This window comes from Heloderma suspectum, chromosome 2 (assembly GCF_057233095.1).
Source record: "Heloderma suspectum isolate Gila_16-S chromosome 2, 16-S_ref, whole genome shotgun sequence".
NCBI lineage: Eukaryota > Metazoa > Chordata > Lepidosauria > Squamata > Helodermatidae > Heloderma > Heloderma suspectum.
Genome location: NC_139459.1, coordinates 145,737,285 through 145,879,252, shown reverse-complemented (window position 1 = coordinate 145,879,252; position 141,968 = coordinate 145,737,285).

Sequence of the window (141,968 nt, the reverse complement as noted above, 5' to 3'; positions counted from 1 at the left end):
GGGCCAAGACTCTAGTTAGGGGTAAGGTTGGGGAGGCCAGGCCTTCCTGGAGGGAACCAGACCCTCTGTGAAGCCTAGCTTGGTGAAACAGACTTGAGTGGGCCAACAGGATGGCTTCCCTACTCCGTTTTAATACACCGTATCCATGGGGGGATGTTTCCATTGCAGAAGAACATTAGCATTAAAACCCAAATTAGGGTTAGGGTTATGGAGGCAGGGCTGCCCAGGCAGGAACTACGGCCTCGATGAAGCCGAGCCTGGTGAAACAGACTGAGTGGGCCATCAGGATTGCTTGCCTACTGTCTTTTTGTACGCTGTATGGACGAGGGGATGTTTCAGTTGCACAGGAAAATTAGGATTAATACCCAAGTGAGGGCTGGGTTGGGGAGACTGTGCTTCCCAGGCAGGAACCAGGGCCTCTGTGAAGGCTAGTTTGGTGGAACAGATTGAGTTGGCAATCGGGTTCGCTTGCCTACTGACTTTTTCTAAACCGTATGGACGGGGGGATGTTTCACTTGCACAAGAAAATTAGGGTTAAGAAGACTCAAGTTAGGGTTAGGGTTGGTGAGACCGGGCTTCCCAGGCAGGAACCAGGCCCTCTGTGAAGGCTAGCTTGGTGGAACAGATTGAGTTGGCAATCGGGATGGCTTGCCTAATGCCTATTTCTAAACCGTAAGGACGGGAGGATGTTTCACTTACACAAGAAAATTAGGGTTAAGACTCAAGTTAGGGTTAGGGTTGGGGAGACTGGGCTTCCCAGGCAGGAACTACGGCCTCGATGAAGCCGAGCCTGGTGAAACAGACTGAGTGGGCCATCAGGATTGCTTGCCTACTGTCTTTTTGTACGCTGTATGGACGAGGGGATGTTTCAGTTGCACAGGAAAATTAGGATTAATACCCAAGTGAGGGCTGGGTTGGGGAGGCTGGGCTTCCCAGGCGGGATCCTGGGCTTCGGTGTAGCCTAGCTTGGTGAAACAGACTGAGTGGGCCATCGGGATAGCTTTCCTACTGGCTTTCTGTGCACTGTGAAGACGCGGTATCGTTTCAGTTGCACAAGAAAATTTGTGTAAAAACTCAAGTTAGGGTTAGGGTTGGGGAGACTGCGGATCCCAAGCGTGATCCTGGGCTTCGGTGCAGCCTAGCTTGGTGAAACAGACTGAGTGGGCCATCGGGATAGCTTGCCTACTTTCTTTTTGTACACCGTTTGGACGGGGGAATGTTTCAGTTGCACAAGAAAATTAGGGCCAAGACTCTAGTTAGGGGTAAGGTTGGGGAGGCTAGGCTTTCCTGGAGGGAACCAGACACTCTGTGAAGCCTAGCTTGGTGAAACAGACTTGAGTGGGCCACCAGGATGGCTTCCCTACTCCGTTTTAATACACCGTATCCATGGGGGGATGTTTCCATTGCAGAAGAACATTAGCATTAAAACCCAAATTAGGGTTAGGGTTATGGAGGCAGGGCTTCCCAGGCAGGAACTACGGCCTCGATGAAGCCGAGCCTGGTGAAACAGATTGAGTGGGCCATCAGGATTGCATGCCTACTGTCTTTTTGTACGCTGTATGGACGAGGGGATGTTTCAGTTGCACAGGAAAATTAGGATTAATACCCAAGTGAGGGCTGGGTTGGGGAGACTGTGCTTCCCAGGCAGGAACCAGGGCCTCTGTGAAGGCTAGCTTGGTGGAACAGATTGAGTTGGCAATCGGGTTCGCTTGCCTACTGAATTTTTCTAAACCGTATGGACGGGGGGATGTTTCACTTGCACAAGAAAATTAGGGTTAAGAAGACTCAAGTTAGGGTTAGGGTTGGTGAGACCGGGCTTCCCAGGCAGGAACCAGGGCCTCTGTGAAGGCTAGCTTGGTGGAACAGATTGAGTTGGCAATCAGGATGGCTTGCCTACTGCCTTTTTCTAAACCGTAAGGACGGGAGGATGTTTCACTTACACAAGAAAATTAGGGTTAAGACTCAAGTTAGGGTTAGGGTTGGGGAGACTGGGCTTCCCAGGCGGGATCCTGGCCTTCGGTGTAGCCTAGCTTGGTGAAACAGACTGAGTGGGCCATCGGGATAGCTTTCCTTCTGGCTTTCTGTGCACTGTAAGGAAAGGGTATCATTTCAGTTGCACAAGAAAATTTGTGTAAAAACTCAAGTTAGGGTTAGGGTTGGGGAGACTGCGGATCCCAAGCGTAATCCTGGGCTTCGGTGCAGCCCAGCTTGGTGAAAAAGACTGAGTGGGCCATCGGGATAGCTTGCCTACTTTCCTTTTGTACACCGTTTGGACGGGGGAATTTTTCAGTTGCACAAGAAAATTAGGGCCAAGACTCTAGTTAGGGTTAAGGTTGGGGAGGCTAGGCTTCCCTGGAGGGAACCAGACCCTCTGTGAAGCCTAGCTTGGTGAAACAGACTTGAGTGGGCCACCAGGATGGCTTCCCTACTCCGTTTTAGTACATCGTGTCCATGGGGGGATGTTCCCGTTGCAGAAGTACCTTAGCATTAAGACCCAAATTAGGGTTAGGGTTATGGAGGCTGGGCTTCCCAGGCGGGATCCTGGGCTTCGGTGTAGCCTAGCTTGGTGAAACAGACTGAGTGGGCCATCGGGATAGCTTTCCTACTGGCTTTCTGTGCACTGTGAGGACGCGGTATCGTTTCAGTTGCACAAGAAAATTTGTGTAAAAACTCAAGTTAGGGTTAGGGTTGGGGAGACTGCGGATCCCAAACGTGATCCTGGGCTTCGGTGCAGCCCAGCTTGGTGAAAAAGACTGAGTGGGCCATCGGGATAGCTTGCCTACTTTCCTTTTGTACACCGTTTGGACGGGGGAATGTTTCAGTTGCACAAGAAAATTAGGGCCAAGACTCTAGTTAGGGGTAAGGTTGGGGAGGCCAGGCCTTCCTGGAGGGAACCAGACCCTCTGTGAAGCCTAGCTTGGTGAAACAGACTTGAGTGGGCCACCAGGATGGCTTCCCTACTCCGTTTTAATACACCGTATCCATGGGGGGATGTTTCCATTGCAGAAGAACATTAGCATTAAAACCCAAATTAGGGTTAGGGTTATGGAGGCAGGGCTGCCCAGGCAGGAACTACGGCCTCGATGAAGCCGAGCCTGGTGAAACAGACTGAGTGGGCCATCAGGATTGCTTGCCTACTGTCTTTTTGTACGCTGTATGGACGAGGGGATGTTTCAGTTGCACAGGAAAATTAGGATTAATACCCAAGTGAGGGCTGGGTTGGGGAGACTGTGCTTCCCAGGCAGGAACCAGGGCCTCTGTGAAGGCTAGTTTGGTGGAACAGATTGAGTTGGCAATCGGGTTCGCTTGCCTACTGACTTTTTCTAAACCGTATGGACGGGGGGATGTTTCACTTGCACAAGAAAATTAGGGTTAAGAAGACTCAAGTTAGGGTTAGGGTTGGTGAGACCGGGCTTCCCAGGCAGGAACCAGGCCCTCTGTGAAGGCTAGCTTGGTGGAACAGATTGAGTTGGCAATCGGGATGGCTTGCCTAATGCCTATTTCTAAACCGTAAGGACGGGAGGATGTTTCACTTACACAAGAAAATTAGGGTTAAGACTCAAGTTAGGGTTAGGGTTGGGGAGACTGGGCTTCCCAGGCAGGAACTACGGCCTCGATGAAGCCGAGCCTGGTGAAACAGACTGAGTGGGCCATCAGGATTGCTTGCCTACTGTCTTTTTGTACGCTGTATGGACGAGGGGATGTTTCAGTTGCACAGGAAAATTAGGATTAATACCCAAGTGAGGGCTGGGTTGGGGAGGCTGGGCTTCCCAGGCGGGATCCTGGGCTTCGGTGTAGCCTAGCTTGGTGAAACAGACTGAGTGGGCCATCGGGATAGCTTTCCTACTGGCTTTCTGTGCACTGTGAAGACGCGGTATCGTTTCAGTTGCACAAGAAAATTTGTGTAAAAACTCAAGTTAGGGTTAGGGTTGGGGAGACTGCGGATCCCAAGCGTGATCCTGGGCTTCGGTGCAGCCTAGCTTGGTGAAACAGACTGAGTGGGCCATCGGGATAGCTTGCCTACTTTCTTTTTGTACACCGTTTGGACGGGGGAATGTTTCAGTTGCACAAGAAAATTAGGGCCAAGACTCTAGTTAGGGGTAAGGTTGGGGAGGCTAGGCTTTCCTGGAGGGAACCAGACACTCTGTGAAGCCTAGCTTGGTGAAACAGACTTGAGTGGGCCACCAGGATGGCTTCCCTACTCCGTTTTAATACACCGTATCCATGGGGGGATGTTTCCATTGCAGAAGAACATTAGCATTAAAACCCAAATTAGGGTTAGGGTTATGGAGGCAGGGCTTCCCAGGCAGGAACTACGGCCTCGATGAAGCCGAGCCTGGTGAAACAGATTGAGTGGGCCATCAGGATTGCATTTCTACTGTCTTTTTGTACGCTGTATGGACGAGGGGATGTTTCAGTTGCACAGGAAAATTAGGATTAATACCCAAGTGAGGGCTGGGTTGGGGAGACTGTGCTTCCCAGGCAGGAACCAGGGCCTCTGTGAAGGCTAGCTTGGTGGAACAGATTGAGTTGGCAATCGGGTTCGCTTGCCTACTGAATTTTTCTAAACCGTATGGACGGGGGGATGTTTCACTTGCACAAGAAAATTAGGGTTAAGAAGACTCAAGTTAGGGTTAGGGTTGGTGAGACCGGGCTTCCCAGGCAGGAACCAGGGCCTCTGTGAAGGCTAGCTTGGTGGAACAGATTGAGTTGGCAATCAGGATGGCTTGCCTACTGCCTTTTTCTAAACCGTAAGGACGGGAGGATGTTTCACTTACACAAGAAAATTAGGGTTAAGACTCAAGTTAGGGTTAGGGTTGGGGAGACTGGGCTTCCCAGGCGGGATCCTGGCTTTCGGTGTAGCCTAGCTTGGTGAAACAGACTGAGTGGGCCATCGGGATAGCTTTCCTTCTGGCTTTCTGTGCACTGTAAGGAAAGGGTATCATTTCAGTTGCACAAGAAAATTTGTGTAAAAACTCAAGTTAGGGTTAGGGTTGGGGAGACTGCGGATCCCAAGCGTAATCCTGGGCTTCGGTGCAGCCCAGCTTGGTGAAAAAGACTGAGTGGGCCATCGGGATAGCTTGCCTACTTTCCTTTTGTACACCGTTTGGACGGGGGAATTTTTCAGTTGCACAAGAAAATTAGGGCCAAGACTCTAGTTAGGGTTAAGGTTGGGGAGGCTAGGCTTCCCTGGAGGGAACCAGACCCTCTGTGAAGCCTAGCTTGGTGAAACAGACTTGAGTGGGCCACCAGGATGGCTTCCCTACTCCGTTTTAGTACATCGTGTCCATGGGGGGATGTTCCCGTTGCAGAAGTACCTTAGCATTAAGACCCAAATTAGGGTTAGGGTTATGGAGGCTGGGCTTCCCAGGCGGGATCCTGGGCTTCGGTGTAGCCTAGCTTGGTGAAACAGACTGAGTGGGCCATCGGGATAGCTTTCCTACTGGCTTTCTGTGCACTGTGAGGACGCGGTATCGTTTCAGTTGCACAAGAAAATTTGTGTAAAAACTCAAGTTAGGGTTAGGGTTGGGGAGACTGCGGATCCCAAACGTGATCCTGGGCTTCGGTGCAGCCCAGCTTGGTGAAAAAGACTGAGTGGGCCATCGGGATAGCTTGCCTACTTTCCTTTTGTACACCGTTTGGACGGGGGAATGTTTCAGTTGCACAAGAAAATTAGGGCCAAGACTCTAGTTAGGGGTAAGGTTGGGGAGGCCAGGCCTTCCTGGAGGGAACCAGACCCTCTGTGAAGCCTAGCTTGGTGAAACAGACTTGAGTGGGCCACCAGGATGGCTTCCCTACTCCGTTTTAATACACCGTATCCATGGGGGGATGTTTCCATTGCAGAAGAACATTAGCATTAAAACCCAAATTAGGGTTAGGGTTATGGAGGCAGGGCTGCCCAGGCAGGAACTACGGCCTCGATGAAGCCGAGCCTGGTGAAACAGACTGAGTGGGCCATCAGGATTGCTTGCCTACTGTCTTTTTGTACGCTGTATGGACGAGGGGATGTTTCAGTTGCACAGGAAAATTAGGATTAATACCCAAGTGAGGGCTGGGTTGGGGAGACTGTGCTTCCCAGGCAGGAACCAGGGCCTCTGTGAAGGCTAGTTTGGTGGAACAGATTGAGTTGGCAATCGGGTTCGCTTGCCTACTGGCTTTTTCTAAACCGTATGGACGGGGGGATGTTTCACTTACACAAGAAAATTAGGGTTAAGAAGACTCAAGTTAGGGTTAGGGTTGGTGAGACCGGGCTTCCCAGGCAGGAACCAGGCCCTCTGTGAAGGCTAGCTTGGTGGAACAGATTGAGTTGGCAATCGGGATGGCTTGCCTAATGCCTATTTCTAAACCGTAAGGACGGGAGGATGTTTCACTTACACAAGAAAATTAGGGTTAAGACTCAAGTTAGGGTTAGGGTTGGGGAGACTGGGCTTCCCAGGCAGGAACTACGGCCTCGATGAAGCCGAGCCTGGTGAAACAGACTGAGTGGGCCATCAGGATTGCTTGCCTACTGTCTTTTTGTACGCTGTATGGACGAGGGGATGTTTCAGTTGCACAGGAAAATTAGGATTAATACCCAAGTGAGGGCTGGGTTGGGGAGGCTGGGCTTCCCAGGCGGGATCCTGGGCTTCGGTGTAGCCTAGCTTGGTGAAACAGACTGAGTGGGCCATCGGGATAGCTTTCCTACTGGCTTTCTGTGCACTGTGAATACGCGGTATCGTTTCAGTTGCACAAGAAAATTTGTGTAAAAACTCAAGTTAGGGTTAGGGTTGGGGAGACTGCGGATCCCAAGCGTGATCCTGGGCTTCGGTGCAGCCTAGCTTGGTGAAACAGACTGAGTGGGCCATCGGGATAGCTTGCCTACTTTCTTTTTGTACACCGTTTGGACGGGGGAATGTTTCAGTTGCACAAGAAAATTAGGGCCAAGACTCTAGTTAGGGGTAAGGTTGGGGAGGCTAGGCTTTCCTGGAGGGAACCAGACACTCTGTGAAGCCTAGCTTGGTGAAACAGACTTGAGTGGGCCACCAGGATGGCTTCCCTACTCCGTTTTAATACACCGTATCCATGGGGGGATGTTTCCATTGCAGAAGAACATTAGCATAAAAACCCAAATTAGGGTTAGGGTTATGGAGGCAGGGCTTCCCAGGCAGGAACTACGGCCTCGATGAAGCCGAGCCTGGTGAAACAGATTGAGTGGGCCATCAGGATTGCATGCCTACTGTCTTTTTGTACGCTGTATGGACGAGGGGATGTTTCAGTTGCACAGGAAAATTAGGATTAATACCCAAGTGAGGGCTGGGTTGGGGAGACTGTGCTTCCCAGGCAGGAACCAGGGCCTCTGTGAAGGCTAGCTTGGTGGAACAGATTGAGTTGGCAATCGGGTTCGCTTGCCTACTGAATTTTTCTAAACCGTATGGACGGGGGGATGTTTCACTTGCACAAGAAAATTAGGGTTAAGAAGACTCAAGTTAGGGTTAGGGTTGGTGAGACCGGGCTTCCCAGGCAGGAACCAGGGCCTCTGTGAAGGCTAGCTTGGTGGAACAGATTGAGTTGGCAATCAGGATGGCTTGCCTACTGCCTTTTTCTAAACCGTAAGGACGGGAGGATGTTTCACTTACACAAGAAAATTAGGGTTAAGACTCAAGTTAGGGTTAGGGTTGGGGAGACTGGGCTTCCCAGGCGGGATCCTGGCCTTCGGTGTAGCCTAGCTTGGTGAAACAGACTGAGTGGGCCATCGGGATAGCTTTCCTTCTGGCTTTCTGTGCACTGTAAGGAAAGGGTATCATTTCAGTTGCACAAGAAAATTTGTGTAAAAACTCAAGTTAGGGTTAGGGTTGGGGAGACTGCGGATCCCAAGCCTAATCCTGGGCTTCGGTGCAGCCCAGCTTGGTGAAAAAGACTGAGTGGGCCATCGGGATAGCTTGCCTACTTTCCTTTTGTACACCGTTTGGACGGGGGAATTTTTCAGTTGCACAAGAAAATTAGGGCCAAGACTCTAGTTAGGGTTAAGGTTGGGGAGGCTAGGCTTCCCTGGAGGGAACCAGACCCTCTGTGAAGCCTAGCTTGGTGAAACAGACTTGAGTGGGCCACCAGGATGGCTTCCCTACTCCGTTTTAGTACATCGTGTCCATGGGGGGATGTTCCCGTTGCAGAAGTACATTAGCATTAAGACCCAAATTAGGGTTAAGGTTATGGAGGCTGGGCTTCCCAGGCGGGATCCTGGGCTTCGGTGTAGGCTAGCTTGGTGAAACAGACTGAGTGGGCCATCGGGATAGCTTTCCTACTGGCTTTCTGTGCACTGTGAGGACGCGGTATCGTTTCAGTTGCAGAAGAAAATTTGTGTAAAAACTCAAGTTAGGGTTAGGGTTGGGGAGACTGCGGATCCCAAACGTGATCCTGGGCTTCGGTGCAGCCCAGCTTGGTGAAAAAGACTGAGTGGGCCATCGGGATAGCTTGCCTACTTTCCTTTTGTACACCGTTTGGACGGGGGAATGTTTCAGTTGCACAAGAAAATTAGGGCCAAGACTCTAGTTAGGGGTAAGGTTGGGGAGGCCAGGCCTTCCTGGAGGGAACCAGACCCTCTGTGAAGCCTAGCTTGGTGAAACAGACTTGAGTGGGCCACCAGGATGGCTTCCCTACTCCGTTTTAATACACCGTATCCATGGGGGGATGTTTCCATTGCAGAAGAACATTAGCATTAAAACCCAAATTAGGGTTAGGGTTATGGAGGCAGGGCTGCCCAGGCAGGAACTACGGCCTCGATGAAGCCGAGCCTGGTGAAACAGACTGAGTGGGCCATCAGGATTGCTTGCCTACTGTCTTTTTGTACGCAGTATGGACGAGGGGATGTTTCAGTTGCACAGGAAAATTAGGATTAATACCCAAGTGAGGGCTGGGTTGGGGAGACTGTGCTTCCCAGGCAGGAACCAGGGCCTCTGTGAAGGCTAGTTTGGTGGAACAGATTGAGTTGGCAATCGGGTTCGCTTGCCTACTGACTTTTTCTAAACCGTAAGGACGGGGGGATGTTTCACTTGCACAAGAAAATTAGGGTTAAGAAGACTCAAGTTAGGGTTAGGGTTGGTGAGACCGGGCTTCCCAGGCAGGAACCAGGCCCTCTGTGAAGGCTAGCTTGGTGGAACAGATTGAGTTGGCAATCGGGATGGCTTGCCTAATGCCTTTTTCTAAACCGTAAGAATGGGAGGATGTTTCACTTACACAAGAAAATTAGGGTTAAGACTCAAGTTAGGGTTAGGGTTGGGGAGACTGGGCTACCCAGGCAGGAACTACGGCCTCGATGAAGCCGAGCCTGGTGAAACAGACTGAGTGGGCCATCAGGATTGCTTGCCTACTGTCTTTTGTACGCTGTATGGACGAGGGGATGTTTCAGTTGCACAGGAAAATTAGGATTAATACCCAAATGAGGGCTGGGTTGGGGAGGCTGGGCTTCCCAGGCGGGATCCTGGGCTTCGGTGTAGCCTAGCTTGGTGAAACAGACTGAGTGGGCCATCGGGATAGCTTTCCTACTGGCTTTCTGTGCACTGTGAAGACGCGGTATCATTTCAGTTGCACAAGAAAATTTGTGTAAAAACTCAAGTTAGGGTTAGGGTTGGGGAGACTGCGGATCCCAAGCGTGATCCTGGGCTTCGGTGCAGCCTAGCTTGGTGAAACAGACTGAGTGGGCCATCGGGATAGCTTGCCTACTTTCTTTTTGTACACCGTTTGGACGGGGGAATGTTTCAGTTGCACAAGAAAATTAGGGCCAAGACTCTAGTTAGGGGTAAGGTTGGGGAGGCTAGGCTTTCCTGGAGGGAACCAGACACTCTGTGAAGCCTAGCTTGGTGAAACAGACTTGAGTGGGCCACCAGGATGGCTTCCCTACTCCGTTTTAATACACCGTATCCATGGGGGGATGTTTCCATTGCAGAAGAACATTAGCATTAAAACCCAAATTAGGGTTAGGGTTATGGAGGCAGGGCTTCCCAGGCAGATACTACGGCCTCGATGAAGCCGAGCCTGGTGAAACAGATTGAGTGGGCCATCAGGATTGCATGCCTACTGTCTTTTTGTACGCTGTATGGACGAGGGGATGTTTCAGTTGCACAGGAAAATTAGGATTAATACCCAAGTGAGGGCTGGGTTGGGGAGACTGTGCTTCCCAGGCAGGAACCAGGGCCTCTGTGAAGGCTAGCTTGGTGGAACAGATTGAGTTGGCAATCGGGTTCGCTTGCCTACTGAATTTTTCTAAACCGTATGGACGGGGGGATGTTTCACTTGCACAAGAAAATTAGGGTTAAGAAGACTCAAGTTAGGGTTAGGGTTGGTGAGACCGGGCTTCCCAGGCAGGAACCAGGGCCTCTGTGAAAGCTAGCTTGGTGGAACAGATTGAGTTGGCAATCAGGATGGCTTGCCTACTGCCTTTTTCTAAACCGTAAGGACGGGAGGATGTTTCACTTACACAAGAAAATTAGGGTTAAGACTCAAGTTAGGGTTAGGGTTGGGGAGACTGGGCTTCCCAGGCGGGATCCTGGCCTTCGGTGTAGCCTAGCTTGGTGAAACAGACTGAGTGGGCCATCGGGATAGCTTTCCTTCTGGCTTTCTGTGCACTGTAAGGAAAGGGTATCATTTCAGTTGCACAAGAAAATTTGTGTAAAAACTCAAGTTAGGGTTAGGGTTGGGGAGACTGCGGATACCAAGCGTAATCCTGGGCTTCGGTGCAGCCCAGCTTGGTGAAAAAGACTGAGTGGGCCATCGGGATAGCTTGCCTACTTTCCTTTTGTACACCGTTTGGACGGGGGAATTTTTCAGTTGCACAAGAAAATTAGGGCCAAGACTCTAGTTAGGGTTAAGGTTGGGGAGGCTAGGCTTCCCTGGAGGGAACCAGACCCTCTGTGAAGCCTAGCTTGGTGAAACAGACTTGAGTGGGCCACCAGGATGGCTTCCCTACTCCGTTTTAGTACATCGTGTCCATGGGGGGATGTTCCCGTTGCAGAAGTACCTTAGCATTAAGACCCAAATTAGGGTTAGGGTTATGGAGGCTGGGCTTCCCAGGCGGGATCCTGGGCTTCGGTGTAGCCTAGCTTGGTGAAACAGACTGAGTGGGCCATCGGGATAGCTTTCCTACTGGCTTTCTGTGCACTGTGAAGACGCGGTATCGTTTCAGTTGCACAAGAAAATTTGTGTAAAAACTCAAGTTAGGGTTAGGGTTGGGGAGACTGCGGATCCCAAGCGTGATCCTGGGCTTCGGTGCAGCCTAGCTTGGTGAAACAGACTGAGTGGGCCATCGGGATAGCTTGCCTACTTTCTTTTTGTACACCGTTTGGACGGGGGAATGTTTCAGTTGCACAAGAAAATTAGGGCCAAGACTCTAGTTAGGGGTAAGGTTGGGGAGGCTAGGCTTTCCTGGAGGGAACCAGACACTCTGTGAAGCCTAGCTTGGTGAAACAGACTTGAGTGGGCCACCAGGATGGCTTCCCTACTCCGTTTTAATACACCGTATCCATGGGGGGATGTTTCCATTGCAGAAGAACATTAGCATTAAAACCCAAATTAGGGTTAGGGTTATGGAGGCAGGGCTGCCCAGGCAGGAACTACGGCCTCGATGAAGCCGAGCCTGGTGAAACAGATTGAGTGGGCCATCAGGATTGCATGCCTACTGTCTTTTTGTACGCTGTATGGACGAGGGGATGTTTCAGTTGCACAGGAAAATTAGGATTAATACCCAAGTGAGGGCTGGGTTGGGGAGACTGTGCTTCCCAGGCAGGAACCAGGGCCTCTGTGAAGGCTAGCTTGGTGGAACAGATTGAGTTGGCAATCGGGTTCGCTTGCCTACTGAATTTTTCTAAACCGTATGGACGGGGGGATGTTTCACTTGCACAAGAAAATTAGGGTTAAGAAGACTCAAGTTAGGGTTAGGGTTGGTGAGACCGGGCTTCCCAGGCAGGAACCAGGGCCTCTGTGAAGGCTAGCTTGGTGGAACAGATTGAGTTGGCAATCAGGATGGCTTGCCTACTGCCTTTTTCTAAACCGTAAGGACGGGAGGATGTTTCACTTACACAAGAAAATTAGGGTTAAGACTCAAGTTAGGGTTAGGGTTGGGGAGACTGGGCTTCCCAGGCGGGATCCTGGCCTTCGGTGTAGCCTAGCTTGGTGAAACAGACTGAGTGGGCCATCGGGATAGCTTTCCTTCTGGCTTTCTGTGCACTGTAAGGAAAGGGTATCATTTCAGTTGCACAAGAAAATTTGTGTAAAAACTCAAGTTAGGGTTAGGGTTGGGGAGACTGCGGATCCCAAGCGTAATCCTGGGCTTCGGTGCAGCCCAGCTTGGTGAAAAAGACTGAGTGGGCCATCGGGATAGCTTGCCTACTTTCCTTTTGTACACCGTTTGGACGGGGGAATGTTTCAGTTGCACAAGAAAATTAGGGCCAAGACTCTAGTTAGGGGTAAGGTTGGGGAGGCCAGGCCTTCCTGGAGGGAACCAGACCCTCTGTGAAGCCTAGCTTGGTGAAACAGACTTGAGTGGGCCACCAGGATGGCTTCCCTACTCCGTTTTAATACACCGTATCCATGGGGGGATGTTTCCATTGCAGAAGAACATTAGCATTAAAACCCAAATTAGGGTTAGGGTTATGGAGGCAGGGCTGCCCAGGCAGGAACTACGGCCTCGATGAAGCCGAGCCTGGTGAAACAGACTGAGTGGGCCATCAGGATTGCTTGCCTACTGTCTTTTTGTACGCTGTATGGACGAGGGGATGTTTCAGTTGCACAGGAAAATTAGGATTAATACCCAAGTGAGGGCTGGGTTGGGGAGACTGTGCTTCCCAGGCAGGAACCAGGGCCTCTGTGAAGGCTAGTTTGGTGGAACAGATTGAGTTGGCAATCGGGTTCGCTTGCCTACTGACTTTTTCTAAACCGTATGGACGGGGGGATGTTTCACTTGCACAAGAAAATTAGGGTTAAGAAGACTCAAGTTAGGGTTAGGGTTGGTGAGACCGGGCTTCCCAGGCAGGAACCAGGCCCTCTGTGAAGGCTAGCTTGGTGGAACAGATTGAGTTGGCAATCGGGATGGCTTGCCTAATGCCTATTTCTAAACCGTAAGGACGGGAGGATGTTTCACTTACACAAGAAAATTAGGGTTAAGACTCAAGTTAGGGTTAGGGTTGGGGAGACTGGGCTTCCCAGGCAGGAACTACGGCCTCGATGAAGCCGAGCCTGGTGAAACAGACTGAGTGGGCCATCAGGATTGCTTGCCTACTGTCTTTTTGTACGCTGTATGGACGAGGGGATGTTTCAGTTGCACAGGAAAATTAGGATTAATACCCAAGTGAGGGCTGGGTTGGGGAGGCTGGGCTTCCCAGGCGGGATCCTGGGCTTCGGTGTAGCCTAGCTTGGTGAAACAGACTGAGTGGGCCATCGGGATAGCTTTCCTACTGGCTTTCTGTGCACTGTGAATACGCGGTATCGTTTCAGTTGCACAAGAAAATTTGTGTAAAAACTCAAGTTAGGGTTAGGGTTGGGGAGACTGCGGATCCCAAGCGTGATCCTGGGCTTCGGTGCAGCCTAGCTTGGTGAAACAGACTGAGTGGGCCATCGGGATAGCTTGCCTACTTTCTTTTTGTACACCGTTTGGACGGGGGAATGTTTCAGTTGCACAAGAAAATTAGGGCCAAGACTCTAGTTAGGGGTAAGGTTGGGGAGGCTAGGCTTTCCTGGAGGGAACCAGACACTCTGTGAAGCCTAGCTTGGTGAAACAGACTTGAGTGGGCCACCAGGATGGCTTCCCTACTCCGTTTTAATACACCGTATCCATGGGGGGATGTTTCCATTGCAGAAGAACATTAGCATTAAAACCCAAATTAGGGTTAGGGTTATGGAGGCAGGGCTTCCCAGGCAGGAACTACGGCCTCGATGAAGCCGAGCCTGGTGAAACAGATTGAGTGGGCCATCAGGATTGCATGCCTACTGTCTTTTTGTACGCTGTATGGACGAGGGGATGTTTCAGTTGCACAGGAAAATTAGGATTAATACCCAAGTGAGGGCTGGGTTGGGGAGACTGTGCTTCCCAGGCAGGAACCAGGGCCTCTGTGATGGCTAGCTTGGTGGAACAGATTGAGTTGGCAATCGGGTTCGCTTGCCTACTGAATTTTTCTAAACCGTATGGACGGGGGGATGTTTCACTTGCACAAGAAAATTAGGGTTAAGAAGACTCAAGTTAGGGTTAGGGTTGGTGAGACCGGGCTTCCCAGGCAGGAACCAGGGCCTCTGTGAAGGCTAGCTTGGTGGAACAGATTGAGTTGGCAATCAGGATGGCTTGCCTACTGCCTTTTTCTAAACCGTAAGGACGGGAGGATGTTTCACTTACACAAGAAAATTAGGGTTAAGACTCAAGTTAGGGTTAGGGTTGGGGAGACTGGGCTTCCCAGGCGGGATCCTGGCTTTCGGTGTAGCCTAGCTTGGTGAAACAGACTGAGTGGGCCATCGGGATAGCTTTCCTTCTGGCTTTCTGTGCACTGTAAGGAAAGGGTATCATTTCAGTTGCACAAGAAAATTTGTGTAAAAACTCAAGTTAGGGTTAGGGTTGGGGAGACTGCGGATCCCAAGCGTAATCCTGGGCTTCGGTGCAGCCCAGCTTGGTGAAAAAGACTGAGTGGGCCATCGGGATAGCTTGCCTACTTTCCTTTTGTACACCGTTTGGACGGGGGAATTTTTCAGTTGCACAAGAAAATTAGGGCCAAGACTCTAGTTAGGGTTAAGGTTGGGGAGGCTAGGCTTCCCTGGAGGGAACCAGACCCTCTGTGAAGCCTAGCTTGGTGAAACAGACTTGAGTGGGCCACCAGGATGGCTTCCCTACTCCGTTTTAGTACATCGTGTCCATGGGGGGATGTTCCCGTTGCAGAAGTACCTTAGCATTAAGACCCAAATTAGGGTTAGGGTTATGGAGGCTGGGCTTCCCAGGCGGGATCCTGGGCTTCGGTGTAGCCTAGCTTGGTGAAACAGACTGAGTGGGCCATCGGGATAGCTTTCCTACTGGCTTTCTGTGCACTGTGAGGACGCGGTATCGTTTCAGTTGCACAAGAAAATTTGTGTAAAAACTCAAGTTAGGGTTAGGGTTGGGGAGACTGCGGATCCCAAACGTGATCCTGGGCTTCGGTGCAGCCCAGCTTGGTGAAAAAGACTGAGTGGGCCATCGGGATAGCTTGCCTACTTTCCTTTTGTACACCGTTTGGACGGGGGAATGTTTCAGTTGCACAAGAAAATTAGGGCCAAGACTCTAGTTAGGGGTAAGGTTTGGGAGGCCAGGCCTTCCTGGAGGGAACCAGACCCTCTGTGAAGCCTAGCTTGGTTAAACAGACTTGAGTGGGCCACCAGGATGGCTTCCCTACTCCGTTTTAATACACCGTATCCATGGGGGGATGTTTCCATTGCAGAAGAACATTAGCATTAAAACCCAAATTAGGGTTAGGGTTATGGAGGCAGGGCTGCCCAGGCAGGAACTACGGCCTCGATGAAGCCGAGCCTGGTGAAACAGACTGAGTGGGCCATCAGGATTGCTTGCCTACTGTCTTTTTGTACGCTGTATGGACGAGGGGATGTTTCAGTTGCACAGGAAAATTAGGATTAATACCCAAGTGAGGGCTGGGTTGGGGAGACTGTGCTTCCCAGGCAGGAACCAGGGCCTCTGTGAAGGCTAGTTTGGTGGAACAGATTGAGTTGGCAATCGGGTTCGCTTGCCTACTGACTTTTTCTAAACCGTATGGACGGGGGGATGTTTCACTTGCACAAGAAAATTAGGGTTAAGAAGACTCAAGTTAGGGTTAGGGTTGGTGAGACCGGGCTTCCCAGGCAGGAACCAGGCCCTCTGTGAAGGCTAGCTTGGTGGAACAGATTGAGTTGGCAATCGGGATGGCTTGCCTAATGCCTATTTCTAAACCGTAAGGACGGGAGGATGTTTCACTTACACAAGAAAATTAGGGTTAAGACTCAAGTTAGGGTTAGGGTTGGGGAGACTGGGCTTCCCAGGCAGGAACTACGGCCTCGATGAAGCCGAGCCTGGTGAAACAGACTGAGTGGGCCATCAGGATTGCTTGCCTACTGTCTTTTTGTACGCTGTATGGACGAGGGGATGTTTCAGTTGCACAGGAAAATTAGGATTAATACCCAAGTGAGGGCTGGGTTGGGGAGGCTGGGCTTCCCAGGCGGGATCCTGGGCTTCGGTGTAGCCTAGCTTGGTGAAACAGACTGAGTGGGCCATCGGGATAGCTTTCCTACTGGCTTTCTGTGCACTGTGAATACGCGGTATCGTTTCAGTTGCACAAGAAAATTTGTGTAAAAACTCAAGTTAGGGTTAGGGTTGGGGAGACTGCGGATCCCAAGCGTGATCCTGGGCTTCGGTGCAGCCTAGCTTGGTGAAACAGACTGAGTGGGCCATCGGGATAGCTTGCCTACTTTCTTTTTGTACACCGTTTGGACGGGGGAATGTTTCAGTTGCACAAGAAAATTAGGGCCAAGACTCTAGTTAGGGGTAAGGTTGGGGAGGCTAGGCTTTCCTGGAGGGAACCAGACACTCTGTGAAGCCTAGCTTGGTGAAACAGACTTGAGTGGGCCACCAGGATGGCTTCCCTACTCCGTTTTAATACACCGTATCCATGGGGGGATGTTTCCATTGCAGAAGAACATTAGCATAAAAACCCAAATTAGGGTTAGGGTTATGGAGGCAGGGCTTCCCAGGCAGGAACTACGGCCTCGATGAAGCCGAGCCTGGTGAAACAGATTGAGTGGGCCATCAGGATTGCATGCCTACTGTCTTTTTGTACGCTGTATGGACGAGGGGATGTTTCAGTTGCACAGGAAAATTAGGATTAATACCCAAGTGAGGGCTGGGTTGGGGAGACTGTGCTTCCCAGGCAGGAACCAGGGCCTCTGTGAAGGCTAGCTTGGTGGAACAGATTGAGTTGGCAATCGGGTTCGCTTGCCTACTGAATTTTTCTAAACCGTATGGACGGGGGGATGTTTCACTTGCACAAGAAAATTAGGGTTAAGAAGACTCAAGTTAGGGTTAGGGTTGGTGAGACCGGGCTTCCCAGGCAGGAACCAGGGCCTCTGTGAAGGCTAGCTTGGTGGAACAGATTGAGTTGGCAATCAGGATGGCTTGCCTACTGCCTTTTTCTAAACCGTAAGGACGGGAGGATGTTTCACTTACACAAGAAAATTAGGGTTAAGACTCAAGTTAGGGTTAGGGTTGGGGAGACTGGGCTTCCCAGGCGGGATCCTGGCCTTCGGTGTAGCCTAGCTTGGTGAAACAGACTGAGTGGGCCATCGGGATAGCTTTCCTTCTGGCTTTCTGTGCACTGTAAGGAAAGGGTATCATTTCAGTTGCACAAGAAAATTTGTGTAAAAACTCAAGTTAGGGTTAGGGTTGGGGAGACTGCGGATCCCAAGCCTAATCCTGGGCTTCGGTGCAGCCCAGCTTGGTGAAAAAGACTGAGTGGGCCATCGGGATAGCTTGCCTACTTTCCTTTTGTACACCGTTTGGACGGGGGAATTTTTCAGTTGCACAAGAAAATTAGGGCCAAGACTCTAGTTAGGGTTAAGGTTGGGGAGGCTAGGCTTCCCTGGAGGGAACCAGACCCTCTGTGAAGCCTAGCTTGGTGAAACAGACTTGAGTGGGCCACCAGGATGGCTTCCCTACTCCGTTTTAGTACATCGTGTCCATGGGGGGATGTTCCCGTTGCAGAAGTACATTAGCATTAAGACCCAAATTAGGGTTAAGGTTATGGAGGCTGGGCTTCCCAGGCGGGATCCTGGGCTTCGGTGTAGGCTAGCTTGGTGAAACAGACTGAGTGGGCCATCGGGATAGCTTTCCTACTGGCTTTCTGTGCACTGTGAGGACGCGGTATCGTTTCAGTTGCAGAAGAAAATTTGTGTAAAAACTCAAGTTAGGGTTAGGGTTGGGGAGACTGCGGATCCCAAACGTGATCCTGGGCTTCGGTGCAGCCCAGCTTGGTGAAAAAGACTGAGTGGGCCATCGGGATAGCTTGCCTACTTTCCTTTTGTACACCGTTTGGACGGGGGAATGTTTCAGTTGCACAAGAAAATTAGGGCCAAGACTCTAGTTAGGGGTAAGGTTGGGGAGGCCAGGCCTTCCTGGAGGGAACCAGACCCTCTGTGAAGCCTAGCTTGGTGAAACAGACTTGAGTGGGCCACCAGGATGGCTTCCCTACTCCGTTTTAATACACCGTATCCATGGGGGGATGTTTCCATTGCAGAAGAACATTAGCATTAAAACCCAAATTAGGGTTAGGGTTATGGAGGCAGGGCTGCCCAGGCAGGAACTACGGCCTCGATGAAGCCGAGCCTGGTGAAACAGACTGAGTGGGCCATCAGGATTGCTTGCCTACTGTCTTTTTGTACGCTGTATGGATGAGGGGATGTTTCAGTTGCACAGGAAAATTAGGATTAATACCCAAGTGAGGGCTGGGTTGGGGAGACTGTGCTTCCCAGGCAGGAACCAGGGCCTCTGTGAAGGCTAGTTTGGTGGAACAGATTGAGTTGGCAATCGGGTTCGCTTGCCTACTGACTTTTTCTAAACCGTAAGGACGGGGGGATGTTTCACTTGCACAAGAAAATTAGGGTTAAGAAGACTCAAGTTAGGGTTAGGGTTGGTGAGACCGGGCTTCCCAGGCAGGAACCAGGCCCTCTGTGAAGGCTAGCTTGGTGGAACAGATTGAGTTGGCAATCGGGATGGCTTGCCTAATGCCTTTTTCTGAACCGTAAGAATGGGAGGATGTTTCACTTACACAAGAAAATTAGGGTTAAGACTCAAGTTAGGGTTAGGGTTGGGGAGACTGGGCTTCCCAGGCGGGATCCTGGGCTTCGGTGTAGCCTAGCTTGGTGAAACAGACTGAGTGGGCCATCGGGATAGCTTTCCTACTGGCTTTCTGTGCACTGTAAGGACGGGGTATTGTTTCAGTTGCACAAGAAAATTTGTGTTAAAACTTAAGTTAGGGTTAGGGTTGGGGAGACTGCGGATCCCAAGCGTGATCCTGGGCTTCGGTCCAGCCTAGCTTGGTGAAAACGACTGAGTGGGCCATCGGGATAGCTTGCCTACTTTCTTTTTGTACACCGTTTGGACGGGGGAATGTTTCAGTTGCACAAGAAAATTAGGGCCAAGACTCTAGTTAGGGGAAAGGTTGGGGAGGCTAGGCTTCCCTGGAGGGAACCAGACCCTCTGTGAAGCCTAGCTTGGTGAAACAGACTGGAGTGGGCCACCAGGATGGCTTCCCTACTCCGTTTTAGTACACCGTATCCATGGGGGGATATTTCCATTGCAGAAGAATGTTAGCATTAAGACCCAAATTAGGGTTAGGGTTATGGAGGCTGGGCTTCCCAGGCAGGAACTACGGCCTCGATGAAGCCGAGCCTGGTGAAACAGACTGAGTGGGCCATCAGGATTGCTTGCCTACTGTCTTTTTGTACGCTGTATGGATGAGGGGATGTTTCAGTTGCACAGGAAAATTAGGATTAATACCCAAGTGAGGGCTGGGTTGGGGAGACTGTGCTTCCCAGGCAGGAACCAGGGCCTCTGTGAAGGCTAGCTTGGTGGAACAGATTGAGTTGGCAATCGGGTTCGCTTGCCTACTGAATTTTTCTAAACCGTATGGACGGGGGGATGTTTCACTTGCACAAGAAAATTAGGGTTAAGAAGACTCAAGTTAGGGTTAGGGTTGGTGAGACCGGGCTTCCCAGGCAGGAACCAGGGCCTCTGTGAAGGCTAGCTTGGTGGAACAGATTGAGTTGGCAATCAGGATGGCTTGCCTACTGCCTTTTTCTAAACCGTAAGGACGGGAGGATGTTTCACTTACACAAGAAAATTAGGGTTAAGACTCAAGTTAGGGTTAGGGTTGGGGAGACTGGGCTTCCCAGGCGGGATCCTGGCCTTCGGTGTAGCCTAGCTTGGTGAAACAGACTGAGTGGGCCATCGGGTTAGCTTTCCTTCTGGCTTTCTGTGCACTGTAAGGAAAGGGTATCATTTCAGTTGCACAAGAAAATTTGTGTAAAAACTCAAGTTAGGGTTAGGGTTGGGGAGACTGCGGATCCCAAGCGTAATCCTGGGCTTCGGTGCAGCCCAGCTTGGTGAAAAAGACTGAGTGGGCCATCGGGATAGCTTGCCTACTTTCCTTTTGTACACCGTTTGGACGGGGGAATTTTTCAGTTGCACAAGAAAATTAGGGCCAAGACTCTAGTTAGGGTTAAGGTTGGGGAGGCTAGGCTTCCCTGGAGGGAACCAGACCCTTTGTGAAGCCTAGCTTGGTGAAACAGACTTGAGTGGGCCACCAGGATGGCTTCCCTACTCCGTTTTAGTACATCGTGTCCATGGGGGGATGTTCCCGTTGCAGAAGTACATTAGCATTAAGACCCAAATTAGGGTTAGGGTTATGGAGGCTGGGCTTCCCAGGCGGGATCCTGGGCTTCGGTGTAGCCTAGCTTGGTGAAACAGACTGAGTGGGCCATCGGGATAGCTTTCCTACTGGCTTTCTGTGCACTGTGAGGACGCGGTATCGTTTCAGTTGCACAAGAGAATTTGTGTAAAAACTCAAGTTAGGGTTAGGGTTGGGGAGACTGCGGATCCCAAACGTGATCCTGGGCTTCGGTGAAGCCCAGCTTGGTGAAAAAGACTGAGTGGGCCATCGGGATAGCTTGCCTACTTTCCTTTTGTACACCGTTTGGACGGGGGAATGTTTCAGTTGCACAAGAAAATTAGGGCCAAGACTCTAGTTAGGGGTAAGGTTGGGGAGGCTAGGCCTTCCTGGAGGAAACCAGACCCTCTGTGAAGCCTAGCTTGGTGAAACAGACTTGAGTGGGCCACCAGGATGGCTTCCCTACTCCGTTTTAATACACCGTATCCATGGGGGGATGTTTCCATTGCAGAAGAACATTAGCATTAAAACCCAAATTAGGGTTAGGGTTATGGAGGCAGGGCTGCCCAGGCAGGAACTACGGCCTCGATGAAGCCGAGCCTGGTGAAACAGACTGAGTGGGCCATCAGGATTGCTTGCCTACTGTCTTTTTGTACGCTGTATGGACAAGGGGATGTTTCAGTTGCACAGGAAAATTAGGATTAATACCCAAGTGAGGGCTGGGTTGGGGAGACTGTGCTTCCCAGGCAGGAACCAGGGCCTCTGTGAAGGCTAGTTTGGTGGAACAGATTGAGTTGGCAATCGGGTTCGCTTGCCTACTGACTTTTTCTAAACCGTATGGACGGGGGGAGGTTTCACTAGCACAAGAAAATTAGGGTTAAAAAGACTCAAGTTAGGGTTAGGGTTGGTGAGACCGGGCTTCCCAGGCAGGAAGCAGGGCCTCTGTGAAGGCTAGCTTGGTGGAACAGATTGTGTTGGCAATCGGGATGGCTTGCCTACTGCCTTTTTCTAAACCGTAAGGACGGGAGGGTGTTTCACTTACACAAGAAAATTAGGGTTAAGACTCAAGTTAGGGTTAGGGTTGGGGAGACTGGGCTTCCCAGGCGGGATCCTGGGCTTCGGTGTAGCCTAGCTTGGTGAAACAGACTGAGTGGGCCATCGGGATAGCTTTCCTACTGGCTTTCTGTGCACTGTAAGGACGGGGTATCGTTTCAGTTGCACAAGAAAATTTGTGTTAAAACTCAAGTTAGGGTTAGGGTTGGGGAGACTGCGGATCCCAAGCGTGATCCTGGGCTTCGGTGCAGCCTAGCTTGGTGAAAAAGACTGAGTGGGCCATCGGGATAGCTTGCCTACTTTCTTTTTGTACACCGTTTGGACGGGGGAATGTTTCAGTTGCACAAGAAAATTAGGGACAAGACTCTAGTTAGGGTTAAGGTTGGGGAGGCTAGGCTTCCCTGGAGGGAAGCAGACCCTCTGTGAAGCCTAGCTTGGTGAAACAGACTTGTGTTGGCCACCAGGATGGCTTCCCTACTCCGTTTTAGTACATCGTGTCCATGGGGGGATGTTCCCGTTGCAGAAGTACCTTAGCATTAAGACCCAAATTAGGGTTAGGGTTATGGAGGCTGGGCTTCCCAGGCGGGATCCTGGGCTTCGGTGTAGCCTAGCTTGGTGAAACAGACTGAGTGGGCCATCGGGATAGCTTTCCTACTGGCTTTCTGTGCACTGTGAGGACGCGGTATCGTTTCAGTTGCACAAGAAAATTTGTGTAAAAACTCAAGTTAGGGTTAGGGTTGGGGAGACTGCGGATCCCAAACGTGATCCTGGGCTTCGGTGCAGCCCAGCTTGGTGAAAAAGACTGAGTGGGCCATCGGGATAGCTTGCCTACTTTCCTTTTGTACACCGTTTGGACGGGGGAATGTTTCAGTTGCACAAGAAAATTAGGGCCAAGACTCTAGTTAGGGGTAAGGTTGGGGAGGCCAGGCCTTCCTGGAGGGAACCAGACCCTCTGTGAAGCCTAGCTTGGTTAAACAGACTTGAGTGGGCCACCAGGATGGCTTCCCTACTCCGTTTTAATACACCGTATCCATGGGGGGATGTTTCCATTGCAGAAGAACATTAGCATTAAAACCCAAATTAGGGTTAGGGTTATGGAGGCAGGGCTGCCCAGGCAGGAACTACGGCCTCGATGAAGCCGAGCCTGGTGAAACAGACTGAGTGGGCCATCAGGATTGCTTGCCTACTGTCTTTTTGTACGCTGTATGGACGAGGGGATGTTTCAGTTGCACAGGAAAATTAGGATTAATACCCAAGTGAGGGCTGGGTTGGGGAGACTGTGCTTCCCAGGCAGGAACCAGGGCCTCTGTGAAGGCTAGTTTGGTGGAACAGATTGAGTTGGCAATCGGGTTCGCTTGCCTACTGACTTTTTCTAAACCGTATGGACGGGGGGATGTTTCACTTGCACAAGAAAATTAGGGTTAAGAAGACTCAAGTTAGGGTTAGGGTTGGTGAGACCGGGCTTCCCAGGCAGGAACCAGGCCCTCTGTGAAGGCTAGCTTGGTGGAACAGATTGAGTTGGCAATCGGGATGGCTTGCCTAATGCCTATTTCTAAACCGTAAGGACGGGAGGATGTTTCACTTACAGAAGAAAATTAGGGTTAAGACTCAAGTTAGGGTTAGGGTTGGGGAGACTGGGCTTCCCAGGCAGGAACTACGGCCTCGATGAAGCCGAGCCTGGTGAAACAGACTGAGTGGGCCATCAGGATTGCTTGCCTACTGTCTTTTTGTACGCTGTATGGACGAGGGGATGTTTCAGTTGCACAGGAAAATTAGGATTAATACCCAAGTGAGGGCTGGGTTGGGGAGGCTGGGCTTCCCAGGCGGGATCCTGGGCTTCGGTGTAGCCTAGCTTGGTGAAACAGACTGAGTGGGCCATCGGGATAGCTTTCCTACTGGCTTTCTGTGCACTGTGAATACGCGGTATCGTTTCAGTTGCACAAGAAAATTTGTGTAAAAACTCAAGTTAGGGTTAGGGTTGGGGAGACTGCGGATCCCAAGCGTGATCCTGGGCTTCGGTGCAGCCTAGCTTGGTGAAACAGACTGAGTGGGCCATCGGGATAGCTTGCCTACTTTCTTTTTGTACACCGTTTGGACGGGGGAATGTTTCAGTTGCACAAGAAAATTAGGGCCAAGACTCTAGTTAGGGGTAAGGTTGGGGAGGCTAGGCTTTCCTGGAGGGAACCAGACACTCTGTGAAGCCTAGCTTGGTGAAACAGACTTGAGTGGGCCACCAGGATGGCTTCCCTACTCCGTTTTAATACACCGTATCCATGGGGGGATGTTTCCATTGCAGAAGAACATTAGCATAAAAACCCAAATTAGGGTTAGGGTTATGGAGGCAGGGCTGCCCAGGCAGGAACTACGGCCTCGATGAAGCCGAGCCTGGTGAAACAGATTGAGTGGGCCATCAGGATTGCATGCCTACTGTCTTTTTGTACGCTGTATGGACGAGGGGATGTTTCAGTTGCACAGGAAAATTAGGATTAATACCCAAGTGAGGGCTGGGTTGGGGAGACTGTGCTTCCCAGGCAGGAACCAGGGCCTCTGTGAAGGCTAGCTTGGTGGAACAGATTGAGTTGGCAATCGGGTTCGCTTGCCTACTGAATTTTTCTAAACCGTATGGACGGGGGGATGTTTCACTTGCACAAGAAAATTAGGGTTAAGAAGACTCAAGTTAGGGTTAGGGTTGGTGAGACCGGGCTTCCCAGGCAGGAACCAGGGCCTCTGTGAAGGCTAGCTTGGTGGAACAGATTGAGTTGGCAATCAGGATGGCTTGCCTACTGCCTTTTTCTAAACCGTAAGGACGGGAGGATGTTTCACTTACACAAGAAAATTAGGGTTAAGACTCAAGTTAGGGTTAGGGTTGGGGAGACTGGGCTTCCCAGGCGGGATCCTGGCCTTCGGTGTAGCCTAGCTTGGTGAAACAGACTGAGTGGGCCATCGGGATAGCTTTCCTTCTGGCTTTCTGTGCACTGTAAGGAAAGGGTATCATTTCAGTTGCACAAGAAAATTTGTGTAAAAACTCAAGTTAGGGTTAGGGTTGGGGAGACTGCGGATCCCAAGCCTAATCCTGGGCTTCGGTGCAGCCCAGCTTGGTGAAAAAGACTGAGTGGGCCATCGGGATAGCTTGCCTACTTTCCTTTTGTACACCGTTTGGACGGGGGAATTTTTCAGTTGCACAAGAAAATTAGGGCCAAGACTCTAGTTAGGGTTAAGGTTGGGGAGGCTAGGCTTCCCTGGAGGGAACCAGACCCTCTGTGAAGCCTAGCTTGGTGAAACAGACTTGAGTGGGCCACCAGGATGGCTTCCCTACTCCGTTTTAGTACATCGTGTCCATGGGGGGATGTTCCCGTTGCAGAAGTACATTAGCATTAAGACCCAAATTAGGGTTAAGGTTATGGAGGCTGGGCTTCCCAGGCGGGATCCTGGGCTTCGGTGTAGGCTAGCTTGGTGAAACAGACTGAGTGGGCCATCGGGATAGCTTTCCTACTGGCTTTCTGTGCACTGTGAGGACGCGGTATCGTTTCAGTTGCAGAAGAAAATTTGTGTAAAAACTCAAGTTAGGGTTAGGGTTGGGGAGACTGCGGATCCCAAACGTGATCCTGGGCTTCGGTGCAGCCCAGCTTGGTGAAAAAGACTGAGTGGGCCATCGGGATAGCTTGCCTACTTTCCTTTTGTACACCGTTTGGACGGGGGAATGTTTCAGTTGCACAAGAAAATTAGGGCCAAGACTCTAGTTAGGGGTAAGGTTGGGGAGGCCAGGCCTTTCTGGAGGGAACCAGACCCTCTGTGAAGCCTAGCTTGGTGAAACAGACTTGAGTGGGCCACCAGGATGGCTTCCCTACTCCGTTTTAATACACCGTATCCATGGGGGGATGTTTCCATTGCAGAAGAACATTAGCATTAAAACCCAAATTAGGGTTAGGGTTATGGAGGCAGGGCTGCCCAGGCAGGAACTACGGCCTCGATGAAGCCGAGCCTGGTGAAACAGACTGAGTGGGCCATCAGGATTGCTTGCCTACTGTCTTTTTGTACGCTGTATGGACGAGGGGATGTTTCAGTTGCACAGGAAAATTAGGATTAATACCCAAGTGAGGGCTGGGTTGGGGAGACTGTGCTTCCCAGGCAGGAACCAGGGCCTCTGTGAAGGCTAGTTTGGTGGAACAGATTGAGTTGGCAATCGGGTTCGCTTGCCTACTGACTTTTTCTAAACCGTAAGGACGGGGGGATGTTTCACTTGCACAAGAAAATTAGGGTTAAGAAGACTCAAGTTAGGGTTAGGGTTGGTGAGACCGGGCTTCCCAGGCAGGAACCAGGCCCTCTGTGAAGGCTAGCTTGGTGGAACAGATTGAGTTGGCAATCGGGATGGCTTGCCTAATGCCTTTTTCTAAACCGTAAGAATGGGAGGATGTTTCACTTACACAAGAAAATTAGGGTTAAGACTCAAGTTAGGGTTAGGGTTGGGGAGACTGGGCTTCCCAGGCGGGATCCTGGGCTTCGGTGTAGCCTAGCTTGGTGAAACAGACTGAGTGGGCCATCGGGATAGCTTTCCTACTGGCTTTCTGTGCACTGTAAGGACGGGGTATTGTTTCAGTTGCACAAGAAAATTTGTGTTAAAACTTAAGTTAGGGTTAGGGTTGGGGAGACTGCGGATCCCAAGCGTGATCCTGGGCTTCGGTCCAGCCTAGCTTGGTGAAAACGACTGAGTGGGCCATCGGGATAGCTTGCCTACTTTCTTTTTGTACACCGTTTGGACGGGGGAATGTTTCAGTTGCACAAGAAAATTAGGGCCAAGACTCTAGTTAGGGGAAAGGTTGGGGAGGCTAGGCTTCCCTGGAGGGAACCAGACCCTCTGTGAAGCCTAGCTTGGTGAAACAGACTTGAGTGGGCCACCAGGATGGCTTCCCTACTCCGTTTTAGTACACCGTATCCATGGGGGGATATTTCCATTGCAGAAGAATGTTAGCATTAAGACCCAAATTAGGGTTAGGGTTATGGAGGCTGGGCTTCCCAGGCAGGAACTACGGCCTCGATGAAGCCGAGCCTGGTGAAACAGACTGAGTGGGCCATCAGGATTGCTTGCCTACTGTCTTTTTGTACGCTGTATGGATGAGGGGATGTTTCAGTTGCACAGGAAAATTAGGATTAATACCCAAGTGAGGGCTGGGTTGGGGAGACTGTGCTTCCCAGGCAGGAACCAGGGCCTCTGTGAAGGCTAGCTTGGTGGAACAGATTGAGTTGGCAATCGGGTTCGCTTGCCTACTGAATTTTTCTAAACCGTATGGACGGGGGGATGTTTCACTTGCACAAGAAAATTAGGGTTAAGAAGACTCAAGTTAGGGTTAGGGTTGGTGAGACCGGGCTTCCCAGGCAGGAACCAGGGCCTCTGTGAAGGCTAGCTTGGTGGAACAGATTGAGTTGGCAATCAGGATGGCTTGCCTACTGCCTTTTTCTAAACCGTAAGGACGGGAGGATGTTTCACTTACACAAGAAAATTAGGGTTAAGACTCAAGTTAGGGTTAGGGTTGGGGAGACTGGGCTTCCCAGGCGGGATCCTGGCCTTCGGTGTAGCCTAGCTTGGTGAAACAGACTGAGTGGGCCATCGGGTTAGCTTTCCTTCTGGCTTTCTGTGCACTGTAAGGAAAGGGTATCATTTCAGTTGCACAAGAAAATTTGTGTAAAAACTCAAGTTAGGGTTAGGGTTGGGGAGACTGCGGATCCCAAGCATAATCCTGGGCTTCGGTGCAGCCCAGCTTGGTGAAAAAGACTGAGTGGGCCATCGGGATAGCTTGCCTACTTTCCTTTTGTACACCGTTTGGACGGGGGAATTTTTCAGTTGCACAAGAAAATTAGGGCCAAGACTCTAGTTAGGGTTAAGGTTGGGGAGGCTAGGCTTCCCTGGAGGGAACCAGACCCTTTGTGAAGCCTAGCTTGGTGAAACAGACTTGAGTGGGCCACCAGGATGGCTTCCCTACTCCGTTTTAGTACATCGTGTCCATGGGGGGATGTTCCCGTTGCAGAAGTACATTAGCATTAAGACCCAAATTAGGGTTAGGGTTATGGAGGCTGGGCTTCCCAGGCGGGATCCTGGGCTTCGGTGTAGCCTAGCTTGGTGAAACAGACTGAGTGGGCCATCGGGATAGCTTTCCTACTGGCTTTCTGTGCACTGTGAGGACGCGGTATCGTTTCAGTTGCACAAGAGAATTTGTGTAAAAACTCAAGTTAGGGTTAGGGTTGGGGAGACTGCGGATCCCAAACGTGATCCTGGGCTTCGGTGAAGCCCAGCTTGGTGAAAAAGACTGAGTGGGACATCGGGATAGCTTGCCTACTTTCCTTTTGTACACCGTTTGGACGGGGGAATGTTTCAGTTGCACAAGAAAATTAGGGCCAAGACTCTAGTTAGGGGTAAGGTTGGGGAGGCTAGGCCTTCCTGGAGGAAACCAGACCCTCTGTGAAGCCTAGCTTGGTGAAACAGACTTGAGTGGGCCACCAGGATGGCTTCCCTACTCCGTTTTAATACACCGTATCCATGGGGGGATGTTTCCATTGCAGAAGAACATTAGCATTAAAACCCAAATTAGGGTTAGGGTTATGGAGGCAGGGCTGCCCAGGCAGGAACTACGGCCTCGATGAAGCCGAGCCTGGTGAAACAGACTGAGTGGGCCATCAGGATTGCTTGCCTACTGTCTTTTTGTACGCTGTATGGACAAGGGGATGTTTCAGTTGCACAGGAAAATTAGGATTAATACCCAAGTGAGGGCTGGGTTGGGGAGACTGTGCTTCCCAGGCAGGAACCAGGGCCTCTGTGAAGGCTAGTTTGGTGGAACAGATTGAGTTGGCAATCGGGTTCGCTTGCCTACTGACTTTTTCTAAACCGTATGGACGGGGGGAGGTTTCACTAGCACAAGAAAATTAGGGTTAAAAAGACTCAAGTTAGGGTTAGGGTTGGTGAGACCGGGCTTCCCAGGCAGGAAGCAGGGCCTCTGTGAAGGCTAGCTTGGTGGAACAGATTGTGTTGGCAATCGGGATGGCTTGCCTACTGCCTTTTTCTAAACCGTAAGGACGGGAGGGTGTTTCACTTACACAAGAAAATTAGGGTTAAGACTCAAGTTAGGTTTAGGGTTGGGGAGACTGGGCTTCCCAGGCGGGATCCTGGGCTTCGGTGTAGCCTAGCTTGGTGAAACAGACTGAGTGGGCCATCGGGATAGCTTTCCTACTGGCTTTCTGTGCACTGTAAGGACGGGGTATCGTTTCAGTTGCACAAGAAAATTTGTGTTAAAACTCAAGTTAGGGTTAGGGTTGGGGAGACTGCGGATCCCAAGCGTGATCCTGGGCTTCGGTGCAGCCTAGCTTGGTGAAAAAGACTGAGTGGGCCATCGGGATAGCTTGCCTACTTTCTTTTTGTACACCGTTTGGACGGGGGAATGTTTCAGTTGCACAAGAAAATTAGGGACAAGACTCTAGTTAGGGTTAAGGTTGGGGAGGCTAGGCTTCCCTGGAGGGAAGCAGACCCTCTGTGAAGCCTAGCTTGGTGAAACAGACTTGTGTTGGCCACCAGGATGGCTTCCCTACTCCGTTTTATTACATCGTGTCCATGGGGGGATGTTCCCGTTGCAGAAGTACATTAGCATTAAGACCCAAATTAGGGTTAGGGTTATGGAGGCTGGGCTTCCCAGGCGGGATCCTGGGCTTCGGTGTAGCCTAGCTTGGTGAAACAGACTGAGTGGGCCATCGGGATAGCTTTCCTACTGGCTTTCTGTGCACTGTGAGGACGCGGTATCGTTTCAGTTGCACAAGAAAATTTGTGTAAAAACTCAAGTTAGGGTTAGGGTTGGGGAGACTGCGGATCCCAAGCGTGATCCTGGGCTTCGGTGCAGCCTAGCTTGGTGAAACAGACTGAGTGGGCCATCGGGATAGCTTGCCTACTTTCCTTTTGTACACCGTTTGGACGGGGGAATGTTTCAGTTGCACAAGAAAATTAGGGCCAAGACTCTAGTTAGGGGTAAGGTTGGGGAGGCTAGGCCTTCCTGGAGGAAACCAGACCCTCTGTGAAGCCTAGCTTGGTGAAACAGACTTGAGTGGGCCACCAGGATGGCTTCCCTACTCCGTTTTAATACACCGTATCCATGGGGGGATGTTTCCATTGCAGAAGAACATTATCATTAAAACCCAAATTAGGGTTAGGGTTATGGAGGCAGGGCTGCCCAGGCAGGAACTACGGCCTCAATGAAGCCGAGCCTGGTGAAACAGACTGAGTGGGCCATCAGGATTGCTTGCCTACTGTCTTTTTGTACGCTGTATGGACAAGGGGATGTTTCAGTTGCACAGGAAAATTAGGATTAATACCCAAGTGAGGGCTGGGTTGGGGAGACTGTGCTTCCCAGGCAGGAACCAGGGCCTCTGTGAAGGCTAGTTTGGTGGAACAGATTGAGTTGGCAATCGGGTTCGCTTGCCTACTGACTTTTTCTAAACCGTATGGACGGGGGGAGGTTTCACTAGCACAAGAAAATTAGGGTTAAAAAGACTCAAGTTAGGGTTAGGGTTGGTGAGACCGGGCTTCCCAGGCAGGAAGCAGGGCCTCTGTGAAGGCTAGCTTGGTGGAACAGATTGTGTTGGCAATCGGGATGGCTTGCCTACTGCCTTTTTCTAAACCGTAAGGACGGGAGGGTGTTTCACTTACACAAGAAAATTAGGGTTAAGACTCAAGTTAGGGTTAGGGTTGGGGAGACTGGGCTTCCCAGGCGGGATCCTGGGCTTCGGTGTAGCCTAGCTTGGTGAAACAGACTGAGTGGGCCATCGGGATAGCTTTCCTACTGGCTTTCTGTGCACTGTAAGGACGGGGTATCGTTTCAGTTGCACAAGAAAATTTGTGTTAAAACTCAAGTTAGGGTTAGGGTTGGGGAGACTGCGGATCCCAAGCGTGATCCTGGGCTTCGGTGCAGCCTAGCTTGGTGAAAAAGACTGAGTGGGCCATCGGGATAGCTTGCCTACTTTCTTTTTGTACACCGTTTGGACGGGGGAATGTTTCAGTTGCACAAGAAAATTAGGGACAAGACTCTAGTTAGGGTTAAGGTTGGGGAGGCTAGGCTTCCCTGGAGGGAACCAGACCCTCTGTGAAGCCTAGCTTGGTGAAACAGACTTGTGTTGGCCACCAGGATGGCTTCCCTACTCCGTTTTATTACATCGTGTCCATGGGGGGATGTTCCCGTTGCAGAAGTACCTTAGCATTAAGACCCAAATTAGGGTTAGGGTTATGGAGGCTGGGCTTCCCAGGCGGGATCCTGGGCTTCGGTGTAGCCTAGCTTGGTGAAACAGACTGAGTGGGCCATCGGGATAGCTTTCCTATTGGCTTTCTCTGCACTGTGAGGACGCGGTATCGTTTCAGTTGCACAAGAAAATTTGTGTAAAAACTCAAGTTAGGGTTAGGGTTGGGGAGACTGCGGATCCCAAACGTGATCCTGGGCTTCGGTGCAGCCCAGCTTGGTGAAAAAGACTGAGTGGGCCATCGGGATAGCTTGCCTACTTTCCTTTTGTACACCGTTTGGACGGGGGAATGTTTCAGTTGCACAAGAAAATTAGGGCCAAGACTCTAGTTAGGGGTAAGGTTGGGGAGGCCAGGCCTTCCTGGAGGGAACCAGACCCTCTGTGAAGCCTAGCTTGGTGAAACAGACTTGAGTGGGCCACCAGGATGGCTTCCCTACTCCGTTTTAATACACCGTATCCATGGGGGGATGTTTCCATTGCAGAAGAACATTAGCATTAAAACCCAAATTAGGGTTAGGGTTATGGAGGCAGGGCTGCCCAGGCAGGAACTACGCCCTCGATGAAGCCGAGCCTGGTGAAACAGACTGAGTGGGCCATCAGGATTGCTTGCCTACTGTCTTTTTGTACGCTGTATGGACGAGGGGATGTTTCAGTTGCACAGGAAAATTAGGATTAATACCCAAGTGAGGGCTGGGTTGGGGAGACTGTGCTTCCCAGGCAGGAACCAGGGCCTCTGTGAAGGCTAGTTTGGTGGAACAGATTGAGTTGGCAATCGGGTTCGCTTGCCTACTGACTTTTTCTAAACCGTATGGACGGGGGGATGTTTCACTTGCACAAGAAAATTAGGGTTAAGAAGACTCAAGTTAGGGTTAGGGTTGGTGAGACCGGGCTTCCCAGGCAGGAACCAGGCCCTCTGTGAAGGCTAGCTTGGTGGAACAGATTGAGTTGGCAATCGGGATGGCTTGCCTAATGCCTATTTCTAAACCGTAAGGACGGGAGGATGTTTCACTTACACAAGAAAATTAGGGTTAAGACTCAAGTTAGGGTTAGGGTTGGGGAGACTGGGCTTCCCAGGCAGGAACTACGGCCTCGATGAAGCCGAGCCTGGTGAAACAGACTGAGTGGGCCATCAGGATTGCTTGCCTACTGTCTTTTTGTACGCTGTATGGACGAGGGGATGTTTCAGTTGCACAGGAAAATTAGGATTAATACCCAAGTGAGGGCTGGGTTGGGGAGGCTGGGCTTCCCAGGCGGGATCCTGGGCTTCGGTGTAGCCTAGCTTGGTGAAACAGACTGAGTGGGCCATCGGGATAGCTTTCCTACTGGCTTTCTGTGCACTGTGAAGACGCGGTATCGTTTCAGTTGCACAAGAAAATTTGTGTAAAAACTCAAGTTAGGGTTAGGGTTGGGGAGACTGCGGATCCCAAGCGTGATCCTGGGCTTCGGTGCAGCCTAGCTTGGTGAAACAGACTGAGTGGGCCATCGGGATAGCTTGCCTACTTTCTTTTTGTACACCGTTTGGACGGGGGAATGTTTCAGTTGCACAAGAAAATTAGGGCCAAGACTCTAGTTAGGGGTAAGGTTGGGGAGGCTAGGCTTTCCTGGAGGGAACCAGACACTCTGTGAAGCCTAGCTTGGTGAAACAGAATTGAGTGGGCCACCAGGATGGCTTCCCTACTCCGTTTTAATACACCGTATCCATGGGGGGATGTTTCCATTGCAGAAGAACATTAGCATTAAAACCCAAATTAGGGTTAGGGTTATGGAGGCAGGGCTTCCCAGGCAGGAACTACGGCCTCGATGAAGCCGAGCCTGGTGAAACAGATTGAGTGGGCCATCAGGATTGCATGCCTACTGTCTTTTTGTACGCTGTATGGACGAGGGGATGTTTCAGTTGCACAGGAAAATTAGGATTAATACCCAAGTGAGGGCTGGGTTGGGGAGACTGTGCTTCCCAGGCAGGAACCAGGGCCTCTGTGAAGGCTAGCTTGGTGGAACAGATTGAGTTGGCAATCGGGTTCGCTTGCCTACTGAATTTTTCTAAACCGTATGGACGGGGGGATGTTTCACTTGCACAAGAAAATTAGGGTTAAGAAGACTCAAGTTAGGGTTAGGGTTGGTGAGACCGGGCTTCCCAGGCAGGAACCAGGGCCTCTGTGAAGGCTAGCTTGGTGGAACAGATTGAGTTGGCAATCAGGATGGCTTGCCTACTGCCTTTTTCTAAACCGTAAGGACGGGAGGATGTTTCACTTACACAAGAAAATTAGGGTTAAGACTCAAGTTAGGGTTAGGGTTGGGGAGACTGGGCTTCCCAGGCGGGATCCTGGCTTTCGGTGTAGCCTAGCTTGGTGAAACAGACTGAGTGGGCCATCGGGATAGCTTTCCTTCTGGCTTTCTGTGCACTGTAAGGAAAGGGTATCATTTCAGTTGCACAAGAAAATTTGTGTAAAAACTCAAGTTAGGGTTAGGGTTGGGGAGACTGCGGATCCCAAGCGTAATCCTGGGCTTCGGTGCAGCCCAGCTTGGTGAAAAAGACTGAGTGGGCCATCGGGATAGCTTGCCTACTTTCCTTTTGTACACCGTTTGGACGGGGGAATTTTTCAGTTGCACAAGAAAATTAGGGCCAAGACTCTAGTTAGGGTTAAGGTTGGGGAGGCTAGGCTTCCCTGGAGGGAACCAGACCCTCTGTGAAGCCTAGCTTGGTGAAACAGACTTGAGTGGGCCACCAGGATGGCTTCCCTACTCCGTTTTAGTACATCGTGTCCATGGGGGGATGTTCCCGTTGCAGAAGTACCTTAGCATTAAGACCCAAATTAGGGTTAGGGTTATGGAGGCTGGGCTTCCCAGGCGGGATCCTGGGCTTCGGTGTAGCCTAGCTTGGTGAAACAGACTGAGTGGGCCATCGGGATAGCTTTCCTACTGGCTTTCTGTGCACTGTGAGGACGCGGTATCGTTTCAGTTGCACAAGAAAATTTGTGTAAAAACTCAAGTTAGGGTTAGGGTTGGGGAGACTGCGGATCCCAAACGTGATCCTGGGCTTCGGTGCAGCCCAGCTTGGTGAAAAAGACTGAGTGGGCCATCGGGATAGCTTGCCTACTTTCCTTTTGTACACCGTTTGGACGGGGGAATGTTTCAGTTGCACAAGAAAATTAGGGCCAAGACTCTAGTTAGGGGTAAGGTTGGGGAGGCCAGGCCTTCCTGGAGGGAACCAGACCCTCTGTGAAGCCTAGCTTGGTGAAACAGACTTGAGTGGGCCACCAGGATGGCTTCCCTACTCCGTTTTAATACACCGTATCCATGGGGGGATGTTTCCATTGCAGAAGAACATTAGCATTAAAACCCAAATTAGGGTTAGGGTTATGGAGGCAGGGCTGCCCAGGCAGGAACTACGGCCTCGATGAAGCCGAGCCTGGTGAAACAGACTGAGTGGGCCATCAGGATTGCTTGCCTACTGTCTTTTTGTACGCTGTATGGACGAGGGGATGTTTCAGTTGCACAGGAAAATTAGGATTAATACCCAAGTGAGGGCTGGGTTGGGGAGACTGTGCTTCCCAGGCAGGAACCAGGGCCTCTGTGAAGGCTAGTTTGGTGGAACAGATTGAGTTGGCAATCGGGTTCGCTTGCCTACTGACTTTTTCTAAACCGTATGGACGGGGGGATGTTTCACTTGCACAAGAAAATTAGGGTTAAGAAGACTCAAGTTAGGGTTAGGGTTGGTGAGACCGGGCTTCCCAGGCAGGAACCAGGCCCTCTGTGAAGGCTAGCTTGGTGGAACACATTGAGTTGGCAATCGGGATGGCTTGCCTAATGCCTATTTCTAAACCGTAAGGACGGGAGGATGTTTCACTTACACAAGAAAATTAGGGTTAAGACTCAAGTTAGGGTTAGGGTTGGGGAGACTGGGCTTCCCAGGCAGGAACTACGGCCTCGATGAAGCCGAGCCTGGTGAAACAGACTGAGTGGGCCATCAGGATTGCTTGCCTACTGTCTTTTTGTACGCTGTATGGACGAGGGGATGTTTCAGTTGCACAGGAAAATTAGGATTAATACCCAAGTGAGGGCTGGGTTGGGGAGGCTGGGCTTCCCAGGCGGGATCCTGGGCTTCGGTGTAGCCTAGCTTGGTGAAACAGACTGAGTGGGCCATCGGGATAGCTTTCCTACTGGCTTTCTGTGCACTGTGAATACGCGGTATCGTTTCAGTTGCACAAGAAAATTTGTGTAAAAACTCAAGTTAGGGTTAGGGTTGGGGAGACTGCGGATCCCAAGCGTGATCCTGGGCTTCGGTGCAGCCTAGCTTGGTGAAACAGACTGAGTGGGCCATCGGGATAGCTTGCCTACTTTCTTTTTGTACACCGTTTGGACGGGGGAATGTTTCAGTTGCACAAGAAAATTAGGGCCAAGACTCTAGTTAGGGGTAAGGTTGGGGAGGCTAGGCTTTCCTGGAGGGAACCAGACACTCTGTGAAGCCTAGCTTGGTGAAACAGACTTGAGTGGGCCACCAGGATGGCTTCCCTACTCCGTTTTAATACACCGTATCCATGGGGGGATGTTTCCATTGCAGAAGAACATTAGCATAAAAACCCAAATTAGGGTTAGGGTTATGGAGGCAGGGCTTCCCAGGCAGGAACTACGGCCTCGATGAAGCCGAGCCTGGTGAAACAGATTGAGTGGGCCATCAGGATTGCATGCCTACTGTCTTTTTGTACGCTGTATGGACGAGGGGATGTTTCAGTTGCACAGGAAAATTAGGATTAATACCCAAGTGAGGGCTGGGTTGGGGAGACTGTGCTTCCCAGGCAGGAACCAGGGCCTCTGTGAAGGCTAGCTTGGTGGAACAGATTGAGTTGGCAATCGGGTTCGCTTGCCTACTGAATTTTTCTAAACCGTATGGACGGGGGGATGTTTCACTTGCACAAGAAAATTAGGGTTAAGAAGACTCAAGTTAGGGTTAGGGTTGGTGAGACCGGGCTTCCCAGGCAGGAACCAGGGCCTCTGTGAAGGCTAGCTTGGTGGAACAGATTGAGTTGGCAATCAGGATGGCTTGCCTACTGCCTTTTTCTAAACCGTAAGGACGGGAGGATGTTTCACTTACACAAGAAAATTAGGGTTAAGACTCAAGTTAGGGTTAGGGTTGGGGAGACTGGGCTTCCCAGGCGGGATCCTGGCCTTCGGTGTAGCCTAGCTTGGTGAAACAGACTGAGTGGGCCATCGGGATAGCTTTCCTTCTGGCTTTCTGTGCACTGTAAGGAAAGGGTATCATTTCAGTTGCACAAGAAAATTTGTGTAAAAACTCAAGTTAGGGTTAGGGTTGGGGAGACTGCGGATCCCAAGCCTAATACTGGGCTTCGGTGCAGCCCAGCTTGGTGAAAAAGACTGAGTGGGCCATCGGGATAGCTTGCCTACTTTCCTTTTGTACACCGTTTGGACGGGGGAATTTTTCAGTTGCACAAGAAAATTAGGGCCAAGACTCTAGTTAGGGTTAAGGTTGGGGAGGCTAGGCTTCCCTGGAGGGAACCAGACCCTCTGTGAAGCCTAGCTTGGTGAAACAGACTTGAGTGGGCCACCAGGATGGCTTCCCTACTCCGTTTTAGTACATCGTGTCCATGGGGGGATGTTCCCGTTGCAGAAGTACATTAGCATTAAGACCCAAATTAGGGTTAAGGTTATGGAGGCTGGGCTTCCCAGGCGGGATCCTGGGCTTCGGTGTAGGCTAGCTTGGTGAAACAGACTGAGTGGGCCATCGGGATAGCTTTCCTACTGGCTTTCTGTGCACTGTGAGGACGCGGTATCGTTTCAGTTGCAGAAGAAAATTTGTGTAAAAACTCAAGTTAGGGTTAGGGTTGGGGAGACTGCGGATCCCAAACGTGATCCTGGGCTTCGGTGCAGCCCAGCTTGGTGAAAAAGACTGAGTGGGCCATCGGGATAGCTTGCCTACTTTCCTTTTGTACACCGTTTGGACGGGGGAATGTTTCAGTTGCACAAGAAAATTAGGGCCAAGACTCTAGTTAGGGGTAAGGTTGGGGAGGCCAGGCCTTCCTGGAGGGAACCAGACCCTCTGTGAAGCCTAGCTTGGTGAAACAGACTTGAGTGGGCCACCAGGATGGCTTCCCTACTCCGTTTTAATACACCGTATCCATGGGGGGATGTTTCCATTGCAGAAGAACATTAGCATTAAAACCCAAATTAGGGTTAGGGTTATGGAGGCAGGGCTGCCCAGGCAGGAACTACGGCCTCGATGAAGCCGAGCCTGGTGAAACAGACTGAGTGGGCCATCAGGATTGCTTGCCTACTGTCTTTTTGTACGCTGTATGGACGAGGGGATGTTTCAGTTGCACAGGAAAATTAGGATTAATACCCAAGTGAGGGCTGGGTTGGGGAGACTGTGCTTCCCAGGCAGGAACCAGGGCCTCTGTGAAGGCTAGTTCGGTGGAACAGATTGAGTTGGCAATCGGGTTCGCTTGCCTACTGACTTTTTCTAAACCGTATGGACGGGGGGATGTTTCACTTGCACAAGAAAATTAGGGTTAAGAAGACTCAAGTTAGGGTTAGGGTTGGTGAGACCGGGCTTCCCAGGCAGGAACCAGGCCCTCTGTGAAGGCTAGCTTGGTGGAACAGATTGAGTTGGCAATCGGGATGGCTTGCCTAATGCCTTTTTCTAAACCGTAAGAATGGGAGGATGTTTCACTTACACAAGAAAATTAGGGTTAAGACTCAAGTTAGGGTTAGGGTTGGGGAGACTGGGCTTCCCAGGCGGGATCCTGGGCTTCGGTGTAGCCTAGCTTGGTGAAACAGACTGAGTGGGCCATCGGGATATCTTTCCTACTGGCTTTCTGTGCACTGTAAGGACGGGGTATTGTTTCAGTTGCACAAGAAAATTTGTGTTAAAACTCAAGTTAGGGTTAGGGTTGGGGAGACTGCGGATCCCAAGCGTGATCCTGGGCTTCGGTCCAGCCTAGCTTGGTGAAAACGACTGAGTGGGCCATCGGGATAGCTTGCCTACTTTCTTTTTGTACACCGTTTGGACGGGGGAATGTTTCAGTTGCTCAAGAAAATTAGGGCCAAGACTCTAGTTAGGGGAAAGGTTGGGGAGGCTAGGCTTCTCTGGAGGGAACCAGACCCTCTGTGAAGCCTAGCTTGGTGAAACAGACTTGAGTGGGCCACCAGGATGGCTTCCCTACTCCGTTTTAGTACACCGTATCCATGGGGGGATATTTCCATTGCAGAAGAATGTTAGCATTAAGACCCAAATTAGGGTTAGGGTTATGGAGGCTGGGCTTCCCAGGCAGGAACTACGGCCTCGATGAAGCCGAGCCTGGTGAAACAGACCGAGTGGGCCATCAGGATTGCTTGCCTACTGTCTTTTTGTACGCTGTATGGATGAGGGGATGTTTCAGTTGCACAGGAAAATTAGGATTAATACCCAAGTGAGGGCTGGGTTGGGGAGACTGTGCTTCCCAGGCAGGAACCAGGGCCTCTGTGAAGGCTAGCTTGGTGGAACAGATTGAGTTGGCAATCGGGTTCGCTTGCCTACTGAATTTTTCTAAACCGTATGGACGGGGGGATGTTTCACTTGCACAAGAAAATTAGGGTTAAGAAGACTCAAGTTAGGGTTAGGGTTGGTGAGACCGGGCTTCCCAGGCAGGAACCAGGGCCTCTGTGAAGGCTAGCTTGGTGGAACACATTGAGTTGGCAATCGGGATGGCTTGCCTACTGCCTTTTTCTAAACCGTAAGGACGGGAGGGTGTTTCACTTACACAAGAAAATTAGGGTTAAGACTCAAGTTAGGGTTAGGGTTGGGGAGACTGGGCTTCCCAGGCGGGATCCTGGGCTTCGGTGTAGCCTAGCTTGGTGAAACAGACTGAGTGGGCCATCGGGATAGCTTTCCTACTGGCTTTCTGTGCACTGTAAGGACGGGGTATCGTTTCAGTTGCACAAGAAAATTTGTGTTAAAACTCAAGTTAGGGTTAGGGTTGGGGAGACTGCGGATCCCAAGCGTGATCCTGGGCTTCGGTGCAGCCTAGCTTGGTGAAAAAGACTGAGTGGGCCATCGGGATAGCTTGCCTACTTTCTTTTTGTACACCGTTTGGACGGGGGAATGTTTCAGTTGCACAAGAAAATTAGGGACAAGACTCTAGTTAGGGTTAAGGTTGGGGAGGCTAGGCTTCCCTGGAGGGAAGCAGACCCTCTGTGAAGCCTAGCTTGGTGAAACAGACTTGTGTTGGCCACCAGGATGGCTTCCCTACTCCGTTTTATTACATCGTGTCCATGGGGGGATGTTCCCGTTGCAGAAGTACATTAGCATTAAGACCCAAATTAGGGTTAGGGTTATGGAGGCTGGGCTTCCCAGGCGGGATCCTGGGCTTCGGTGTAGCCTAGCTTGGTGAAACAGACTGAGTGGGCCATCGGGATAGCTTTCCTACTGGCTTTCTGTGCACTGTGAGGACGCGGTATCGTTTCAGTTGCACAAGAAAATTTGTGTAAAAACTCAAGTTAGGGTTAGGGTTGGGGAGACTGCGGATCCCAAGCGTGATCCTGGGCTTCGGTGCAGCCTAGCTTGGTGAAACAGACTGAGTGGGCCATCGGGATAGCTTGCCTACTTTCCTTTTGTACACCGTTTGGACGGGGGAATGTTTCAGTTGCACAAGAAAATTAGGGCCAAGACTCTAGTTAGGGGTAAGGTTGGGGAGGCTAGGCCTTCCTGGAGGAAACCAGACCCTCTGTGAAGCCTAGCTTGGTGAAACAGACTTGAGTGGGCCACCAGGATGGCTTCCCTACTCCGTTTTAATACACCGTATCCATGGGGGGATGTTTCCATTGCAGAAGAACATTAGCATTAAAACCCAAATTACGGTTAGGGTTATGGAGGCAGGGCTGCCCAGGCAGGAACTACGGCCTCAATGAAGCCGAGCCTGGTGAAACAGACTGAGTGGGCCATCAGGATTGCTTGCCTACTGTCTTTTTGTACGCTGTATGGACAAGGGGATGTTTCAGTTGCACAGGAAAATTAGGATTAATACCCAAGTGAGGGCTGGGTTGGGGAGACTGTGCTTCCCAGGCAGGAACCAGGGCCTCTGTGAAGGCTAGTTTGGTGGAACAGATTGAGTTGGCAATCGGGTTCGCTTGCCTACTGACTTTTTCTAAACCGTATGGACGGGGGGAGGTTTCACTAGCACAAGAAAATTAGGGTTAAAAAGACTCAAGTTAGGGTTAGGGTTGGTGAGACCGGGCTTCCCAGGCAGGAAGCAGGGCCTCTGTGAAGGCTAGCTTGGTGGAACAGATTGTGTTGGCAATCGGGATGGCTTGCCTACTGCCTTTTTCTAAACCGTAAGGACGGGAGGGTGTTTCACTTACACAAGAAAATTAGGGTTAAGACTCAAGTTAGGGTTAGGGTTGGGGAGACTGGGCTTCCCAGGCGGGATCCTGGGCTTCGGTGTAGCCTAGCTTGGTGAAACAGACTGAGTGGGCCATCGGGATAGCTTTCCTACTGGCTTTCTGTGCACTGTAAGGACGGGGTATCGTTTCAGTTGCACAAGAAAATTTGTGTTAAAACTCAAGTTAGGGTTAGGGTTGGGGAGACTGCGGATCCCAAGCGTGATCCTGGGCTTCGGTGCAGCCTAGCTTGGTGAAAAAGACTGAGTGGGCCATCGGGATAGCTTGCCTACTTTCTTTTTGTACACCGTTTGGACGGGGGAATGTTTCAGTTGCACAAGAAAATTAGGGACAAGACTCTAGTTAGGGTTAAGGTTGGGGAGGCTAGGCTTCCCTGGAGGGAACCAGACCCTCTGTGAAGCCTAGCTTGGTGAAACAGACTTGTGTTGGCCACCAGGATGGCTTCCCTACTCCGTTTTATTACATCGTGTCCATGGGGGGATGTTCCCGTTGCAGAAGTACATTAGCATTAAGACCCAAATTAGGGTTAGGGTTATGGAGGCTGGGCTTCCCAGGCGGGATCCTGGGCTTCGGTGTAGCCTGGCTTGGTGAAACAGACTGAGTGGGCCATCGGGATAGCTTTCCTACTGGCTTTCTGTGCACTGTGAGGACGCGGTATCGTTTCAGTTGCACAAGAAAATTTGTGTAAAAACTCAAGTTAGGGTTAGGGTTGGGGAGACTGCGGATCCCAAGCGTGATCCTGGGCTTCGGTGCAGCCTAGCTTGGTGAAACAGACTGAGTGGGCCATCGGGATAGCTTGCCTACTTTCTTTTTGTACACCGTTTGGACGGGGGAATGTTTCAGTTGCACAAGAAAATTAGGGCCAAGACTCTAGTTAGGGGTAAGTTTGGGGAGGCTAGGCTTTCCTGGAGGGAACCAGACCCTCTGTGAAGCCTAGCTTGGTGAAACAGACTTGAGTGGGCCACCAGGATGGCTTCCCTACTCCGTTTTAATACACCGTATCCATGGGGGGATGTTTCCATTGCAGAAGAACATTAGCATTAAAACCCAAATTAGGGTTAGGGTTATGGAGGCTGGGCTTCCCAGGCAGGAACTACGGCCTCGATGAAGCCGAGCCTGGTGAAACAGACTGAGTGGGCCATCAGGATTGCTTGCCTACTGTCTTTTTGTACGCTGTATGGATGAGGGGATGTTTCAGTTGCACAGGAAAATTAGGATTAATACCCAAGGTAGGGCTGGGTTGGGGAGACTGTGCTTCCCAGGCAGCAACCAGGTCCTCCGTGAAGGCTAGCTTGGTGGAACAGATTGAGTTGGCAATCGGGTTCGCTTTCCTACTGACTTTTTCTAAACCGTATGGACAGGGGGATGTTTCACTTGCACAAGAAAATTAGGGTTAAGAAGGCTCAAGTTAGGGTTAGGGTTGGTGAGACCGGGCTTCCCAGGCAGGAAGCAGGGCCTCTGTGAAGGATAGCTTGGTGGAACAGATTGAGTTGGCAATCGGGATGGCTTGCCTACTCACTTTTTCTAAACCGTATGGACGGGGGGATGTTTCACTTGCACAAAGAAATTAGGGTTAAGAAGACTCAACTTAGGGCTGGGTTGGGGAGACTGTGCTTCCCAGGTAGCAACCAGGGCCTCTGTGAAGGCTAGCTTGGTGGAACACATTGACTTGGCAATCGGGACGGCTTGCCTACTGACTTTTTCTAAACCGTATGGACAGGGGGATGTTTCACTTGCACAAGAAAATTAGGGTTAAGAAGACTCAAGTTAGGGCTGGGTTGGGGAGACTGTGCTTCCCAGGTAGCAACCAGGGCCTCTGTGAAGGCTAGCTTGGTGGAACACATTGAGTTGGCAATCGGGATGGCTTGCCTACTGTCTTTTTGTACGGTGCATGGACGAGGGGATGTTTCAGTTGCGCAGGAAAATTAGGATTAATACCCAAGTTAGGGCTGGGTTGGGGAGACTGTGCTTCCCAGGCAGCAACCAGGGCCTTTGTGAAGGCTAGCTTGGTGGAACAGATTGAGTTGGCAATCGGGATGGCTTGCCTACTGACTTTTTCTAAACCGTATGGACGGAGGGATGTTTCACTTGCACAAGAAAATTAGGGTTAAGACTCAAGTTAGGGTTAGGGTTGGGGAGACTGGGCTTCCCAGGTGGGATCCTGGGCGTCGGTGTAGCCTAGCTTGGTGAAACAGACTGAGTGGGCCATCGGGATAGCTTGCCTACTGGCTTTCTGTGCACTGTAAGGACGGGGTATCGTTTTAGTTGCACAAGAAAGTTTGTGTTAAAACTCAATTTACGGTTAGGGTTGGGGAGACTGCGGATCCCAAGCGTGATCCTGGGCTTCGGTGCAGCCTAGCTTGGTGAAACAGACTGAGTGGGCCATCGGGATAGCTTGCCTACTTTCTTTTTGTACACCGTTTGGACGGGGGAATGTTTCAGTTGACAAGAAAATTAGGGCCAAGACTCTAGTTAGGGGTAAGGTTGGGGAGTCTAGGCTTCCCTGGAGGGAACCAGACCTTCTGTGAAGCCTAGCTTGGTGAAACAGACTTGAGTGGGCCACCAGGATGGCTTCCCTACTCCGTTTTAGTACACCTTATCCATGGGGGGATGTTTCCATTGCAGAAGAACATTAGCATTAACACCCAAATTAGGGTTAGGGTTATGGAGGCTGGGCTTCCCAGGAAGGAACTACGGCCTCGATGAAGCCGAGCCTGGTGAAACAGACTGAGTGGGCATTGGGATTGCTTGCCTACTGTCTTTTTGTACACTGTATGGACGAGGGGATGTTTCAGTTGCACAGGAAAATTAGGATTAATACCCAAGTGAGGGCTGGGTTGTGGAGACTGTGCTTCCCAGGCAGGAACCAGGGCCTCTGTGAAGGCTAGCTTGTTGGAACAGATTGAGTTGGCAATCGGGTTCGCTTGCCTACTGACTTTTTCTAAACCGTATGGACGGGGGGATGTTTCACTTGCACAAGAAAATTAGGGTTAAGAAGACTCAAGTTAGGGCTGGGTTGGGGAGACTGTGCTTCCCAGGTAGCAACCAGGGCCTCTGTGAAGGCTAGCTTGGTGGAACACATTGAGTTGGCAGTCGGGATGGCTTGCCTACTGACTTTTTCTAAACCGTATGGACGGGGGGATGTTTCATTTGCACTAGAAAATTAGGGTTAAGACTCAAGTTAGGGTTAGGGTTGGGGAGACTGGGCTTCCCAGGTGGGATCCTGGGAGTCGGTGTAGCCTAGCTTGGTGAAACAGACTGAGTGGGCCATCGGGATAGCTTGCCTACTGGCTTTCTGTGCACTGTAAGGACGGGGTATCGTTTCAGTTGCACAAGAAAATTTGTGTTAAAACTCAAGTTAGGGTTAGGGTTGGGGAGACTGCGGATCCCAAGCGTGATCCTGGGCTTCGGTGCAGCCTAGCTTGGTGAAAAAGACTGAGTGGGCCATCGGGATAGCTTGCCTACTTTCTTTTTGTACACCGTTTGGACGGGGGAATGTTTCAGTTGCACAAGAAAATTAGGGACAAGACTCTAGTTAGGGTTAAGGTTGGGGAGGCTAGGCTTCCCTGGAGGGAACCAGACCCTCTGTGAAGCCTAGCTTGGTGAAACAGACTTGTGTTGGCCACCAGGATGGCTTCCCTACTCCGTTTTATTACATCGTGTCCATGGGGGGATGTTCCCGTTGCAGAAGTACATTAGCATTAAGACCCAAATTAGGGTTAGGGTTATGGAGGCTGGGCTTCCCAGGCGGGATCCTGGGCTTCGGTGTAGCCTGGCTTGGTGAAACAGACTGAGTGGGCCATCGGGATAGCTTTCCTACTGGCTTTCTGTGCACTGTGAGGACGCGGTATCGTTTCAGTTGCACAAGAAAATTTGTGTAAAAACTCAAGTTAGGGTTAGGGTTGGGGAGACTGCGGATCCCAAGCGTGATCCTGGGCTTCGGTGCAGCCTAGCTTGGTGAAACAGACTGAGTGGGCCATCGGGATAGCTTGCCTACTTTCTTTTTGTACACCGTTTGGACGGGGGAATGTTTCAGTTGCACAAGAAAATTAGGGCCAAGACTCTAGTTAGGGGTAAGGTTGGGGAGGCTAGGCTTTCCTGGAGGGAACCAGACCCTCTGTGAAGCCTAGCTTGGTGAAACAGACTTGAGTGGGCCACCAGGATGGCTTCCCTACTCCGTTTTAATACACCGTATCCATGGGGGGATGTTTCCATTGCAGAAGAACATTAGCATTAAAACCCAAATTAGGGTTAGGGTTATGGAGGCTGGGCTTCCCAGGCAGGAACTACGGCCTCGATGAAGCCGAGCCTGGTGAAACAGACTGAGTGGGCCATCAGGATTGCTTGCCTACTGCCTTTTTGTACGCTGTATGGATGAGGGGATGTTTCAGTTGCACAGGAAAATTAGGATTAATACCCAAGGTAGGGCTGGGTTGGGGAGACTGTGCTTCCCAGGCAGCAACCAGGTCCTCCGTGAAGGCTAGCTTGGTGGAACAGATTGAGTTGGCAATCGGGTTCGCTTTCCTACTGACTTTTTCTAAACCGTATGGACAGGGGGATGTTTCACTTGCACAAGAAAATTAGGGTTAAGAAGGCTCAAGTTAGGGTTAGGGTTGGGGAGACCGGGCTTCCCAGGCAGGAAGCAGGGCCTCTGTGAAGGATAGCTTGGTGGAACAGATTGAGTTGGCAATCGGGATGGCTTGCCTACTCACTTTTTCTAAACCGTATGGACGGGGGGATGTTTCACTTGCACAAAGAAATTAGGGTTAAGAAGACTCAAGTTAGGGCTGGGTTGGGGAGACTGTGCTTCCCAGGTAGCAACCAGGGCCTCTGTGAAGGCTAGCTTGGTGGAACACATTGACTTGGCAATCGGGATGGCTTGCCTACTGACTTTTTCTAAACCGTATGGACGGGGGGATGTTTCACTTGCACAAGAAAATTAGGGTTAAGAAGACTCAAGTTAGGGCTGGGTTGGGGAGACTGTGCTTCCCAGGTAGCAACCAGGGCCTCTGTGAAGGCTAGCTTGGTGGAACACATTGAGTTGGCAATCGGGATAGCTTGCCTACTGTCTTTTTGTACGGTGCATGGACGAGGGGATGTTTCAGTTGCGCAGGAAAATTAGGATTAATACCCAAGTTCGGGCTGGGTTGGGGAGACTGTGCTTCCCAGGCAGCAACCAGGGCCTTTGTGAAGGCTAGCTTGGTGGAACAGATTGAGTTGGCAATCGGGATGGCTTGCCTACTGACTTTTTCTAAACCGTATGGACGGAGGGATGTTTCACTTGCACAAGAAAATTAGGGTTAAGACTCAAGTTAGGGTTAGGGTTGGGGAGACTGGGCTTCCCAGGTGGGATCCTGGGCGTCGGTGTAGCCTAGCTTGGTGAAACAGACTGAGTGGGCCATCGGGATAGCTTGCCTACTGGCTTTCTGTGCACTGTAAGGACGGGGTATCGTTTTAGTTGCACAAGAAAGTTTGTGTTAAAACTCAATTTACGGTTAGGGTTGGGGAGACTGCGGATCCCAAGCGTGATCCTGGGCTTCGGTGCAGCCTAGCTTGGTGAAACAGACTGAGTGGGCCATCGGGATAGCTTGCCTACTTTCTTTTTGTACACCGTTTGGACGGGGGAATGTTTCAGTTGACAAGAAAATTAGGGCCAAGACTCTAGTTAGGGGTAAGGTTGGGGAGTCTAGGCTTCCCTGGAGGGAACCAGACCTTCTGTGAAGCCTAGCTTGGTGAAACAGACTTGAGTGGGCCACCAGGATGGCTTCCCTACTCCGTTTTAGTACACCTTATCCATGGGGGGATGTTTCCATTGCAGAAGAACATTAGCATTAACACCCAAATTAGGGTTAGGGTTATGGAGGCTGGGCTTCCCAGGAAGGAACTACGGCCTCGATGAAGCCGAGCCTGGTGAAACAGACTGAGTGGGCATTGGGATTGCTTGCCTACTGTCTTTTTGTACACTGTATGGACGAGGGGATGTTTCAGTTGCACAGGAAAATTAGGATTAATACCCAAGTGAGGGCTGGGTTGTTGAGACTGTGCTTCCCAGGCAGGAACCAGGGCCTCTGTGAAGGCTAGCTTGTTGGAACAGATTGAGTTGGCAATCGGGTTCGCTTGCCTACTGACTTTTTCTAAACCGTATGGACAGGGGGATGTTTCACTTGCACAAGAAGATTAGGGTTAAGACTCAAGTTAGGGTTAGGGTTGGGGAGACTGGGCTTCCCAGGTGGGATCCTGGGCGTCGGTGTAGCCTAGCTTGGTGAAACAGACTGAGTGGGCCATCGGGATAGCTTGCCTACTGGCTTTCTGTGCACTGTAAGGACGGGGTATCGTTTCAGTTGCACAAGAAAATTTGTGTTAAAACTCAAGTTACGGTTAGGGTTGGGGAGACTGCGGATCCCAAGCGTGATCCTGGGCTTCGGTGCAGCCTAGCTTGGTGAAACAGACTGAGTGGGCCATCGGGATAGCTTGCCTACTTTCTTTTTGTACACCGTTTGGACGGGGGAATGTTTCAGTTGACAAGAAAATTAGGGCCAAGACTCTAGTTAGGGGTAAGGTTGGGGAGTCTAGGCTTCCCTGGAGGGAACCAGACCTTCTGTGAAGCCTAGCTTGGTGAAACAGACTTGAGTGGGCCACCAGGATGGCTTCCCTACTCCGTTTTAGTACACCTTATCCATGGGGGGATGTTTCCATTGCAGAAGAACATTAGCATTAACACCCAAATTAGCGTTAGGGTTATGGAGGCTGGGCTTCCCAGGCAGGAACTACGGACTCGATGAAGCCGAGCCTGGTGAAACAGACTGAGTGGGCCATCAGGATTGCTTGCCTACTGTCTTTTTGTACGCTGTATGGACGAGGGGATGTTTCAGTTGCACAGGAAAATTAGGATTAATACCCAAGTGAGGGCTGGGTTGTGGAGACTGTGCTTCCCAGGCAGGAACTAGGGCCTCTGTGAAGGCTAGCTTGTTGGAACAGATTGAGTTGGCAATCGGGTTCGCTTGCCTACTGACGTTTTCTAAACCGTATGGACGGGGGGATGTTTCACTTGCACAAGAAAATTAGGGTTAAGAAGACTCAAGTTAGGGCTGGGTTGGGGAGACTGTGCTTCCCAGGTAGCAACCAGGGCCTCTGTGAAGGCTAGCTTGGTGGAACAGATTGAGTTGGCAATCGGGATGGCTTGCCTACTGAATTTTCTAAACCGTATGGACGGAGGGATGTTTCACTTGCACAAGAAAATTAGGGTTAAGACTCAAGTTAGGGTTAGGGTTGGGGAGACTGGGCTTCCCAGGCGGGATCCTGGGATTCGGTGTAGCCTAGCTTGGTGAAACAGACTGAGTGGGCCATCGGGATAGCTTTCCTACTGGCTTTCTGTGCACTGTAAGGACGGGGTATCGTTTCAGTTGCACAAGAAAATTTGTGTTAAAACTCAAGTTAGGGTTAGGGTTGGGGAGACTGCGGATCCCAAGCGTGATCCTGGGCTTCGGTGCAGCCTAGCTTGGTGAAAAAGACTGAGTGGGCCATCGGGATAGCTTGCCTACTTTCTTTTTGTACACCGTTTGGACGGGGGAATGTTTCAGTTGCACAAGAAAATTAGGGACAAGACTCTAGTTAGGGTTAAGGTTGGGGAGGCTAGGCTTCCCTGGAGGGAACCAGACCCTCTGTGAAGCCTAGCTTGGTGAAACAGACTTGTGTTGGCCACCAGGATGGCTTCCCTACTCCGTTTTATTACATCGTGTCCATGGGGGGATGTTCCCGTTGCAGAAGTACATTAGCATTAAGACCCAAATTAGGGTTAGGGTTATGGAGGCTGGGCTTCCCAGGCGGGATCCTGGGCTTCGGTGTAGCCTGGCTTGGTGAAACAGACTGAGTGGGCCATCGGGATAGCTTTCCTACTGGCTTTCTGTGCACTGTGAGGACGCGGTATCGTTTCAGTTGCACAAGAAAATTTGTGTAAAAACTCAAGTTAGGGTTAGGGTTGGGGAGACTGCGGATCCCAAGCGTGATCCTGGGCTTCGGTGCAGCCTAGCTTGGTGAAACAGACTGAGTGGGCCATCGGGATAGCTTGCCTACTTTCTTTTTGTACACCGTTTGGACGGGGGAATGTTTCAGTTGCACAAGAAAATTAGGGCCAAGACTCTAGTTAGGGGTAAGTTTGGGGAGGCTAGGCTTTCCTGGAGGGAACCAGACCCTCTGTGAAGCCTAGCTTGGTGAAACAGACTTGAGTGGGCCACCAGGATGGCTTCCCTACTCCGTTTTAATACACCGTATCCATGGGGGGATGTTTCCATTGCAGAAGAACATTAGCATTAAAACCCAAATTAGGGTTAGGGTTATGGAGGCTGGGCTTCCCAGGCAGGAACTACGGCCTCGATGAAGCCGAGCCTGGTGAAACAGACTGAGTGGGCCATCAGGATTGCTTGCCTACTGTCTTTTTGTACGCTGTATGGATGAGGGGATGTTTCAGTTGCACAGGAAAATTAGGATTAATACCCAAGGTAGGGCTGGGTTGGGGAGACTGTGCTTCCCAGGCAGCAACCAGGTCCTCCGTGAAGGCTAGCTTGGTGGAACAGATTGAGTTGGCAATCGGGTTCGCTTTCCTACTGACTTTTTCTAAACCGTATGGACAGGGGGATGTTTCACTTGCACAAGAAAATTAGGGTTAAGAAGGCTCAAGTTAGGGTTAGGGTTGGTGAGACCGGGCTTCCCAGGCAGGAAGCAGGGCCTCTGTGAAGGATAGCTTGGTGGAACAGATTGAGTTGGCAATCGGGATGGCTTGCCTACTCACTTTTTCTAAACCGTATGGACGGGGGGATGTTTCACTTGCACAAAGAAATTAGGGTTAAGAAGACTCAACTTAGGGCTGGGTTGGGGAGACTGTGCTTCCCAGGTAGCAACCAGGGCCTCTGTGAAGGCTAGCTTGGTGGAACACATTGACTTGGCAATCGGGACGGCTTGCCTACTGACTTTTTCTAAACCGTATGGACGGGGGGATGTTTCACTTGCACAAGAAAATTAGGGTTAAGAAGACTCAAGTTAGGGCTGGGTTGGGGAGACTGTGCTTCCCAGGTAGCAACCAGGGCCTCTGTGAAGGCTAGCTTGGTGGAACACATTGAGTTGGCAATCGGGATGGCTTGCCTACTGTCTTTTTGTACGGTGCATGGACGAGGGGATGTTTCAGTTGCGCAGGAAAATTAGGATTAATACCCAAGTTAGGGCTGGGTTGGGGAGACTGTGCTTCCCAGGCAGCAACCAGGGCCTTTGTGAAGGCTAGCTTGGTGGAACAGATTGAGTTGGCAATCGGGATGGCTTGCCTACTGACTTTTTCTAAACCGTATGGACGGAGGGATGTTTCACTTGCACAAGAAAATTAGGGTTAAGACTCAAGTTAGGGTTAGGGTTGGGGAGACTGGGCTTCCCAGGTGGGATCCTGGGCGTCGGTGTAGCCTAGCTTGGTGAAACAGACTGAGTGGGCCATCGGGATAGCTTGCCTACTGGCTTTCTGTGCACTGTAAGGACGGGGTATCGTTTTAGTTGCACAAGAAAGTTTGTGTTAAAACTCAATTTACGGTTAGGGTTGGGGAGACTGCGGATCCCAAGCGTGATCCTGGGCTTCGGTGCAGCCTAGCTTGGTGAAACAGACTGAGTGGGCCATCGGGATAGCTTGCCTACTTTCTTTTTGTACACCGTTTGGACGGGGGAATGTTTCAGTTGACAAGAAAATTAGGGCCAAGACTCTAGTTAGGGGTAAGGTTGGGGACTCTAGGCTTCCCTGGAGGGAACCAGACCTTCTGTGAAGCCTAGCTTGGTGAAACAGACTTGAGTGGGCCACCAGGATGGCTTCCCTACTCCGTTTTAGTACACCTTATCCATGGGGGGATGTTTCCATTGCAGAAGAACATTAGCATTAACACCCAAATTAGGGTTAGGGTTATGGAGGCTGGGCTTCCCAGGAAGGAACTACGGCCTCGATGAAGCCGAGCCTGGTGAAACAGACTGAGTGGGCATTGGGATTGCTTGCCTACTGTCTTTTTGTACACTGTATGGACGAGGGGATGTTTCAGTTGCACAGGAAAATTAGGATTAATACCCAAGTGAGGGCTGGGTTGTGGAGACTGTGCTTCCCAGGCAGGAACCAGGGCCTCTGTGAAGGCTAGCTTGTTGGAACAGATTGAGTTGGCAATCGGGTTCGCTTGCCTACTGACTTTTTCTAAACCGTATGGACGGGGGGATGTTTCACTTGCACAAGAAAATTAGGGTTAAGAAGACTCAAGTTAGGGCTGGGTTGGGGAGACTGTGCTTCCCAGGTAGCAACCAGGGCCTCTGTGAAGGCTAGCTTGGTGGAACACATTGAGTTGGCAGTCGGGATGGCTTGCCTACTGACTTTTTCTAAACCGTATGGACGGGGGGATGTTTCATTTGCACAAGAAAATTAGGGTTAAGACTCAAGTTAGGGTTAGGGTTGGGGAGACTGGGCTTCCCAGGTGGGATCCTGGGAGTCGGTGTAGCCTAGCTTGGTGAAACAGACTGAGTGGGCCATCGGGATAGCTTGCCTACTGGCTTTCTGTGCACTGTAAGGACGGGGTATCGTTTCAGTTGCACAAGAAAATTTGTGTTAAAACTCAAGTTAGGGTTAGGGTTGGGGAGACTGCGGATCCCAAGCGTGATCCTGGGCTTCGGTGCAGCCTAGCTTGGTGAAAAAGACTGAGTGGGCCATCGGGATAGCTTGCCTACTTTCTTTTTGTACACCGTTTGGACGGGGGAATGTTTCAGTTGCACAAGAAAATTAGGGACAAGACTCTAGTTAGGGTTAAGGTTGGGGAGGCTAGGCTTCCCTGGAGGGAACCAGACCCTCTGTGAAGCCTAGCTTGGTGAAACAGACTTGTGTTGGCCACCAGGATGGCTTCCCTACTCCGTTTTATTACATCGTGTCCATGGGGGGATGTTCCCGTTGCAGAAGTACATTAGCATTAAGACCCAAATTAGGGTTAGGGTTATGGAGGCTGGGCTTCCCAGGCGGGATCCTGGGCTTCGGTGTAGCCTGGCTTGGTGAAACAGACTGAGTGGGCCATCGGGATAGCTTTCCTACTGGCTTTCTGTGCACTGTGAGGACGCGGTATCGTTTCAGTTGCACAAGAAAATTTGTGTAAAAACTCAAGTTAGGGTTAGGGTTGGGGAGACTGCGGATCCCAAGCGTGATCCTGGGCTTCGGTGCAGCCTAGCTTGGTGAAACAGACTGAGTGGGCCATCGGGATAGCTTGCCTACTTTCTTTTTGTACACCGTTTGGACGGGGGAATGTTTCAGTTGCACAAGAAAATTAGGGCCAAGACTCTAGTTAGGGGTAAGTTTGGGGAGGCTAGGCTTTCCTGGAGGGAACCAGACCCTCTGTGAAGCCTAGCTTGGTGAAACAGACTTGAGTGGGCCACCAGGATGGCTTCCCTACTCCGTTTTAATACACCGTATCCATGGGGGGATGTTTCCATTGCAGAAGAACATTAGCATTAAAACCCAAATTAGGGTTAGGGTTATGGAGGCTGGGCTTCCCAGGCAGGAACTACGGCCTCGATGAAGCCGAGCCTGGTGAAACAGACTGAGTGGGCCATCAGGATTGCTTGCCTACTGCCTTTTTGTACGCTGTATGGATGAGGGGATGTTTCAGTTGCACAGGAAAATTAGGATTAATACCCAAGGTAGGGCTGGGTTGGGGAGACTGTGCTTCCCAGGCAGCAACCAGGTCCTCCGTGAAGGCTAGCTTGGTGGAACAGATTGAGTTGGCAATCGGGTTCGCTTTCCTACTGACTTTTTCTAAACCGTATGGACAGGGGGATGTTTCACTTGCACAAGAAAATTAGGGTTAAGAAGGCTCAAGTTAGGGTTAGGGTTGGGGAGACCGGGCTTCCCAGGCAGGAAGCAGGGCCTCTGTGAAGGATAGCTTGGTGGAACAGATTGAGTTGGCAATCGGGATGGCTTGCCTACTCACTTTTTCTAAACCGTATGGACGGGGGGATGTTTCACTTGCACAAAGAAATTAGGGTTAAGAAGACTCAAGTTAGGGCTGGGTTGGGGAGACTGTGCTTCCCAGGTAGCAACCAGGGCCTCTGTGAAGGCTAGCTTGGTGGAACACATTGACTTGGCAATCGGGATGGCTTGCCTACTGACTTTTTCTAAACCGTATGGACGGGGGGATGTTTCACTTGCACAAGAAAATTAGGGTTAAGAAGACTCAAGTTAGGGCTGGGTTGGGGAGACTGTGCTTCCCAGGTAGCAACCAGGGCCTCTGTGAAGGCTAGCTTGGTGGAACACATTGAGTTGGCAATCGGGATAGCTTGCCTACTGTCTTTTTGTACGGTGCATGGACGAGGGGATGTTTCAGTTGCGCAGGAAAATTAGGATTAATACCCAAGTTCGGGCTGGGTTGGGGAGACTGTGCTTCCCAGGCAGCAACCAGGGCCTTTGTGAAGGCTAGCTTGGTGGAACAGATTGAGTTGGCAATCGGGATGGCTTGCCTACTGACTTTTTCTAAACCGTATGGACGGAGGGATGTTTCACTTGCACAAGAAAATTAGGGTTAAGACTCAAGTTAGGGTTAGGGTTGGGGAGACTGGGCTTCCCAGGTGGGATCCTGGGCGTCGGTGTAGCCTAGCTTGGTGAAACAGACTGAGTGGGCCATCGGGATAGCTTGCCTACTGGCTTTCTGTGCACTGTAAGGACGGGGTATCGTTTTAGTTGCACAAGAAAGTTTGTGTTAAAACTCAATTTACGGTTAGGGTTGGGGAGACTGCGGATCCCAAGCGTGATCCTGGGCTTCGGTGCAGCCTAGCTTGGTGAAACAGACTGAGTGGGCCATCGGGATAGCTTGCCTACTTTCTTTTTGTACACCGTTTGGACGGGGGAATGTTTCAGTTGACAAGAAAATTAGGGCCAAGACTCTAGTTAGGGGTAAGGTTGGGGAGTCTAGGCTTCCCTGGAGGGAACCAGACCTTCTGTGAAGCCTAGCTTGGTGAAACAGACTTGAGTGGGCCACCAGGATGGCTTCCCTACTCCGTTTTAGTACACCTTATCCATGGGGGGATGTTTCCATTGCAGAAGAACATTAGCATTAACACCCAAATTAGGGTTAGGGTTATGGAGGCTGGGCTTCCCAGGAAGGAACTACGGCCTCGATGAAGCCGAGCCTGGTGAAACAGACTGAGTGGGCATTGGGATTGCTTGCCTACTGTCTTTTTGTACACTGTATGGACGAGGGGATGTTTCAGTTGCACAGGAAAATTAGGATTAATACCCAAGTGAGGGCTGGGTTGTGGAGACTGTGCTTCCCAGGCAGGAACCAGGGCCTCTGTGAAGGCTAGCTTGTTGGAACAGATTGAGTTGGCAATCGGGTTCGCTTGCCTACTGACTTTTTCTAAACCGTATGGACAGGGGGATGTTTCACTTGCACAAGAAGATTAGGGTTAAGACTCAAGTTAGGGTTAGGGTTGGGGAGACTGGGCTTCCCAGGTGGGATCCTGGGCGTCGGTGTAGCCTAGCTTGGTGAAACAGACTGAGTGGGCCATCGGGATAGCTTGCCTACTGGCTTTCTGTGCACTGTAAGGACGGGGTATCGTTTCAGTTGCACAAGAAAATTTGTGTTAAAACTCAAGTTACGGTTAGGGTTAGGTAGACTGCGGATCCCAAGCGTGATCCTGGGCTTCGGTGCAGCCTAGCTTGGTGAAACAGACTGAGTGGGCCATCGGGATAGCTTGCCTACTTTCTTTTTGTACACCGTTTGGACGGGGGAATGTTTCAGTTGACAAGAAAATTAGGGCCAAGACTCTAGTTAGGGGTAAGGTTGGGGAGTCTAGGCTTCCCTGGAGGGAACCAGACCTTCTGTGAAGCCTAGCTTGGGGAAACAGACTTGAGTGGGCCACCAGGATGGCTTCCCTACTCCGTTTTAGTACACCTTATCCATGGGGGGATGTTTCCATTGCAGAAGAACATTAGCATTAACACCCAAATTAGCGTTAGGGTTATGGAGGCTGGGCTTCCCAGGCAGGAACTGCGGACTCGATGAAGCCGAGCCTGGTGAAACAGACTGAGTGGGCCATCAGGATTGCTTGCCTACTGTCTTTTTGTACGCTGTATGGACGAGGGGATGTTTCAGTTGCACAGGAAAATTAGGATTAATACCCAAGTGAGGGCTGGGTTGTGGAGACTGTGCTTCCCAGGCAGGAACTAGGGCCTCTGTGAAGGCTAGCTTGTTGGAACAGATTGAGTTGGCAATCGGGTTCGCTTGCCTACTGACGTTTTCTAAACCGTATGGACGGGGGGATGTTTCACTTGCACAAGAAAATTAGGGTTAAGAAGACTCAAGTTAGGGCTGGGTTGGGGAGACTGTGCTTCCCAGGTAGCAACCAGGGCCTCTGTGAAGGCTAGCTTGGTGGAACAGATTGAGTTGGCAATCGGGATGGCTTGCCTACTGAATTTTCTAAACCGTATGGACGGAGGGATGTTTCACTTGCACAAGAAAATTAGGGTTAAGACTCAAGTTAGGGTTAGGGTTGGGGAGACTGGGCTTCCCAGGCGGGATCCTGGGATTCGGTGTAGCCTAGCTTGGTGAAACAGACTGAGTGGGCCATCGGGATAGCTTTCCTACTGGCTTTCTGTGCACTGTAAGGACGGGGTATCGTTTCAGTTGCACAAGAAAATTTGTGTTAAAACTCAAGTTAGGGTTAGGGTTGGGGAGACTGCGGATCCCAAGCGTGATCCTGGGCTTCGGTGCAGCCTAGCTTGGTGAAAAAGACTGAGTGGGCCATCGGGATAGCTTGCCTACTTTCTTTTTGTACACCGTTTGGACGGGGGAATGTTTCAGTTGCACAAGAAAATTAGGGACAAGACTCTAGTTAGGGTTAAGGTTGGGGAGGCTAGGCTTCCCTGGAGGGAACCAGACCCTCTGTGAAGCCTAGCTTGGTGAAACAGACTTGTGTTGGCCACCAGGATGGCTTCCCTACTCCGTTTTATTACATCGTGTCCATGGGGGGATGTTCCCGTTGCAGAAGTACATTAGCATTAAGACCCAAATTAGGGTTAGGGTTATGGAGGCTGGGCTTCCCAGGCGGGATCCTGGGCTTCGGTGTAGCCTGGCTTGGTGAAACAGACTGAGTGGGCCATCGGGATAGCTTTCCTACTGGCTTTCTGTGCACTGTGAGGACGCGGTATCGTTTCAGTTGCACAAGAAAATTTGTGTAAAAACTCAAGTTAGGGTTAGGGTTGGGGAGACTGCGGATCCCAAGCGTGATCCTGGGCTTCGGTGCAGCCTAGCTTGGTGAAACAGACTGAGTGGGCCACCAGGATGGCTTCCCTACTCCGTTTTAATACACCGTATCCATGGGGGGATGTTTCCATTGCAGAAGAACATTAGCATTAAAACCCAAATTAGGGTTAGGGTTATGGAGGCTGGGCTTCCCAGGCAGGAACTACGGCCTCGATGAAGCCGAGCCTGGTGAAACAGACTGAGTGGGCCATCAGGATTGCTTGCCTACTGTCTTTTTGTACGCTGTATGGATGAGGGGATGTTTCAGTTGCACAGGAAAATTAGGATTAATACCCAAGGTAGGGCTGGGTTGGGGAGACTGTGCTTCCCAGGCAGCAACCAGGTCCTCCGTGAAGGCTAGCTTGGTGGAACAGATTGAGTTGGCAATCGGGTTCGCTTTCCTACTGACTTTTTCTAAACCGTATGGACAGGGGGATGTTTCACTTGCACAAGAAAATTAGGGTTAAGAAGGCTCAAGTTAGGGTTAGGGTTGGGGAGACCGGGCTTCCCAGGCAGGAAGCAGGGCCTCTGTGAAGGATAGCTTGGTGGAACAGATTGAGTTGGCAATCGGGATGGCTTGCCTACTCACTTTTTCTAAACCGTATGGACGGGGGGATGTTTCACTTGCACAAAGAAATTAGGGTTAAGAAGACTCAAGTTAGGGCTGGGATGGGGAGACTGTGCTTCCCAGGTAGCAACCAGGGCCTCTGTGAAGGCTAGCTTGGTGGAACACATTGACTTGGCAATCGGGACGGCTTGCCTACTGACTTTTTCTAAACCGTATGGACGGGGGGATGTTTCACTTGCACAAGAAAATTAGGGTTAAGAAGACTCAAGTTAGGGCTGGGTTGGGGAGACTGTGCTTCCCAGGTAGCAACCAGGGCCTCTGTGAAGGCTAGCTTGGTGGAACACATTGAGTTGGCAATCGGGATGGCTTGCCTACTGTCTTTTTGTACGGTGCATGGACGAGGGGATGTTTCAGTTGCGCAGGAAAATTAGGATTAATACCCAAGTTAGGGCTGGGTTGGGGAGACTGTGCTTCCCAGGCAGCAACCAGGGCCTTTGTGAAGGCTAGCTTGGTGGAACAGATTGAGTTGGCAATCGGGATGGCTTGCCTACTGACTTTTTCTAAACCGTATGGACGGAGGGATGTTTCACTTGCACAAGAAAATTAGGGTTAAGACTCAAGTTAGGGTTAGGGTTGGGGAGACTGGGCTTCCCAGGTGGGATCCTGGGCGTCGGTGTAGCCTAGCTTGGTGAAACAGACTGAGTGGGCCATCGGGATAGCTTGCCTACTGGCTTTCTGTGCACTGTAAGGACGGGGTATCGTTTTAGTTGCACAAGAAAGTTTGTGTTAAAACTCAATTTACGGTTAGGGTTGGGGAGACTGCGGATCCCAAGCGTGATCCTGGGCTTCGGTGCAGCCTAGCTTGGTGAAACAGACTGAGTGGGCCATCGGGATAGCTTGCCTACTTTCTTTTTGTACACCGTTTGGACGGGGGAATGTTTCAGTTGACAAGAAAATTAGGGCCAAGACTCTAGTTAGGGGTAAGGTTGGGGAGTCTAGGCTTCCCTGGAGGGAACCAGACCTTCTGTGAAGCCTAGCTTGGTGAAACAGACTTGAGTGGGCCACCAGGATGGCTTCCCTACTCCGTTTTAGTACACCTTATCCATGGGGGGATGTTTCCATTGCAGAAGAACATTAGCATTAACACCCAAATTAGGGTTAGGGTTATGGAGGCTGGGCTTCCCAGGAAGGAACTACGGCCTCGATGAAGCCGAGCCTGGTGAAACAGACTGAGTGGGCATTGGGATTGCTTGCCTACTGTCTTTTTGTACACTGTATGGACGAGGGGATGTTTCAGTTGCACAGGAAAATTAGGATTAATACCCAAGTGAGGGCTGGGTTGTGGAGACTGTGCTTCCCAGGCAGGAACCAGGGCCTCTGTGAAGGCTAGCTTGTTGGAACAGATTGAGTTGGCAATCGGGTTCGCTTGCCTACTGACTTTTTCTAAACCGTATGGACGGGGGGATGTTTCACTTGCACAAGAAAATTAGGGTTAAGAAGACTCAAGTTAGGGCTGGGTTGGGGAGACTGTGCTTCCCAGGTAGCAACCAGGGCCTCTGTGAAGGCTAGCTTGGTGGAACACATTGAGTTGGCAGTCGGGATGGCTTGCCTACTGACTTTTTCTAAACCGTATGGACGGGGGGATGTTTCATTTGCACAAGAAAATTAGGGTTAAGACTCAAGTTAGGGTTAGGGTTGGGGAGACTGGGCTTCCCAGGTGGGATCCTGGGAGTCGGTGTAGCCTAGCTTGGTGAAACAGACTGAGTGGGCCATCGGGATAGCTTTCCTACTGGCTTTCTGTGCACTGTAAGGACGGGGTATCGTTTCAGTTGCACAAGAAAATTTGTGTTAAAACTCAAGTTAGGGTTAGGGTTGGGGAGACTGCGGATCCCAAGCGTGATCCTGGGCTTCGGTGCAGCCTAGCTTGGTGAAAAAGACTGAGTGGGCCATCGGGATAGCTTGCCTACTTTCTTTTTGTACACCGTTTGGACGGGGGAATGTTTCAGTTGCACAAGAAAATTAGGGACAAGACTCTAGTTAGGGTTAAGGTTGGGGAGGCTAGGCTTCCCTGGAGGGAACCAGACCCTCTGTGAAGCCTAGCTTGGTGAAACAGACTTGTGTTGGCCACCAGGATGGCTTCCCTACTCCGTTTTATTACATCGTGTCCATGGGGGGATGTTCCCGTTGCAGAAGTACATTAGCATTAAGACCCAAATTAGGGTTAGGGTTATGGAGGCTGGGCTTCCCAGGCGGGATCCTGGGCTTCGGTGTAGCCTGGCTTGGTGAAACAGACTGAGTGGGCCATCGGGATAGCTTTCCTACTGGCTTTCTGTGCACTGTGAGGACGCGGTATCGTTTCAGTTGCACAAGAAAATTTGTGTAAAAACTCAAGTTAGGGTTAGGGTTGGGGAGACTGCGGATCCCAAGCGTGATCCTGGGCTTCGGTGCAGCCTAGCTTGGTGAAACAGACTGAGTGGGCCATCGGGATAGCTTGCCTACTTTCTTTTTGTACACCGTTTGGACGGGGGAATGTTTCAGTTGCACAAGAAAATTAGGGCCAAGACTCTAGTTAGGGGTAAGGTTGGGGAGGCTAGGCTTTCCTGGAGGGAACCAGACCCTCTGTGAAGCCTAGCTTGGTGAAACAGACTTGAGTGGGCCACCAGGATGGCTTCCCTACTCCGTTTTAATACACCGTATCCATGGGGGGATGTTTCCATTGCAGAAGAACATTAGCATTAAAACCCAAATTAGGGTTAGGGTTATGGAGGCTGGGCTTCCCAGGCAGGAACTACGGCCTCGATGAAGCCGAGCCTGGTGAAACAGACTGAGTGGGCCATCAGGATTGCTTGCCTACTGCCTTTTTGTACGCTGTATGGATGAGGGGATGTTTCAGTTGCACAGGAAAATTAGGATTAATACCCAAGGTAGGGCTGGGTTGGGGAGACTGTGCTTCCCAGGCAGCAACCAGGTCCTCCGTGAAGGCTAGCTTGGTGGAACAGATTGAGTTGGCAATCGGGTTCGCTTTCCTACTGACTTTTTCTAAACCGTATGGACAGGGGGATGTTTCACTTGCACAAGAAAATTAGGGTTAAGAAGGCTCAAGTTAGGGTTAGGGTTGGGGAGACCGGGCTTCCCAGGCAGGAAGCAGGGCCTCTGTGAAGGATAGCTTGGTGGAACAGATTGAGTTGGCAATCGGGATGGCTTGCCTACTCACTTTTTCTAAACCGTATGGACGGGGGGATGTTTCACTTGCACAAAGAAATTAGGGTTAAGAAGACTCAAGTTAGGGCTGGGTTGGGGAGACTGTGCTTCCCAGGTAGCAACCAGGGCCTCTGTGAAGGCTAGCTTGGTGGAACACATTGACTTGGCAATCGGGATGGCTTGCCTACTGACTTTTTCTAAACCGTATGGACGGGGGGATGTTTCACTTGCACAAGAAAATTAGGGTTAAGAAGACTCAAGTTAGGGCTGGGTTGGGGAGACTGTGCTTCCCAGGTAGCAACCAGGGCCTCTGTGAAGGCTAGCTTGGTGGAACACATTGAGTTGGCAATCGGGATAGCTTGCCTACTGTCTTTTTGTACGGTGCATGGACGAGGGGATGTTTCAGTTGCGCAGGAAAATTAGGATTAATACCCAAGTTCGGGCTGGGTTGGGGAGACTGTGCTTCCCAGGCAGCAACCAGGGCCTTTGTGAAGGCTAGCTTGGTGGAACAGATTGAGTTGGCAATCGGGATGGCTTGCCTACTGACTTTTTCTAAACCGTATGGACGGAGGGATGTTTCACTTGCACAAGAAAATTAGGGTTAAGACTCAAGTTAGGGTTAGGGTTGGGGAGACTGGGCTTCCCAGGTGGGATCCTGGGCGTCGGTGTAGCCTAGCTTGGTGAAACAGACTGAGTGGGCCATCGGGATAGCTTGCCTACTGGCTTTCTGTGCACTGTAAGGACGGGGTATCGTTTTAGTTGCACAAGAAAGTTTGTGTTAAAACTCAATTTACGGTTAGGGTTGGGGAGACTGCGGATCCCAAGCGTGATCCTGGGCTTCGGTGCAGCCTAGCTTGGTGAAACAGACTGAGTGGGCCATCGGGATAGCTTGCCTACTTTCTTTTTGTACACCGTTTGGACGGGGGAATGTTTCAGTTGACAAGAAAATTAGGGCCAAGACTCTAGTTAGGGGTAAGGTTGGGGAGTCTAGGCTTCCCTGGAGGGAACCAGACCTTCTGTGAAGCCTAGCTTGGTGAAACAGACTTGAGTGGGCCACCAGGATGGCTTCCCTACTCCGTTTTAGTACACCTTATCCATGGGGGGATGTTTCCATTGCAGAAGAACATTAGCATTAACACCCAAATTAGGGTTAGGGTTATGGAGGCTGGGCTTCCCAGGAAGGAACTACGGCCTCGATGAAGCCGAGCCTGGTGAAACAGACTGAGTGGGCATTGGGATTGCTTGCCTACTGTCTTTTTGTACACTGTATGGACGAGGGGATGTTTCAGTTGCACAGGAAAATTAGGATTAATACCCAAGTGAGGGCTGGGTTGTTGAGACTGTGCTTCCCAGGCAGGAACCAGGGCCTCTGTGAAGGCTAGCTTGTTGGAACAGATTGAGTTGGCAATCGGGTTCGCTTGCCTACTGACTTTTTCTAAACCGTATGGACAGGGGGATGTTTCACTTGCACAAGAAGATTAGGGTTAAGACTCAAGTTAGGGTTAGGGTTGGGGAGACTGGGCTTCCCAGGTGGGATCCTGGGCGTCGGTGTAGCCTAGCTTGGTGAAACAGACTGAGTGGGCCATCGGGATAGCTTGCCTACTGGCTTTCTGTGCACTGTAAGGACGGGGTATCGTTTCAGTTGCACAAGAAAATTTGTGTTAAAACTCAAGTTACGGTTAGGGTTGGGGAGACTGCGGATCCCAAGCGTGATCCTGGGCTTCGGTGCAGCCTAGCTTGGTGAAACAGACTGAGTGGGCCATCGGGATAGCTTGCCTACTTTCTTTTTGTACACCGTTTGGACGGGGGAATGTTTCAGTTGACAAGAAAATTAGGGCCAAGACTCTAGTTAGGGGTAAGGTTGGGGAGTCTAGGCTTCCCTGGAGGGAACCAGACCTTCTGTGAAGCCTAGCTTGGTGAAACAGACTTGAGTGGGCCACCAGGATGGCTTCCCTACTCCGTTTTAGTACACCTTATCCATGGGGGGATGTTTCCATTGCAGAAGAACATTAGCATTAACACCCAAATTAGCGTTAGGGTTATGGAGGCTGGGCTTCCCAGGCAGGAACTACGGACTCGATGAAGCCGAGCCTGGTGAAACAGACTGAGTGGGCCATCAGGATTGCTTGCCTACTGTCTTTTTGTACGCTGTATGGACGAGGGGATGTTTCAGTTGCACAGGAAAATTAGGATTAATACCCAAGTGAGGGCTGGGTTGTGGAGACTGTGCTTCCCAGGCAGGAACTAGGGCCTCTGTGAAGGCTAGCTTGTTGGAACAGATTGAGTTGGCAATCGGGTTCGCTTGCCTACTGACGTTTTCTAAACCGTATGGACGGGGGGATGTTTCACTTGCACAAGAAAATTAGGGTTAAGAAGACTCAAGTTAGGGCTGGGTTGGGGAGACTGTGCTTCCCAGGTAGCAACCAGGGCCTCTGTGAAGGCTAGCTTGGTGGAACAGATTGAGTTGGCAATCGGGATGGCTTGCCTACTGAATTTTCTAAACCGTATGGACGGAGGGATGTTTCACTTGCACAAGAAAATTAGGGTTAAGACTCAAGTTAGGGTTAGGGTTGGGGAGACTGGGCTTCCCAGGCGGGATCCTGGGATTCGGTGTAGCCTAGCTTGGTGAAACAGACTGAGTGGGCCATCGGGATAGCTTTCCTACTGGCTTTCTGTGCACTGTAAGGACGGGGTATCGTTTCAGTTGCACAAGAAAATTTGTGTTAAAACTCAAGTTAGGGTTAGGGTTGGGGAGACTGCGGATCCCAAGCGTGATCCTGGGCTTCGGTGCAGCCTAGCTTGGTGAAAAAGACTGAGTGGGCCATCGGGATAGCTTGCCTACTTTCTTTTTGTACACCGTTTGGACGGGGGAATGTTTCAGTTGCACAAGAAAATTAGGGACAAGACTCTAGTTAGGGTTAAGGTTGGGGAGGCTAGGCTTCCCTGGAGGGAACCAGACCCTCTGTGAAGCCTAGCTTGGTGAAACAGACTTGTGTTGGCCACCAGGATGGCTTCCCTACTCCGTTTTATTACATCGTGTCCATGGGGGGATGTTCCCGTTGCAGAAGTACATTAGCATTAAGACCCAAATTAGGGTTAGGGTTATGGAGGCTGGGCTTCCCAGGCGGGATCCTGGGCTTCGGTGTAGCCTGGCTTGGTGAAACAGACTGAGTGGGCCATCGGGATAGCTTTCCTACTGGCTTTCTGTGCACTGTGAGGACGCGGTATCGTTTCAGTTGCACAAGAAAATTTGTGTAAAAACTCAAGTTAGGGTTAGGGTTGGGGAGACTGCGGATCCCAAGCGTGATCCTGGGCTTCGGTGCAGCCTAGCTTGGTGAAACAGACTGAGTGGGCCATCGGGATAGCTTGCCTACTTTCTTTTTGTACACCGTTTGGACGGGGGAATGTTTCAGTTGCACAAGAAAATTAGGGCCAAGACTCTAGTTAGGGGTAAGTTTGGGGAGGCTAGGCTTTCCTGGAGGGAACCAGACCCTCTGTGAAGCCTAGCTTGGTGAAACAGACTTGAGTGGGCCACCAGGATGGCTTCCCTACTCCGTTTTAATACACCGTATCCATGGGGGGATGTTTCCATTGCAGAAGAACATTAGCATTAAAACCCAAATTAGGGTTAGGGTTATGGAGGCTGGGCTTCCCAGGCAGGAACTACGGCCTCGATGAAGCCGAGCCTGGTGAAACAGACTGAGTGGGCCATCAGGATTGCTTGCCTACTGTCTTTTTGTACGCTGTATGGATGAGGGGATGTTTCAGTTGCACAGGAAAATTAGGATTAATACCCAAGGTAGGGCTGGGTTGGGGAGACTGTGCTTCCCAGGCAGCAACCAGGTCCTCCGTGAAGGCTAGCTTGGTGGAACAGATTGAGTTGGCAATCGGGTTCGCTTTCCTACTGACTTTTTCTAAACCGTATGGACAGGGGGATGTTTCACTTGCACAAGAAAATTAGGGTTAAGAAGGCTCAAGTTAGGGTTAGGGTTGGTGAGACCGGGCTTCCCAGGCAGGAAGCAGGGCCTCTGTGAAGGATAGCTTGGTGGAACAGATTGAGTTGGCAATCGGGATGGCTTGCCTACTCACTTTTTCTAAACCGTATGGACGGGGGGATGTTTCACTTGCACAAAGAAATTAGGGTTAAGAAGACTCAACTTAGGGCTGGGTTGGGGAGACTGTGCTTCCCAGGTAGCAACCAGGGCCTCTGTGAAGGCTAGCTTGGTGGAACACATTGACTTGGCAATCGGGACGGCTTGCCTACTGACTTTTTCTAAACCGTATGGACGGGGGGATGTTTCACTTGCACAAGAAAATTAGGGTTAAGAAGACTCAAGTTAGGGCTGGGTTGGGGAGACTGTGCTTCCCAGGTAGCAACCAGGGCCTCTGTGAAGGCTAGCTTGGTGGAACACATTGAGTTGGCAATCGGGATGGCTTGCCTACTGTCTTTTTGTACGGTGCATGGACGAGGGGATGTTTCAGTTGCGCAGGAAAATTAGGATTAATACCCAAGTTAGGGCTGGGTTGGGGAGACTGTGCTTCCCAGGCAGCAACCAGGGCCTTTGTGAAGGCTAGCTTGGTGGAACAGATTGAGTTGGCAATCGGGATGGCTTGCCTACTGACTTTTTCTAAACCGTATGGACGGAGGGATGTTTCACTTGCACAAGAAAATTAGGGTTAAGACTCAAGTTAGGGTTAGGGTTGGGGAGACTGGGCTTCCCAGGTGGGATCCTGGGCGTCGGTGTAGCCTAGCTTGGTGAAACAGACTGAGTGGGCCATCGGGATAGCTTGCCTACTGGCTTTCTGTGCACTGTAAGGACGGGGTATCGTTTTAGTTGCACAAGAAAGTTTGTGTTAAAACTCAATTTACGGTTAGGGTTGGGGAGACTGCGGATCCCAAGCGTGATCCTGGGCTTCGGTGCAGCCTAGCTTGGTGAAACAGACTGAGTGGGCCATCGGGATAGCTTGCCTACTTTCTTTTTGTACACCGTTTGGACGGGGGAATGTTTCAGTTGACAAGAAAATTAGGGCCAAGACTCTAGTTAGGGGTAAGGTTGGGGACTCTAGGCTTCCCTGGAGGGAACCAGACCTTCTGTGAAGCCTAGCTTGGTGAAACAGACTTGAGTGGGCCACCAGGATGGCTTCCCTACTCCGTTTTAGTACACCTTATCCATGGGGGGATGTTTCCATTGCAGAAGAACATTAGCATTAACACCCAAATTAGGGTTAGGGTTATGGAGGCTGGGCTTCCCAGGAAGGAACTACGGCCTCGATGAAGCCGAGCCTGGTGAAACAGACTGAGTGGGCATTGGGATTGCTTGCCTACTGTCTTTTTGTACACTGTATGGACGAGGGGATGTTTCAGTTGCACAGGAAAATTAGGATTAATACCCAAGTGAGGGCTGGGTTGTGGAGACTGTGCTTCCCAGGCAGGAACCAGGGCCTCTGTGAAGGCTAGCTTGTTGGAACAGATTGAGTTGGCAATCGGGTTCGCTTGCCTACTGACTTTTTCTAAACCGTATGGACGGGGGGATGTTTCACTTGCACAAGAAAATTAGGGTTAAGAAGACTCAAGTTAGGGCTGGGTTGGGGAGACTGTGCTTCCCAGGTAGCAACCAGGGCCTCTGTGAAGGCTAGCTTGGTGGAACACATTGAGTTGGCAGTCGGGATGGCTTGCCTACTGACTTTTTCTAAACCGTATGGACGGGGGGATGTTTCATTTGCACAAGAAAATTAGGGTTAAGACTCAAGTTAGGGTTAGGGTTGGGGAGACTGGGCTTCCCAGGTGGGATCCTGGGAGTCGGTGTAGCCTAGCTTGGTGAAACAGACTGAGTGGGCCATCGGGATAGCTTGCCTACTGGCTTTCTGTGCACTGTAAGGACGGGGTATCGTTTCAGTTGCACAAGAAAATTTGTGTTAAAACTCAAGTTAGGGTTAGGGTTGGGGAGACTGCGGATCCCAAGCGTGATCCTGGGCTTCGGTGCAGCCTAGCTTGGTGAAAAAGACTGAGTGGGCCATCGGGATAGCTTGCCTACTTTCTTTTTGTACACCGTTTGGACGGGGGAATGTTTCAGTTGCACAAGAAAATTAGGGACAAGACTCTAGTTAGGGTTAAGGTTGGGGAGGCTAGGCTTCCCTGGAGGGAACCAGACCCTCTGTGAAGCCTAGCTTGGTGAAACAGACTTGTGTTGGCCACCAGGATGGCTTCCCTACTCCGTTTTATTACATCGTGTCCATGGGGGGATGTTCCCGTTGCAGAAGTACATTAGCATTAAGACCCAAATTAGGGTTAGGGTTATGGAGGCTGGGCTTCCCAGGCGGGATCCTGGGCTTCGGTGTAGCCTGGCTTGGTGAAACAGACTGAGTGGGCCATCGGGATAGCTTTCCTACTGGCTTTCTGTGCACTGTGAGGACGCGGTATCGTTTCAGTTGCACAAGAAAATTTGTGTAAAAACTCAAGTTAGGGTTAGGGTTGGGGAGACTGCGGATCCCAAGCGTGATCCTGGGCTTCGGTGCAGCCTAGCTTGGTGAAACAGACTGAGTGGGCCATCGGGATAGCTTGCCTACTTTCTTTTTGTACACCGTTTGGACGGGGGAATGTTTCAGTTGCACAAGAAAATTAGGGCCAAGACTCTAGTTAGGGGTAAGTTTGGGGAGGCTAGGCTTTCCTGGAGGGAACCAGACCCTCTGTGAAGCCTAGCTTGGTGAAACAGACTTGAGTGGGCCACCAGGATGGCTTCCCTACTCCGTTTTAATACACCGTATCCATGGGGGGATGTTTCCATTGCAGAAGAACATTAGCATTAAAACCCAAATTAGGGTTAGGGTTATGGAGGCTGGGCTTCCCAGGCAGGAACTACGGCCTCGATGAAGCCGAGCCTGGTGAAACAGACTGAGTGGGCCATCAGGATTGCTTGCCTACTGCCTTTTTGTACGCTGTATGGATGAGGGGATGTTTCAGTTGCACAGGAAAATTAGGATTAATACCCAAGGTAGGGCTGGGTTGGGGAGACTGTGCTTCCCAGGCAGCAACCAGGTCCTCCGTGAAGGCTAGCTTGGTGGAACAGATTGAGTTGGCAATCGGGTTCGCTTTCCTACTGACTTTTTCTAAACCGTATGGACAGGGGGATGTTTCACTTGCACAAGAAAATTAGGGTTAAGAAGGCTCAAGTTAGGGTTAGGGTTGGGGAGACCGGGCTTCCCAGGCAGGAAGCAGGGCCTCTGTGAAGGATAGCTTGGTGGAACAGATTGAGTTGGCAATCGGGATGGCTTGCCTACTCACTTTTTCTAAACCGTATGGACGGGGGGATGTTTCACTTGCACAAAGAAATTAGGGTTAAGAAGACTCAAGTTAGGGCTGGGTTGGGGAGACTGTGCTTCCCAGGTAGCAACCAGGGCCTCTGTGAAGGCTAGCTTGGTGGAACACATTGACTTGGCAATCGGGATGGCTTGCCTACTGACTTTTTCTAAACCGTATGGACGGGGGGATGTTTCACTTGCACAAGAAAATTAGGGTTAAGAAGACTCAAGTTAGGGCTGGGTTGGGGAGACTGTGCTTCCCAGGTAGCAACCAGGGCCTCTGTGAAGGCTAGCTTGGTGGAACACATTGAGTTGGCAATCGGGATAGCTTGCCTACTGTCTTTTTGTACGGTGCATGGACGAGGGGATGTTTCAGTTGCGCAGGAAAATTAGGATTAATACCCAAGTTCGGGCTGGGTTGGGGAGACTGTGCTTCCCAGGCAGCAACCAGGGCCTTTGTGAAGGCTAGCTTGGTGGAACAGATTGAGTTGGCAATCGGGATGGCTTGCCTACTGACTTTTTCTAAACCGTATGGACGGAGGGATGTTTCACTTGCACAAGAAAATTAGGGTTAAGACTCAAGTTAGGGTTAGGGTTGGGGAGACTGGGCTTCCCAGGTGGGATCCTGGGCGTCGGTGTAGCCTAGCTTGGTGAAACAGACTGAGTGGGCCATCGGGATAGCTTGCCTACTGGCTTTCTGTGCACTGTAAGGACGGGGTATCGTTTTAGTTGCACAAGAAAGTTTGTGTTAAAACTCAATTTACGGTTAGGGTTGGGGAGACTGCGGATCCCAAGCGTGATCCTGGGCTTCGGTGCAGCCTAGCTTGGTGAAACAGACTGAGTGGGCCATCGGGATAGCTTGCCTACTTTCTTTTTGTACACCGTTTGGACGGGGGAATGTTTCAGTTGACAAGAAAATTAGGGCCAAGACTCTAGTTAGGGGTAAGGTTGGGGAGTCTAGGCTTCCCTGGAGGGAACCAGACCTTCTGTGAAGCCTAGCTTGGTGAAACAGACTTGAGTGGGCCACCAGGATGGCTTCCCTACTCCGTTTTAGTACACCTTATCCATGGGGGGATGTTTCCATTGCAGAAGAACATTAGCATTAACACCCAAATTAGGGTTAGGGTTATGGAGGCTGGGCTTCCCAGGAAGGAACTACGGCCTCGATGAAGCCGAGCCTGGTGAAACAGACTGAGTGGGCATTGGGATTGCTTGCCTACTGTCTTTTTGTACACTGTATGGACGAGGGGATGTTTCAGTTGCACAGGAAAATTAGGATTAATACCCAAGTGAGGGCTGGGTTGTGGAGACTGTGCTTCCCAGGCAGGAACCAGGGCCTCTGTGAAGGCTAGCTTGTTGGAACAGATTGAGTTGGCAATCGGGTTCGCTTGCCTACTGACTTTTTCTAAACCGTATGGACAGGGGGATGTTTCACTTGCACAAGAAGATTAGGGTTAAGACTCAAGTTAGGGTTAGGGTTGGGGAGACTGGGCTTCCCAGGTGGGATCCTGGGCGTCGGTGTAGCCTAGCTTGGTGAAACAGACTGAGTGGGCCATCGGGATAGCTTGCCTACTGGCTTTCTGTGCACTGTAAGGACGGGGTATCGTTTCAGTTGCACAAGAAAATTTGTGTTAAAACTCAAGTTACGGTTAGGGTTAGGTAGACTGCGGATCCCAAGCGTGATCCTGGGCTTCGGTGCAGCCTAGCTTGGTGAAACAGACTGAGTGGGCCATCGGGATAGCTTGCCTACTTTCTTTTTGTACACCGTTTGGACGGGGGAATGTTTCAGTTGACAAGAAAATTAGGGCCAAGACTCTAGTTAGGGGTAAGGTTGGGGAGTCTAGGCTTCCCTGGAGGGAACCAGACCTTCTGTGAAGCCTAGCTTGGGGAAACAGACTTGAGTGGGCCACCAGGATGGCTTCCCTACTCCGTTTTAGTACACCTTATCCATGGGGGGATGTTTCCATTGCAGAAGAACATTAGCATTAACACCCAAATTAGCGTTAGGGTTATGGAGGCTGGGCTTCCCAGGCAGGAACTGCGGACTCGATGAAGCCGAGCCTGGTGAAACAGACTGAGTGGGCCATCAGGATTGCTTGCCTACTGTCTTTTTGTACGCTGTATGGACGAGGGGATGTTTCAGTTGCACAGGAAAATTAGGATTAATACCCAAGTGAGGGCTGGGTTGTGGAGACTGTGCTTCCCAGGCAGGAACTAGGGCCTCTGTGAAGGCTAGCTTGTTGGAACAGATTGAGTTGGCAATCGGGTTCGCTTGCCTACTGACGTTTTCTAAACCGTATGGACGGGGGGATGTTTCACTTGCACAAGAAAATTAGGGTTAAGAAGACTCAAGTTAGGGCTGGGTTGGGGAGACTGTGCTTCCCAGGTAGCAACCAGGGCCTCTGTGAAGGCTAGCTTGGTGGAACAGATTGAGTTGGCAATCGGGATGGCTTGCCTACTGAATTTTCTAAACCGTATGGACGGAGGGATGTTTCACTTGCACAAGAAAATTAGGGTTAAGACTCAAGTTAGGGTTAGGGTTGGGGAGACTGGGCTTCCCAGGCGGGATCCTGGGATTCGGTGTAGCCTAGCTTGGTGAAACAGACTGAGTGGGCCATCGGGATAGCTTTCCTACTGGCTTTCTGTGCACTGTAAGGACGGGGTATCGTTTCAGTTGCACAAGAAAATTTGTGTTAAAACTCAAGTTAGGGTTAGGGTTGGGGAGACTGCGGATCCCAAGCGTGATCCTGGGCTTCGGTGCAGCCTAGCTTGGTGAAAAAGACTGAGTGGGCCATCGGGATAGCTTGCCTACTTTCTTTTTGTACACCGTTTGGACGGGGGAATGTTTCAGTTGCACAAGAAAATTAGGGACAAGACTCTAGTTAGGGTTAAGGTTGGGGAGGCTAGGCTTCCCTGGAGGGAACCAGACCCTCTGTGAAGCCTAGCTTGGTGAAACAGACTTGTGTTGGCCACCAGGATGGCTTCCCTACTCCGTTTTATTACATCGTGTCCATGGGGGGATGTTCCCGTTGCAGAAGTACATTAGCATTAAGACCCAAATTAGGGTTAGGGTTATGGAGGCTGGGCTTCCCAGGCGGGATCCTGGGCTTCGGTGTAGCCTGGCTTGGTGAAACAGACTGAGTGGGCCATCGGGATAGCTTTCCTACTGGCTTTCTGTGCACTGTGAGGACGCGGTATCGTTTCAGTTGCACAAGAAAATTTGTGTAAAAACTCAAGTTAGGGTTAGGGTTGGGGAGACTGCGGATCCCAAGCGTGATCCTGGGCTTCGGTGCAGCCTAGCTTGGTGAAACAGACTGAGTGGGCCACCAGGATGGCTTCCCTACTCCGTTTTAATACACCGTATCCATGGGGGGATGTTTCCATTGCAGAAGAACATTAGCATTAAAACCCAAATTAGGGTTAGGGTTATGGAGGCTGGGCTTCCCAGGCAGGAACTACGGCCTCGATGAAGCCGAGCCTGGTGAAACAGACTGAGTGGGCCATCAGGATTGCTTGCCTACTGTCTTTTTGTACGCTGTATGGATGAGGGGATGTTTCAGTTGCACAGGAAAATTAGGATTAATACCCAAGGTAGGGCTGGGTTGGGGAGACTGTGCTTCCCAGGCAGCAACCAGGTCCTCCGTGAAGGCTAGCTTGGTGGAACAGATTGAGTTGGCAATCGGGTTCGCTTTCCTACTGACTTTTTCTAAACCGTATGGACAGGGGGATGTTTCACTTGCACAAGAAAATTAGGGTTAAGAAGGCTCAAGTTAGGGTTAGGGTTGGGGAGACCGGGCTTCCCAGGCAGGAAGCAGGGCCTCTGTGAAGGATAGCTTGGTGGAACAGATTGAGTTGGCAATCGGGATGGCTTGCCTACTCACTTTTTCTAAACCGTATGGACGGGGGGATGTTTCACTTGCACAAAGAAATTAGGGTTAAGAAGACTCAAGTTAGGGCTGGGATGGGGAGACTGTGCTTCCCAGGTAGCAACCAGGGCCTCTGTGAAGGCTAGCTTGGTGGAACACATTGACTTGGCAATCGGGACGGCTTGCCTACTGACTTTTTCTAAACCGTATGGACGGGGGGATGTTTCACTTGCACAAGAAAATTAGGGTTAAGAAGACTCAAGTTAGGGCTGGGTTGGGGAGACTGTGCTTCCCAGGTAGCAACCAGGGCCTCTGTGAAGGCTAGCTTGGTGGAACACATTGAGTTGGCAATCGGGATGGCTTGCCTACTGTCTTTTTGTACGGTGCATGGACGAGGGGATGTTTCAGTTGCGCAGGAAAATTAGGATTAATACCCAAGTTAGGGCTGGGTTGGGGAGACTGTGCTTCCCAGGCAGCAACCAGGGCCTTTGTGAAGGCTAGCTTGGTGGAACAGATTGAGTTGGCAATCGGGATGGCTTGCCTACTGACTTTTTCTAAACCGTATGGACGGAGGGATGTTTCACTTGCACAAGAAAATTAGGGTTAAGACTCAAGTTAGGGTTAGGGTTGGGGAGACTGGGCTTCCCAGGTGGGATCCTGGGCGTCGGTGTAGCCTAGCTTGGTGAAACAGACTGAGTGGGCCATCGGGATAGCTTGCCTACTGGCTTTCTGTGCACTGTAAGGACGGGGTATCGTTTTAGTTGCACAAGAAAGTTTGTGTTAAAACTCAATTTACGGTTAGGGTTGGGGAGACTGCGGATCCCAAGCGTGATCCTGGGCTTCGGTGCAGCCTAGCTTGGTGAAACAGACTGAGTGGGCCATCGGGATAGCTTGCCTACTTTCTTTTTGTACACCGTTTGGACGGGGGAATGTTTCAGTTGACAAGAAAATTAGGGCCAAGACTCTAGTTAGGGGTAAGGTTGGGGAGTCTAGGCTTCCCTGGAGGGAACCAGACCTTCTGTGAAGCCTAGCTTGGTGAAACAGACTTGAGTGGGCCACCAGGATGGCTTCCCTACTCCGTTTTAGTACACCTTATCCATGGGGGGATGTTTCCATTGCAGAAGAACATTAGCATTAACACCCAAATTAGGGTTAGGGTTATGGAGGCTGGGCTTCCCAGGAAGGAACTACGGCCTCGATGAAGCCGAGCCTGGTGAAACAGACTGAGTGGGCATTGGGATTGCTTGCCTACTGTCTTTTTGTACACTGTATGGACGAGGGGATGTTTCAGTTGCACAGGAAAATTAGGATTAATACCCAAGTGAGGGCTGGGTTGTGGAGACTGTGCTTCCCAGGCAGGAACCAGGGCCTCTGTGAAGGCTAGCTTGTTGGAACAGATTGAGTTGGCAATCGGGTTCGCTTGCCTACTGACTTTTTCTAAACCGTATGGACGGGGGGATGTTTCACTTGCACAAGAAAATTAGGGTTAAGAAGACTCAAGTTAGGGCTGGGTTGGGGAGACTGTGCTTCCCAGGTAGCAACCAGGGCCTCTGTGAAGGCTAGCTTGGTGGAACACATTGAGTTGGCAGTCGGGATGGCTTGCCTACTGACTTTTTCTAAACCGTATGGACGGGGGGATGTTTCATTTGCACAAGAAAATTAGGGTTAAGACTCAAGTTAGGGTTAGGGTTGGGGAGACTGGGCTTCCCAGGTGGGATCCTGGGAGTCGGTGTAGCCTAGCTTGGTGAAACAGACTGAGTGGGCCATCGGGATAGCTTGCCTACTGGCTTTCTGTGCACTGTAAGGACGGGGTATCGTTTCAGTTGCACAAGAAAATTTGTGTTAAAACTCAAGTTAGGGTTAGGGTTGGGGAGACTGCGGATCCCAAGCGTGATCCTGGGCTTCGGTGCAGCCTAGCTTGGTGAAAAAGACTGAGTGGGCCATCGGGATAGCTTGCCTACTTTCTTTTTGTACACCGTTTGGACGGGGGAATGTTTCAGTTGCACAAGAAAATTAGGGACAAGACTCTAGTTAGGGTTAAGGTTGGGGAGGCTAGGCTTCCCTGGAGGGAACCAGACCCTCTGTGAAGCCTAGCTTGGTGAAACAGACTTGTGTTGGCCACCAGGATGGCTTCCCTACTCCGTTTTATTACATCGTGTCCATGGGGGGATGTTCCCGTTGCAGAAGTACATTAGCATTAAGACCCAAATTAGGGTTAGGGTTATGGAGGCTGGGCTTCCCAGGCGGGATCCTGGGCTTCGGTGTAGCCTGGCTTGGTGAAACAGACTGAGTGGGCCATCGGGATAGCTTTCCTACTGGCTTTCTGTGCACTGTGAGGACGCGGTATCGTTTCAGTTGCACAAGAAAATTTGTGTAAAAACTCAAGTTAGGGTTAGGGTTGGGGAGACTGCGGATCCCAAGCGTGATCCTGGGCTTCGGTGCAGCCTAGCTTGGTGAAACAGACTGAGTGGGCCATCGGGATAGCTTGCCTACTTTCTTTTTGTACACCGTTTGGACGGGGGAATGTTTCAGTTGCACAAGAAAATTAGGGCCAAGACTCTAGTTAGGGGTAAGTTTGGGGAGGCTAGGCTTTCCTGGAGGGAACCAGACCCTCTGTGAAGCCTAGCTTGGTGAAACAGACTTGAGTGGGCCACCAGGATGGCTTCCCTACTCCGTTTTAATACACCGTATCCATGGGGGGATGTTTCCATTGCAGAAGAACATTAGCATTAAAACCCAAATTAGGGTTAGGGTTATGGAGGCTGGGCTTCCCAGGCAGGAACTACGGCCTCGATGAAGCCGAGCCTGGTGAAACAGACTGAGTGGGCCATCAGGATTGCTTGCCTACTGTCTTTTTGTACGCTGTATGGATGAGGGGATGTTTCAGTTGCACAGGAAAATTAGGATTAATACCCAAGGTAGGGCTGGGTTGGGGAGACTGTGCTTCCCAGGCAGCAACCAGGTCCTCCGTGAAGGCTAGCTTGGTGGAACAGATTGAGTTGGCAATCGGGTTCGCTTTCCTACTGACTTTTTCTAAACCGTATGGACAGGGGGATGTTTCACTTGCACAAGAAAATTAGGGTTAAGAAGGCTCAAGTTAGGGTTAGGGTTGGGGAGACCGGGCTTCCCAGGCAGGAAGCAGGGCCTCTGTGAAGGATAGCTTGGTGGAACAGATTGAGTTGGCAATCGGGATGGCTTGCCTACTCACTTTTTCTAAACCGTATGGACGGGGGGATGTTTCACTTGCACAAAGAAATTAGGGTTAAGAAGACTCAAGTTAGGGCTGGGTTGGGGAGACTGTGCTTCCCAGGTAGCAACCAGGGCCTCTGTGAAGGCTAGCTTGGTGGAACACATTGACTTGGCAATCGGGATGGCTTGCCTACTGACTTTTTCTAAACCGTATGGACGGGGGGATGTTTCACTTGCACAAGAAAATTAGGGTTAAGAAGACTCAAGTTAGGGCTGGGTTGGGGAGACTGTGCTTCCCAGGTAGCAACCAGGGCCTCTGTGAAGGCTAGCTTGGTGGAACACATTGAGTTGGCAATCGGGATAGCTTGCCTACTGTCTTTTTGTACGGTGCATGGACGAGGGGATGTTTCAGTTGCGCAGGAAAATTAGGATTAATACCCAAGTTCGGGCTGGGTTGGGGAGACTGTGCTTCCCAGGCAGCAACCAGGGCCTTTGTGAAGGCTAGCTTGGTGGAACAGATTGAGTTGGCAATCGGGATGGCTTGCCTACTGACTTTTTCTAAACCGTATGGACGGAGGGATGTTTCACTTGCACAAGAAAATTAGGGTTAAGACTCAAGTTAGGGTTAGGGTTGGGGAGACTGGGCTTCCCAGGTGGGATCCTGGGCGTCGGTGTAGCCTAGCTTGGTGAAACAGACTGAGTGGGCCATCGGGATAGCTTGCCTACTGGCTTTCTGTGCACTGTAAGGACGGGGTATCGTTTTAGTTGCACAAGAAAGTTTGTGTTAAAACTCAATTTACGGTTAGGGTTGGGGAGACTGCGGATCCCAAGCGTGATCCTGGGCTTCGGTGCAGCCTAGCTTGGTGAAACAGACTGAGTGGGCCATCGGGATAGCTTGCCTACTTTCTTTTTGTACACCGTTTGGACGGGGGAATGTTTCAGTTGACAAGAAAATTAGGGCCAAGACTCTAGTTAGGGGTAAGGTTGGGGAGTCTAGGCTTCCCTGGAGGGAACCAGACCTTCTGTGAAGCCTAGCTTGGTGAAACAGACTTGAGTGGGCCACCAGGATGGCTTCCCTACTCCGTTTTAGTACACCTTATCCATGGGGGGATGTTTCCATTGCAGAAGAACATTAGCATTAACACCCAAATTAGGGTTAGGGTTATGGAGGCTGGGCTTCCCAGGAAGGAACTACGGCCTCGATGAAGCCGAGCCTGGTGAAACAGACTGAGTGGGCCATCAGGATTGCTTGCCTACTGTCTTTTTGTACACTGTATGGACGAGGGGATGTTTCAGTTGCACAGGAAAATTAGGATTAATACCCAAGTGAGGGCTGGGTTGTGGAGACTGTGCTTCCCAGGCAGGAACCAGGGCCTCTGTGAAGGCTAGCTTGTTGGAACAGATTGAGTTGGCAATCGGGTTCGCTTGCCTACTGACTTTTTCTAAACCGTATGGACAGGGGGATGTTTCACTTGCACAAGAAGATTAGGGTTAAGACTCAAGTTAGGGTTAGGGTTGGGGAGACTGGGCTTCCCAGGTGGGATCCTGGGCGTCGGTGTAGCCTAGCTTGGTGAAACAGACTGAGTGGGCCATCGGGATAGCTTGCCTACTGGCTTTCTGTGCACTGTAAGGACGGGGTATCGTTTCAGTTGCACAAGAAAATTTGTGTTAAAACTCAAGTAAGGGTTAGGGTTGGGGAGACTGCGGATCCCAAGCGTGATCCTGGGCTTCGGTGCAGCCTAGCTTGGTGAAACAGACTGAGTGGGCCATCGGGATAGCTTGCCTACTTTCTTTTTGTACACCGTTTGGACGGGGGAATGTTTCAGTTGACAAGAAAATTAGGGCCAAGACTCTAGTTAGGGGTAAGGTTGGGGAGTCTAGGCTTCCCTGGAGGGAACCAGACCTTCTGTGAAGCCTAGCTTGGTGAAACAGACTTGAGTGGGCCACCAGGATGGCTTCCCTACTCCGTTTTAGTACACCGTATCCATGGGGGGATGTTTCCATTGCAGAAAAACATTAACATTAACACCCAAGTTAGGGTTAGGGTTATGGAGGCTGGGCTTCCCAGGCAGGAACTACGGCCTCGATGAAGCCGAACCTGGTGAAACAGACTGAGTGGGCCATCAGGATTGCTTGCCTACTGTCTTTTTGTACGCTGTATAGACGAGGGGATGTTTCAGTTGCACTGGAAAATTAGGATTAATACCCAAGTGAGGGCTGGGTTGTGGAGACTGTGCTTCCCAGGCAGGAACCAGGGCCTCTGTGAAGGCTAGCTTGTTGGAACAGATTGAGTTGGCAATCGGGTTCGCTTGCCTACTGACTTTTTCTAAACCGTATGGACGGGGGGATGTTTCACTTGCACAAGAAAATTAGGGTTAAGAAGACTCAAGTTAGGGCTGGGTTGGGGAGACTGTGCTTCCCAGGTAGCAACCAGGGCCTCTGTGAAGGCTAGCTTGGTGGAACACATTGAGTTGGCAATCGGGATGGCTTGCCTACTGACTTTTTCTAAACCGTATGGACGGGGGGATGTTTCATTTGCACAAGAAAATTAGGGTTAAGACTCAAGTTAGGGTTAGGGTTGGGGAGACTGGGCTTCCCAGGTGGGATCCTGGGAGTCGGTGTAGCCTAGCTTGGTGAAACAGACTGAGTGGGCCATCGGGATAGCTTGCCTACTGGCTTTCTGTGCACTGTAAGGACGGGGTATCGTTTCAGGTGCACAAGAAAATTTGTGTTAAAACTCAAGTAAGGGTTAGGGTTGGGGAGACTGCGGATCCCAAGCGTGATCCTGGGCTTCGGTGCAGCCTAGCTTGGTGAAACAGACTGAGTGGGCCATCGGGATAGCTTGCCTACTTTCTTTTTGTACACCGTTTGGACGGGGGAATGTTTCAGTTGACAAGAAAATTAGGGCCAAGACTCTAGTTAGGGGTAAGGTTGGGGAGTCTAGGCTTCCCTGGAGGGAACGAGACCTTCTGTGAAGCCTAGCTTGGTGAAACAGACTTGAGTGGGCCACCAGGATGGCTTCCCTACTCCGTTTTAGTACACCGTATCCATGGGGGGATTTTTCCATTGAAGAAGAACATTAGCATTAACACCAAAATTAGGGTTAGGTTTATGGAGGCTGGGCTTCCCAGGCAGGAACTACGGCCTCGATGAAGCCGAGCCTGGTGAAACAGACTGAGTGGGCCATCCGGATTGCTTGCCTACTGTCTTTTTGTACGCTGTATGGACGAGGGGATGTTTCAGTTGCACAGGAAAATTAGGATTAATACCCAAGTGAGGGCTGGGTTGTGGAGACTGTGCTTCCCAGGCAGGAACCAGGGCCTCTGTGAAGGCTAGCTTGTTGGAACAGATTGAGTTGGCAATCGGGTTCGCTTGCCTACTGACTTTTTCTAAACCGTATGGACGGGGGGAGGTTTCACTTGCACAAGAAAATTAGGGTTAAGACTCAAGTTAGGGTTAGGGTTGGGGAGACTGGGCTTCCCAGGTGGGATCCTGGGCGTCGGTGTAGCCTAGCTTGGTGAAACAGACTGAGTGGGCCATCGGGATAGCTTGCCTACTGGCTTTCTGTGCACTGTAAGGACGGGGTATCGTTTCAGTTGCACAAGAAAATTTGTGTTAAAACTCAAGTTACGGTTAGGGTTGGGGAGACTGCGGATCCCAAGCGTGATCCTGGGCTTCGGTGCAGCCTAGCTTGGTGAAACAGACTGAGTGGGCCATCGGGATAGCTTGCCTACTTTCTTTTTGTACACCGTTTGGACGGGGGAATGTTTCAGTTGACAAGAAAATTAGGGCCAAGACTCTAGTTAGGGGTAAGGTTGGGGAGTCTAGGCTTCCCTGGAGGGAACCAGACCTTCTGTGAAGCCTAGCTTGGTGAAACAGACTTGAGTGGGCCACCAGGATGGCTTCCCTACTCCGTTTTAGTACACCGTATCCATGGGGGGATGTTTCCATTGCAGAAGAACATTAGCATTAACACCCAAATTAGCGTTAGGGTTATGGAGGCTGGGCTTCCCAGGCAGGAACTACGGACTCGATGAAGCCGAGCCTGGTGAAACAGACTGAGTGGGCCATCAGGATTGCTTGCCTACTGTCTTTTTGTACGCTGTATGGACGAGGGGATGTTTCAGTTGCACAGGAAAATTAGGATTAATACCCAAGTGAGGGCTGGGTTGTGGAGACTGTGCTTCCCAGGCAGGAACCAGGGCCTCTGTGAAGGCTAGCTTGTTGGAACAGATTGAGTTGGCAATCGGGTTCGCTTGCCTACTGACTTTTTCTAAACCGTATGGACGGGGGGATGTTTCACTTGCACAAGAAAATTAGGGTTAAGAAGACTCAAGTTAGGGCTGGGTTGGGGAGACTGTGCTTCCCAGGTAGCAACCAGGGCCTCTGTGAAGGCTAGCTTGGTGGAACACATTGAGTTGGCAATCGGGATGGCTTGCCTACTGACTTTTTCTAAACCGTATGGACGGGGGGATGTTTCATTTGCACAAGAAAATTAGGGTTAAGACTCAAGTTAGGGTTAGGGTTGGGGAGACTGGGCTTCCCAGGTGGGATCCTGGGCGTCGGTGTAGCCTAGCTTGGTGAAACAGACTGAGTGGGCCATCGGGATAGCTTGCCTACTGGCTTTCTGTGCACTGTAAGGACGGGGTATCGTTTCAGTTGCACAAGAAAATTTGTGTTAAAACTCAAGTTAGGGTTAGGGTTGGGGAGACTGCGGATCCCAAGCGTGATCCTGGGCTTCGGTGCAGCCTAGCTTGGTGAAACAGACTGAGTGGGCCATCGGGATAGCTTGCCTACTTTCTTTTTGTACACCGTTTGGACGGGGGAATGTTTCAGTTGCACAAGAAAATTAGGGCCAAGACTCTAGTTAGGGGTAAGGTTGGGGAGGCTAGGCTTCCCTGGAGGGAACCAGACCCTCTGTGAAGCCTAGCTTGGTGAAATAGACTTGAGTGGCCCAACAGGATGGCTTCCCTACTCCGTTTTAGTACACCGTATCCATGGGGGGATGTTTCCATTGCAGAAGAATATTAGCATTAAGACCCAAATTAGGGTTAGGTTTATGGAGGCTGGGCTTCCCAGGCAGGAACTACGGACTCGATGAAGCCGAGCCTGGTGAAACAGACTGAGTGGGCCATCAGGATTGCTTGCCTACTGTCTTTTTGTACGCTGTATGGACGAGGGGATGTTTCAGTTGCACAGGAAAATTAGGATTAATACCCAAGTGAGGGCTGGGTTGGGGAGACTGTGCTTCCCAGGCAGCAACCTGGGCCTCTGTGAAGGCTAGCTTGTTGGAACAGATTGAGTTGGCAATCGGGATGGCTTGCCTACTGACTTTTTCTAAACCGTATGGACGGAGGGATGTTTCACTTGCACAAGAAAATTAGGGTTAAGACTCAAGTTAGGGTTAGGGTTGGGGAGACTGGGCTTCCCAGGCGGGATCCTGGGCTTCGGTGTAGCCTAGCTTGGTGAAAAAGACTGAGTGGGCCATCGGGATAGCTTTCCTACTGGCTTTCTGTGCACTGTAAGGACGGGGTATCATTTCAGTTGCACAAGAAAATTTGTGTTAAAACTCAAGTAAGGGTTAGGGTTGGGGAGACTGCGGATCCCAAGCGTGATCCTGGGCTTCGGTGCAGCCTAGCTTGGTGAAAAAGACTGAGTGGGACATCGGGATAGCTTGCCTACTTTCTTTTTGTACACCGTTTGGATGGGGGAATGTTTCAGTTGACAAGAAAATTAGGGCCAAGACTCTAGTTAGGGGTTATGTTGGGGAGTCTAGGCTTCCCTGGAGGGAACCAGACCTTCTGTGAAGCATAGCTTGGTGAAACAGACTTGAGTGGGCCACCAGGATGGCTTCCCTACTCCGTTTTAGTACACCGTATCCATGGGGGGATGTTTCCATTGCAGAAGAACATTAGCATTAACACCCAAGTTAGGGTTAGGGTTATGGAGGCTGGGCTTCCCAGGCAGGAACTACGGCCTCGATGAAGCCGAACCTGGTGAAACAGACTGAGTGGGCCATCAGGATTGCTTGCCTACTGTCTTTTTGTACGCTGTATGGACGAGGGGATGTTTCAGTTGCACTGGAAAATTAGGATTAATACCCAAGTGAGGGCTGGGTTGTGGAGACTGTGCTTCCCAGGCAGGAACCAGGGCCTCTGTGAAGGCTAGCTTGTTGGAACAGATTGAGTTGGCAATCGGGTTCGCTTGCCTACTGACTTTTTCTAAACCGTATGGACGGGGGGATGTTTCACTTGCACAAGAAAATTAGGGTTAAGAAGACTCAAGTTAGGGCTGGGTTGTGGAGACTGTGCTTCCCAGGCAGGAACCAGGGCCTCTGTGAAGGCTAGCTTGTTGGAACAGATTGAGTTGGCAATCGGGTTCGCTTGCCTACTGACTTTTTCTAAACCGTATGGACGGGGGGATGTTTCACTTGCACAAGAAAATTAGGGTTAAGACTCAAGTTAGGGTTAGGGTTGGGGAGACTGGGCTTCCCAGGTGGGATCCTGGGCGTCGGTGTAGCCTAGCTTGGTGAAACAGACTGAGTGGGCCATCGGGATAGCTTGCCTACTGGCTTTCTGTGCACTGTAAGGACGGGGTATCGTTTCAGTTGCACAAGAAAATTTGTGTTAAAACTCAAGTTAGGGTTAGGGTTGGGGAGACTGCGGATCCCAAGCGTGATCCTGGGCTTCGGTGCAGCCTAGCTTGGTGAAACAGACTGAGTGGGCCATCGGGATAGCTTGCCTACTTTCTTTTTGTACACCGTTTGGACGGGGGAATGTTTCAGTTGACAAGAAAATTAGGGCCAAGACTCTAGTTAGGGGTAAGGTTGGGGAGTCTAGGCTTCCCTGGAGGGAACCAGACCTTCTGTGAAGCCTAGCTTGTTGAAACAGACTTGAGTGGGCCACCAGGATGGCTTCCCTACTCCGTTTTAGTACACCGTATCCATGGGGGGATGTTTCCATTGCAGAAGAACATTAGCATTAACACCCAAATTAGCGTTAGGGTTATGGAGGCTGGGCTTCCCAGGCAGGAACTACGGACTCGATGAAGCCGAGCCTGGTGAAACAGACTGAGTGGGCCATCAGGATTGCTTGCCTACTGTCTTTTTGTACGCTGTATGGACGAGGGGATGTTTCAGTTGCACAGGAAAATTAGGATTAATACCCAAGTGAGGGCTGGGTTGTGGAGACTGTGCTTCCCAGGCAGGAACCAGGGCCTCTGTGAAGGCTAGCTTGTTGGAACAGATTGAGTTGGCAATCGGGTTCGCTTGCCTACTGACTTTTTCTAAACCGTATGGACGGGGGGATGTTTCACTTGGACAAGAAAATTAGGGTTAAGAAGACTCAAGTTAGGGCTGGGTTGGGGAGACTGTGCTTCCCAGGTAGAAACCAGGGCCTCTGTGAAGGCTAGCTTGGTGGAACACATTGAGTTGGCAATCGGGATGGCTTGCCTACTGACTTTTTCTAAACCGTATGGACGGGGGGATGTTTCATTTGCACAAGAAAATTAGGGTTAAGACTCAAGTTAGGGTTAGGGTTGGGGAGACTGGGCTTCCCAGGTGGGATCCTGGGCGTCGGTGTAGCCTAGCTTGGTGAAACAGACTGAGTGGGCCATCGGGATAGCTTGCCTACTGGCTTTCTGTGCACTGTAAGGACGGGGTATCGTTTCAGTTGCACAAGAAAATTTGTGTTAAAACTCAAGTTAGGGTTAGGGTTGGGGAGACTGCGGATCCCAAGCGTGATCCTGGGCTTCGGTGCAGCCTAGCTTGGTGAAACAGACTGAGTGGGCCATCGGGATAGCTTGCCTACTTTCTTTTTGTACACCGTTTGGACGGGGGAATGTTTCAGTTGACAAGAAAATTAGGGCCAAGACTCTAGTTAGGGGTAAGGTTGGGGAGTCTAGGCTTCCCTGGAGGGAACCAGACCTTCTGTGAAGCCTAGCTTGGTGAAACAGACTTGAGTGGGCCACCAGGATGGCTTCCCTACTCCGTTTTAGTACACCTTATCCATGGGGGGATGTTTCCATTGCAGAAGAACATTAGCATTAACACCCAAATTAGCGTTAGGGTTATGGAGGCTGGGCTTCCCAGGCAGGAACTACGGACTCGATGAAGCCGAGCCTGGTGAAACAGACTGAGTGGGCCATCAGGATTGCTTGCCTACTGTCTTTTTGTACGCTGTATGGACGAGGGGATGTTTCAGTTGCACAGGAAAATTAGGATTAATACCCAAGTGAGGGCTGGGTTGTGGAGACTGTGCTTCCCAGGCAGGAACCAGGGCCTCTGTGAAGGCTAGCTTGTTGGAACAGATTGAGTTGGCAATCGGGTTCGCTTGCCTACTGACTTTTTCTAAACCGTATGGACGGGGGGATGTTTCACTTGCACAAGAAAATTAGGGTTAAGAAGACTCAAGTTAGGGCTGGGTTGGGGAGACTGTGCTTCCCAGGCAGCAACCAGGGCCTCTGTGAAGGCTAGCTTGGTGGAACACATTGAGTTGGCAATCGGGATGGCTTGCCTACTGACTTTTTCTAAACCGTATGGACGGGGGGATGTTTCATTTGCACAAGAAAATTAGGGTTAAGACTCAAGTTAGGGTTAGGGTTGGGGAGACTGGGCTTCCCAGGTGGGATCCTGGGAGTCGGTGTAGCCTAGCTTGGTGAAACAGACTGAGTGGGCCATCGGGATAGCTTGCCTACTGGCTTTCTGTGCACTGTAAGGACGGGGTATCGTTTCAGTTGCACAAGAAAATTTGTGTTAAAACTCAAGTTAGGGTTAGGGTTGGGGAGACTGCGGATCCCAAGCGTGATCCTGGGCTTCGGTGCAGCCTAGCTTGGTGAAACAGACTGAGTGGGCCATCGGGATAGCTTGCCTACTTTCTTTTTGTACACCGTTTGGACGGGGGAATGTTTCAGTTGACAAGAAAATTAGGGCCAAGACTCTAGTTAGGGGTAAAGTTGGGGAGTCTAGGCTTCCCTGGAGGGAACGAGACCTTCTGTGAAGCCTAGCTTGGTGAAACAGACTTGAGTGGGCCACCAGGATGGCTTCCCTACTCCGTTTTAGTACACCGTATCCATGGGGGGATTTTTCCATTGCAGAAGAACATTAGCATTAACACCAAAATTAGGGTTAGGTTTATGGAGGCTGGGCTTCCCAGGCAGGAACTACGGCCTCGATGAAGCCGAGCCTGGTGAAACAGACTGAGTGGGCCATCCGGATTGCTTGCCTACTGTCTTTTTGTACGCTGTATGGACGAGGGGATGTTTCAGTTGCACAGGAAAATTAGGATTAATACCCAAGTGAGGGCTGGGTTGTGGAGACTGTGCTTCCCAGGCAGGAACCAGGGCCTCTGTGAAGGCTAGCTTGTTGGAACAGATTGAGTTGGCAATCGGGTTCGCTTGCCTACTGACTTTTTCTAAACCGTATGGACGGGGGGAGGTTTCACTTGCACAAGAAAATTAGGGTTAAGACTCAAGTTAGGGTTAGGGTTGGGGAGACTGGGCTTCCCAGGTGGGATCCTGGGCGTCGGTGTAGCCTAGCTTGGTGAAACAGACTGAGTGGGCCATCGGGATAGCTTGCCTACTGGCTTTCTGTGCACTGTAAGGACGGGGTATCGTTTCAGTTGCACAAGAAAATTTGTGTTAAAACTCAAGTTACGGTTAGGGTTGGGGAGACTGCGGATCCCAAGCGTGATCCTGGGCTTCGGTGCAGCCTAGCTTGGTGAAACAGACTGAGTGGGCCATCGGGATAGCTTGCCTACTTTCTTTTTGTACACCGTTTGGACGGGGGAATGTTTCAGTTGACAAGAAAATTAGGGCCAAGACTCTAGTTAGGGGTAAGGTTGGGGAGTCTAGGCTTCCCTGGAGGGAACCAGACCTTCTGTGAAGCCTAGCTTGGTGAAACAGACTTGAGTGGGCCACCAGGATGGCTTCCCTACTCCGTTTTAGTACACCATATCCATGGGGGGATGTTTCCATTGCAGAAGAACATTAGCATTAACACCCAAATTAGCGTTAGGGTTATGGAGGCTGGGCTTCCCAGGCAGGAACTACGGCCTCGATGAAGCCGAACCTGGTGAAACAGACTGAGTGGGCCATCAGGATTGCTTGCCTACTGTCTTTTTGTACGCTGTATGGACGAGGGGATGTTTCAGTTGCACTGGAAAATTAGGATTAATACCCAAGTGAGGGCTGGGTTGTGGAGACTGTGCTTCCCAGGCAGGAACCAGGGCCTCTGTGAAGGCTAGCTTGTTGGAACAGATTGAGTTGGCAATCGGGTTCGCTTGCCTACTGACTTTTTCTAAACCGTATGGACGGGGGGATGTTTCACTTGCACAAGAAAATTAGGGTTAAGAAGACTCAAGTTAGGGCTGGGTTGTGGAGACTGTGCTTCCCAGGCAGGAACCAGGGCCTCTGTGAAGGCTAGCTTGTTGGAACAGATTGAGTTGGCAATCGGGTTCGCTTGCCTACTGACTTTTTCTAAACCGTATGGACGGGGGGATGTTTCACTTGCACAAGAAAATTAGGGTTAAGACTCAAGTTAGGGTTAGGGTTGGGGAGACTGGGCTTCCCAGGTGGGATCCTGGGCGTCGGTGTAGCCTAGCTTGGTGAAACAGACTGAGTGGGCCATCGGGATAGCTTGCCTACTGGCTTTCTGTGCACTGTAAGGACGGGGTATCGTTTCAGTTGCACAAGAAAATTTGTGTTAAAACTCAAGTTACGGTTAGGGTTGGGGAGACTGCGGATCCCAAGCGTGATCCTGGGCTTCGGTGCAGCCTAGCTTGGTGAAACAGACTGAGTGGGCCATCGGGATAGCTTGCCTACTTTCTTTTTGTACACCGTTTGGACGGGGGAATGTTTCAGTTGACAAGAAAATTAGGGCCAAGACTCTAGTTAGGGGTAAGGTTGGGGAGTCTAGGCTTCCCTGGAGGGAACCAGACCTTCTGTGAAGCCTAGCTTGGTGAAACAGACTTGAGTGGGCCACCAGGATGGCTTCCCTACTCCGTTTTAGTACACCGTATCCATGGGGGGATGTTTCCATTGCAGAAGAACATTAGCATTAACACCCAAATTAGCGTTAGGGTTATGGAGGCTGGGCTTCCCAGGCAGGAACTACGGACTCGATGAAGCCGAGCCTGGTGAAACAGACTGAGTGGGCCATCAGGATTGCTTGCCTACTGTCTTTTTGTACGCTGTATGGACGAGGGGATGTTTCAGTTGCACAGGAAAATTAGGATTAATACCCAAGTGAGGGCTGGGTTGTGGAGACTGTGCTTCCCAGGCAGGAACCAGGGCCTCTGTGAAGGCTAGCTTGTTGGAACAGATTGAGTTGGCAATCGGGTTCGCTTGCCTACTGACTTTTTCTAAACCGTATGGACGGGGGGATGTTTCACTTGCACAAGAAAATTAGGGTTAAGAAGACTCAAGTTAGGGCTGGGTTGGGGAGACTGTGCTTCCCAGGTAGCAACCAGGGCCTCTGTGAAGGCTAGTTTGGTGGAACACATTGAGTTGGCAATCGGGATGGCTTGCCTACTGACTTTTTCTAAACCGTATGGACGGGGGGATGTTTCATTTGCACAAGAAAATTAGGGTTAAGACTCAAGTTAGGGTTAGGGTTGGGGAGACTGGGCTTCCCAGGTGGGATCCTGGGCGTCGGTGTAGCCTAGCTTGGTGAAACAGACTGAGTGGGCCATCGGGATAGCTTGCCTACTGGCTTTCTGTGCACTGTAAGGACGGGGTATCGTTTCAGTTGCACAAGAAAATTTGTGTTAAAACTCAAGTTAGGGTTAGGGTTGGGGAGACTGCGGATCCCAAGCGTGATCCTGGGCTTCGGTGCAGCCTAGCTTGGTGAAACAGACTGAGTGGGCCATCGGGATAGCTTGCCTACTTTCTTTTTGTACACCGTTTGGACGGGGGAATGTTTCAGTTGACAAGAAAATTAGGGCCAAGACTCTAGTTAGGGGTAAGGTTGGGGAGTCTAGGCTTCCCTGGAGGGAACCAGACCTTCTGTGAAGCCTAGCTTGGTGAAACAGACTTGAGTGGGCCACCAGGATGGCTTCCCTACTCCGTTTTAGTACACCTTATCCATGGGGGGATGTTTCCATTGCAGAAGAACATTAGCATTAACACCCAAATTAGCGTTAGGGTTATGGAGGCTGGGCTTCCCAGGCAGGAACTACGGACTCGATGAAGCCGAGCCTGGTGAAACAGACTGAGTGGGCCATCAGGATTGCTTGCCTACTGTCTTTTTGTACGCTGTATGGACGAGGGGATGTTTCAGTTGCACAGGAAAATTAGGATTAATACCCAAGTGAGGGCTGGGTTGTGGAGACTGTGCTTCCCAGGCAGGAACCAGGGCCTCTGTGAAGGCTAGCTTGTTGGAACAGATTGAGTTGGCAATCGGGTTCGCTTGCCAACTGACTTTTTCTAAACCGTATGGACGGGGGGATGTTTCACTTGCACAAGAAAATTAGGGTTAAGAAGACTCAAGTTAGGGCTGGGTTGGGGAGACTGTGCTTCCCAGGCAGCAACCAGGGCCTCTGTGAAGGCTAGCTTGGTGGAACACATTGAGTTGGCAATCGGGATGGCTTGCCTACTGACTTTTTCTAAACCGTATGGACGGGGGGATGTTTCATTTGCACAAGAAAATTAGGGTTAAGACTCAAGTTAGGGTTAGGGTTGGGGAGACTGGGCTTCCCAGGTGGGATCCTGGGAGTCGGTGTAGCCTAGCTTGGTGAAACAGACTGCGTGGGCCATCGGGATAGCTTGCCTACTGGCTTTCTGTGCACTGTAAGGACGGGGTATCGTTTCAGTTGCACAAGAAAATTTGTGTTAAAACTCAAGTAAGGGTTAGGGTTGGGGAGACTGCGGATCCCAAGCGTGATCCTGGGCTTCGGTGCAGCCTAGCTTGGTGAAACAGACTGAGTGGGCCATCGGGATAGCTTGCCTACTTTCTTTTTGTACACCGTTTGGACGGGGGAATGTTTCAGTTGACAAGAAAATTAGGGCCAAGACTCTAGTTAGGGGTAAAGTTGGGGAGTCTAGGCTTCCCTGGAGGGAACGAGACCTTCTGTGAAGCCTAGCTTGGTGAAACAGACTTGAGTGGGCCACCAGGATGGCTTCCCTACTCCGTTTTAGTACACCGTATCCATGGGGGGATTTTTCCATTGCAGAAGAACATTAGCATTAACACCAAAATTAGGGTTAGGTTTATGGAGGCTGGGCTTCCCAGGCAGGAACTACGGCCTCGATGAAGCCGAGCCTGGTGAAACAGACTGAGTGGGCCATCCGGATTGCTTGCCTACTGTCTTTTTGTACGCTGTATGGACGAGGGGATGTTTCAGTTGCACAGGAAAATTAGGATTAATACCCAAGTGAGGGCTGGGTTGTGGAGACTGTGCTTCCCAGGCAGGAACCAGGGCCTCTGTGAAGGCTAGCTTGTTGGAACAGATTGAGTTGGCAATCGGGTTCGCTTGCCTACTGACTTTTTCTAAACCGTATGGACGGGGGGAGGTTTCACTTGCACAAGAAAATTAGGGTTAAGACTCAAGTTAGGGTTAGGGTTGGGGAGACTGGGCTTCCCAGGTGGGATCCTGGGCGTCGGTGTAGCCTAGCTTGGTGAAACAGACTGAGTGGGCCATCGGGATAGCTTGCCTACTGGCTTTCTGTGCACTGTAAGGACGGGGTATCGTTTCAGTTGCACAAGAAAATTTGTGTTAAAACTCAAGTTACGGTTAGGGTTGGGGAGACTGCGGATCCCAAGCGTGATCCTGGGCTTCGGTGCAGCCTAGCTTGGTGAAACAGACTGAGTGGGCCATCGGGATAGCTTGCCTACTTTCTTTTTGTACACCGTTTGGACGGGGGAATGTTTCAGTTGACAAGAAAATTAGGGCCAAGACTCTAGTTAGGGGTAAGGTTGGGGAGTCTAGGCTTCCCTGGAGGGAACCAGACCTTCTGTGAAGCCTAGCTTGGTGAAACAGACTTGAGTGGGCCACCAGGATGGCTTCCCTACTCCGTTTTAGTACACCGTATCCATGGGGGGATGTTTCCATTGCAGAAGAACATTAGCATTAACACCCAAATTAGCTTTAGGGTTATGGAGGCTGGGCTTCCCAGGCAGGAACTACGGACTCGATGAAGCCGAGCCTGGTGAAACAGACTGAGTGGGCCATCAGGATTGCTTGCCTACTGTCTTTTTGTACGCTGTATGGACGAGGGGATGTTTCAGTTGCACAGGAAAATTAGGATTAATACCCAAGTGAGGGCTGGGTTGTGGAGACTGTGCTTCCCAGGCAGGAACCAGGGCCTCTGTGAAGGCTAGCTTGTTGGAACAGATTGAGTTGGCAATCGGGTTCGCTTGCCTACTGACTTTTTCTAAACCGTATGGACGGGGGGATGTTTCACTTGCACAAGAAAATTAGGGTTAAGAAGACTCAAGTTAGGGCTGGGTTGGGGAGACTGTGCTTCCCAGGTAGCAACCAGGGCCTCTGTGAAGGCTAGCTTGGTGGAACACATTGAGTTGGCAATCGGGATGGCTTGCCTACTGACTTTTTCTAAACCGTATGGACGGGGGGATGTTTCATTTGCACAAGAAAATTAGGGTTAAGACTCAAGTTAGGGTTAGGGTTGGGGAGACTGGGCTTCCCAGGTGGGATCCTGGGCGTCGGTGTAGCCTAGCTTGGTGAAACAGACTGAGTGGGCCATCGGGATAGCTTGCCTACTGGCTTTCTGTGCACTGTAAGGACGGGGTATCGTTTCAGTTGCACAAGAAAATTTGTGTTAAAACTCAAGTTAGGGTTAGGGTTGGGGAGACTGCGGATCCCAAGCGTGATCCTGGGCTTCGGTGCAGCCTAGCTTGGTGAAACAGACTGAGTGGGCCATCGGGATAGCTTGCCTACTTTCTTTTTGTACACCGTTTGGACGGGGGAATGTTTCAGTTGCACAAGAAAATTAGGGCCAAGACTCTAGTTAGGGGTAAGGTTGGGGAGGCTAGGCTTCCCTGGAGGGAACCAGACCCTCTGTGAAGCCTAGCTTGGTGAAATAGACTTTAGTGGCCCAACAGGATGGCTTCCCTACTCCGTTTTAGTACACCGTATCCATGGGGGGATGTTTCCATTGCAGAAGAATATTAGCATTAAGACCCAAATTAGGGTTAGGTTTATGGAGGCTGGGCTTCCCAGGCAGGAACTACGGACTCGATGAAGCCGAGCCTGGTGAAACAGACTGAGTGGGCCATCAGGATTGCTTGCCTACTGTCTTTTTGTACGCTGTATGGACGAGGGGATGTTTCAGTTGCACAGGAAAATTAGGATTAATACCCAAGTGAGGGCTGGGTTGGGGAGACTGTGCTTCCCAGGCAGCAACCTGGGCCTCTGTGAAGGCTAGCTTGTTGGAACAGATTGAGTTGGCAATCGGGATGGCTTGCCTACTGACTTTTTCTAAACCGTATGGACGGAGGGATGTTTCACTTGCACAAGAAAATTAGGGTTAAGACTCAAGTTAGGGTTAGGGTTGGGGAGACTGGGCTTCCCAGGCGGGATCCTGGGCTTCGGTGTAGCCTAGCTTGGTGAAACAGACTGAGTGGGCCATCGGGATAGCTTTCCTACTGTCTTTCTGTGCACTGTAAGGACGGGGTATCGTTTCAGTTGCACAAGAAAATTTGTGTAAAAATTCAAGTTAGGGTTAGGGTTGGGGAGACTGCGGATCCGAAGCGTGATCCTGGGCTTCGGTGCAGCCTAGCTTGGTGAAAAAGACTGAGTGGGACATCGGGATAGCTTGCCTACTTTCTTTTTGTACACCGTTTGGACAGGGGAATGTTTCAGTTGCACAAGAAAATTAGGGCCAAGACTCTAGTTAGGGGTAAGGTTGGGGAGGCTAGGCTTCCCTGGAGGGAACCAGACCCTCTGTGAAGCCTAGCTTGGTGAAACAGACTGGAATGGGCCACCAGGATGGCTTCCCTACTCCGTTTTAGTACACCGTATCCATGGGGGGATGTTTCCATTGCAGAAGAACATTAGCATTAAGCCCCAAATTAGGGTTAGGGTTATGGAGGCTGGGCTTCCCAGGCAGGAACTATGGCCTCGATGAAGCCGAGCCTGGTGAAACAGACTGAGTGGGCCATCAGGATTGCTTGCCTACTGTCTTTTTGTACGCTGTATGGACGAGGGGATGTTTCAGTTGCACAGGAAAATTAGGATTAATACCCAAGTTAGGGCTGGGTTGGGGAGACTGTGCTTCCCAGGCAGCAACCAGGGCCTCTGTGAAGGCTAGCTTGGTGGAACAGATTGAGTTGGCAGTCGGGATGGCTTGCCTACTGACTTTTTCTAAACCGTATGGACGGAGGGATGTTTCACTTGCACAAGAAAATTAGGGTTAAGACTCAAGTTAGGGTTAGGGTTGGGGAGACTGGGCTTCCCAGGCGGGATCATGGGCGTCGGTGTAGCCTAGCTTGGTGAAAAAGACTGAGTGGGCCATCGGGATAGCTTTCCTACTGGCTTTCTGTGCACTGTAAGGACGGGGTATCATTTCAGTTGCACAAGAAAATTTGTGTTAAAACTCAAGTAAGGGTTAGGGTTGGGGAGACTGCGGATCCCAAGCGTGATCCTGGGCTTCGGTGCAGCCTAGCTTGGTGAAACAGACTGAGTGGGCCATCGGGATAGCTTGCCTACTTTCTTTTTGTACACCGTTTGGACGGGGGAATGTTTCAGTTGACAAGAAAATTAGGGCCAAGACTCTAGTTAGGGGTAAGGTTGGGGAGTCTAGGCTTCCCTGGAGGGAACCAGACCTTCTGTGAAGCATAGCTTGGTGAAACAGACTTGAGTGGGCCACCAGGATGGCTTCCCTACTCCGTTTTAGTACACCGTATCCATGGGGGGATGTTTCCATTGCAGAAGAACATTAGCATTAACACCCAAGTTAGGGTTAGGGTTATGGAGGCTGGGCTTCCCAGGCAGGAACTACGGCCTCGATGAAGCCGAACCTGGTGAAACAGACTGAGTGGGCCATTTAGGATTGCTTGCCTACTGTCTTTTTGTACGCTGTATGGACGAGGGGATGTTTCAGTTGCACTGGAAAATTAGGATTAATACCCAAGTGAGGGCTGGGTTGTGGAGACTGTGCTTCCCAGGCAGGAACCAGGGCCTCTGTGAAGGCTAGCTTGTTGGAACAGATTGAGTTGGCAATCGGGTTCGCTTGCCTACTGACTTTTTCTAAACCGTATGGACGGGGGGATGTTTCACTTGCACAAGAAAATTAGGGTTAAGAAGACTCAAGTTAGGGCTGGGTTGTGGAGACTGTGCTTCCCAGGCAGGAACCAGGGCCTCTGTGAAGGCTAGCTTGTTGGAACAGATTGAGTTGGCAATCGGGTTCGCTTGCCTACTGACTTTTTCTAAACCGGATGGACGGAGGGATGTTTCACTTGCACAAGAAAATTAGGGTTAAGACTCAAGTTAGGGTTAGGGTTGGGGAGACTGGGCTTCCCAGGCGGGATCCTGGGCTTCGGTGTAGCCTAGCTTGGTGAAACAGACTGAGTGGGCCATCGGGATAGCTTTCCTACTGGCTTTCTGTGCACTGTAAGGACGGGGTATCGTTTCAGTTGCACAAGAAAATTTGTGTTAAAACTCAAGTTAGGGTTAGGGTTGGGGAGACTGCGGATCCCAAGCGTGATCCTGGGCTTCGGTGCAGCCTAGCTTGGTGAAACAGACTGAGTGGGCCATCAGGATAGCTTGCCTACTTTCTTTTTGTACACCGTTTGGACGGGGGAATGTTTCAGTTGCACAAGAAAATTAGGGCCAAGACTCTAGTTAGGGGTAAGGTTGGGGAGGCTAGGCTTCCCTGCAGGGAACCAGACCCTCTGTGAAGCCTAGCTTGGTGAAATAGACTTGAGTGGCCCAACAGGATGGCTTCCCTACTCCGTTTTAGTACACCGTATCCATGGGGGGATGTTTCCATTGCAGAAGAATATTAGCATTAAGACCCAAATTAGGGTTAGGGTTATGGAGGCTGGGCTTCCCAGGCAGGAACTACGGACTCGATGAAGCCGAGCCTGGTGAAACAGACTGAGTGGGCCATCAGGATTGCTTGCCTACTGTCTTTTTGTACGCTGTATGGACAAGGGGATGTTTCAGTTGCACAGGAAAATTAGGATTAATACCCAAGTGAGGGCTGGGTTGGGGAGACTGTGCTTCCCAGGCAGCAACCAGGGCCTCTGTGAAGGCTAGCTTGGTGGAACAGATTGAGTTGGCAATCGGGATGGCTTGCCTACTGACTTTTTCTAAACCGTATGGACGGAGGGATGTTTCACTTGCACAAGAAAATTAGGGTTAAGACTCAAGTTAGGGTTAGGGTTGGGGAGACTGGGCTTCCCAGGCCTGGGCTTCGGTGCAGCCTAGCTTGGTGAAACAGACTGAGTGGGCCATCGGGATAGCTTTCCTACTGTCTTTCTGTGCACTGTAAGGACGGGGTATCGTTTCAGTTGCACAAGAAAATTTGTGTAAAAATTCAAGTTAGGGTTAGGGTTGGGGAGACTGCGGATCCGAAGCGTGATCCTGGGCTTCGGTGCAGCCTAGCTTGGTGAAAAAGACTGAGTGGGCCATCGGGATAGCTTGCCTACTTTCTTTTTGTACACCGTTTGGACAGGGGAATGTTTCAGTTGCACAAGAAAATTAGGGCCAAGACTCTAGTTAGGGGTAAGGTTGAGGAGGCTAGGCTTCCCTGGAGGGAACCAGACCCTCTGTGAAGCCTAGCTTGGTGAAACAGACTGGAATGGGCCACCAGGATGGCTTCCCTACTCCGTTTTAGTACACCGTATCCATGGGGGGATGTTTCCATTGCAGAAGAACATTAGCATTAAGACCCAAATTAGGGTTAGGGTTATGGAGGCTGGGCTTCCCAGGCAGGAACTACGGCCTCGATGAAGCCGAGCCTGGTGAAACAGACTGAGTGGGCCATCAGGATTGCTTGCCTACTGTCTTTTTGTACGCTGTATGGACGAGGGGATGTTTCAGTTGCACAGGAAAATTAGGATTAATACCCAAGTTAGGGCTGGGTTGGGGAGACTGTGCTTCCCAGGCAGCAACCAGGGCCTCTGTGAAGGCTAGCTTGGTGGAACAGATTGAGTTGGCAGTCGGGATGGCTTGCCTACTGACTTTTTCTAAACCGTATGGACGGGGGGATGTTTCACTTGCACAAGAAAATTAGGGTTAAGACTCAAGTTAGGGTTAGGGTTGGGGAGACTGGGCTTCCCAGGCGGGATCCTGGGCTTCGGTGCAGCCTAGCTTGGTGAAACAGACTGAGTGGGCCATCGGGATAGCTTTCCTACTGGCTTTCTGTGCACTGTAAGGACGGGGTATCGTTTCAGTTGCACAAGAAAATTTGTGTTAAAACTCAAGTTAGGGTTAGGGTTGGGGAGACTGGGCTTCCCAGGCGGGATCCTGGGCTTCGGTGCAGCCTAGCTTGGTGAAACAGACTGAGTGGGCCATCGGGATAGCTTGCCTACTTTCTTTTTGTACACCGTTTGGATGGGGGAATGTTTCAGTTGACAAGAAAATTAGGGCCAAGACTCTAGTTAGGGGTAAGGTTGGGGAGTCTAGGCTTCCCTGGAGGGAACCAGACCTTCTGTGAAGCATAGCTTGGTGAAACAGACTTGAGTGGGCCACCAGGATGGCTTCCCTACTCCGTTTTAGTACACCGTATCCATGGGGGGATGTTTCCATTGCAGAAGAACATTAGCATTAACACCCAAGTTAGGGTTAGGGTTATGGAGGCTGGGCTTCCCAGGCAGGAACTACGGCCTCGATGAAGCCGAACCTGGTGAAACAGACTGAGTGGGCCATTCAGGATTGCTTGCCTACTGTCTTTTTGTACGCTGTATGGACGAGGGGATGTTTCAGTTGCACTGGAAAATTAGGATTAATACCCAAGTGAGGGCTGGGTTGTGGAGACTGTGCTTCCCAGGCAGGAACCAGGGCCTCTGTGAAGGCTAGCTTGTTGGAACAGATTGAGTTGGCAATCGGTTCGCTTGCCTACTGACTTTTTCTAAACCGTATGGACGGGGGGATGTTTCACTTGCACAAGAAAATTAGGGTTAAGAAGACTCAAGTTAGGGCTGGGTTGTGGAGACTGTGCTTCCCAGGCAGGAACCAGGGCCTCTGTGAAGGCTAGCTTGTTGGAACAGATTGAGTTGGCAATCGGGTTCGCTTGCCTACTGACTTTTTCTAAACCGTATGGACGGGGGGATGTTTCACTTGCACAAGAAAATTAGGGTTAAGACTCAAGTTAGGGTTAGGGTTGGGGAGACTGGGCTTCCCAGGTGGGATCCTGGGCGTCGGTGTAGCCTAGCTTGGTGAAACAGACTGAGTGGGCCATCGGGATAGCTTGCCTACTGGCTTTCTGTGCACTGTAAGGACGGGGTATCGTTTCAGTTGCACAAGAAAATTTGTGTTAAAACTCAAGTTACGGTTAGGGTTGGGGAGACTGCGGATCCCAAGCGTGATCCTGGGCTTCGGTGCAGCCTAGCTTGGTGAAACAGACTGAGTGGGCCATCGGGATAGCTTGCCTACTTTCTTTTTGTACACCGTTTGGACGGGGGAATGTTTCAGTTGACAAGAAAATTAGGGCCAAGACTCTAGTTAGGGGTAAGGTTGGGGAGTCTAGGCTTCCCTGGAGGGAACCAGACCTTCTGTGAAGCCTAGCTTGGTGAAACAGACTTGAGTGGGCCACCAGGATGGCTTCCCTACTCCGTTTTAGTACACCGTATCCATGGGGGGATGTTTCCATTGCAGAAGAACATTAGCATTAACACCCAAATTAGCGTTAGGGTTATGGAGGCTGGGCTTCCCAGGCAGGAACTACGGACTCGATGAAGCCGAGCCTGGTGAAACAGACTGAGTGGGCCATCAGGATTGCTTGCCTACTGTCTTTTTGTACGCTGTATGGACGAGGGGATGTTTCAGTTGCACAGGAAAATTAGGATTAATACCCAAGTGAGGGCTGGGTTGTGGAGACTGTGCTTCCCAGGCAGAAACCAGGGCCTCTGTGAAGGCTAGCTTGTTGGAACAGATTGAGTTGGCAATCGGGTTCGCTTGCCTACTGACTTTTTCTAAACCGTATGGACGGGGGGATGTTTCACTTGGACAAGAAAATTAGGGTTAAGAAGACTCAAGTTAGGGCTGGGTTGGGGAGACTGTGCTTCCCAGGTAGCAACCAGGGCCTCTGTGAAGGCTAGCTTGGTGGAACACATTGAGTTGGCAATCGGGATGGCTTGCCTACTGACTTTTTCTAAACCGTATGGACGGGGGGATGTTTCATTTGCACAAGAAAATTAGGGTTAAGACTCAAGTTAGGGTTAGGGTTGGGGAGACTGAGCTTCCCAGGTGGGATCCTGGGCGTCGGTGTAGCCTAGCTTGGTGAAACAGACTGAGTGGGCCATCGGGATAGCTTGCCTACTGTCTTTTTGTACGCTGTATGGACGAGGGGATGTTTCAGTTGCACAGGAAAATTAGGATTAATACCCAAGTGAGGGCTGGGTTGGGGAGACTGTGCTTCCCAGGCAGCAACCAGGGCCTCTGTGAAGGCTAGCTTGTTGGAACAGATTGAGTTGGCAATCGGGATGGCTTGCCTACTGACTTTTTCTAAACCGTATGGACGGAGGGATGTTTCACTTGCACAAGAAAATTAGGGTTAAGACTCAAGTTAGGGTTAGGGTTGGGGAGACTGGGCTTCCCAGGCGGGATCCTGGGCTTCGGTGTAGCCTAGCTTGGTGAAACAGACTGAGTGGGCCATCGGGATAGCTTTCCTACTGTCTTTCTGTGCACTGTAAGGACGGGGTATCGTTTCAGTTGCACAAGAAAATTTGTGTAAAAATTCAAGTTAGGGTTAGGGTTGGGGAGACTGCGGATCCGAAGCGTGATCCTGGGCTTCGGTGCAGCCTAGCTTGGTGAAAAAGACTGAGTGGGCCATCGGGATAGCTTGCCTACTTTCTTTTTGTACACCGTTTGGACAGGGGAATGTTTCAGTTGCACAAGAAAATTAGGGCCAAGACTCTAGTTAGGGGTAAGGTTGGGGAGGCTAGGCTTCCCTGGAGGGAACCAGACCCTCTGTGAAGCCTAGCTTGGTGAAACAGACTGGAATGGGCCACCAGGATGGCTTCCCTACTCCGTTTTAGTACACCGTATCCATGGGGGGATGTTTCCATTGCAGAAGAACATTAGCATTAAGACCCAAATTAGGGTTAGGGTTATGGAGGCTGGGCTTCCCAGGCAGGAACTACGGCCTCGATGAAGCCGAGCCTGGTGAAACAGACTGAGTGGGCCATCAGGATTGCTTGCCTACTGTCTTTTTGTACGCTGTATGGACGAGGGGATGTTTCAGTTGCACAGGAAAATTAGGATTAATACCCAAGTTAGGGCTGGGTTGGGGAGACTGTGCTTCCCAGGCAGCAACCAGGGCCTCTGTGAAGGCTAGCTTGGTGGAACAGATTGAGTTGGCAGTCGGGATGGCTTGCCTCCTGACTTTTTCTAAACCGTATGGACGGGGGGATGTTTCACTTGCACAAGAAAATTAGGGTTAAGACTCAAGTTAGGGTTAGGGTTGGGGAGACTGGGCTTCCCAGGTGGGATCCTGGGCGTCGGTGTAGCCTAGCTTGGTGAAACAGACTGAGTGGGCCATCGGGATAGCTTGCCTACTGGCTTTCTGTGCACTGTAAGGACGGGGTATCGTTTCAGTTGCACAAGAAAATTTGTGTTAAAACTCAAGTTAGGGTTAGGGTTGGGGAGACTGCGGATCCCAAGCGTGATCCTGGGCTTCGGTGCAGCCTAGCTTGGTGAAACAGACTGAGTGGGCCATCGGGATAGCTTGCCTACTTTCTTTTTGTACACCGTTTGGACGGGGGAATGTTTCAGTTGACAAGAAAATTAGGGCCAAGACTCTAGTTAGGGGTAAGGTTGGGGAGTCTAGGCTTCCCTGGAGGGAACCAGACCTTCTGTGAAGCCTAGCTTGGTGAAACAGACTTGAGTGGGCCACCAGGATGGCTTCCCTACTCCGTTTTAGTACACCTTATCCATGGGGGGATGTTTCCATTGCAGAAGAACATTAGCATTAACACCCAAATTAGCGTTAGGGTTATGGAGGCTGGGCTTCCCAGGCAGGAACTACGGACTCGATGAAGCCGAGCCTGGTGAAACAGACTGAGTGGGCCATCAGGATTGCTTGCCTACTGTCTTTTTGTACGCTGTATGGACGAGGGGATGTTTCAGTTGCACAGGAAAATTAGGATTAATACCCAAGTGAGGGCTGGGTTGTGGAGACTGTGCTTCCCAGGCAGGAACCAGGGCCTCTGTGAAGGCTAGCTTGTTGGAACAGATTGAGTTGGCAATCGGGTTCGCTTGCCAACTGACTTTTTCTAAACCGTATGGACGGGGGGATGTTTCACTTGCACAAGAAAATTAGGGTTAAGAAGACTCAAGTTAGGGCTGGGTTGGGGAGACTGTGCTTCCCAGGCAGCAACCAGGGCCTCTGTGAAGGCTAGCTTGGTGGAACACATTGAGTTGGCAATCGGGATGGCTTGCCTACTGACTTTTTCTAAACCGTATGGACGGGGGGATGTTTCATTTGCACAAGAAAATTAGGGTTAAGACTCAAGTTAGGGTTAGGGTTGGGGAGACTGGGCTTCCCAGGTGGGATCCTGGGAGTCGGTGTAGCCTAGCTTGGTGAAACAGACTGCGTGGGCCATCGGGATAGCTTGCCTACTGGCTTTCTGTGCACTGTAAGGACGGGGTATCGTTTCAGTTGCACAAGAAAATTTGTGTTAAAACTCAAGTAAGGGTTAGGGTTGGGGAGACTGCGGATCCCAAGCGTGATCCTGGGCTTCGGTGCAGCCTAGCTTGGTGAAACAGACTGAGTGGGCCATCGGGATAGCTTGCCTACTTTCTTTTTGTACACCGTTTGGACGGGGGAATGTTTCAGTTGACAAGAAAATTAGGGCCAAGACTCTAGTTAGGGGTAAAGTTGGGGAGTCTAGGCTTCCCTGGAGGGAACGAGACCTTCTGTGAAGCCTAGCTTGGTGAAACAGACTTGAGTGGGCCACCAGGATGGCTTCCATACTCCGTTTTAGTACACCGTATCCATGGGGGGATTTTTCCATTGCAGAAGAACATTAGCATTAACACCAAAATTAGGGTTAGGTTTATGGAGGCTGGGCTTCCCAGGCAGGAACTACGGCCTCGATGAAGCCGAGCCTGGTGAAACAGACTGAGTGGGCCATCCGGATTGCTTGCCTACTGTCTTTTTGTACGCTGTATGGACGAGGGGATGTTTCAGTTGCACAGGAAAATTAGGATTAATACCCAAGTGAGGGCTGGGTTGTGGAGACTGTGCTTCCCAGGCAGGAACCAGGGCCTCTGTGAAGGCTAGCTTGTTGGAACAGATTGAGTTGGCAATCGGGTTCGCTTGCCTACTGACTTTTTCTAAACCGTATGGACGGGGGGAGGTTTCACTTGCACAAGAAAATTAGGGTTAAGACTCAAGTTAGGGTTAGGGTTGGGGAGACTGGGCTTCCCAGGTGGGATCCTGGGCGTCGGTGTAGCCTAGCTTGGTGAAACAGACTGAGTGGGCCATCGGGATAGCTTGCCTACTGGCTTTCTGTGCACTGTAAGGACGGGGTATCGTTTCAGTTGCACAAGAAAATTTGTGTTAAAACTCAAGTTACGGTTAGGGTTGGGGAGACTGCGGATCCCAAGCGTGATCCTGGGCTTCGGTGCAGCCTAGCTTGGTGAAACAGACTGAGTGGGCCATCGGGATAGCTTGCCTACTTTCTTTTTGTACACCGTTTGGACGGGGGAATGTTTCAGTTGACAAGAAAATTAGGGCCAAGACTCTAGTTAGGGGTAAGGTTGGGGAGTCTAGGCTTCCCTGGAGGGAACCAGACCTTCTGTGAAGCCTAGCTTGGTGAAACAGACTTGAGTGGGCCACCAGGATGGCTTCCCTACTCCGTTTTAGTACACCGTATCCATGGGGGGATGTTTCCATTGCAGAAGAACATTAGCATTAACACCCAAATTAGCTTTAGGGTTATGGAGGCTGGGCTTCCCAGGCAGGAACTACGGACTCGATGAAGCCGAGCCTGGTGAAACAGACTGAGTGGGCCATCAGGATTGCTTGCCTACTGTCTTTTTGTACGCTGTATGGACGAGGGGATGTTTCAGTTGCACAGGAAAATTAGGATTAATACCCAAGTGAGGGCTGGGTTGTGGAGACTGTGCTTCCCAGGCAGGAACCAGGGCCTCTGTGAAGGCTAGCTTGTTGGAACAGATTGAGTTGGCAATCGGGTTCGCTTGCCTACTGACTTTTTCTAAACCGTATGGACGGGGGGATGTTTCACTTGCACAAGAAAATTAGGGTTAAGAAGACTCAAGTTAGGGCTGGGTTGGGGAGACTGTGCTTCCCAGGTAGCAACCAGGGCCTCTGTGAAGGCTAGCTTGGTGGAACACATTGAGTTGGCAATCGGGATGGCTTGCCTACTGACTTTTTCTAAACTGTATGGACGGGGGGATGTTTCATTTGCACAAGAAAATTAGGGTTAAGACTCAAGTTAGGGTTAGGGTTGGGGAGACTGGGCTTCCCAGGTGGGATCCTGGGCGTCGGTGTAGCCTAGCTTGGTGAAACAGACTGAGTGGGCCATCGGGATAGCTTGCCTACTGGCTTTCTGTGCACTGTAAGGACGGGGTATCGTTTCAGTTGCACAAGAAAATTTGTGTTAAAACTCAAGTTAGGGTTAGGGTTGGGGAGACTGCGGATCCCAAGCGTGATCCTGGGCTTCGGTGCAGCCTAGCTTGGTGAAACAGACTGAGTGGGCCATCGGGATAGCTTGCCTACTTTCTTTTTGTACACCGTTTGGACGGGGGAATGTTTCAGTTGCACAAGAAAATTAGGGCCAAGACTCTAGTTAGGGGTAAGGTTGGGGAGGCTAGGCTTCCCTGGAGGGAACCAGACCCTCTGTGAAGCCTAGCTTGGTGAAATAGACTTTAGTGGCCCAACAGGATGGCTTCCCTACTCCGTTTTAGTACACCGTATCCATGGGGGGATGTTTCCATTGCAGAAGAATATTAGCATTAAGACCCAAATTAGGGTTAGGTTTATGGAGGCTGGGCTTCCCAGGCAGGAACTACGGACTCGATGAAGCCGAGCCTGGTGAAACAGACTGAGTGGGCCATCAGGATTGCTTGCCTACTGTCTTTTTGTACGCTGTATGGACGAGGGGATGTTTCAGTTGCACAGGAAAATTAGGATTAATACCCAAGTGAGGGCTGGGTTGGGGAGACTGTGCTTCCCAGGCAGCAACCTGGGCCTCTGTGAAGGCTAGCTTGTTGGAACAGATTGAGTTGGCAATCGGGATGGCTTGCCTACTGACTTTTTCTAAACCGTATGGACGGAGGGATGTTTCACTTGCACAAGAAAATTAGGGTTAAGACTCAAGTTAGGGTTAGGGTTGGGGAGACTGGGCTTCCCAGGCGGGATCCTGGGCTTCGGTGTAGCCTAGCTTGGTGAAACAGACTGAGTGGGCCATCGGGATAGCTTTCCTACTGTCTTTCTGTGCACTGTAAGGACGGGGTATCGTTTCAGTTGCACAAGAAAATTTGTGTAAAAATTCAAGTTAGGGTTAGGGTTGGGGAGACTGCGGATCCGAAGCGTGATCCTGGGCTTCGGTGCAGCCTAGCTTGGTGAAAAAGACTGAGTGGGACATCGGGATAGCTTGCCTACTTTCTTTTTGTACACCGTTTGGACAGGGGAATGTTTCAGTTGCACAAGAAAATTAGGGCCAAGACTCTAGTTAGGGGTAAGGTTGGGGAGGCTAGGCTTCCCTGGAGGGAACCAGACCCTCTGTGAAGCCTAGCTTGGTGAAACAGACTGGAATGGGCCACCAGGATGGCTTCCCTACTCCGTTTTAGTACACCGTATCCATGGGGGGATGTTTCCATTGCAGAAGAACATTAGCATTAAGCCCCAAATTAGGGTTAGGGTTATGGAGGCTGGGCTTCCCAGGCAGGAACTATGGCCTCGATGAAGCCGAGCCTGGTGAAACAGACTGAGTGGGCCATCAGGATTGCTTGCCTACTGTCTTTTTGTACGCTGTATGGACGAGGGGATGTTTCAGTTGCACAGGAAAATTAGGATTAATACCCAAGTTAGGGCTGGGTTGGGGAGACTGTGCTTCCCAGGCAGCAACCAGGGCCTCTGTGAAGGCTAGCTTGGTGGAACAGATTGAGTTGGCAGTCGGGATGGCTTGCCTACTGACTTTTTCTAAACCGTATGGACGGAGGGATGTTTCACTTGCACAAGAAAATTAGGGTTAAGACTCAAGTTAGGGTTAGGGTTGGGGAGACTGGGCTTCCCAGGCGGGATCATGGGCGTCGGTGTAGCCTAGCTTGGTGAAAAAGACTGAGTGGGCCATCGGGATAGCTTTCCTACTGGCTTTCTGTGCACTGTAAGGACGGGGTATCATTTCAGTTGCACAAGAAAATTTGTGTTAAAACTCAAGTAAGGGTTAGGGTTGGGGAGACTGCGGATCCCAAGCGTGATCCTGGGCTTCGGTGCAGCCTAGCTTGGTGAAACAGACTGAGTGGGCCATCGGGATAGCTTGCCTACTTTCTTTTTGTACACCGTTTGGACGGGGGAATGTTTCAGTTGACAAGAAAATTAGGGCCAAGACTCTAGTTAGGGGTAAGGTTGGGGAGTCTAGGCTTCCCTGGAGGGAACCAGACCTTCTGTGAAGCATAGCTTGGTGAAACAGACTTGAGTGGGCCACCAGGATGGCTTCCCTACTCCGTTTTAGTACACCGTATCCATGGGGGGATGTTTCCATTGCAGAAGAACATTAGCATTAACACCCAAGTTAGGGTTAGGGTTATGGAGGCTGGGCTTCCCAGGCAGGAACTACGGCCTCGATGAAGCCGAACCTGGTGAAACAGACTGAGTGGGCCATTTAGGATTGCTTGCCTACTGTCTTTTTGTACGCTGTATGGACGAGGGGATGTTTCAGTTGCACTGGAAAATTAGGATTAATACCCAAGTGAGGGCTGGGTTGTGGAGACTGTGCTTCCCAGGCAGGAACCAGGGCCTCTGTGAAGGCTAGCTTGTTGGAACAGATTGAGTTGGCAATCGGGTTCGCTTGCCTACTGACTTTTTCTAAACCGTATGGACGGGGGGATGTTTCACTTGCACAAGAAAATTAGGGTTAAGAAGACTCAAGTTAGGGCTGGGTTGTGGAGACTGTGCTTCCCAGGCAGGAACCAGGGCCTCTGTGAAGGCTAGCTTGTTGGAACAGATTGAGTTGGCAATCGGGTTCGCTTGCCTACTGACTTTTTCTAAACCGGATGGACGGAGGGATGTTTCACTTGCACAAGAAAATTAGGGTTAAGACTCAAGTTAGGGTTAGGGTTGGGGAGACTGGGCTTCCCAGGCGGGATCCTGGGCTTCGGTGTAGCCTAGCTTGGTGAAACAGACTGAGTGGGCCATCGGGATAGCTTTCCTACTGGCTTTCTGTGCACTGTAAGGACGGGGTATCGTTTCAGTTGCACAAGAAAATTTGTGTTAAAACTCAAGTTAGGGTTAGGGTTGGGGAGACTGCGGATCCCAAGCGTGATCCTGGGCTTCGGTGCAGCCTAGCTTGGTGAAACAGACTGAGTGGGCCATCAGGATAGCTTGCCTACTTTCTTTTTGTACACCGTTTGGACGGGGGAATGTTTCAGTTGCACAAGAAAATTAGGGCCAAGACTCTAGTTAGGGGTAAGGTTGGGGAGGCTAGGCTTCCCTGCAGGGAACCAGACCCTCTGTGAAGCCTAGCTTGGTGAAATAGACTTGAGTGGCCCAACAGGATGGCTTCCCTACTCCGTTTTAGTACACCGTATCCATGGGGGGATGTTTCCATTGCAGAAGAATATTAGCATTAAGACCCAAATTAGGGTTAGGGTTATGGAGGCTGGGCTTCCCAGGCAGGAACTACGGACTCGATGAAGCCGAGCCTGGTGAAACAGACTGAGTGGGCCATCAGGATTGCTTGCCTACTGTCTTTTTGTACGCTGTATGGACAAGGGGATGTTTCAGTTGCACAGGAAAATTAGGATTAATACCCAAGTGAGGGCTGGGTTGGGGAGACTGTGCTTCCCAGGCAGCAACCAGGGCCTCTGTGAAGGCTAGCTTGGTGGAACAGATTGAGTTGGCAATCGGGATGGCTTGCCTACTGACTTTTTCTAAACCGTATGGACGGAGGGATGTTTCACTTGCACAAGAAAATTAGGGTTAAGACTCAAGTTAGGGTTAGGGTTGGGGAGACTGGGCTTCCCAGGCGGGATCCTGGGCTTCGGTGCAGCCTAGCTTGGTGAAACAGACTGAGTGGGCCATCGGGATAGCTTTCCTACTGTCTTTCTGTGCACTGTAAGGACGGGGTATCGTTTCAGTTGCACAAGAAAATTTGTGTAAAAATTCAAGTTAGGGTTAGGGTTGGGGAGACTGCGGATCCGAAGCGTGATCCTGGGCTTCGGTGCAGCCTAGCTTGGTGAAAAAGACTGAGTGGGCCATCGGGATAGCTTGCCTACTTTCTTTTTGTACACCGTTTGGACAGGGGAATGTTTCAGTTGCACAAGAAAATTAGGGCCAAGACTCTAGTTAGGGGTAAGGTTGGGGAGGCTAGGCTTCCCTGGAGGGAACCAGACCCTCTGTGAAGCCTAGCTTGGTGAAACAGACTGGAATGGGCCACCAGGATGGCTTCCCTACTCCGTTTTAGTACACCGTATCCATGGGGGGATGTTTCCATTGCAGAAGAACATTAGCATTAAGACCCAAATTAGGGTTAGGGTTATGGAGGCTGGGCTTCCCAGGCAGGAACTACGGCCTCGATGAAGCCGAGCCTGGTGAAACAGACTGAGTGGGCCATCAGGATTGCTTGCCTACTGTCTTTTTGTACGCTGTATGGACGAGGGGATGTTTCAGTTGCACAGGAAAATTAGGATTAATACCCAAGTTAGGGCTGGGTTGGGGAGACTGTGCTTCCCAGGCAGCAACCAGGGCCTCTGTGAAGGCTAGCTTGGTGGAACAGATTGAGTTGGCAGTCGGGATGGCTTGCCTACTGACTTTTTCTAAACCGTATGGACGGGGGGATGTTTCACTTGCACAAGAAAATTAGGGTTAAGACTCAAGTTAGGGTTAGGGTTGGGGAGACTGGGCTTCCCAGGCGGGATCCTGGGCTTCGGTGCAGCCTAGCTTGGTGAAACAGACTGAGTGGGCCATCGGGATAGCTTTCCTACTGGCTTTCTGTGCACTGTAAGGACGGGGTATCGTTTCAGTTGCACAAGAAAATTTGTGTTAAAACTCAAGTTAGGGTTAGGGTTGGGGAGACTGGGCTTCCCAGGCGGGATCCTGGGCTTCGGTGCAGCCTAGCTTGGTGAAACAGACTGAGTGGGCCATCGGGATAGCTTGCCTACTTTCTTTTTGTACACCGTTTGGATGGGGGAATGTTTCAGTTGACAAGAAAATTAGGGCCAAGACTCTAGTTAGGGGTAAGGTTGGGGAGTCTAGGCTTCCCTGGAGGGAACCAGACCTTCTGTGAAGCATAGCTTGGTGAAACAGACTTGAGTGGGCCACCAGGATGGCTTCCCTACTCCGTTTTAGTACACCGTATCCATGGGGGGATGTTTCCATTGCAGAAGAACATTAGCATTAACACCCAAGTTAGGGTTAGGGTTATGGAGGCTGGGCTTCCCAGGCAGGAACTACGGCCTCGATGAAGCCGAACCTGGTGAAACAGACTGAGTGGGCCATTCAGGATTGCTTGCCTACTGTCTTTTTGTACGCTGTATGGACGAGGGGATGTTTCAGTTGCACTGGAAAATTAGGATTAATACCCAAGTGAGGGCTGGGTTGTGGAGACTGTGCTTCCCAGGCAGGAACCAGGGCCTCTGTGAAGGCTAGCTTGTTGGAACAGATTGAGTTGGCAATCGGGTTCGCTTGCCTACTGACTTTTTCTAAACCGTATGGACGGGGGGATGTTTCACTTGCACAAGAAAATTAGGGTTAAGAAGACTCAAGTTAGGGCTGGGTTGTGGAGACTGTGCTTCCCAGGCAGGAACCAGGGCCTCTGTGAAGGCTAGCTTGTTGGAACAGATTGAGTTGGCAATCGGGTTCGCTTGCCTACTGACTTTTTCTAAACCGTATGGACGGGGGGATGTTTCACTTGCACAAGAAAATTAGGGTTAAGACTCAAGTTAGGGTTAGGGTTGGGGAGACTGGGCTTCCCAGGTGGGATCCTGGGCGTCGGTGTAGCCTAGCTTGGTGAAACAGACTGAGTGGGCCATCGGGATAGCTTGCCTACTGGCTTTCTGTGCACTGTAAGGACGGGGTATCGTTTCAGTTGCACAAGAAAATTTGTGTTAAAACTCAAGTTACGGTTAGGGTTGGGGAGACTGCGGATCCCAAGCGTGATCCTGGGCTTCGGTGCAGCCTAGCTTGGTGAAACAGACTGAGTGGGCCATCGGGATAGCTTGCCTACTTTCTTTTTGTACACCGTTTGGACGGGGGAATGTTTCAGTTGACAAGAAAATTAGGGCCAAGACTCTAGTTAGGGGTAAGGTTGGGGAGTCTAGGCTTCCCTGGAGGGAACCAGACCTTCTGTGAAGCCTAGCTTGGTGAAACAGACTTGAGTGGGCCACCAGGATGGCTTCCCTACTCCGTTTTAGTACACCGTATCCATGGGGGGATGTTTCCATTGCAGAAGAACATTAGCATTAACACCCAAATTAGCGTTAGGGTTATGGAGGCTGGGCTTCCCAGGCAGGAACTACGGACTCGATGAAGCCGAGCCTGGTGAAACAGACTGAGTGGGCCATCAGGATTGCTTGCCTACTGTCTTTTTGTACGCTGTATGGACGAGGGGATGTTTCAGTTGCACAGGAAAATTAGGATTAATACCCAAGTGAGGGCTGGGTTGTGGAGACTGTGCTTCCCAGGCAGGAACCAGGGCCTCTGTGAAGGCTAGCTTGTTGGAACAGATTGAGTTGGCAATCGGGTTCGCTTGCCTACTGACTTTTTCTAAACCGTATGGACGGGGGGATGTTTCACTTGCACAAGAAAATTAGGGTTAAGAAGACTCAAGTTAGGGCTGGGTTGGGGAGACTGTGCTTCCCAGGTAGCAACCAGGGCCTCTGTGAAGGCTAGTTTGGTGGAACACATTGAGTTGGCAATCGGGATGGCTTGCCTACTGACTTTTTCTAAACCGTATGGACGGGGGGATGTTTCATTTGCACAAGAAAATTAGGGTTAAGACTCAAGTTAGGGTTAGGGTTGGGGAGACTGGGCTTCCCAGGTGGGATCCTGGGCGTCGGTGTAGCCTAGCTTGGTGAAACAGACTGAGTGGGCCATCGGGATAGCTTGCCTACTGGCTTTCTGTGCACTGTAAGGACGGGGTATCGTTTCAGTTGCACAAGAAAATTTGTGTTAAAACTCAAGTTAGGGTTAGGGTTGGGGAGACTGCGGATCCCAAGCGTGATCCTGGGCTTCGGTGCAGCCTAGCTTGGTGAAACAGACTGAGTGGGCCATCGGGATAGCTTGCCTACTTTCTTTTTGTACACCGTTTGGACGGGGGAATGTTTCAGTTGACAAGAAAATTAGGGCCAAGACTCTAGTTAGGGGTAAGGTTGGGGAGTCTAGGCTTCCCTGGAGGGAACCAGACCTTCTGTGAAGCCTAGCTTGGTGAAACAGACTTGAGTGGGCCACCAGGATGGCTTCCCTACTCCGTTTTAGTACACCTTATCCATGGGGGGATGTTTCCATTGCAGAAGAACATTAGCATTAACACCCAAATTAGCGTTAGGGTTATGGAGGCTGGGCTTCCCAGGCAGGAACTACGGACTCGATGAAGCCGAGCCTGGTGAAACAGACTGAGTGGGCCATCAGGATTGCTTGCCTACTGTCTTTTTGTACGCTGTATGGACGAGGGGATGTTTCAGTTGCACAGGAAAATTAGGATTAATACCCAAGTGAGGGCTGGGTTGTGGAGACTGTGCTTCCCAGGCAGGAACCAGGGCCTCTGTGAAGGCTAGCTTGTTGGAACAGATTGAGTTGGCAATCGGGTTCGCTTGCCAACTGACTTTTTCTAAACCGTATGGACGGGGGGATGTTTCACTTGCACAAGAAAATTAGGGTTAAGAAGACTCAAGTTAGGGCTGGGTTGGGGAGACTGTGCTTCCCAGGCAGCAACCAGGGCCTCTGTGAAGGCTAGCTTGGTGGAACACATTGAGTTGGCAATCGGGATGGCTTGCCTACTGACTTTTTCTAAACCGTATGGACGGGGGGATGTTTCATTTGCACAAGAAAATTAGGGTTAAGACTCAAGTTAGGGTTAGGGTTGGGGAGACTGGGCTTCCCAGGTGGGATCCTGGGAGTCGGTGTAGCCTAGCTTGGTGAAACAGACTGCGTGGGCCATCGGGATAGCTTGCCTACTGGCTTTCTGTGCACTGTAAGGACGGGGTATCGTTTCAGTTGCACAAGAAAATTTGTGTTAAAACTCAAGTAAGGGTTAGGGTTGGGGAGACTGCGGATCCCAAGCGTGATCCTGGGCTTCGGTGCAGCCTAGCTTGGTGAAACAGACTGAGTGGGCCATCGGGATAGCTTGCCTACTTTCTTTTTGTACACCGTTTGGACGGGGGAATGTTTCAGTTGACAAGAAAATTAGGGCCAAGACTCTAGTTAGGGGTAAAGTTGGGGAGTCTAGGCTTCCCTGGAGGGAACGAGACCTTCTGTGAAGCCTAGCTTGGTGAAACAGACTTGAGTGGGCCACCAGGATGGCTTCCCTACTCCGTTTTAGTACACCGTATCCATGGGGGGATTTTTCCATTGCAGAAGAACATTAGCATTAACACCAAAATTAGGGTTAGGTTTATGGAGGCTGGGCTTCCCAGGCAGGAACTACGGCCTCGATGAAGCCGAGCCTGGTGAAACAGACTGAGTGGGCCATCCGGATTGCTTGCCTACTGTCTTTTTGTACGCTGTATGGACGAGGGGATGTTTCAGTTGCACAGGAAAATTAGGATTAATACCCAAGTGAGGGCTGGGTTGTGGAGACTGTGCTTCCCAGGCAGGAACCAGGGCCTCTGTGAAGGCTAGCTTGTTGGAACAGATTGAGTTGGCAATCGGGTTCGCTTGCCTACTGACTTTTTCTAAACCGTATGGACGGGGGGAGGTTTCACTTGCACAAGAAAATTAGGGTTAAGACTCAAGTTAGGGTTAGGGTTGGGGAGACTGGGCTTCCCAGGTGGGATCCTGGGCGTCGGTGTAGCCTAGCTTGGTGAAACAGACTGAGTGGGCCATCGGGATAGCTTGCCTACTGGCTTTCTGTGCACTGTAAGGACGGGGTATCGTTTCAGTTGCACAAGAAAATTTGTGTTAAAACTCAAGTAAGGGTTAGGGTTGGGGAGACTGCGGATCCCAAGCGTGATCCTGGGCTTCGGTGCAGCCTAGCTTGGTGAAACAGACTGAGTGGGCCATCGGGATAGCTTGCCTACTTTCTTTTTGTACACCGTTTGGACGGGGGAATGTTTCAGTTGACAAGAAAATTAGGGCCAAGACTCTAGTTAGGGGTAAGGTTGGGGAGTCTAGGCTTCCCTGGAGGGAACGAGACCTTCTGTGAAGCCTAGCTTGGTGAAACAGACTTGAGTGGGCCACCAGGATGGCTTCCCTACTCCGTTTTAGTACACCGTATCCATGGGGGGATTTTTCCATTGAAGAAGAACATTAGCATTAAGACCCAAATTAGGGTTAGGTTTATGGAGGCTGGGCTTCCCAGGCAGGAACTACGGCCTCGATGAAGCCGAGCCTGGTGAAACAGACTGAGTGGGCCATCCGGATTGCTTGCCTACTGTCTTTTTGTACGCTGTATGGACGAGGGGATGTTTCAGTTGCACAGGAAAATTAGGATTAATACCCAAGTGAGGGCTGGGTTGTGGAGACTGTGCTTCCCAGGCAGGAACCAGGGCCTCTGTGAAGGCTAGCTTGTTGGAACAGATTGAGTTGGCAATCGGGTTCGCTTGCCTACTGACTTTTTCTAAACCGTATGGACGGGGGGAGGTTTCACTTGCACAAGAAAATTAGGGTTAAGACTCAAGTTAGGGTTAGGGTTGGGGAGACTGGGCTTCCCAGGTGGGATCCTGGGCGTCGGTGTAGCCTAGCTTGGTGAAACAGACTGAGTGGGCCATCGGGATAGCTTGCCTACTGGCTTTCTGTGCACTGTAAGGACGGGGTATCGTTTCAGTTGCACAAGAAAATTTGTGTTAAAACTCAAGTTACGGTTAGGGTTGGGGAGACTGCGGATCCCAAGCGTGATCCTGGGCTTCGGTGCAGCCTAGCTTGGTGAAACAGACTGAGTGGGCCATCGGGATAGCTTGCCTACTTTCTTTTTGTACACCGTTTGGACGGGGGAATGTTTCAGTTGACAAGAAAATTAGGGCCAAGACTCTAGTTAGGGGTAAGGTTGGGGAGTCTAGGCTTCCCTGGAGGGAACCAGACCTTCTGTGAAGCCTAGCTTGGTGAAACAGACTTGAGTGGGCCACCAGGATGGCTTCCCTACTCCGTTTTAGTACACCGTATCCATGGGGGGATGTTTCCATTGCAGAAGAACATTAGCATTAACACCCAAATTAGCGTTAGGGTTATGGAGGCTGGGCTTCCCAGGCAGGAACTACGGACTCGATGAAGCCGAGCCTGGTGAAACAGACTGAGTGGGCCATCAGGATTGCTTGCCTACTGTCTTTTTGTACGCTGTATGGACGAGGGGATGTTTCAGTTGCACAGGAAAATTAGGATTAATACCCAAGTGAGGGCTGGGTTGTGGAGACTGTGCTTCCCAGGCAGGAACCAGGGCCTCTGTGAAGGCTAGCTTGTTGGAACAGATTGAGTTGGCAATCGGGTTCGCTTGCCTACTGACTTTTTCTAAACCGTATGGACGGGGGGATGTTTCACTTGCACAAGAAAATTAGGGTTAAGAAGACTCAAGTTAGGGCTGGGTTGGGGAGACTGTGCTTCCCAGGTAGCAACCAGGGCCTCTGTGAAGGCTAGCTTGGTGGAACACATTGAGTTGGCAATCGGGATGGCTTGCCTACTGACTTTTTCTAAACCGTATGGACGGGGGGATGTTTCATTTGCACAAGAAAATTAGGGTTAAGACTCAAGTTAGGGTTAGGGTTGGGGAGACTGGGCTTCCCAGGTGGGATCCTGGGCGTCGGTGTAGCCTAGCTTGGTGAAACAGACTGAGTGGGCCATCGGGATAGCTTGCCTACTGGCTTTCTGTGCACTGTAAGGACGGGGTATCGTTTCAGTTGCACAAGAAAATTTGTGTTAAAACTCAAGTTAGGGTTAGGGTTGGGGAGACTGCGGATCCCAAGCGTGATCCTGGGCTTCGGTGCAGCCTAGCTTGGTGAAACAGACTGAGTGGGCCATCGGGATAGCTTGCCTACTTTCTTTTTGTACACCGTTTGGACGGGGGAATGTTTCAGTTGCACAAGAAAATTAGGGCCAAGACTCTAGTTAGGGGTAAGGTTGGGGAGGCTAGGCTTCCCTGGAGGGAACCAGACCCTCTGTGAAGCCTAGCTTGGTGAAATAGACTTGAGTGGCCCAACAGGATGGCTTCCCTACTCCGTTTTAGTACACCGTATCCATGGGGGGATGTTTCCATTGCAGAAGAATATTAGCATTAAGACCCAAATTAGGGTTAGGTTTATGGAGGCTGGGCTTCCCAGGCAGGAACTACGGACTCGATGAAGCCGAGCCTGGTGAAACAGACTGAGTGGGCCATCAGGATTGCTTGCCTACTGTCTTTTTGTACGCTGTATGGACGAGGGGATGTTTCAGTTGCACAGGAAAATTAGGATTAATACCCAAGTGAGGGCTGGGTTGGGGAGACTGTGCTTCCCAGGCAGCAACCTGGGCCTCTGTGAAGGCTAGCTTGTTGGAACAGATTGAGTTGGCAATCGGGATGGCTTGCCTACTGACTTTTTCTAAACCGTATGGACGGAGGGATGTTTCACTTGCACAAGAAAATTAGGGTTAAGACTCAAGTTAGGGTTAGGGTTGGGGAGACTGGGCTTCCCAGGCGGGATCCTGGGCTTCGGTGTAGCCTAGCTTGGTGAAAAAGACTGAGTGGGCCATCGGGATAGCTTTCCTACTGGCTTTCTGTGCACTGTAAGGACGGGGTATCATTTCAGTTGCACAAGAAAATTTGTGTTAAAACTCAAGTAAGGGTTAGGGTTGGGGAGACTGCGGATCCCAAGCGTGATCCTGGGCTTCGGTGCAGCCTAGCTTGGTGAAAAAGACTGAGTGGGACATCGGGATAGCTTGCCTACTTTCTTTTTGTACACCGTTTGGATGGGGGAATGTTTCAGTTGACAAGAAAATTAGGGCCAAGACTCTAGTTAGGGGTAAGGTTGGGGAGTCTAGGCTTCCCTGGAGGGAACCAGACCTTCTGTGAAGCATAGCTTGGTGAAACAGACTTGAGTGGGCCACCAGGATGGCTTCCCTACTCCGTTTTAGTACACCGTATCCATGGGGGGATGTTTCCATTGCAGAAGAACATTAGCATTAACACCCAAGTTAGGGTTAGGGTTATGGAGGCTGGGCTTCCCAGGCAGGAACTACGGCCTCGATGAAGCCGAACCTGGTGAAACAGACTGAGTGGGCCATCAGGATTGCTTGCCTACTGTCTTTTTGTACGCTGTATGGACGAGGGGATGTTTCAGTTGCACTGGAAAATTAGGATTAATACCCAAGTGAGGGCTGGGTTGTGGAGACTGTGCTTCCCAGGCAGGAACCAGGGCCTCTGTGAAGGCTAGCTTGTTGGAACAGATTGAGTTGGCAATCGGGTTCGCTTGCCTACTGACTTTTTCTAAACCGTATGGACGGGGGGATGTTTCACTTGCACAAGAAAATTAGGGTTAAGAAGACTCAAGTTAGGGCTGGGTTGTGGAGACTGTGCTTCCCAGGCAGGAACCAGGGCCTCTGTGAAGGCTAGCTTGTTGGAACAGATTGAGTTGGCAATCGGGTTCGCTTGCCTACTGACTTTTTCTAAACCGTATGGACGGGGGGATGTTTCACTTGCACAAGAAAATTAGGGTTAAGACTCAAGTTAGGGTTAGGGTTGGGGAGACTGGGCTTCCCAGGTGGGATCCTGGGCGTCGGTGTAGCCTAGCTTGGTGAAACAGACTGAGTGGGCCATCGGGATAGCTTGCCTACTGGCTTTCTGTGCACTGTAAGGACGGGGTATCGTTTCAGTTGCACAAGAAAATTTGTGTTAAAACTCAAGTTACGGTTAGGGTTGGGGAGACTGCGGATCCCAAGCGTGATCCTGGGCTTCGGTGCAGCCTAGCTTGGTGAAACAGACTGAGTGGGCCATCGGGATAGCTTGCCTACTTTCTTTTTGTACACCGTTTGGACGGGGGAATGTTTCAGTTGACAAGAAAATTAGGGCCAAGACTCTAGTTAGGGGTAAGGTTGGGGAGTCTAGGCTTCCCTGGAGGGAACCAGACCTTCTGTGAAGCCTAGCTTGTTGAAACAGACTTGAGTGGGCCACCAGGATGGCTTCCCTACTCCGTTTTAGTACACCGTATCCATGGGGGGATGTTTCCATTGCAGAAGAACATTAGCATTAACACCCAAATTAGCGTTAGGGTTATGGAGGCTGGGCTTCCCAGGCAGGAACTACGGACTCGATGAAGCCGAGCCTGGTGAAACAGACTGAGTGGGCCATCAGGATTGCTTGCCTACTGTCTTTTTGTACGCTGTATGGACGAGGGGATGTTTCAGTTGCACAGGAAAATTAGGATTAATACCGAAGTGAGGGCTGGGTTGTGGAGACTGTGCTTCCCAGGCAGGAACCAGGGCCTCTGTGAAGGCTAGCTTGTTGGAACAGATTGAGTTGGCAATCGGGTTCGCTTGCCTACTGACTTTTTCTAAACCGTATGGACGGGGGGATGTTTCACTTGGACAAGAAAATTAGGGTTAAGAAGACTCAAGTTAGGGCTGGGTTGGGGAGACTGTGCTTCCCAGGTAGAAACCAGGGCCTCTGTGAAGGCTAGCTTGGTGGAACACATTGAGTTGGCAATCGGGATGGCTTGCCTACTGACTTTTTCTAAACCGTATGGACGGGGGGATGTTTCATTTGCACAAGAAAATTAGGGTTAAGACTCAAGTTAGGGTTAGGGTTGGGGAGACTGGGCTTCCCAGGTGGGATCCTGGGCGTCGGTGTAGCCTAGCTTGGTGAAACAGACTGAGTGGGCCATCGGGATAGCTTGCCTACTGGCTTTCTGTGCACTGTAAGGACGGGGTATCGTTTCAGTTGCACAAGAAAATTTGTGTTAAAACTCAAGTTAGGGTTAGGGTTGGGGAGACTGCGGATCCCAAGCGTGATCCTGGGCTTCGGTGCAGCCTAGCTTGGTGAAACAGACTGAGTGGGCCATCGGGATAGCTTGCCTACTTTCTTTTTGTACACCGTTTGGACGGGGGAATGTTTCAGTTGACAAGAAAATTAGGGCCAAGACTCTAGTTAGGGGTAAGGTTGGGGAGTCTAGGCTTCCCTGGAGGGAACCAGACCTTCTGTGAAGCCTAGCTTGGTGAAACAGACTTGAGTGGGCCACCAGGATGGCTTCCCTACTCCGTTTTAGTACACCTTATCCATGGGGGGATGTTTCCATTGCAGAAGAACATTAGCATTAACACCCAAATTAGCGTTAGGGTTATGGAGGCTGGGCTTCCCAGGCAGGAACTACGGACTCGATGAAGCCGAGCCTGGTGAAACAGACTGAGTGGGCCATCAGGATTGCTTGCCTACTGTCTTTTTGTACGCTGTATGGACGAGGGGATGTTTCAGTTGCACAGGAAAATTAGGATTAATACCCAAGTGAGGGCTGGGTTGTGGAGACTGTGCTTCCCAGGCAGGAACCAGGGCCTCTGTGAAGGCTAGCTTGTTGGAACAGATTGAGTTGGCAATCGGGTTCGCTTGCCTACTGACTTTTTCTAAACCGTATGGACGGGGGGATGTTTCACTTGCACAAGAAAATTAGGGTTAAGAAGACTCAAGTTAGGGCTGGGTTGGGGAGACTGTGCTTCCCAGGCAGCAACCAGGGCCTCTGTGAAGGCTAGCTTGGTGGAACACATTGAGTTGGCAATCGGGATGGCTTGCCTACTGACTTTTTCTAAACCGTATGGACGGGGGGATGTTTCATTTGCACAAGAAAATTAGGGTTAAGACTCAAGTTAGGGTTAGGGTTGGGGAGACTGGGCTTCCCAGGTGGGATCCTGGGAGTCGGTGTAGCCTAGCTTGGTGAAACAGACTGAGTGGGCCATCGGGATAGCTTGCCTACTGGCTTTCTGTGCACTGTAAGGACGGGGTATCGTTTCAGTTGCACAAGAAAATTTGTGTTAAAACTCAAGTTAGGGTTAGGGTTGGGGAGACTGCGGATCCCAAGCGTGATCCTGGGCTTCGGTGCAGCCTAGCTTGGTGAAACAGACTGAGTGGGCCATCGGGATAGCTTGCCTACTTTCTTTTTGTACACCGTTTGGACGGGGGAATGTTTCAGTTGACAAGAAAATTAGGGCCAAGACTCTAGTTAGGGGTAAAGTTGGGGAGTCTAGGCTTCCCTGGAGGGAACGAGACCTTCTGTGAAGCCTAGCTTGGTGAAACAGACTTGAGTGGGCCACCAGGATGGCTTCCCTACTCCGTTTTAGTACACCGTATCCATGGGGGGATTTTTCCATTGCAGAAGAACATTAGCATTAACACCAAAATTAGGGTTAGGTTTATGGAGGCTGGGCTTCCCAGGCAGGAACTACGGCCTCGATGAAGCCGAGCCTGGTGAAACAGACTGAGTGGGCCATCCGGATTGCTTGCCTACTGTCTTTTTGTACGCTGTATGGACGAGGGGATGTTTCAGTTGCACAGGAAAATTAGGATTAATACCCAAGTGAGGGCTGGGTTGTGGAGACTGTGCTTCCCAGGCAGGAACCAGGGCCTCTGTGAAGGCTAGCTTGTTGGAACAGATTGAGTTGGCAATCGGGTTCGCTTGCCTACTGACTTTTTCTAAACCGTATGGACGGGGGGAGGTTTCACTTGCACAAGAAAATTAGGGTTAAGACTCAAGTTAGGGTTAGGGTTGGGGAGACTGGGCTTCCCAGGTGGGATCCTGGGCGTCGGTGTAGCCTAGCTTGGTGAAACAGACTGAGTGGGCCATCGGGATAGCTTGCCTACTGGCTTTCTGTGCACTGTAAGGACGGGGTATCGTTTCAGTTGCACAAGAAAATTTGTGTTAAAACTCAAGTTACGGTTAGGGTTGGGGAGACTGCGGATCCCAAGCGTGATCCTGGGCTTCGGTGCAGCCTAGCTTGGTGAAACAGACTGAGTGGGCCATCGGGATAGCTTGCCTACTTTCTTTTTGTACACCGTTTGGACGGGGGAATGTTTCAGTTGACAAGAAAATTAGGGCCAAGACTCTAGTTAGGGGTAAGGTTGGGGAGTCTAGGCTTCCCTGGAGGGAACCAGACCTTCTGTGAAGCCTAGCTTGGTGAAACAGACTTGAGTGGGCCACCAGGATGGCTTCCCTACTCCGTTTTAGTACACCGTATCCATGGGGGGATGTTTCCATTGCAGAAGAACATTAGCATTAACACCCAAATTAGCGTTAGGGTTATGGAGGCTGGGCTTCCCAGGCAGGAACTACGGCCTCGATGAAGCCGAACCTGGTGAAACAGACTGAGTGGGCCATCAGGATTGCTTGCCTACTGTCTTTTTGTACGCTGTATGGACGAGGGGATGTTTCAGTTGCACTGGAAAATTAGGATTAATACCCAAGTGAGGGCTGGGTTGTGGAGACTGTGCTTCCCAGGCAGGAACCAGGGCCTCTGTGAAGGCTAGCTTGTTGGAACAGATTGAGTTGGCAATCGGGTTCGCTTGCCTACTGACTTTTTCTAAACCGTATGGACGGGGGGATGTTTCACTTGCACAAGAAAATTAGGGTTAAGAAGACTCAAGTTAGGGCTGGGTTGTGGAGACTGTGCTTCCCAGGCAGGAACCAGGGCCTCTGTGAAGGCTAGCTTGTTGGAACAGATTGAGTTGGCAATCGGGTTCGCTTGCCTACTGACTTTTTCTAAACCGTATGGACGGGGGGATGTTTCACTTGCACAAGAAAATTAGGGTTAAGACTCAAGTTAGGGTTAGGGTTGGGGAGACTGGGCTTCCCAGGTGGGATCCTGGGCGTCGGTGTAGCCTAGCTTGGTGAAACAGACTGAGTGGGCCATCGGGATAGCTTGCCTACTGGCTTTCTGTGCACTGTAAGGACGGGGTATCGTTTCAGTTGCACAAGAAAATTTGTGTTAAAACTCAAGTTACGGTTAGGGTTGGGGAGACTGCGGATCCCAAGCGTGATCCTGGGCTTCGGTGCAGCCTAGCTTGGTGAAACAGACTGAGTGGGCCATCGGGATAGCTTGCCTACTTTCTTTTTGTACACCGTTTGGACGGGGGAATGTTTCAGTTGACAAGAAAATTAGGGCCAAGACTCTAGTTAGGGGTAAGGTTGGGGAGTCTAGGCTTCCCTGGAGGGAACCAGACCTTCTGTGAAGCCTAGCTTGGTGAAACAGACTTGAGTGGGCCACCAGGATGGCTTCCCTACTCCGTTTTAGTACACCGTATCCATGGGGGGATGTTTCCATTGCAGAAGAACATTAGCATTAACACCCAAATTAGCGTTAGGGTTATGGAGGCTGGGCTTCCCAGGCAGGAACTACGGACTCGATGAAGCCGAGCCTGGTGAAACAGACTGAGTGGGCCATCAGGATTGCTTGCCTACTGTCTTTTTGTACGCTGTATGGACGAGGGGATGTTTCAGTTGCACAGGAAAATTAGGATTAATACCCAAGTGAGGGCTGGGTTGTGGAGACTGTGCTTCCCAGGCAGGAACCAGGGCCTCTGTGAAGGCTAGCTTGTTGGAACAGATTGAGTTGGCAATCGGGTTCGCTTGCCTACTGACTTTTTCTAAACCGTATGGACGGGGGGATGTTTCACTTGCACAAGAAAATTAGGGTTAAGAAGACTCAAGTTAGGGCTGGGTTGGGGAGACTGTGCTTCCCAGGTAGCAACCAGGGCCTCTGTGAAGGCTAGTTTGGTGGAACACATTGAGTTGGCAATCGGGATGGCTTGCCTACTGACTTTTTCTAAACCGTATGGACGGGGGGATGTTTCATTTGCACAAGAAAATTAGGGTTAAGACTCAAGTTAGGGTTAGGGTTGGGGAGACTGGGCTTCCCAGGTGGGATCCTGGGCGTCGGTGTAGCCTAGCTTGGTGAAACAGACTGAGTGGGCCATCGGGATAGCTTGCCTACTGGCTTTCTGTGCACTGTAAGGACGGGGTATCGTTTCAGTTGCACAAGAAAATTTGTGTTAAAACTCAAGTTAGGGTTAGGGTTGGGGAGACTGCGGATCCCAAGCGTGATCCTGGGCTTCGGTGCAGCCTAGCTTGGTGAAACAGACTGAGTGGGCCATCGGGATAGCTTGCCTACTTTCTTTTTGTACACCGTTTGGACGGGGGAATGTTTCAGTTGACAAGAAAATTAGGGCCAAGACTCTAGTTAGGGGTAAGGTTGGGGAGTCTAGGCTTCCCTGGAGGGAACCAGACCTTCTGTGAAGCCTAGCTTGGTGAAACAGACTTGAGTGGGCCACCAGGATGGCTTCCCTACTCCGTTTTAGTACACCTTATCCATGGGGGGATGTTTCCATTGCAGAAGAACATTAGCATTAACACCCAAATTAGCGTTAGGGTTATGGAGGCTGGGCTTCCCAGGCAGGAACTACGGACTCGATGAAGCCGAGCCTGGTGAAACAGACTGAGTGGGCCATCAGGATTGCTTGCCTACTGTCTTTTTGTACGCTGTATGGACGAGGGGATGTTTCAGTTGCACAGGAAAATTAGGATTAATACCCAAGTGAGGGCTGGGTTGTGGAGACTGTGCTTCCCAGGCAGGAACCAGGGCCTCTGTGAAGGCTAGCTTGTTGGAACAGATTGAGTTGGCAATCGGGTTCGCTTGCCAACTGACTTTTTCTAAACCGTATGGACGGGGGGATGTTTCACTTGCACAAGAAAATTAGGGTTAAGAAGACTCAAGTTAGGGCTGGGTTGGGGAGACTGTGCTTCCCAGGCAGCAACCAGGGCCTCTGTGAAGGCTAGCTTGGTGGAACACATTGAGTTGGCAATCGGGATGGCTTGCCTACTGACTTTTTCTAAACCGTATGGACGGGGGGATGTTTCATTTGCACAAGAAAATTAGGGTTAAGACTCAAGTTAGGGTTAGGGTTGGGGAGACTGGGCTTCCCAGGTGGGATCCTGGGAGTCGGTGTAGCCTAGCTTGGTGAAACAGACTGCGTGGGCCATCGGGATAGCTTGCCTACTGGCTTTCTGTGCACTGTAAGGACGGGGTATCGTTTCAGTTGCACAAGAAAATTTGTGTTAAAACTCAAGTAAGGGTTAGGGTTGGGGAGACTGCGGATCCCAAGCGTGATCCTGGGCTTCGGTGCAGCCTAGCTTGGTGAAACAGACTGAGTGGGCCATCGGGATAGCTTGCCTACTTTCTTTTTGTACACCGTTTGGACGGGGGAATGTTTCAGTTGACAAGAAAATTAGGGCCAAGACTCTAGTTAGGGGTAAAGTTGGGGAGTCTAGGCTTCCCTGGAGGGAACGAGACCTTCTGTGAAGCCTAGCTTGGTGAAACAGACTTGAGTGGGCCACCAGGATGGCTTCCCTACTCCGTTTTAGTACACCGTATCCATGGGGGGATTTTTCCATTGCAGAAGAACATTAGCATTAACACCAAAATTAGGGTTAGGTTTATGGAGGCTGGGCTTCCCAGGCAGGAACTACGGCCTCGATGAAGCCGAGCCTGGTGAAACAGACTGAGTGGGCCATCCGGATTGCTTGCCTACTGTCTTTTTGTACGCTGTATGGACGAGGGGATGTTTCAGTTGCACAGGAAAATTAGGATTAATACCCAAGTGAGGGCTGGGTTGTGGAGACTGTGCTTCCCAGGCAGGAACCAGGGCCTCTGTGAAGGCTAGCTTGTTGGAACAGATTGAGTTGGCAATCGGGTTCGCTTGCCTACTGACTTTTTCTAAACCGTATGGACGGGGGGAGGTTTCACTTGCACAAGAAAATTAGGGTTAAGACTCAAGTTAGGGTTAGGGTTGGGGAGACTGGGCTTCCCAGGTGGGATCCTGGGCGTCGGTGTAGCCTAGCTTGGTGAAACAGACTGAGTGGGCCATCGGGATAGCTTGCCTACTGGCTTTCTGTGCACTGTAAGGACGGGGTATCGTTTCAGTTGCACAAGAAAATTTGTGTTAAAACTCAAGTTACGGTTAGGGTTGGGGAGACTGCGGATCCCAAGCGTGATCCTGGGCTTCGGTGCAGCCTAGCTTGGTGAAACAGACTGAGTGGGCCATCGGGATAGCTTGCCTACTTTCTTTTTGTACACCGTTTGGACGGGGGAAAGTTTCAGTTGACAAGAAAATTAGGGCCAAGACTCTAGTTAGGGGTAAGGTTGGGGAGGCTAGGCTTCCCTGGAGGGAACCAGACCTTCTGTGAAGCCTAGCTTGGTGAAACAGACTTGAGTGGGCCACCAGGATGGCTTCCCTACTCCGTTTTAGTACACCGTATCCATGGGGGGATGTTTCCATTGCAGAAGAACATTAGCATTAACACCCAAATTAGCTTTAGGGTTATGGAGGCTGGGCTTCCCAGGCAGGAACTACGGACTCGATGAAGCCGAGCCTGGTGAAACAGACTGAGTGGGCCATCAGGATTGCTTGCCTACTGTCTTTTTGTACGCTGTATGGACGAGGGGATGTTTCAGTTGCACAGGAAAATTAGGATTAATACCCAAGTGAGGGCTGGGTTGTGGAGACTGTGCTTCCCAGGCAGGAACCAGGGCCTCTGTGAAGGCTAGCTTGTTGGAACAGATTGAGTTGGCAATCGGGTTCGCTTGCCTACTGACTTTTTCTAAACCGTATGGACGGGGGGATGTTTCACTTGCACAAGAAAATTAGGGTTAAGAAGACTCAAGTTAGGGCTGGGTTGGGGAGACTGTGCTTCCCAGGTAGCAACCAGGGCCTCTGTGAAGGCTAGCTTGGTGGAACACATTGAGTTGGCAATCGGGATGGCTTGCCTACTGACTTTTTCTAAACCGTATGGACGGGGGGATGTTTCATTTGCACAAGAAAATTAGGGTTAAGACTCAAGTTAGGGTTAGGGTTGGGGAGACTGGGCTTCCCAGGTGGGATCCTGGGCGTCGGTGTAGCCTAGCTTGGTGAAACAGACTGAGTGGGCCATCGGGATAGCTTGCCTACTGGCTTTCTGTGCACTGTAAGGACGGGGTATCGTTTCAGTTGCACAAGAAAATTTGTGTTAAAACTCAAGTTAGGGTTAGGGTTGGGGAGACTGCGGATCCCAAGCGTGATCCTGGGCTTCGGTGCAGCCTAGCTTGGTGAAACAGACTGAGTGGGCCATCGGGATAGCTTGCCTACTTTCTTTTTGTACACCGTTTGGACGGGGGAATGTTTCAGTTGCACAAGAAAATTAGGGCCAAGACTCTAGTTAGGGGTAAGGTTGGGGAGGCTAGGCTTCCCTGGAGGGAACCAGACCCTCTGTGAAGCCTAGCTTGGTGAAATAGACTTTAGTGGCCCAACAGGATGGCTTCCCTACTCCGTTTTAGTACACCGTATCCATGGGGGGATGTTTCCATTGCAGAAGAATATTAGCATTAAGACCCAAATTAGGGTTAGGTTTATGGAGGCTGGGCTTCCCAGGCAGGAACTACGGACTCGATGAAGCCGAGCCTGGTGAAACAGACTGAGTGGGCCATCAGGATTGCTTGCCTACTGTCTTTTTGTACGCTGTATGGACGAGGGGATGTTTCAGTTGCACAGGAAAATTAGGATTAATACCCAAGTGAGGGCTGGGTTGGGGAGACTGTGCTTCCCAGGCAGCAACCTGGGCCTCTGTGAAGGCTAGCTTGTTGGAACAGATTGAGTTGGCAATCGGGATGGCTTGCCTACTGACTTTTTCTAAACCGTATGGACGGAGGGATGTTTCACTTGCACAAGAAAATTAGGGTTAAGACTCAAGTTAGGGTTAGGGTTGGGGAGACTGGGCTTCCCAGGCGGGATCCTGGGCTTCGGTGTAGCCTAGCTTGGTGAAACAGACTGAGTGGGCCATCGGGATAGCTTTCCTACTGTCTTTCTGTGCACTGTAAGGACGGGGTATCGTTTCAGTTGCACAAGAAAATTTGTGTAAAAATTCAAGTTAGGGTTAGGGTTGGGGAGACTGCGGATCCGAAGCGTGATCCTGGGCTTCGGTGCAGCCTAGCTTGGTGAAAAAGACTGAGTGGGACATCGGGATAGCTTGCCTACTTTCTTTTTGTACACCGTTTGGACAGGGGAATGTTTCAGTTGCACAAGAAAATTAGGGCCAAGACTCTAGTTAGGGGTAAGGTTGGGGAGGCTAGGCTTCCCTGGAGGGAACCAGACCCTCTGTGAAGCCTAGCTTGGTGAAACAGACTGGAATGGGCCACCAGGATGGCTTCCCTACTCCGTTTTAGTACACCGTATCCATGGGGGGATGTTTCCATTGCAGAAGAACATTAGCATTAAGCCCCAAATTAGGGTTAGGGTTATGGAGGCTGGGCTTCCCAGGCAGGAACTATGGCCTCGATGAAGCCGAGCCTGGTGAAACAGACTGAGTGGGCCATCAGGATTGCTTGCCTACTGTCTTTTTGTACGCTGTATGGACGAGGGGATGTTTCAGTTGCACAGGAAAATTAGGATTAATACCCAAGTTAGGGCTGGGTTGGGGAGACTGTGCTTCCCAGGCAGCAACCAGGGCCTCTGTGAAGGCTAGCTTGGTGGAACAGATTGAGTTGGCAGTCGGGATGGCTTGCCTACTGACTTTTTCTAAACCGTATGGACGGAGGGATGTTTCACTTGCACAAGAAAATTAGGGTTAAGACTCAAGTTAGGGTTAGGGTTGGGGAGACTGGGCTTCCCAGGCGGGATCATGGGCGTCGGTGTAGCCTAGCTTGGTGAAAAAGACTGAGTGGGCCATCGGGATAGCTTTCCTACTGGCTTTCTGTGCACTGTAAGGACGGGGTATCATTTCAGTTGCACAAGAAAATTTGTGTTAAAACTCAAGTAAGGGTTAGGGTTGGGGAGACTGCGGATCCCAAGCGTGATCCTGGGCTTCGGTGCAGCCTAGCTTGGTGAAACAGACCGAGTGGGCCATCGGGATAGCTTGCCTACTTTCTTTTTGTACACCGTTTGGACGGGGGAATGTTTCAGTTGACAAGAAAATTAGGGCCAAGACTCTAGTTAGGGGTAAGGTTGGGGAGTCTAGGCTTCCCTGGAGGGAACCAGACCTTCTGTGAAGCATAGCTTGGTGAAACAGACTTGAGTGGGCCACCAGGATGGCTTCCCTACTCCGTTTTAGTACACCGTATCCATGGGGGGATGTTTCCATTGCAGAAGAACATTAGCATTAACACCCAAGTTAGGGTTAGGGTTATGGAGGCTGGGCTTCCCAGGCAGGAACTACGGCCTCGATGAAGCCGAACCTGGTGAAACAGACTGAGTGGGCCATTTAGGATTGCTTGCCTACTGTCTTTTTGTACGCTGTATGGACGAGGGGATGTTTCAGTTGCACTGGAAAATTAGGATTAATACCCAAGTGAGGGCTGGGTTGTGGAGACTGTGCTTCCCAGGCAGGAACCAGGGCCTCTGTGAAGGCTAGCTTGTTGGAACAGATTGAGTTGGCAATCGGGTTCGCTTGCCTACTGACTTTTTCTAAACCGTATGGACGGGGGGATGTTTCACTTGCACAAGAAAATTAGGGTTAAGAAGACTCAAGTTAGGGCTGGGTTGTGGAGACTGTGCTTCCCAGGCAGGAACCAGGGCCTCTGTGAAGGCTAGCTTGTTGGAACAGATTGAGTTGGCAATCGGGTTCGCTTGCCTACTGACTTTTTCTAAACCGGATGGACGGAGGGATGTTTCACTTGCACAAGAAAATTAGGGTTAAGACTCAAGTTAGGGTTAGGGTTGGGGAGACTGGGCTTCCCAGGCGGGATCCTGGGCTTCGGTGTAGCCTAGCTTGGTGAAACAGACTGAGTGGGCCATCGGGATAGCTTTCCTACTGGCTTTCTGTGCACTGTAAGGACGGGGTATCGTTTCAGTTGCACAAGAAAATTTGTGTTAAAACTCAAGTTAGGGTTAGGGTTGGGGAGACTGCGGATCCCAAGCGTGATCCTGGGCTTCGGTGCAGCCTAGCTTGGTGAAACAGACTGAGTGGGCCATCAGGATAGCTTGCCTACTTTCTTTTTGTACACCGTTTGGACGGGGGAATGTTTCAGTTGCACAAGAAAATTAGGGCCAAGACTCTAGTTAGGGGTAAGGTTGGGGAGGCTAGGCTTCCCTGCAGGGAACCAGACCCTCTGTGAAGCCTAGCTTGGTGAAATAGACTTGAGTGGCCCAACAGGATGGCTTCCCTACTCCGTTTTAGTACACCGTATCCATGGGGGGATGTTTCCATTGCAGAAGAATATTAGCATTAAGACCCAAATTAGGGTTAGGGTTATGGAGGCTGGGCTTCCCAGGCAGGAACTACGGACTCGATGAAGCCGAGCCTGGTGAAACAGACTGAGTGGGCCATCAGGATTGCTTGCCTACTGTCTTTTTGTACGCTGTATGGACAAGGGGATGTTTCAGTTGCACAGGAAAATTAGGATTAATACCCAAGTGAGGGCTGGGTTGGGGAGACTGTGCTTCCCAGGCAGCAACCAGGGCCTCTGTGAAGGCTAGCTTGGTGGAACAGATTGAGTTGGCAATCGGGATGGCTTGCCTACTGACTTTTTCTAAACCGTATGGACGGAGGGATGTTTCACTTGCACAAGAAAATTAGGGTTAAGACTCAAGTTAGGGTTAGGGTTGGGGAGACTGGGCTTCCCAGGCCTGGGCTTCGGTGCAGCCTAGCTTGGTGAAACAGACTGAGTGGGCCATCGGGATAGCTTTCCTACTGTCTTTCTGTGCACTGTAAGGACGGGGTATCGTTTCAGTTGCACAAGAAAATTTGTGTAAAAATTCAAGTTAGGGTTAGGGTTGGGGAGACTGCGGATCCGAAGCGTGATCCTGGGCTTCGGTGCAGCCTAGCTTGGTGAAAAAGACTGAGTGGGCCATCGGGATAGCTTGCCTACTTTCTTTTTGTACACCGTTTGGACAGGGGAATGTTTCAGTTGCACAAGAAAATTAGGGCCAAGACTCTAGTTAGGGGTAAGGTTGGGGAGGCTAGGCTTCCCTGGAGGGAACCAGACCCTCTGTGAAGCCTAGCTTGGTGAAACAGACTGGAATGGGCCACCAGGATGGCTTCCCTACTCCGTTTTAGTACACCGTATCCATGGGGGGATGTTTCCATTGCAGAAGAACATTAGCATTAAGACCCAAATTAGGGTTAGGGTTATGGAGGCTGGGCTTCCCAGGCAGGAACTACGGCCTCGATGAAGCCGAGCCTGGTGAAACAGACTGAGTGGGCCATCAGGATTGCTTGCCTACTGTCTTTTTGTACGCTGTATGGACGAGGGGATGTTTCAGTTGCACAGGAAAATTAGGATTAATACCCAAGTTAGGGCTGGGTTGGGGAGACTGTGCTTCCCAGGCAGCAACCAGGGCCTCTGTGAAGGCTAGCTTGGTGGAACAGATTGAGTTGGCAGTCGGGATGGCTTGCCTACTGACTTTTTCTAAACCGTATGGACGGGGGGATGTTTCACTTGCACAAGAAAATTAGGGTTAAGACTCAAGTTAGGGTTAGGGTTGGGGAGACTGGGCTTCCCAGGCGGGATCCTGGGCTTCGGTGCAGCCTAGCTTGGTGAAACAGACTGAGTGGGCCATCGGGATAGCTTTCCTACTGGCTTTCTGTGCACTGTAAGGACGGGGTATCGTTTCAGTTGCACAAGAAAATTTGTGTTAAAACTCAAGTTAGGGTTAGGGTTGGGGAGACTGGGCTTCCCAGGCGGGATCCTGGGCTTCGGTGCAGCCTAGCTTGGTGAAACAGACTGAGTGGGCCATCGGGATAGCTTGCCTACTTTCTTTTTGTACACCGTTTGGATGGGGGAATGTTTCAGTTGACAAGAAAATTAGGGCCAAGACTCTAGTTAGGGGTAAGGTTGGGGAGTCTAGGCTTCCCTGGAGGGAACCAGACCTTCTGTGAAGCATAGCTTGGTGAAACAGACTTGAGTGGGCCACCAGGATGGCTTCCCTACTCCGTTTTAGTACACCGTATCCATGGGGGGATGTTTCCATTGCAGAAGAACATTAGCATTAACACCCAAGTTAGGGTTAGGGTTATGGAGGCTGGGCTTCCCAGGCAGGAACTACGGCCTCGATGAAGCCGAACCTGGTGAAACAGACTGAGTGGGCCATTCAGGATTGCTTGCCTACTGTCTTTTTGTACGCTGTATGGACGAGGGGATGTTTCAGTTGCACTGGAAAATTAGGATTAATACCCAAGTGAGGGCTGGGTTGTGGAGACTGTGCTTCCCAGGCAGGAACCAGGGCCTCTGTGAAGGCTAGCTTGTTGGAACAGATTGAGTTGGCAATCGGGTTCGCTTGCCTACTGACTTTTTCTAAACCGTATGGACGGGGGGATGTTTCACTTGCACAAGAAAATTAGGGTTAAGAAGACTCAAGTTAGGGCTGGGTTGTGGAGACTGTGCTTCCCAGGCAGGAACCAGGGCCTCTGTGAAGGCTAGCTTGTTGGAACAGATTGTGTTGGCAATCGGGTTCGCTTGCCTACTGACTTTTTCTAAACCGTATGGACGGGGGGATGTTTCACTTGCACAAGAAAATTAGGGTTAAGACTCAAGTTAGGGTTAGGGTTGGGGAGACTGGGCTTCCCAGGTGGGATCCTGGGCGTCGGTGTAGCCTAGCTTGGTGAAACAGACTGAGTGGGCCATCGGGATAGCTTGCCTACTGGCTTTCTGTGCACTGTAAGGACGGGGTATCGTTTCAGTTGCACAAGAAAATTTGTGTTAAAACTCAAGTTACGGTTAGGGTTGGGGAGACTGCGGATCCCAAGCGTGATCCTGGGCTTCGGTGCAGCCTAGCTTGGTGAAACAGACTGAGTGGGCCATCGGGATAGCTTGCCTACTTTCTTTTTGTACACCGTTTGGACGGGGGAATGTTTCAGTTGACAAGAAAATTAGGGCCAAGACTCTAGTTAGGGGTAAGGTTGGGGAGTCTAGGCTTCCCTGGAGGGAACCAGACCTTCTGTGAAGCCTAGCTTGGTGAAACAGACTTGAGTGGGCCACCAGGATGGCTTCCCTACTCCGTTTTAGTACACCGTATCCATGGGGGGATGTTTCCATTGCAGAAGAACATTAGCATTAACACCCAAATTAGCGTTAGGGTTATGGAGGCTGGGCTTCCCAGGCAGGAACTACGGACTCGATGAAGCCGAGCCTGGTGAAACAGACTGAGTGGGCCATCAGGATTGCTTGCCTACTGTCTTTTTGTACGCTGTATGGACGAGGGGATGTTTCAGTTGCACAGGAAAATTAGGATTAATACCCAAGTGAGGGCTGGGTTGTGGAGACTGTGCTTCCCAGGCAGAAACCAGGGCCTCTGTGAAGGCTAGCTTGTTGGAACAGATTGAGTTGGCAATCGGGTTCGCTTGCCTACTGACTTTTTCTAAACCGTATGGACGGGGGGATGTTTCACTTGGACAAGAAAATTAGGGTTAAGAAGACTCAAGTTAGGGCTGGGTTGGGGAGACTGTGCTTCCCAGGTAGCAACCAGGGCCTCTGTGAAGGCTAGCTTGGTGGAACACATTGAGTTGGCAATCGGGATGGCTTGCCTACTGACTTTTTCTAAACCGTATGGACGGGGGGATGTTTCATTTGCACAAGAAAATTAGGGTTAAGACTCAAGTTAGGGTTAGGGTTGGGGAGACTGAGCTTCCCAGGTGGGATCCTGGGCGTCGGTGTAGCCTAGCTTGGTGAAACAGACTGAGTGGGCCATCGGGATAGCTTGCCTACTGTCTTTTTGTACGCTGTATGGACGAGGGGATGTTTCAGTTGCACAGGAAAATTAGGATTAATACCCAAGTGAGGGCTGGGTTGGGGAGACTGTGCTTCCCAGGCAGCAACCAGGGCCTCTGTGAAGGCTAGCTTGTTGGAACAGATTGAGTTGGCAATCGGGATGGCTTGCCTACTGACTTTTTCTAAACCGTATGGACGGGGGGATGTTTCATTTGCACAAGAAAATTAGGGTTAAGACTCAAGTTAGGGTTAGGGTTGGGGAGACTGGGCTTCCCAGGTGGGATCCTGGGAGTCGGTGTAGCCTAGCTTGGTGAAACAGACTGCGTGGGCCATCGGGATAGCTTGCCTACTGGCTTTCTGTGCACTGTAAGGACGGGGTATCGTTTCAGTTGCACAAGAAAATTTGTGTTAAAACTCAAGTAAGGGTTAGGGTTGGGGAGACTGCGGATCCCAAGCGTGATCCTGGGCTTCGGTGCAGCCTAGCTTGGTGAAACAGACTGAGTGGGCCATCGGGATAGCTTGCCTACTTTCTTTTTGTACACCGTTTGGACGGGGGAATGTTTCAGTTGACAAGAAAATTAGGGCCAAGACTCTAGTTAGGGGTAAAGTTGGGGAGTCTAGGCTTCCCTGGAGGGAACGAGACCTTCTGTGAAGCCTAGCTTGGTGAAACAGACTTGAGTGGGCCACCAGGATGGCTTCCCTACTCCGTTTTAGTACACCGTATCCATGGGGGGATTTTTCCATTGCAGAAGAACATTAGCATTAACACCAAAATTAGGGTTAGGTTTATGGAGGCTGGGCTTCCCAGGCAGGAACTACGGCCTCGATGAAGCCGAGCCTGGTGAAACAGACTGAGTGGGCCATCCGGATTGCTTGCCTACTGTCTTTTTGTACGCTGTATGGACGAGGGGATGTTTCAGTTGCACAGGAAAATTAGGATTAATACCCAAGTGAGGGCTGGGTTGTGGAGACTGTGCTTCCCAGGCAGGAACCAGGGCCTCTGTGAAGGCTAGCTTGTTGGAACAGATTGAGTTGGCAATCGGGTTCGCTTGCCTACTGACTTTTTCTAAACCGTATGGACGGGGGGAGGTTTCACTTGCACAAGAAAATTAGGGTTAAGACTCAAGTTAGGGTTAGGGTTGGGGAGACTGGGCTTCCCAGGTGGGATCCTGGGCGTCGGTGTAGCCTAGCTTGGTGAAACAGACTGAGTGGGCCATCGGGATAGCTTGCCTACTGGCTTTCTGTGCACTGTAAGGACGGGGTATCGTTTCAGTTGCACAAGAAAATTTGTGTTAAAACTCAAGTTACGGTTAGGGTTGGGGAGACTGCGGATCCCAAGCGTGATCCTGGGCTTCGGTGCAGCCTAGCTTGGTGAAACAGACTGAGTGGGCCATCGGGATAGCTTGCCTACTTTCTTTTTGTACACCGTTTGGACGGGGGAAAGTTTCAGTTGACAAGAAAATTAGGGCCAAGACTCTAGTTAGGGGTAAGGTTGGGGAGTCTAGGCTTCCCTGGAGGGAACCAGACCTTCTGTGAAGCCTAGCTTGGTGAAACAGACTTGAGTGGGCCACCAGGATGGCTTCCCTACTCCGTTTTAGTACACCGTATCCATGGGGGGATGTTTCCATTGCAGAAGAACATTAGCATTAACACCCAAATTAGCTTTAGGGTTATGGAGGCTGGGCTTCCCAGGCAGGAACTACGGACTCGATGAAGCCGAGCCTGGTGAAACAGACTGAGTGGGCCATCAGGATTGCTTGCCTACTGTCTTTTTGTACGCTGTATGGACGAGGGGATGTTTCAGTTGCACAGGAAAATTAGGATTAATACCCAAGTGAGGGCTGGGTTGTGGAGACTGTGCTTCCCAGGCAGGAACCAGGGCCTCTGTGAAGGCTAGCTTGTTGGAACAGATTGAGTTGGCAATCGGGTTCGCTTGCCTACTGACTTTTTCTAAACCGTATGGACGGGGGGATGTTTCACTTGCACAAGAAAATTAGGGTTAAGAAGACTCAAGTTAGGGCTGGGTTGGGGAGACTGTGCTTCCCAGGTAGCAACCAGGGCCTCTGTGAAGGCTAGCTTGGTGGAACACATTGAGTTGGCAATCGGGATGGCTTGCCTACTGACTTTTTCTAAACCGTATGGACGGGGGGATGTTTCATTTGCACAAGAAAATTAGGGTTAAGACTCAAGTTAGGGTTAGGGTTGGGGAGACTGGGCTTCCCAGGTGGGATCCTGGGCGTCGGTGTAGCCTAGCTTGGTGAAACAGACTGAGTGGGCCATCGGGATAGCTTGCCTACTGGCTTTCTGTGCACTGTAAGGACGGGGTATCGTTTCAGTTGCACAAGAAAATTTGTGTTAAAACTCAAGTTAGGGTTAGGGTTGGGGAGACTGCGGATCCCAAGCGTGATCCTGGGCTTCGGTGCAGCCTAGCTTGGTGAAACAGACTGAGTGGGCCATCGGGATAGCTTGCCTACTTTCTTTTTGTACACCGTTTGGACGGGGGAATGTTTCAGTTGCACAAGAAAATTAGGGCCAAGACTCTAGTTAGGGGTAAGGTTGGGGAGGCTAGGCTTCCCTGGAGGGAACCAGACCCTCTGTGAAGCCTAGCTTGGTGAAATAGACTTTAGTGGCCCAACAGGATGGCTTCCCTACTCCGTTTTAGTACACCGTATCCATGGGGGGATGTTTCCATTGCAGAAGAATATTAGCATTAAGACCCAAATTAGGGTTAGGTTTATGGAGGCTGGGCTTCCCAGGCAGGAACTACGGACTCGATGAAGCCGAGCCTGGTGAAACAGACTGAGTGGGCCATCAGGATTGCTTGCCTACTGTCTTTTTGTACGCTGTATGGACGAGGGGATGTTTCAGTTGCACAGGAAAATTAGGATTAATACCCAAGTGAGGGCTGGGTTGGGGAGACTGTGCTTCCCAGGCAGCAACCTGGGCCTCTGTGAAGGCTAGCTTGTTGGAACAGATTGAGTTGGCAATCGGGATGGCTTGCCTACTGACTTTTTCTAAACCGTATGGACGGAGGGATGTTTCACTTGCACAAGAAAATTAGGGTTAAGACTCAAGTTAGGGTTAGGGTTGGGGAGACTGGGCTTCCCAGGCGGGATCCTGGGCTTCGGTGTAGCCTAGCTTGGTGAAACAGACTGAGTGGGCCATCGGGATAGCTTTCCTACTGTCTTTCTGTGCACTGTAAGGACGGGGTATCGTTTCAGTTGCACAAGAAAATTTGTGTAAAAATTCAAGTTAGGGTTAGGGTTGGGGAGACTGCGGATCCGAAGCGTGATCCTGGGCTTCGGTGCAGCCTAGCTTGGTGAAAAAGACTGAGTGGGACATCGGGATAGCTTGCCTACTTTCTTTTTGTACACCGTTTGGACAGGGGAATGTTTCAGTTGCACAAGAAAATTAGGGCCAAGACTCTAGTTAGGGGTAAGGTTGGGGAGGCTAGGCTTCCCTGGAGGGAACCAGACCCTCTGTGAAGCCTAGCTTGGTGAAACAGACTGGAATGGGCCACCAGGATGGCTTCCCTACTCCGTTTTAGTACACCGTATCCATGGGGGGATGTTTCCATTGCAGAAGAACATTAGCATTAAGCCCCAAATTAGGGTTAGGGTTATGGAGGCTGGGCTTCCCAGGCAGGAACTATGGCCTCGATGAAGCCGAGCCTGGTGAAACAGACTGAGTGGGCCATCAGGATTGCTTGCCTACTGTCTTTTTGTACGCTGTATGGACGAGGGGATGTTTCAGTTGCACAGGAAAATTAGGATTAATACCCAAGTTAGGGCTGGGTTGGGGAGACTGTGCTTCCCAGGCAGCAACCAGGGCCTCTGTGAAGGCTAGCTTGGTGGAACAGATTGAGTTGGCAGTCGGGATGGCTTGCCTACTGACTTTTTCTAAACCGTATGGACGGAGGGATGTTTCACTTGCACAAGAAAATTAGGGTTAAGACTCAAGTTAGGGTTAGGGTTGGGGAGACTGGGCTTCCCAGGCGGGATCATGGGCGTCGGTGTAGCCTAGCTTGGTGAAAAAGACTGAGTGGGCCATCGGGATAGCTTTCCTACTGGCTTTCTGTGCACTGTAAGGACGGGGTATCATTTCAGTTGCACAAGAAAATTTGTGTTAAAACTCAAGTAAGGGTTAGGGTTGGGGAGACTGCGGATCCCAAGCGTGATCCTGGGCTTCGGTGCAGCCTAGCTTGGTGAAACAGACCGAGTGGGCCATCGGGATAGCTTGCCTACTTTCTTTTTGTACACCGTTTGGACGGGGGAATGTTTCAGTTGACAAGAAAATTAGGGCCAAGACTCTAGTTAGGGGTAAGGTTGGGGAGTCTAGGCTTCCCTGGAGGGAACCAGACCTTCTGTGAAGCATAGCTTGGTGAAACAGACTTGAGTGGGCCACCAGGATGGCTTCCCTACTCCGTTTTAGTACACCGTATCCATGGGGGGATGTTTCCATTGCAGAAGAACATTAGCATTAACACCCAAGTTAGGGTTAGGGTTATGGAGGCTGGGCTTCCCAGGCAGGAACTACGGCCTCGATGAAGCCGAACCTGGTGAAACAGACTGAGTGGGCCATTTAGGATTGCTTGCCTACTGTCTTTTTGTACGCTGTATGGACGAGGGGATGTTTCAGTTGCACTGGAAAATTAGGATTAATACCCAAGTGAGGGCTGGGTTGTGGAGACTGTGCTTCCCAGGCAGGAACCAGGGCCTCTGTGAAGGCTAGCTTGTTGGAACAGATTGAGTTGGCAATCGGGTTCGCTTGCCTACTGACTTTTTCTAAACCGTATGGACGGGGGGATGTTTCACTTGCACAAGAAAATTAGGGTTAAGAAGACTCAAGTTAGGGCTGGGTTGTGGAGACTGTGCTTCCCAGGCAGGAACCAGGGCCTCTGTGAAGGCTAGCTTGTTGGAACAGATTGAGTTGGCAATCGGGTTCGCTTGCCTACTGACTTTTTCTAAACCGGATGGACGGAGGGATGTTTCACTTGCACAAGAAAATTAGGGTTAAGACTCAAGTTAGGGTTAGGGTTGGGGAGACTGGGCTTCCCAGGCGGGATCCTGGGCTTCGGTGTAGCCTAGCTTGGTGAAACAGACTGAGTGGGCCATCGGGATAGCTTTCCTACTGGCTTTCTGTGCACTGTAAGGACGGGGTATCGTTTCAGTTGCACAAGAAAATTTGTGTTAAAACTCAAGTTAGGGTTAGGGTTGGGGAGACTGCGGATCCCAAGCGTGATCCTGGGCTTCGGTGCAGCCTAGCTTGGTGAAACAGACTGAGTGGGCCATCAGGATAGCTTGCCTACTTTCTTTTTGTACACCGTTTGGACGGGGGAATGTTTCAGTTGCACAAGAAAATTAGGGCCAAGACTCTAGTTAGGGGTAAGGTTGGGGAGGCTAGGCTTCCCTGCAGGGAACCAGACCCTCTGTGAAGCCTAGCTTGGTGAAATAGACTTGAGTGGCCCAACAGGATGGCTTCCCTACTCCGTTTTAGTACACCGTATCCATGGGGGGATGTTTCCATTGCAGAAGAATATTAGCATTAAGACCCAAATTAGGGTTAGGGTTATGGAGGCTGGGCTTCCCAGGCAGGAACTACGGACTCGATGAAGCCGAGCCTGGTGAAACAGACTGAGTGGGCCATCAGGATTGCTTGCCTACTGTCTTTTTGTACGCTGTATGGACAAGGGGATGTTTCAGTTGCACAGGAAAATTAGGATTAATACCCAAGTGAGGGCTGGGTTGGGGAGACTGTGCTTCCCAGGCAGCAACCAGGGCCTCTGTGAAGGCTAGCTTGGTGGAACAGATTGAGTTGGCAATCGGGATGGCTTGCCTACTGACTTTTTCTAAACCGTATGGACGGAGGGATGTTTCACTTGCACAAGAAAATTAGGGTTAAGACTCAAGTTAGGGTTAGGGTTGGGGAGACTGGGCTTCCCAGGCCTGGGCTTCGGTGCAGCCTAGCTTGGTGAAACAGACTGAGTGGGCCATCGGGATAGCTTTCCTACTGTCTTTCTGTGCACTGTAAGGACGGGGTATCGTTTCAGTTGCACAAGAAAATTTGTGTAAAAATTCAAGTTAGGGTTAGGGTTGGGGAGACTGCGGATCCGAAGCGTGATCCTGGGCTTCGGTGCAGCCTAGCTTGGTGAAAAAGACTGAGTGGGCCATCGGGATAGCTTGCCTACTTTCTTTTTGTACACCGTTTGGACAGGGGAATGTTTCAGTTGCACAAGAAAATTAGGGCCAAGACTCTAGTTAGGGGTAAGGTTGGGGAGGCTAGGCTTCCCTGGAGGGAACCAGACCCTCTGTGAAGCCTAGCTTGGTGAAACAGACTGGAATGGGCCACCAGGATGGCTTCCCTACTCCGTTTTAGTACACCGTATCCATGGGGGGATGTTTCCATTGCAGAAGAACATTAGCATTAAGACCCAAATTAGGGTTAGGGTTATGGAGGCTGGGCTTCCCAGGCAGGAACTACGGCCTCGATGAAGCCGAGCCTGGTGAAACAGACTGAGTGGGCCATCAGGATTGCTTGCCTACTGTCTTTTTGTACGCTGTATGGACGAGGGGATGTTTCAGTTGCACAGGAAAATTAGGATTAATACCCAAGTTAGGGCTGGGTTGGGGAGACTGTGCTTCCCAGGCAGCAACCAGGGCCTCTGTGAAGGCTAGCTTGGTGGAACAGATTGAGTTGGCAGTCGGGATGGCTTGCCTACTGACTTTTTCTAAACCGTATGGACGGGGGGATGTTTCACTTGCACAAGAAAATTAGGGTTAAGACTCAAGTTAGGGTTAGGGTTGGGGAGACTGGGCTTCCCAGGCGGGATCCTGGGCTTCGGTGCAGCCTAGCTTGGTGAAACAGACTGAGTGGGCCATCGGGATAGCTTTCCTACTGGCTTTCTGTGCACTGTAAGGACGGGGTATCGTTTCAGTTGCACAAGAAAATTTGTGTTAAAACTCAAGTTAGGGTTAGGGTTGGGGAGACTGGGCTTCCCAGGCGGGATCCTGGGCTTCGGTGCAGCCTAGCTTGGTGAAACAGACTGAGTGGGCCATCGGGATAGCTTGCCTACTTTCTTTTTGTACACCGTTTGGATGGGGGAATGTTTCAGTTGACAAGAAAATTAGGGCCAAGACTCTAGTTAGGGGTAAGGTTGGGGAGTCTAGGCTTCCCTGGAGGGAACCAGACCTTCTGTGAAGCATAGCTTGGTGAAACAGACTTGAGTGGGCCACCAGGATGGCTTCCCTACTCCGTTTTAGTACACCGTATCCATGGGGGGATGTTTCCATTGCAGAAGAACATTAGCATTAACACCCAAGTTAGGGTTAGGGTTATGGAGGCTGGGCTTCCCAGGCAGGAACTACGGCCTCGATGAAGCCGAACCTGGTGAAACAGACTGAGTGGGCCATTCAGGATTGCTTGCCTACTGTCTTTTTGTACGCTGTATGGACGAGGGGATGTTTCAGTTGCACTGGAAAATTAGGATTAATACCCAAGTGAGGGCTGGGTTGTGGAGACTGTGCTTCCCAGGCAGGAACCAGGGCCTCTGTGAAGGCTAGCTTGTTGGAACAGATTGAGTTGGCAATCGGGTTCGCTTGCCTACTGACTTTTTCTAAACCGTATGGACGGGGGGATGTTTCACTTGCACAAGAAAATTAGGGTTAAGAAGACTCAAGTTAGGGCTGGGTTGTGGAGACTGTGCTTCCCAGGCAGGAACCAGGGCCTCTGTGAAGGCTAGCTTGTTGGAACAGATTGTGTTGGCAATCGGGTTCGCTTGCCTACTGACTTTTTCTAAACCGTATGGACGGGGGGATGTTTCACTTGCACAAGAAAATTAGGGTTAAGACTCAAGTTAGGGTTAGGGTTGGGGAGACTGGGCTTCCCAGGTGGGATCCTGGGCGTCGGTGTAGCCTAGCTTGGTGAAACAGACTGAGTGGGCCATCGGGATAGCTTGCCTACTGGCTTTCTGTGCACTGTAAGGACGGGGTATCGTTTCAGTTGCACAAGAAAATTTGTGTTAAAACTCAAGTTACGGTTAGGGTTGGGGAGACTGCGGATCCCAAGCGTGATCCTGGGCTTCGGTGCAGCCTAGCTTGGTGAAACAGACTGAGTGGGCCATCGGGATAGCTTGCCTACTTTCTTTTTGTACACCGTTTGGACGGGGGAATGTTTCAGTTGACAAGAAAATTAGGGCCAAGACTCTAGTTAGGGGTAAGGTTGGGGAGTCTAGGCTTCCCTGGAGGGAACCAGACCTTCTGTGAAGCCTAGCTTGGTGAAACAGACTTGAGTGGGCCACCAGGATGGCTTCCCTACTCCGTTTTAGTACACCGTATCCATGGGGGGATGTTTCCATTGCAGAAGAACATTAGCATTAACACCCAAATTAGCGTTAGGGTTATGGAGGCTGGGCTTCCCAGGCAGGAACTACGGACTCGATGAAGCCGAGCCTGGTGAAACAGACTGAGTGGGCCATCAGGATTGCTTGCCTACTGTCTTTTTGTACGCTGTATGGACGAGGGGATGTTTCAGTTGCACAGGAAAATTAGGATTAATACCCAAGTGAGGGCTGGGTTGTGGAGACTGTGCTTCCCAGGCAGAAACCAGGGCCTCTGTGAAGGCTAGCTTGTTGGAACAGATTGAGTTGGCAATCGGGTTCGCTTGCCTACTGACTTTTTCTAAACCGTATGGACGGGGGGATGTTTCACTTGGACAAGAAAATTAGGGTTAAGAAGACTCAAGTTAGGGCTGGGTTGGGGAGACTGTGCTTCCCAGGTAGCAACCAGGGCCTCTGTGAAGGCTAGCTTGGTGGAACACATTGAGTTGGCAATCGGGATGGCTTGCCTACTGACTTTTTCTAAACCGTATGGACGGGGGGATGTTTCATTTGCACAAGAAAATTAGGGTTAAGACTCAAGTTAGGGTTAGGGTTGGGGAGACTGAGCTTCCCAGGTGGGATCCTGGGCGTCGGTGTAGCCTAGCTTGGTGAAACAGACTGAGTGGGCCATCGGGATAGCTTGCCTACTGTCTTTTTGTACGCTGTATGGACGAGGGGATGTTTCAGTTGCACAGGAAAATTAGGATTAATACCCAAGTGAGGGCTGGGTTGGGGAGACTGTGCTTCCCAGGCAGCAACCAGGGCCTCTGTGAAGGCTAGCTTGTTGGAACAGATTGAGTTGGCAATCGGGATGGCTTGCCTACTGACTTTTTCTAAACCGTATGGACGGAGGGATGTTTCACTTGCACAAGAAAATTAGGGTTAAGACTCAAGTTAGGGTTAGGGTTGGGGAGACTGGGCTTCCCAGGCGGGATCCTGGGCTTCGGTGTAGCCTAGCTTGGTGAAACAGACTGAGTGGGCCATCGGGATAGCTTTCCTACTGTCTTTCTGTGCACTGTAAGGACGGGGTATCGTTTCAGTTGCACAAGAAAATTTGTGTAAAAATTCAAGTTAGGGTTAGGGTTGGGGAGACTGCGGATCCGAAGCGTGATCCTGGGCTTCGGTGCAGCCTAGCTTGGTGAAAAAGACTGAGTGGGCCATCGGGATAGCTTGCCTACTTTCTTTTTGTACACCGTTTGGACAGGGGAATGTTTCAGTTGCACAAGAAAATTAGGGCCAAGACTCTAGTTAGGGGTAAGGTTGGGGAGGCTAGGCTTCCCTGGAGGGAACCAGACCCTCTGTGAAGCCTAGCTTGGTGAAACAGACTGGAATGGGCCACCAGGATGGCTTCCCTACTCCGTTTTAGTACACCGTATCCATGGGGGGATGTTTCCATTGCAGAAGAACATTAGCATTAAGACCCAAATTAGGGTTAGGGTTATGGAGGCTGGGCTTCCCAGGCAGGAACTACGGCCTCGATGAAGCCGAGCCTGGTGAAACAGACTGAGTGGGCCATCAGGATTGCTTGCCTACTGTCTTTTTGTACGCTGTATGGACGAGGGGATGTTTCAGTTGCACAGGAAAATTAGGATTAATACCCAAGTTAGGGCTGGGTTGGGGAGACTGTGCTTCCCAGGCAGCAACCAGGGCCTCTGTGAAGGCTAGCTTGGTGGAACAGATTGAGTTGGCAGTCGGGATGGCTTGCCTACTGACTTTTTCTAAACCGTATGGACGGGGGGATGTTTCACTTGCACAAGAAAATTAGGGTTAAGACTCAAGTTAGGGTTAGGGTTGGGGAGACTGGGCTTCCCAGGTGGGATCCTGGGCGTCGGTGTAGCCTAGCTTGGTGAAACAGACTGAGTGGGCCATCGGGATAGCTTGCCTACTGGCTTTCTGTGCACTGTAAGGACGGGGTATCGTTTCAGTTGCACAAGAAAATTTGTGTTAAAACTCAAGTTAGGGTTAGGGTTGGGGAGACTGCGGATCCCAAGCGTGATCCTGGGCTTCGGTGCAGCCTAGCTTGGTGAAACAGACTGAGTGGGCCATCGGGATAGCTTGCCTACTTTCTTTTTGTACACCGTTTGGACGGGGGAATGTTTCAGTTGACAAGAAAATTAGGGCCAAGACTCTAGTTAGGGGTAAGGTTGGGGAGTCTAGGCTTCCCTGGAGGGAACCAGACCTTCTGTGAAGCCTAGCTTGGTGAAACAGACTTGAGTGGGCCACCAGGATGGCTTCCCTACTCCGTTTTAGTACACCTTATCCATGGGGGGATGTTTCCATTGCAGAAGAACATTAGCATTAACACCCAAATTAGCGTTAGGGTTATGGAGGCTGGGCTTCCCAGGCAGGAACTACGGACTCGATGAAGCCGAGCCTGGTGAAACAGACTGAGTGGGCCATCAGGATTGCTTGCCTACTGTCTTTTTGTACGCTGTATGGACGAGGGGATGTTTCAGTTGCACAGGAAAATTAGGATTAATACCCAAGTGAGGGCTGGGTTGTGGAGACTGTGCTTCCCAGGCAGGAACCAGGGCCTCTGTGAAGGCTAGCTTGTTGGAACAGATTGAGTTGGCAATCGGGTTCGCTTGCCAACTGACTTTTTCTAAACCGTATGGACGGGGGGATGTTTCACTTGCACAAGAAAATTAGGGTTAAGAAGACTCAAGTTAGGGCTGGGTTGGGGAGACTGTGCTTCCCAGGCAGCAACCAGGGCCTCTGTGAAGGCTAGCTTGGTGGAACACATTGAGTTGGCAATCGGGATGGCTTGCCTACTGACTTTTTCTAAACCGTATGGACGGGGGGATGTTTCATTTGCACAAGAAAATTAGGGTTAAGACTCAAGTTAGGGTTAGGGTTGGGGAGACTGGGCTTCCCAGGTGGGATCCTGGGAGTCGGTGTAGCCTAGCTTGGTGAAACAGACTGCGTGGGCCATCGGGATAGCTTGCCTACTGGCTTTCTGTGCACTGTAAGGACGGGGTATCGTTTCAGTTGCACAAGAAAATTTGTGTTAAAACTCAAGTAAGGGTTAGGGTTGGGGAGACTGCGGATCCCAAGCGTGATCCTGGGCTTCGGTGCAGCCTAGCTTGGTGAAACAGACTGAGTGGGCCATCGGGATAGCTTGCCTACTTTCTTTTTGTACACCGTTTGGACGGGGGAATGTTTCAGTTGACAAGAAAATTAGGGCCAAGACTCTAGTTAGGGGTAAAGTTGGGGAGTCTAGGCTTCCCTGGAGGGAACGAGACCTTCTGTGAAGCCTAGCTTGGTGAAACAGACTTGAGTGGGCCACCAGGATGGCTTCCCTACTCCGTTTTAGTACACCGTATCCATGGGGGGATTTTTCCATTGCAGAAGAACATTAGCATTAACACCAAAATTAGGGTTAGGTTTATGGAGGCTGGGCTTCCCAGGCAGGAACTACGGCCTCGATGAAGCCGAGCCTGGTGAAACAGACTGAGTGGGCCATCCGGATTGCTTGCCTACTGTCTTTTTGTACGCTGTATGGACGAGGGGATGTTTCAGTTGCACAGGAAAATTAGGATTAATACCCAAGTGAGGGCTGGGTTGTGGAGACTGTGCTTCCCAGGCAGGAACCAGGGCCTCTGTGAAGGCTAGCTTGTTGGAACAGATTGAGTTGGCAATCGGGTTCGCTTGCCTACTGACTTTTTCTAAACCGTATGGACGGGGGGAGGTTTCACTTGCACAAGAAAATTAGGGTTAAGACTCAAGTTAGGGTTAGGGTTGGGGAGACTGGGCTTCCCAGGTGGGATCCTGGGCGTCGGTGTAGCCTAGCTTGGTGAAACAGACTGAGTGGGCCATCGGGATAGCTTGCCTACTGGCTTTCTGTGCACTGTAAGGACGGGGTATCGTTTCAGTTGCACAAGAAAATTTGTGTTAAAACTCAAGTTACGGTTAGGGTTGGGGAGACTGCGGATCCCAAGCGTGATCCTGGGCTTCGGTGCAGCCTAGCTTGGTGAAACAGACTGAGTGGGCCATCGGGATAGCTTGCCTACTTTCTTTTTGTACACCGTTTGGACGGGGGAATGTTTCAGTTGACAAGAAAATTAGGGCCAAGACTCTAGTTAGGGGTAAGGTTGGGGAGTCTAGGCTTCCCTGGAGGGAACCAGACCTTCTGTGAAGCCTAGCTTGGTGAAACAGACTTGAGTGGGCCACCAGGATGGCTTCCCTACTCCGTTTTAGTACACCGTATCCATGGGGGGATGTTTCCATTGCAGAAGAACATTAGCATTAACACCCAAATTAGCTTTAGGGTTATGGAGGCTGGGCTTCCCAGGCAGGAACTACGGACTCGATGAAGCCGAGCCTGGTGAAACAGACTGAGTGGGCCATCAGGATTGCTTGCCTACTGTCTTTTTGTACGCTGTATGGACGAGGGGATGTTTCAGTTGCACAGGAAAATTAGGATTAATACCCAAGTGAGGGCTGGGTTGTGGAGACTGTGCTTCCCAGGCAGGAACCAGGGCCTCTGTGAAGGCTAGCTTGTTGGAACAGATTGAGTTGGCAATCGGGTTCGCTTGCCTACTGACTTTTTCTAAACCGTATGGACGGGGGGATGTTTCACTTGCACAAGAAAATTAGGGTTAAGAAGACTCAAGTTAGGGCTGGGTTGGGGAGACTGTGCTTCCCAGGTAGCAACCAGGGCCTCTGTGAAGGCTAGCTTGGTGGAACACATTGAGTTGGCAATCGGGATGGCTTGCCTACTGACTTTTTCTAAACCGTATGGACGGGGGGATGTTTCATTTGCACAAGAAAATTAGGGTTAAGACTCAAGTTAGGGTTAGGGTTGGGGAGACTGGGCTTCCCAGGTGGGATCCTGGGCGTCGGTGTAGCCTAGCTTGGTGAAACAGACTGAGTGGGCCATCGGGATAGCTTGCCTACTGGCTTTCTGTGCACTGTAAGGACGGGGTATCGTTTCAGTTGCACAAGAAAATTTGTGTTAAAACTCAAGTTAGGGTTAGGGTTGGGGAGACTGCGGATCCCAAGCGTGATCCTGGGCTTCGGTGCAGCCTAGCTTGGTGAAACAGACTGAGTGGGCCATCGGGATAGCTTGCCTACTTTCTTTTTGTACACCGTTTGGACAGGGGAATGTTTCAGTTGCACAAGAAAATTAGGGCCAAGACTCTAGTTAGGGGTAAGGTTGGGGAGGCTAGGCTTCCCTGGAGGGAACCAGACCCTCTGTGAAGCCTAGCTTGGTGAAATAGACTTTAGTGGCCCAACAGGATGGCTTCCCTACTCCGTTTTAGTACACCGTATCCATGGGGGGATGTTTCCATTGCAGAAGAATATTAGCATTAAGACCCAAATTAGGGTTAGGTTTATGGAGGCTGGGCTTCCCAGGCAGGAACTACGGACTCGATGAAGCCGAGCCTGGTGAAACAGACTGAGTGGGCCATCAGGATTGCTTGCCTACTGTCTTTTTGTACGCTGTATGGACGAGGGGATGTTTCAGTTGCACAGGAAAATTAGGATTAATACCCAAGTGAGGGCTGGGTTGGGGAGACTGTGCTTCCCAGGCAGCAACCAGGGCCTCTGTGAAGGCTAGCTTGTTGGAACAGATTGAGTTGGCAATCGGGATGGCTTGCCTACTGACTTTTTCTAAACCGTATGGACGGAGGGATGTTTCACTTGCACAAGAAAATTAGGGTTAAGACTCAAGTTAGGGTTAGGGTTGGGGAGACTGGGCTTCCCAGGCGGGATCCTGGGCTTCGGTGTAGCCTAGCTTGGTGAAACAGACTGAGTGGGCCATCGGGATAGCTTTCCTACTGTCTTTCTGTGCACTGTAAGGACGGGGTATCGTTTCAGTTGCACAAGAAAATTTGTGTAAAAATTCAAGTTAGGGTTAGGGTTGGGGAGACTGCGGATCCGAAGCGTGATCCTGGGCTTCGGTGCAGCCTAGCTTGGTGAAAAAGACTGAGTGGGACATCGGGATAGCTTGCCTACTTTCTTTTTGTACACCGTTTGGACAGGGGAATGTTTCAGTTGCACAAGAAAATTAGGGCCAAGACTCTAGTTAGGGGTAAGGTTGGGGAGGCTAGGCTTCCCTGGAGGGAACCAGACCCTCTGTGAAGCCTAGCTTGGTGAAACAGACTGGAATGGGCCACCAGGATGGCTTCCCTACTCCGTTTTAGTACACCGTATCCATGGGGGGATGTTTCCATTGCAGAAGAACATTAGCATTAAGCCCCAAATTAGGGTTAGGGTTATGGAGGCTGGGCTTCCCAGGCAGGAACTATGGCCTCGATGAAGCCGAGCCTGGTGAAACAGACTGAGTGGGCCATCAGGATTGCTTGCCTACTGTCTTTTTGTACGCTGTATGGACGAGGGGATGTTTCAGTTGCACAGGAAAATTAGGATTAATACCCAAGTTAGGGCTGGGTTGGGGAGACTGTGCTTCCCAGGCAGCAACCAGGGCCTCTGTGAAGGCTAGCTTGGTGGAACAGATTGAGTTGGCAGTCGGGATGGCTTGCCTACTGACTTTTTCTAAACCGTATGGACGGAGGGATGTTTCACTTGCACAAGAAAATTAGGGTTAAGACTCAAGTTAGGGTTAGGGTTGGGGAGACTGGGCTTCCCAGGCGGGATCATGGGCGTCGGTGTAGCCTAGCTTGGTGAAAAAGACTGAGTGGGCCATCGGGATAGCTTTCCTACTGGCTTTCTGTGCACTGTAAGGACGGGGTATCATTTCAGTTGCACAAGAAAATTTGTGTTAAAACTCAAGTAAGGGTTAGGGTTGGGGAGACTGCGGATCCCAAGCGTGATCCTGGGCTTCGGTGCAGCCTAGCTTGGTGAAACAGACTGAGTGGGCCATCGGGATAGCTTGCCTACTTTCTTTTTGTACACCGTTTGGACGGGGGAATGTTTCAGTTGACAAGAAAATTAGGGCCAAGACTCTAGTTAGGGGTAAGGTTG